Source organism: Gordionus sp. m RMFG-2023, chromosome 2 (genome assembly GCF_954871325.1).
Source record: "Gordionus sp. m RMFG-2023 chromosome 2, tfGorSpeb1-WG-v2, whole genome shotgun sequence".
NCBI lineage: Eukaryota > Metazoa > Nematomorpha > Gordioida > Chordodea > Parachordodidae > Gordionus > Gordionus sp. m RMFG-2023.
The window spans coordinates 20,055,079-20,158,707 of record NC_088776.1 but is presented as its reverse complement, the minus strand read 5'-3'; the positions used below and the strand labels follow the sequence as shown (position 1 = coordinate 20,158,707).

General features: G+C 27.0%; 3 protein-coding genes across 6 annotated transcripts; 2 read left to right on the top strand and 1 right to left on the bottom strand.

The window, feature by feature from the left end:
• Window positions 1-1,190: 1,190 nt before the first annotated feature.
• LOC135925438 (exocyst complex component 4-like) lies at window positions 1,191-30,170 on the top strand. Of its 3 annotated transcripts, none has more exons than XM_065460755.1 (24): window positions 1,191-1,226; window positions 1,268-1,356; window positions 1,401-1,463; window positions 1,504-1,642; window positions 1,687-1,775; window positions 1,816-1,892; window positions 6,235-6,478; window positions 8,610-8,791; window positions 10,272-10,342; window positions 11,873-11,966; window positions 12,246-12,371; window positions 15,123-15,272; window positions 15,854-16,008; window positions 16,163-16,350; window positions 16,588-16,824; window positions 17,352-17,530; window positions 18,096-18,211; window positions 20,908-21,026; window positions 22,808-22,856; window positions 23,659-23,945; window positions 24,527-24,678; window positions 26,325-26,614; window positions 28,865-29,056; window positions 30,043-30,170. In XM_065460755.1, exons 1-24 carry the CDS (start codon window positions 1,198-1,200, stop codon window positions 30,122-30,124), a joined length of 3,399 nt encoding a protein of 1,132 aa, XP_065316827.1. In that variant the 5' UTR covers window positions 1,191-1,197; the 3' UTR covers window positions 30,125-30,170. The 3 variants fall into 3 exon arrangements, with proteins under 3 accessions (XP_065316827.1, XP_065316828.1, XP_065316829.1); XM_065460756.1 differs by lacking the exon at window positions 30,043-30,170 and adding an exon at window positions 29,237-29,484; XM_065460757.1 differs by lacking the exons at window positions 1,191-1,226; window positions 1,268-1,356; window positions 1,401-1,463; window positions 1,504-1,642 and having other exon boundaries at window positions 1,701-1,771.
• A 9,103-nt stretch (window positions 30,171-39,273) lies between these two features.
• Window positions 39,274-86,141, top strand: LOC135925057 (activating signal cointegrator 1 complex subunit 3-like). 2 transcript variants are annotated; one of them, XM_065460211.1, is made up of 36 exons: window positions 39,274-39,642; window positions 39,683-39,877; window positions 39,917-40,035; window positions 40,084-40,234; window positions 40,288-40,410; window positions 40,541-40,760; window positions 40,902-41,095; window positions 41,724-41,888; window positions 42,096-42,252; window positions 45,234-45,331; window positions 45,865-46,260; window positions 50,472-50,646; window positions 51,680-51,954; window positions 52,784-52,880; window positions 53,072-53,180; window positions 53,881-54,163; window positions 55,366-55,591; window positions 55,944-56,098; window positions 56,977-57,310; window positions 57,902-58,094; window positions 58,209-58,402; window positions 58,729-58,880; window positions 60,139-60,298; window positions 60,949-61,087; window positions 69,648-69,815; window positions 78,466-78,692; window positions 79,900-80,042; window positions 80,115-80,350; window positions 82,327-82,540; window positions 82,913-83,053; window positions 83,330-83,481; window positions 84,170-84,305; window positions 85,117-85,213; window positions 85,514-85,608; window positions 85,726-85,894; window positions 85,959-86,141. In XM_065460211.1, exons 1-36 carry the CDS (start codon window positions 39,310-39,312, stop codon window positions 86,057-86,059), a joined length of 6,522 nt encoding a protein of 2,173 aa, XP_065316283.1. In that variant the 5' UTR covers window positions 39,274-39,309; the 3' UTR covers window positions 86,060-86,141. The 2 variants fall into 2 exon arrangements, 1 of the variants encoding a protein (XP_065316283.1); XR_010571509.1 differs by lacking the exons at window positions 84,170-84,305; window positions 85,726-85,894; window positions 85,959-86,141 and having other exon boundaries at window positions 39,275-39,642.
• Window positions 86,142-86,216: 75 nt separating this feature from the next.
• On the bottom strand, window positions 86,217-90,528 carry LOC135924163 (serine/threonine-protein kinase pim-3-like). The gene is made up of 6 exons (XM_065459212.1): window positions 90,429-90,528; window positions 89,808-89,914; window positions 89,703-89,750; window positions 89,205-89,574; window positions 87,151-87,330; window positions 86,217-86,939 (listed from the first exon to the last, which is right to left on the bottom strand). Exons 1-6 carry the CDS (start codon window positions 90,526-90,528, stop codon window positions 86,731-86,733), a joined length of 1,014 nt encoding a protein of 337 aa, XP_065315284.1. The 3' UTR covers window positions 86,217-86,730.
• Between the last annotated feature and the right edge of the window lie 13,101 nt (window positions 90,529-103,629).

Genomic DNA, 103,629 nt, shown 5'->3' with positions numbered 1-103,629 from the left:
TAAATATACATATATTGATGGATGAGATTGGCTACCAATACATATATACTCAAATATAGAAACTGTAAATAGAATAAATAAAATCTAGGGTAAATTACTTAATATATCTCTGTGATTGCTTATATTATTATCCTTAAGTAATTTTTCTAATTTTTTTAAGGGCCATTTCTCTATGCATGCAACATAGAACATTTTTTTTAAATCTTGCATTATTAAAATTTTAAAAGACCTAACTAGAAAACGTTACAGTCATATGAAATATATCTGTTATAAATACCCTATATAGGCGTAACAAAGGCGTGGGAAATTCCCATTCCTTCAAAAATAATCCCACTCCCGTAAATATAATAAAAAATAAAAAATTCTTCTCCCTCTATCCCCACCCTCCTCCCACCAATTAATGTATATAATATATCACTATAAGTTCTGACTTGAAAGATAAATAATCAAAGGTAATAATTTTTTTTAATAACAATCTAATTCTAAATTTTTAGAAAGTAGCATTTTTATAAAACAAAATGATAAATCGAATTTGAATGTCAATCAAAATTACTATTAAAAAAATATAATTATATAGCCAAAGGTCTAGTATAAGTAGACCTAAAACCCCCAATGTAGTAAAACAAATCTATTACTGTTCTTCCCATATAGAAAATTTAGGATACGCCTAACGCCTATGAAAATCTACCGTAAAAAAGGTAGTCACGTTTGTATTAATGAATTAATAAAATATTCAAAGGCAAATTTAAATAATCGAGAATAAAAATTTTATTTTGCTTTCTTAACACCTATATTTAAAATTATAAAACTTAAAATGTATGCAATATTTTATACTTTAAATTTGGTAAACCTGTTATATGAGAACTTTTATAGCAGCTATAAATTTGTAAATATTTGTGCACGTAATCCTGATAAGAATAAAAGAATCAAAATATCTAGGAAATTAACCTCATGATTATTATATAATAAATTTTTATTTTAAGTCAGCAGTCAAATTGATATCTATCACTTGACAATAGAAGGTGTCATTACAACATATATTTGTGGCTGATAGTTTTTTAAAAATAACATATGGGATAAATGGACAATTTCCATTCATTATCAAAAACGCGTACTATGAATAATCCAGGAAAGAATGAAGGGGTATTTAAATTAATTTAACAATAAAAAATATGTGTTTATTAGACAAACTTATTGATGAGTGTCATAAGATCTTTATCAGCTAGGTATATATAATTATATTAATAATTATAGCCTTTGTATCAAGTGAAAATTATCAACAGAGAGAAATAGAAAAAGCTAAGTTAGAGCATGCTTATAAAGAAAGTGATGAAATCGTTGATAAACTGATAGCAGGTATAAGTTTAATTTTTTCAAAAAATTATTTAAAATCTATTTAGAATATGCTGAAGATTTTTCAAAAATAATCCAAAGCTTTAGCAAAATCTCAACAAATATGACAGGTTTTATTAAATTTTATGACTATTATATAATTGTTTTTAGAAAGTAACATATCTATTAAAAAAGTAAAAGAAAATTTGACATCCTGTAAAAAATTATTAAATTGTCAAAGAGATGATTTAAAAGTTTTATGGCTTGATGGTTTGCAACAAAAATATACATTAGAAATGCTTGAACAAATGTATGAATATGGTGTTTATGACAAAATTATTAATGAATTTTTAGAGAAATAATAAAAAATGTTCCAAATGAAATTGAGAGTAAATTAATCAAAAAAAGATACATGTCCTTAGCTGAACTATATGTCACGGCAAGTAATATTTCACTATATTATTTAATAGAGAAATTTTTTAGCATCTCATTTGGAGGGTGATCTGAAACAAGTTGAAGGGTTAAGAGAGATAAAGGCAGAAATAATTACAAAAAAAGAAGTTTTTTTAATTTTTTAAATGATTTTAATATTTTTTTTTAAAAATTGTTATATTTATTGATAAATAATAAATTCAAATTGAATATCAACAATATAAATATCAAACACAATCGATTTATAACATGATTGTTGTAGGAATAGATAGCCATAGAGGAGAGATAACATTGGGATAAAATTAGTTATTGATATTAAAACTGTGATAGCTGGAAAATTTATTAAAAATAACAAATTGGGCCTGAATTTTTGTAAAATTTTAATGGCCCAGGCCTATGTAGTCATGGGATGGGCCAGTAAATGTCATAAGCCTGTTTTTAGTATATACCAAACTTATACTCATAAACCAAACCACAATCTTCATAAAAAAACCAGACCAGGCTTTGCTTCTAAATAAAAAGACTAGTTCAAGATAGTTTTTTTATTTTAAAATATTACTTAATTTAATTCTTGTTTGCGTTTTTATTAAATATATAATATTTTCTGTTAACAATATTAAATCAAATTTGAAATATATAACAAACGATACAAGTATATGCAAATATCTTAGTTTATAGAATGGAACAGGAATTGGAAAAGAGGACTTAATCGCAGGGCTGTGAATTTTAATCCTAGGTTCAGTTAAAAAATTTCTGAACCAGGTTCGGGTTTAGGATTCATTGTCCAGAAAAATTTTAGATTTACATAAAATGGATATACTAAAATAAAGAAAAGATTCCACAAAAATTGAATTTTTGCAATAAATGTTTTTAACATTGAAAATAAAAATAACAATTTTGTTTTAAATATTTAATGTTTTTTTTATTAAATAGATATTTTACATATTATTTTTTTAATATACATTTAACCCTTTTGCGCCCGACTTTTTTTCCCTCGATGAAAAAATTTTTTTTTTAAGAGTTATTTATTATAGACACAAATAACACATTTTCATCAAAAAAACTTATTTCGAGTATTTCTATCAAAAGATATTCAATGATTCCAATTGTTATCAATGGGCAAAATGCAAGTTCATTTAAAAAATATTTTATTTCATATGAAATAACAATTTCGTTTATTATTAAACATAAATAAATATTACATTTTTTGCAAATAATTCTTGAATAGGCTTCTACGCAATACTTGCACCTTTGCTTAATACTTACGGGCATTGGGAAATGACCTACTTGGTCATATCTTATATCCGATATAAGGGCAATGTTGATAGCTTTTTTTCTTTTAACATCTATGCTGGAAGGTCTGCCGGTTTTCTTTGTATTATCCTTTCCTGCAAACATCAACCCTTTTGCTATCTGCGATTTAAATACCAGTAAAGGCATAAATTTTATATTATTTAACGCCTTCATATGGCGTCTATATAGGAGCCAGGCATTTACCACACAAGAATACAATAAATGGAAAACCATTCGCATATAATATCGTTTCCATTTAATATCTGTCCGATATAATTCCACCAGCATATCGTGAAGATCTCCTCCACCCATTCCCTCATTATAGTTTTTAATTATTGCGGCCGTTTCTACATTTACAGACCCGGGGTTCATTCGCCGTTACATCCTTTTAACTATCCCCTATTTGCGGGAAAGTTGGATGTAACTGGATGCCTTGGCCTTTATGGCTTTGGCATCCCTAAGGCTTTATTAAATCAAAATTTCATATATCACAATTAACAATAATGAATTTTAACCGATATAATAAGCTATTTATATAAATAAATAAAGGAGAGGGAATAGATGTTTCAACAGACCAATATTGTCGTATAGAAGGCATCTTAACTATACTAGTATATAAATGTATCCCAATAAATTTTTCAATTTCATCACTATCTGTATTTATAGATTTACCGGAACATTGGAATGAATAATTATTTGTTTCCGATACAAAATTACTGATTATCTGATTGTCAAAAATTTACGAAAATATGTTAGTGGAGTTGAATCCTCTTCAGGAATTTCTAATATAGGGATATATTCTGTATTCATATTTCCTATGTCTTTCTTAGACCACATGGTGTTATCTTTTATTTTAATTATAGAAGTATCTTCTATTATATCCTCCACATCAAGGCCTAGTTGATTTGTAATATAAGATGAAGTCGGCAAATCATCTGCCAGCAAAGAATAATAATTGTCTTCTTCGTCTGAGCCCTCTATATCAGCCTCAGATATATCACCCTCGGGGATAAGTGTAGTCATATCTAAATGCATATTGATATAAAAAGCATTTTATATTACATGTTATTTATATAAAATATTTATTAGAACCTCTCCCTATATCCAAGAAAACCCACTAATAGATATTAGATAATCAATATAGGTAACTATTATCAAAATCTAATCTAATTACCCCCCCCCCTTCCGTTTCCATAATTTTAAATCTAAATATCCTAAATAATTTACCCAAAATTTCCATTTATTGATAAAAAATATTTTAGTGCATAAGAAATGACCAATGATGCCAAATGGCATTATGTTCAATTTCCAACACATAAAATGATTAAAAAGATGATAATTTTTAAATAAAAATATTAATATATATATATATATATATATTAAAATTATTAATTATATTTTTAGCAAGATTTGATAACCAGAAATATGAATTAAAATTTTGGCGCGAAATTGGTACGAAAAAATTGATTTTTTATAACTATAATATGATATAATAACATATGTAACAAAGCGAGTTATTGATAAAATACGAAACAGCAAATATTAAAAATTAAAAATATGATTTCAAAAGTTATCAGTGGTTATTTTTAATACATAAAAAATACTATTGAAAAATTATGATTCCAAAAGTTATCCATGGGCGCGAAAGGGTTAAAAATACTATTTTTTAAAATATAAAAAAAAATAAAAAATATTCTTGAACCCTAAACCCTAAATTTAAAAAAAGTTTCTGGTTTAGATTTTCTGTCCTGCATTATAGTGGTAAATCTATTTTATTTTGTCTGCATTTTAATATTTTTGGTTCATATGTTAAGCTTGATATTTATAATGGTATGAGGGGATTGATTTTGTGTATGTGGATTAAAGGTCTAACCCACCCAGTCATTATTTTTAAATTTTTTAACCTGCCTTCCTGCCCACTTATAATTTATTAAAAAATTTACCTGCCCGCCCGCCCACGCATTTATCTTTAAATTTTGTTTAACCTGCCACCCGCCTAATGTTAAAAATTATTTAATGACTGGTTTGGCTTATTATTTATTTTAATGTATTTTTAATTAAACATATATAATATGCAATATTATGAAATAAAACTATTATTTTAATAAATTGCTGCTCGTTTCCCCTGAAAAATATTAAAAATTTCCCCACCCACGCCCGCCAATACTTTAAATTTTTTTAACCCGCCCACCACCCGCTAATATTTAAAATATTGTAGAAAACCCGACCCCGCCTTGACTGCAGACCCCTAATGTGGATCGCGTATATGAATTAAGAGTACATTAGGTTTTGAAGATTTCTTCATCGATTTTCATCATTAAAGATAAAAATTTGACGTTTTCCCAGATATATGCAGCAATTAAAAATATATAGAATAAATATAAATTATTTTTTCTGCAGCTGGCGGTACCTTTATTTGATATTGCAGTCGACACGTATTCTTTGCTTATTTATAAGTTTATTCGACTTGCGTTTTCATAGTATATAGCAAAATTGAAATGAATTGAAATAGGAAAAGGGTTCCAAAAACTAAAATAAATCCGCTAGTAAATTAATAAATAATATACACAAAAATTAGTTATAAAAATTATATGAATCATATAATAAGGCAAACCTAAATATTAATAATAAACCGGGGAAAATTAGAAACCTGTCTAGACCACGGTCCTTATCGGTCCAAGCAGCCGTACTAAAATAATACGATCCATCAATTGGTCCGGTCACATATTAAGAACGTTAAACCGAGATTGTTGATCTTCACTATTTGGACTTGATATTTTGTAAATTTTTTACAAGCAATGCCAGGCAAATTTAAAAAAATATTATGACGAGCCGGGCCTGGTAAAAAATTTAACTGGTCTTGTAACTTATGCAAAATTTCTTGACGTCCGAAGTGAATCAGACCGGGCTTTGCAGACCTCAAATTGTGATATTGAAATATTTGCAATAAAATATTGTATATTGTATTTTCCATCAGGATTGCAGTAATAAAATTTAAATAAAGAGACTCCCCCCCCCCCCACCCCCACATCTTTATCCTTAATCTACTGAGTAGACCTATTTAGAAAGGTTGTTGATATTTTATTAATATATTAAATTTAAACATTAATTTGCAAAATTATGAAATTAATTCATAATTAAATCTAATTGCTTTAATCGATTATTGATTATTTTCAGAAAATTAAGTATAGCTTGGTCAGAGACCTAAGAAATCATTTGTACATCAGAACCACGGTTAAAGGTGATTACAGACCCATCTCAGACATAGATGCTTACTACAAAACGTCTCCTCTAGCTCCAAATGCCAATTATCTTCACGAGATGAATGACTATGAAGTTGGACTTAACAAGGTTAAGTCTTCGGCTAATTTCCTTGAAGCCACAAAATTTAACGTCCGTAAACACCTGGAAAGCGCTTCTAGTTTGTTTCTTTACTTAAAAACAACATTTTTTTTATATATAACCTATACAGTTCAGAATTTGAGATGTTGGTATTATTGTCGCTCAAATATGATAGGGTTCTATAACTAACTCTATTTTGTACATAGGTAATATATATATATTTTTTTACTACATTAAAATATATTTTAAGTCAATTTTTGAGAATTTTTTTAATATGAAAAGGCGTAAAGGATCCCAAAGGATAAGATTTTGATTTAACTCAATTTTATTGACACCAAAAATGGAGTTAGAACATATTTCAAATTAACCAATATTAATTGATCTCTCATTTCTTTTGATATTTAATCTTGTTAGGTTATATCTTTGCTAGCGTTATTTTTATAGTATGATTTATAGTACTAAAAGTAGGGTGACACAGGTCCTATCATTTTTTATTTGGGCGAAACTCAAATATAAATGTAAGTTACTAATAATTAATCATATTCTAGTAATATAGTCATAGTCAGAAATTGTTCAAGTGTTTTCCAGCTTCGGTCGGATAGACTTATTTGAAAATAATATCAGTGAATTATTTTATACTATATAGTTAGGCCTCGAACCCGGTCCAGCGCTGGGCAATTTTATTTAAAAAATAAAAAAACCGCGCCCTATCAGCGTCGGCTGACAAGTTAAAATCCGTCCTTTGTAAACATCTAGATGGATTCCGATTATGATGAACTATAGCCGGACGCTCGCCTTTTTACAAAATTTTTCCATAATTATAAAGTATAACACAAGATATTTAGGCTGTCAAAGAATCTGCTTATGAAACTCTTTCTTTTAACGCTTAACAAAATAAAATTTTAATTTTGTAAATTGAAATGTTATCGAAAGATTTTATACTGATAAAATTTCATGATGTTTATATAATTCACATGAAAGAACTTTTACCACAATGCCAAGTTTTTATTTGACGATTAAATATGATATTTGTGCAAGATAAAGCTCCCTCTCATAGCGCTTAATATCCATATAAAAATTTTTGTCCAATTACCCACGATTTATAAAAATCTCTTAATGGTCCTTTAAATTCCCTGATTTAAACCCACCGGATTATAATGTTTAGAACAAATTAAACACTAGTTTATAAAATTAGACCACTTTTTGAATCTTTCGATGAACTGGAAAGAAAAAATATGATAGTAACTCTGAAAGGAAAATTTTTGTAGTTACTCTTCTATCAGTATATAAAAGAAAAATTTACATTTTTACAACATTAAAAAATTGCATTTTTATTACGTCAAAAAATTCATTGAAAAAATTACATTTTTACGTCATATTAAGCGCTTTGCCCTTTTCGTTATATAAAACAATAGATCTACGCTTGGACTCATTTAATTGGGTTAATAAATTTGGAAGTTAAGAGCCCAGCTATGAATTTTTGGGCAGGCTGAAGTTACCTGTGGGCGCAACAACGCCGACGGGAGGTAAAAGGTAGAAGAAAAATAAAAATATGTCCAAAACATATTTGTGAAATTTTCAAAACTTTATCATTAGGTTTTTAAATATTTAAAACTTTTAAAATTTTCGAAACTGGGTTTGAACGCAACCTAAATAAAAGAAAAAATCATTCCGATAACAACAAATATTATTGTTAAACGGCTCATTTTGAGCAGATTATTAAAAACGGCTAACTCAATATTTTATTAGGAAAATTATTGTGCAAGTCTTAAGTTTTTGCACTTAGGTGGCACAAAGGTTTAAACATCTATAGACAATATTTTTCTGGCCAAAATATTTAGTTAGCCGTTTATAGAAATCGGCTCAAATCGAGCCGTTTAACAACTCTAATTTTATTATATTAATAAAATAAACAGATAAAGAGAGAGAAAAAAATCATTTTGAATATGTTTGTCTAAATAATTTTACGTATAAAAAAGTAAACTGTGGAGAAGGAAATTGAATTTTAAGCTTGAATTTCGTGAAAAAATGATAATTGGATAGGTGTTGCGCGACTTTTATTGCATAGTATTAAAATCGCTCGATATAATTTTAATCGCTAGGACTACGACATAACTTCAACGACATTTCAAATTAGACGAATATTCAAAATATTTACTTATAAATTTTTTGAGTTAATTATAAAAAATACTTTAAAAAAAAACGTAAAGAAAAATTATTTGCCGTTTCTGGTCAGAGTTCGTTCGAAGACGAAATGTCTATCGATAACATGAAAATAAATCCGGTTAAAGAAGATTTGGAACTAATCGATCCGGAATTCGATTCCGCCTATTTCATGACCATTTCGATACAGGCCCTGGCTAAATTGAATTCTCTCAACGAGGCCTTTGAAGTACCTCTTATTCTTATATGGGGGAAAGAAAAATAATTTAATTTACCCAAATAGTCGGTTTGAACTAAAATTTATTTTATATATTTTTTTTGAGATAGCAAATATTATCAAGATGGACATAGTTACATTAGAAATCTAGTTATCCACAAGCTACCTTTAAAAAATGTTTTTAGCTATAGTTATAATTTTTTTTAGCTATATCTGCAAGCAATATTTTAGAATATTTGTCATTAGTAAGCTTAGATGGCTAACATTTGATAAAAATACTTGGTATTTTTTAAAAAAAAAATTAAAATAGAAAATATAAAGCATAAAGCATATAGATATTTTTTTAAAAAACATATTGTCAAATATAATCGATGCATCATAGAAGCGAAACTAAATAGACTTATAACGGTGCTGGCTGAATAACATAACTTTTGGAAAATTGTTTCGCATATTAATATAGAGTTCCTTCTTTAAGAGAATGTTTACAATACCTATAGTTCATTTTAATTGTATTATTCGAATCTTCGTGTATGGGTTGATGTTCTTACCGATGGAGCCCTGCATGGCATGGACTGAGGCTCGGATTGGGCTCGGGTCAGGCTGTAAGAGGCAGCTCAACCCGAGGCCCAAAAATTAAATATTATAGAAATATCCTCAATAATCATTTTGTTTCATCGAAATATTAATCAGAATCACATGTCATTTTTCATCAACACATTTCACTTATTCATTTGCATAATTTCTTACCAAAATTAACAATTTCCTGTGATTGTGACTAGTTATCTATTACTTACATACATCATATTCTATCTCGTTACAATAAATGTCATAGTGATGAAAATCGCTCCATTTGAGCCGATTTTTAAAAACGGCTAGTTCAATATTTTTCCCAAAAGATATTACACAAGCCTAAAGTTGTCAAAGGCTTATTTTGAACCGATTTTAAAATCGGCTAACTTAATATTTTAGGGAAAATATTATGCTACCTTAAGATTTTGCTCATAGGGGCATAATGGTTTGAACATCTATTAACGAAATCTTGAGGCTTAGACAATATTTTTTTAGCGAAAATATTGAGTTAGCCATTATTAAAAATCGGCTCAAATGGAACGATTTTGCATCACTAAAATGTTTTACTCGGTTTTGCAACTTTATTTGACAATTGATAATAGTCTATTTATAGTGGTTAATATACTTTTATTTAAGGTGTCAATATATGAATAATAAACATAATTTGTAATTTTTTTTAGATGTTATAATATTTAAACTCAAATTCAAAATTTTTTTAAAATCGGACTCTGGACCGACTGGAATAAAAAATTTATGTATTGGTTGACTCGGACATAAAAAAAATTTAAATTCGGGTGGCTGGGGTATAGCTCGGGCCGGGATAAAATAATTATGTAGGACTCTACCTACCGAAAGATGGGCTAGTGGTGAGAAATTTTTTATTTTAAATAGTTAAAAAAATTATGTTTATTTTATATAAAAGTTGTTAAAAACATCGATGCAATCGGATCTATGTTCAATAGTACTTATTACTGCTCACGAAATCAAAACTAGGTAAATTTTTTATACGCTTCCTTATATAATTTTATAAAATAATATATATAATTAATTGTGTCGTTAAAAGTTACTTTTAAAAAAGGAACTGGTTATAGTTCAATCCTTAATAAGTTAACTAGCTACCTTGCAAGTTACATCAAGTTACTTTATAAATTTTTAATATAATATTATTATTTTATGAAATAATTTTGCCATTTAAAAAATTTTATCAGAGGAATTTCAACGAAATACAGTTTAAATTAAGAAATTTGCAAAAAAATGTATCTCATAATATAGTATTTATTAAAAAGGATGTACACAATGTAATATTTATGTTTCGATGAATATTTGGGCCTAATAAATTTTTATTTAGTTTTATTAACAATAAACTATTTTCAACATTGGACTTTAAAAGGCTGGCTCGTTTTTCTCTAAAAACAATTTCCTCCCTGTAAAGAGACTATTATAATACTTAAATAACAATAATTTAAATTAAGGAAATCAATTATCAGAGACTAGCCCGGGCCGTACTTTAATTTTTTTAAATATACCCTGACTGGGTTTAAAATAATTTTTGGCCAAAAGAAAATCCTATATAAATGCAGTTTTATAATAATAATATCCAAAATATTTTTTGTCAAAGTTGTTTAGTTGTATAATACTTAAATAACAATAATTTAAATTAAGGAAATCAATTATCAGAGACTAGCCCGGGCCGTACTTTAATTTTTTTAAATATACCCTGACTGGGTTTAAAATAATTTTTGGCCAAAAGAAAATCCTATATAAATGCAGTTTTATAATAATAATATCCAAAATATTTTTTGTCAAAGTTGTTTAGTTGTTCTTTATCTTAACTTAATTAAATTTAAATTAAGATCTTTAAAAATATTTAGAAATTTTTTTTGTGGCAATTGTCACATTTAGCTCGAAAATATTTACTTTGACTCTTGCAATTCAATTAGGAGGCTAATTTGTAAAAATCAGAATAATTCAGACAAAATTTGGCAATTAAAATATTTAGTACTCACTAATTTTATAAAATTATCTTCAAAGATCTTAATACAAAATAATTATAAATTTATTAATCGATGTTCTGTCAAAATTTTGATAATTAAGGCTAAGAATATCAACACGTTCTAGCGTTTGAAAAGATTTAACATTTGGTTTAAGGCCATACCAGAGCAAGGGTTAAAAGATAGTAATCCAAAAATTGAGCTTTGCAAAAATATCATTTCCAAAAATTTGGATATTTTTAGTCTTTGCATATTAACATTTTTTGGTACTATTAATTTCGAATAATTCAATTTCTCAAACACGCTCTGGTATTGCTTTAGCTTATTACCAATAAGATATAGATTTAGAGTTTAGGTATTACAAGATTCGAGTGAAAACTATATGCTCTCATTTATTTTAAAAATGCACACTCACATATTTTAATCTATCTTCGTTATTCGAGAAAAGTTATTTATAGATATTCAAGTTTGGCATACCGACCAACGCCTAAGAAATTTAATTGCTAAAAAAAATATTCCCTTTATATTCAAGATACTCAGTCAACGCCCAGTACAATAATCCCACAAACCCAACCCTTATGAAAGAAGGTGTTGAAGGGGAAGAAGACAGACCCGAACTATTTAAGGTATCAAAATAAAATTTTAGACTCTTATTTTATGGTTGCAGAATAATTTTTTAAATTAATTTTTGTGTGATGATAAATTTATAAAGCCTCAAAAATAATACAATTAGATTGTCGTAAGATAATCAATTTACTGCTTATAAATATTTTTGAATACTATTTTTATAATTTAAATGACAAAAAAATTTGATATAATCTTGGATTGCATTTAATAGAAGATAGCATTACGATGGAAATGAAAATATGGCCATAATTTTTATTTTATATCTATAAATGTTTAAGGTTTTGTTGGAAACTCTTTTCGCCAAATTTTGGAGTATCTCAAGGGCGCATAAATTTGTTATCAAATGTTTCCTCGCGAATTCTGCCGCGCCACCTGTGCCATCCAGGAATAAGGATATTACAAACGTTTTAAAATAATATAATTATTATTAGAGCCCTGCACGCAAGGATGGACCAATTTTTTTTAGACTTAATAGATACCAGACAAAAAATATACCCTTATAATGTATTTAAGAAACAGATACAAGATACTTTTTCAAAAATTTACAGATACTGTAAAAAAAGACTGTATTTAGATATAGAAAACGAAAATAAATTGACATAATGTTAAACCCTATATTTTTTTGGATAAGCTATATTTAAAAATTAACAAATTCTAAACAAAAACATTTTATTCATTTAATTTAATATTTAATTTTATTATTAATTAAAATTGATATGGTTTGTTGCATAAATTGTTTCTCACCTTTCAATTTTAGCCCTTATTTTATGTAAATTTTATGTTCATAAAATAAATCAACATGGCATTTTTATAAAAATAAAATTACGAAATTTACTATAACTAAATAATAATAATATAAAATAATTAAGTTGCTTTTATAATTATACAGATTCACAGTCATATAGATATAAAATATAATATACAATTGGCATTATAAATTAATATTTAACCTGGATTATGGTCTATTTAAATTTAAAAACATCTTTTTAAAATAGTGTTAGTGACTGATTATATTAAAATAAGTTCAGATTAAATCTCCTTTTTCTAAATAGAAGTAATATAGTTCTGTTCAGGGTTCCAACCCGAACCTGAACCATACCATTAAACCGCTAAAAACCAGTATTTTTTATTGAACCTAAACCGCTAAATAATTTCTAGCTGAACCTGAACCGAACCGCTAAAATGACTCTGAACCGGTTCAAGTCTCATAATTTTATGCTTATAAAATAATGTGTAAGTTATTACTAGTATATTGCAAAAATTTTAATTATATTCGAATTGTTTTAAAAATTATTATCAATCACATTTGTTTGATAAGTGTCCATCATAATTACAACATTTTTTAAATATTTTAATAAATTATAATGCATAGAGAAAAATTATATCCAATATATAAATTATTTACATATAGTATTATAAATGACACATCAAATCTGATATCGTACTGGTATTGCCGGCTACCTAAGTTAGCGTGGAAGGATGTTTTTCAACAATTAAATTTATATTATCTCCTTATAGATATAATTTGAGTGAGACAAATTTTGAAAATATATTTGTTGTGCGGCTTAATAAAAAATTTTTAAGTAATTGTTCATATTAAAATTTATCATTGATATATTTTTGTAATATTTATAAATTAATTATTTTATAAGTGTAATTAATAAAAATAAGGTTTTATATATGTATTTTATATTTTAATTATGAAATAAAAAAAAATTCTTCACATAATTCGAATGTAGGTTTGAATATAAAAGTGTTCAAACCGGTTTTTAAAGGTTCGAACCGAACCGATATTTATATTTTTTGCGAACTGAACCTGAACCTTGAACCGTTATTTTTATCCGAACCAGAACCGAACCGATATTCGTTTCGGTTTGGATCCCTGGTTCTGTTAATGTTATTGTTGTGACTTATTTTTTTAAATTAAATTATTCTAGGATAAATATTGTTGGAACTTATTTTTATTCAAATTATTCCAGGATAAATTGTTGCAACGTATTTTTATTCAAATTGTTTCACCAAAAGAAAATATATATGATATAATTATAAAAACGGAAAACTTTTTTTTTAAAAATTCCAAACAAAAATATTAATAATGATTTTTCTACAAAAAAATAATAGTATTTAAAAAAAAAATATTTAATTATCATTATTTACAACAGTTATATTATTAAAATATGTAATTTTAAGAAGGGTATAAAGGTGTTCTCAAAAATGATGATATATATAATTTACATTTAGGTTAATATATTGACTAATAAACATATATTGAGTGCCGTCAGGGAACTATCTCAAAATAACTCAAAATTTTAGAGCGGATGCGGATCGAATCGTCTGGACAAGAATTTTTAAATATTTGTCTCGGATCGGAATAATAGGTCTGATGCAGAGCCTTAATAATTATCGAATAAAATACTTTATTCTCCAAAATAGAAAATGCAATTAGCCTTATCTCATGTTTTGGTTAGGCGAATTGCCAATAATATTTATAACAGCATTTCAAACTTATATAGTATCATTTTTTACAATCATTTTACACTATGTATCATTTATGAAAATCAGGTAAAATATAAAAAAAAACAAAAGCAAAAAAAATAAGAAAAATTTTATTCAGACCTGCAACTTTGACCTTTAAGATTGTAGAAAAAAATATAAGATTATATAAATATATAGGGAAAAATCTAAATCAATATAAAATTTACAAAATTTATTGATGCATTACATTTTATTAAACACAATGTAGTTTTTCTTACTAACTTGAAACACCTGAATATTTTATGAATTCACCAATATCCTATTCCATATTGATAATTTTAAAAAGTTATTATAACATATAAGTCGTCATTAAATCTAGTAATTCAATGTATCAGTAAATTTCGAAATTCTATATCGTATTTCTATATTTTCGCATATAAAATCTTATATTTATACTCTTAAATGATCAACACTGAAGATTTACGACTGTTCAGATTTACTATTTAGGATGCTTTTTGGCTATTTAAAAAATAATAATATATGAATAATCAATTAAAAGCAATCTATATGTATACAAAGAAACCCATTTTAAAAAGGGTAGGGGGATAAACCTTCTACTGTATTTTATCCTACAATTGCATATGACATATATTTTTTTCTGACATATATTTCGAAATAAGGATAAAAAGTTGAATACCAAGAAGGTTCACCCACCGGAATCTGCCAAGTCTCACGCCTCTTCTAAAATACCGGATTCTTCGAATGCTTCTTCCATGTTGCCACCTTACGATATATTGGACGTATGGTCATTTATACAGGGAGTTATTCAGGTTTTTAAATACAAAGAGCATGGCCATATTTTTAAATATTTATTTTGTATTTACGGCACAATGCAAGCAGGAGATAATAAATCGACTGAAGCACGAGTGAGTTGATTCAACAATTTTTTTTATAGAGTTTTAGATGTGAACCCGAACCCGAGTTCAGGAAATTTAAAATTGTTTGATTGGGCATTTAGAAACCATAGAACAAACCGAGACCGATTTTTAAACAACTCATTAAACCCGGGGTAAAATGGACCTGGGGCAGGTTCGGACCCCTCTTAGAAAATTGTCTTCGATTAAGTTTTCGTTATCAAAATTTCCATTAAATGAAATTTAAAATTCTTGAACCCGGGTTCGGGTTCACATCTCTGTTTACAAATATTTTTTTTTCTCATAAAGATAAGAAAAGATAGATAAGAAAATTTATATCATACAAAAGTATTATTTAGAATTATTATTATACCTATTTTTGATCGATAATCAAATGTAAACTAAGCTTAATTTAAAAATATAAATATGTAAGGCATATTTATATTTTATTTACAATAGCAAATTTATTATACTTACTTCGTGATCCTTAATATTAGATGACGCTAATCGAATACTTAGCTATAGAGAGCTCTTCGGCCGGGATGGATGGTTCATCATACCCTACAGAAATGGAAAACTTAAACAATTATTTTGTTAAATCCCACGTTAAACGCAATATATCTGCTGCTAAACGTAGTCAACCGTTATTTAAGTAACTACTTTATTAAAAAAGAAGATATTTATATTTTTTGTATTTTCTCTCTATAGATTAAACATTTTCAAACTTGAGGCGACACTTTTTAAAATTAACTTATCTTAAATATTTTGATATTGCAAAACTAATTAATTTATAATAAACAAAAAAGGTTTGATAACTCAGTTCTAGCTTTGAACGCTCATAAATACGCCAGGGAACAAAGAAAACGTAAAAGTCTTGCCTTTCTGGCCACTTCATCCCTCGAGGATTCTCATTTAAACTTTCTACCTCCCCTGATTAATTATTCTACTACAACGTCCGATAATAAAGATTTGCCTAGTAGTCCCTTCGCTAAAGGTCAGAAAATTTTAAAAAGGGGGATCAATCTGATTTTCTGATAAGATCATGATAAATTATTTTTTTAAGTGATAGATTTTATAGAAATGGTCTCGGATTGTAATTGATTTAGATCTTAATTATTTTTATTATAAACTATATCATATTTAGATGTTTTTGATTACATAATTATATGAATAACATCATGTTTTTGAATTTTTAATTGCCAATTTCTTCTTTTACATTGAATATTATAAGGCTTCAACACCGTGATAAATTTTAATACACCTGTAAACGTTTGCAAACCCAGTATAAAAAACTTAAGAACCGTATACCTTTCGGTTCAAGACTTTTGCAAGAGGTTGGAGAACGAGATCAAGATGCAACCACCCACGAGATGCTTGCTCTATTCCTTTTTTAACGATTACGTTAGAGAGATATACCTGGTTGAGGTACATAATTCTGCTTCCAGTAAAATCGAAAGTCATATCAAAGGTTAGCCCTTTTAATAATTACTTTTTAAAAAACATTTCACGAATAATGATTTTCAAGTTCGGCCATTTCTTAAGCACATATTACATTTTGAATGAGTGACAATTTTCATTAATTGGAATTTTTATTATAAAACATTCTATTGCAACACTACACTTATGTAAAATTTTTTTGTTCTAACTGGATAAGTATTTATAAATTCTACACTTCACATTTGCCGAAAGATGAGTTAGAAATCAATGATTTTCTATAGCCCTTTTATCATTTTTATACTTGATAAAAATTTTTTTTAGCTTTGCTCATTTAATGTTTGTAATAACTTTAGCTAGCTAAGTTTATTTTCACCTAAATGAATAGTTAGAAATTATGATGTTATATAAGCATAGGTTAATTAATATAGTTAGGTTTAGGATATTTAAATGAACTGCATATTTTTTCCTAATTATATGACATACAAATTCTATTTAAAATCTCCAAATTCGATATCAAATTTTTTTTCCCCGTTAAAATATCATTAAAATAAATGATAGGACCAGAAGCATGGAAAGCTTTGGTTACCCCTGACCCCAAGGTGTGTCCTGATGTGGATCGACCTTTACTTTTAAACGCTTTTGTTGTGGATAGATGCGTGAATGAATTGAGGGATATAATAAGGGACATGCCCGACTATTCCAACCAATTCCTGCTCATGAATTGCAAAATATTACAGGTTAAAAAAATATTTATTTTATTTATTTTTTATTATAAATAATATGACTCCTAAACGTGGTATGCGTCAACTAGGATTTTTCAAAATTTGGTCAAGGGGATATGAGTTTAAACAAATTTATTCGTATAAAAATTTTTAAATAATTGAATAGAATATTAGATTAACAGCCAGTAAGCCTAACCCATTATATTATATTGTTCTTTATTTATATAACACATTTTATAATCACATTTTACTCAACGTTTAAGCAAAATCAAATATAATATTCAATCATAAGTAATGCCCCACCCTCAAGATCTCTGACAAATTGTTATTTGAGTATTATATTATAAAAAATCCATTTTATTGTGATAATATCATTCAGTGCTGTCGTTAGCTATCATCTGTGCAAAAACAAACTACTGTTAATCAATATTTTAAATTTGTATATTTTATATTATGCAAGTATTCCACGAAATTATTAACCCCCACCCTCCCCCCTCCCCACCCCTCCCCAGTACTCTTCGAAAATAACATCTTAGAAAATTTATACATAATGAAATATATTTAATATATTAATGTCAAGAGTTATAAAGATGTATGCCTTAACGCTTATAAAAACATAGTCCAACCAGAAACCGAAGATAAACGGATCATAAGCGCTACTTGGGCCAAGGATGAGGATATTAATCGATTTCTAAGGTTATCCACATAATTATGAGATTGTTATTTATATAATGGTGGACACCGGGGTAAATTTTAAGTATTTTAAAAGTTATTTAGGATAAAATATTACACTAAGTGGGAAATATAGCTATTTCCCTCATAGTCATATCATAACCCCAAATCTAAAATCTCTATAGTTTTTTTATACATGCACTATAGAAAAAATAAAAGTAATAAAATATATCCATTTCCTTTTGTATCTATTTGCGATTATTTTCCTCGGTTATATAATATTAAAAAGCTATAATTATACTACTAGAATATGGGTCATTCCATTACAAATCAACCATTGTTTTGGACACCATCACCTAAATGAATGAAACTTGGCTTGTTAGTTATTTATATTGTAAATTTTAATAAAATCAAAATTTTAGTAGCTCAGATATATTTAAAGATATAGTCGAAAATCGCGCAATGCGTGATTTCATTAAATCATTTTTTTTAATATTGAGTTACAAATTATATATCATTTTATAACCCTTAAAATTATACATTGGAAAATATAAAAAAAATTCCAAATGTTTTCTATTTCCTGTAAAAGGTACAAAATTAACATTGTTGGGAAGGGAATTTTTTGGGTGTTGATATTATCCAGAAATTATTTCCTTTATATTTAACTGCTTAATCACAAAAATCGATAGCATTTTTTTGTTTTTTAATTTTAGTTGATTTTTTGTTTTGTTTTTATAAAATATAATATAGATGGTGTTATATTTAAAAATCATTATAATATAATATATTTAAAAAAAATATGTATTGTATTAATATTAATATTAAAATTAAAAAAATTTATTGAGTATAGCCAATATTATGTCTTTGTTTATTTCTTTACAAAAACAAACTAAGCAAATTTTATTTTACGCAGTGGATGACGACAGTATGGTAAATTTTGAATCTTAGATGATGAACTATTAAAGTTTCCAACTGATTCTAAACAATAACTACTGAAGAAAATAAAATAATTTAAGATCTGACTTTTCGGTACCCCTTAGAATAAATGAATAATGATATAAATTTTGAATAATTTTTTTAAAAATGAATGTTGGGAAACCTTGATGATAATTGAGATTGGTCATTCTCAATAATAAAGTCTTTTTCTGATTTTTTTAATTTAGATGCTGATTTGATTAACTTAAGCGCAATCGAGCCAAAGATGTTTTTCTCTGGAATTTGAGATTGAGTAAGATACCTTTGTTGGAAAGGGCTCTGTAAATCCAATCATTTTCTACAATTTCCCCAAAATTTTCATCAATACTTCATACTAGTGCTTCACCAGTACGTATACAGTCATTTTTTGGAAACACCCTCTAAACGAAGGAATAAGTTGGGAAATAAAAAGGTAGAAATCTTGATATCAATTCGACATAACTTATACTTAATAAATTAGCAATTGTTCTCAAATATTGAATATAGGAACAATAGATTTTTAGAAGAAAATAGTTCATCAAAAATTGAAATATCAGATTCAGATTATAATGGGTTTAAAGGATTGATGATAGTACGAGTGAAATCGAGTTTAAATAATGTATTTTAATGAACATTTAATATATATGTTTATTATATCTATTATTTACCTTATAATTTATCTGTTGTTAATTGAATATAATAAGTTGGTTATAATTTAAACAATATCATTAATTCCTACAAATTTCCGTTAATTCCCGTTTATCCCAAAAATTCCCTTAGGAAAGTTACCTCAATAAAAATTTATGGGAATTTTCTCCTTGATGTAAATATAATATAAAATGATATGAATTATAAATTAACTATTTTAAGATATTTAAAATATTTATTCAAAACTAATTTTACAATTAATTATTAGCTTGTTGCATAGGCATTTTTTGCAAATTCTTCCTTTATAGTAATATATTGTTTACATTAAGGGGAGTGTAAAGGGATTTTTTTTTATTGATGAAATTTACAACAGGCAAATCCCTGGTTATGTGCCTAGCTTGTTGAATCAGTTGAAATGCCTTTACATTTTGAATTCTGAATCAATATTTTAAATATCTTGCTTATCTTGATAATTTAATTTAGATATGAAAAATGTAATTAAGTAGGCAATAATGTATAACCTATCAAATCTTGTCTTTTTTATCGTAAAAATTATTTAAATATTTGAATATCAATCAATTTACAAAATGATACCATTTGTGTGTCATGTGAGGACTGAATTACATATTTATAGTTTAAAAAGATAGCGCTAAATCATATTTATACTTGGTAAATATGGCGTGAGGAAATCGGCAAATTTGAAACCCTTTAGCAAATCTAGGGCTAGACTTTTTTACTATGATTGATATAAATATCGTAGGTCTTTTATCTTTTAGTTTTATTATGATGTTAAATCATATCCTGTTTCGCCTATGATTAAAAACAAATTTTTTATCACAATAAAGCAATTCACCTGATATCCAATTCACCTATCCTAAATTCAATCTCTTTCAATCATATATCTAGTCTTTAAAAATGTATGCCTTTTATAGGACCATCTTGTTTATTTTCAAAGTTTTCAGACCATTTATGTAAACTACACCCCCCCCCCCCTTCGAATTTCTTGATGAAAGTTAATTTTTCTACACCTTCTATTTACATATTTATTTTTTAACAATATATTATTTTAACTGTTGTTTATTTGCTTTTACCATGGTAAATTTAATTCCCTATAAAAGGTCTTTACCTAATTGGCACCTGATGAGGCAACATACCGAGTATCATCCAAATAGCCCATCTATAAATTCGCCTGACAAGATGGCATCCATTTACAGTCACAAGGAAACTCAGAATGAAGGTATTATCAAATTTTATTTATGAAAGATAAAATAATTTTAAGTTGGATTAAGTTTAAAGTAGAATGCAGCTTCTCTATTTATATAAAGTTTTATTTTTATAGTTTTGCTTCTTAAAGAATCCCCTCCTTCGGCCAGAGACCTTCATGGGCCGGCCCGGCCCGCAGGCCCATACCCGGCATATTTTCTAGCTGGCCTGGGCTGGGTTTGGATGGGCCTAAAATTATAAATTTAAATTTAGATTATTTAAAACACTTACTAATTTAAAGAAATATTGCCTTTTTTTCTTCTAATAATAATTAATTTCAGTATTGTAAACAAAATGATTGCCAAAATATATTTTTAAATATTGTTTATTTTCATTAAATAAAAAAAATTAAATTTTTGGATATGGGCTTGGGCCGGGTTTGGGAAATTTTTTTGAAACTTATCATGTGGGCCGGACTTGAGAATTTTTTTAACATTAAATAAGGGCCGGACCTGGGCCTAAAATTTTTTTTACTGCGGTCCTAGGCCTGGCTTGGTCAAAAAATTAATGCTCATGAAGATCCCTGCCTTCGGCCTTTGGAAAATAGACTCATAAAAAAATATATCGACAAAAACCTCCAGAAAAGTGAAAAGGCCGCCCGTCAGTAAAATCGATATCTTAGGGCTGCGAAACAGTATATGAGCTAAAGTTGAAACAATAATTAATAGTGCTTAATTTCACCGAAACAAAAAATGGGATTAGACCTGGCAGGTAACTGAGAGTAGGGGTAGGGCCATACAGTTTTTACAAAAACCAACCTCTTATACGCTAAGGAAAGGATATAACTTTATTAAAAATCTAAGGGGATATGAATTAAGGTTGATATATTAGCCCGTCGGACCAGCTTTTTTTATTGAAACCACCTTCTTGGACTATGCTAGAGTTATGGTTAAAAGGTTGCCAGATATTGGGGTAGGGTTAATATACAATAAAAAATTATTTTAATAAAATTTTAAGCCTAAATATTCAAAATTAGATGTTGGTATATCATCACCCCCCTAGGAGAACACTTTTTCTGAAATCAGCTTATTGGACTGCTAAGATTAAAGTTATAAGGTTAGTTAGATATTGGGATCGAGAAAGAATTTCTTATTGTAAATAAGTAAAATGTTACTTTTGCATTTTTTTATCATTGTTTGTTTTTAAAATAAGGCAATAAAAGTTAAAATAAAATGAGTATCTCATATGCTTAAGGTTATTATAAAATATTAAGTTTGATTAATTATGTTAAAAAAAAAACTTTTTCTTAACCATAAATGAAAAAAAAGCTGGTTTGTATTGATAATTGCGTTTTTAAAACTATTTCTCCGAAATAAGTTTATGAATGTCTGTTAATAAAAAAGGACCTGTTGTAAAATATTCATTAGTACATTGAATTTTTATCAGTGGCATCGTTAGGAGAGCAGGAAGTCTACTCTGAAAACTTTGGATAGTCACTCCCAAAAATTTTTAATTTTTTTAAGATAATTTATTTGCTAATTTTAGATAGAATTTACCCTTAATTTTGTTAATTATAAATGGAATTTTTTTTTTTATTTAAAAAAGATGGGCCCCCTTAAAATTGAAAATGCTGGCGACACCTTTGACTTTTATTGAATTCAGTCGCATTGCCGCCAGATCTTATAATTTAGTTTTCCTTAAAAAAAGTTTTGTTCAAAAATAAATAATTTAAATTTAAACTCCCATCCCTAACGATTCCACTAATTTGATTATGTAAATCATAATTATCAATAATCATCACCTCTTTTTTTAAAGCTTTTAGTTATTCTCCGACTGCAAATCATCCAAATATCCACGACCACAGGTAAATAAATAGTTCTTTTTTTTATAACCTATACCCTTTTATTATTTTTCAGAGTTTTAAAAAACAATATTGACTGATAGAACACGATTTAATTTTAGAGACCGAGCTCTTGCCTCGCCTTTCAAAACGCTAACTGCTGATTTTTGCGTTTTTTTAACATGTTATATAACCTATTTTATTTCTTAGTAAACGAATCAAGAATAAAAACTAAGAATTTTTTATCTTGAATTTTTTTTTATGAAACATGGAAGATCTTTTTTAAAAAAATTTTATCTTTTTAATTATATTACTGTGTAATTAATATCACTGTTGCCTTGACAATCTCCTTAGCTATTTCAATGAATCACTGAAAAAAACATTTCCAATAATTTTTTTTAAAAATTTAAAAATACCCCCCCCCCCCCTTTTCGAAAAAGATTGATGGATTTTTTTAGGGTAATTATTTCCCGCTTATCGTTTCAAATTTGATTAATTTAATAAGCAAAGTTTTGTTAAGGAGATGAAAAAGTCTAAGTTAACCCCGTAATTATGGCCTCATTAAATTTTCCAGTAATTGATAAACTTTACTTGCAAGAAACACAAATGGTACTATATTGCTCCTTGCGGAAAGCTTTTTTGATATGGGAATGTTATTTGATAAGATTTTTTTAAAAAATGATAGATTTATTGAATAGGCTTTGATTATATTTTTTTTACAAATGAGTTTAACATATTAAGGTATAACAAAATTAATCGCAAAAATCAGCTGTTAACGTTTTAAAAAGTCAGAACGAATCAATATTTTATGTTGCAAATTATTTAGGGTAGATAGCTGTCACGCCAAAGAATCTGAAATTTTGGCCAGCAACCTCGGCGACGAAATGATGAGTATACCCGATCAAGAGATACTGACCGATCCACAATCCATAAAAACTCTTGCCCTTATTCACGAAAGTTTGGAATGGTTAGCATGCGTTAAGCTGGGACCGGGTCTTTTACAAGATCTGATTCAAGAAAATGATGGTAATTTGCCTCATATTATTTACGATGCACCCGAAGAGGAAGGAAAAGACGGCAGGAAAAGCGTCATGAATGAAATTCTCTCCGATGGTAATAATAGATTTTTTTTAAGTCCATTATAATTTCCAGTTTTTTTCAAGAGTTATGCAAAAGATTAATATATTTATAAATAAATTAGGTGAGCCATGAAGTAATCAAGAGATTAAATCCTATTTTATTTTAGTAATTTTTAAATTTGATCAAAAAACACACTTGACTTAAGAAAAGATTTATTTGAAACAAAATCTTTAACCTTATTGAATCATATATCCTTAAAGATCTTAGATTTTGAGGAGTTATAAAACTCGGTTATAAAATTATCTTGTTAATTTATTTTATTGATGATAAGTGACATAAACGTTAAGTACGATTATCGCACTCGTATCATCATCATAAGGGAATAAAATAAATTAAATATATATCAATAAATAGAGCAAATACGTTATTCTAATTTAAAAAAAATAAATAATTAATTACCATATTTATTCTTTTTTTTATATTAAAAAAAAATTATCCGCTATTTCGAGATATTGGATTAACCAATCGTAAAATATCCCTCGCTATAACATAATACTTTTTTAAAAAATCGGTGCATTAATTTATAATGTTTCTTCGATTTTTTAATGTTTTAGGAACCTTAAAAGTCCCGGTATCCAATTTCATAATCGATTCAATCAAAACATTCGTGCAAGATTTCGAAGAACTCTCCGAGACTTGTCTCCTTGTAATTCATTTAGAGCTTAGGGTTCATTGCTTCTACTTCTTGAAACCACTTGCCAAACAGGTATAAATGCTTTCGCTTTTTTAAAATAAATTTTTTGGATTATATTAAATTTTTTTAAAAATAAATTAGTTTAATTAATTAATTTTATTTCGATCTCAAATATAAACTTAATATTATACATATACCACTTAACAAGCCAAAAGGAATGAGATAATAAAGCTCCATCTTTGAATGATCTTTAATAAGCTTATTTCATTTATTGCCCATGATTAATTATTATTTTAAAAATAAGATTAGAAAGATTAATAATATTTTATAGTAATTTATATCATCTTTATCTAAAAATCATCTTTATCTAAAAATCATTTTTAATAATTTGATTAGCATCTTTTAGTTTATAATACAGCTCAACAGTGGTTTTTATAATTTTATTCTGTAATTAAATTTTTTACGCAAGTTAGTGCTAAAGCTCTTTTAAAATAGAAATCATTTTCAAAAAATAGGTTTTTGACCTGATAAAAAGTTATAGGTAATTACTGTATTACAGAACTTTCTGGAATAGTTTAAAATCCACAGTACCAAGCTCCTTTACTCTACGATGGGAAAATGAAAAATTGTAACTAGGACTGTACTATATAAAATGTTTTGTGTAGTAATTACAATATTTTTAGGCGATAATGAATTATGTTAATTTTAATTACTCAACGAGGGAAAAAATCGAAATTTTTAACCAACAATTTGAACTACAGTTTGTATAAAAATTTTAATTTTTGCGCCCAAAGCACCTTAACATCAGTTTGCAGTAAAATTTTAATGCTAAATAAAATATAAAACCATTTTTTAATTAAAACTAAAAGATTTTAATAATTTATACAAACGATTTTTAGATAAAGATCATATAAATAATTATTAAATATAATTAATCTTTCTAAATTAATTTTTAAAATTATAAATATATTACTATACTATTCTTTTAATAAAATATTTTTTAAATAAAGCTACAATCATTTTCAATGTTAAATTAATATGCATCAATAAAACAGCCAAATGCGAGATCATTTAAAGGTGAAAGGTTCATTATTTTCACAAAATCAATAGCGACTAAGCAGTTCATGTTTATTATAAGCCTATAATCTCAAAGCTGCAATATACTCACTTGCTATCTATTAGTAGATTATCATTTCTTTTATTAATTGTTAAAGAATAAATATTTGATTTCTCATTTTTAAAATTTTAGTATTATTGCTAGTCCCTATATGTTTTAAAAAATAATTCACTGACTGATATACCAGTGAAACAATATTATTTTCTAAAAAAAATTTATGATAGCCATTTTAAATAAATTACAGGAATTTCGGAGTTCAATTTTGCAAATATTGAAGAGATCGTCAAAATATTCGATAATGGTTACCTATTTGATAATCATTCAAAATCTCTTATCACACTTTAAATACAGTAGCATCGTTAGTGATGGGTAAAAATGTGCTGAGAATGTGTATAGGCTAAAATCAATAGAATTGACATTTTTAGTACCCCCATCCTCTAATGATAAGAACTAAAGAAGACGTTGATATAAAATTTTAATCATTATAGTATACAAACCCACTCTAAAACATGACACGATCATTATTTACAAATTAATAAGTAGTATACATTTTCATCTTATTATTATTCCTATTTTATCAAAATATATAAATTACAAAAAGTACGAACCAATTAATCAAATGTCAACTCAAAATGCCCAAAATTCTGCTCATTCTCCCCCCAATGAAAGCGCTAGCTCCAGCTCATTGCAAACTTCCTCCCTTTCCGATGTTGATTCGAGTGTACTCAAGCTTAACAAAGATTTAACTTCCATAGAAGAAGTTCTGAGTTTTACTCTGCTCAAACACAAACTCAAGTACGTGGTAGAAGGGCTAGGCCACTTAATATCTACCCTGGTCATAGGAAATTCCTCAGGATTGCCCAGAATTGATCATGAAATCATCAAACGCATGTCAGTCTTTTTAAATAATACCATTACTTTTACTTTTATCATTAGAAGTTTACTAATCCTAGGGTCTGAAACATTATATATAATGGTTGCGGTTCCATTATCCGTATACTCTAAAAATGATAACGGCTCGGTTCACTCCTGATCAGAGACCTGCAGGCCCGGCCCTAACGGTCCGTGTTTTAAATTTTTTAAATATACCCGGGCCGGGCCTAAAAAAAATTTTTTTAAACATATCCGGACCGGGCCTAATAAATTTTTTTAAAAATATATCCGGGCCGGGCCTAAAATTGTTAAACCCGGGCCGGGCCTTAATATTTTTTATAAAAATTTTTACATTATGAGTTAATAGTTATAAGATTATATTATATTATAGTTATGATTAATATAATATTGGGTGATGGTTAACACTACCTAACAACCCACAGATCGATCTAATTATTAATTTCCTGCAAATTTATTCAAAGTATTAATATATTTTTTTATAATTCATATCTAAATTTTTACAACATATTTTACCAAAACAATCAAATAAAGGAATATCTTAAATAAGCCCCAATATTCAAGTATTATTAATATATTTTTTTATAATTCATATCTAAATTTTTAGAATATATTTTACCAAAACAATCAAATAAAGGAATATCACTTCTTAAAGTTTGTAATACCTTTCAAAGCGAAAAGGAGAAATAAAATTGATTTTACTTAATATAAAGCATTTTTTAATTGAAACATTTGTTTTACACAAGTATCATTTTATTTCTCTTTTTCTCTGTCCCAAATTCAAGCAATTACGTATGTAGTCATGGACAGATCGCAAAATGACGGAAAACTATATAAAAGATTATATTAAATTACAAGAGGCTCAGGAAGTAAATGATACCATCGACCAGTCAAATTACGACTGTTGTTAAACAAACTGAATCGTTTTATGACAAATGGGGCGATGATAATTCTGGTAATATGTCAATACCCGATGATGAATATTATAATTACATAAATAATAGATAAAACATTTAAGGTGGATAATTTGTTAGAGTGGTGGGCGGCTCATCAAAGCGAATTTCCAATTTTAGCAAAATTGGCAATTCCTGCTTTAAGTGCAAGCTGTGAGCGGAATTTTTCCACTACTGGGAGAATTCTTGAAGAAAGAAGAAGTAATCTTCAACCTGAAAAGGTAGATATGCTTCTCTTTCTTCATGATAATTTGTGAATTTTTAATATCTTTCTTGAGTATAGGGTTTCGTCAATCATGCTGGTTTTTTACTTTGCAAACTGTCAAATATTTATTGCATTTATTATATTTACCTTGAGTCATGAAAGTTTTTAATCCAACATTTTTCATTATTTTTTTTTACAATATTATATAATACAATTATCTTCTTTTGTTAAAAATTTATATTATAAAATAAATTATATTAATATTGTGCAATTAGATTATATTTTCAAAATACTATTTATTATACATGCATTTTTTTAAATAGCGATTTATTTTTATTTTATAAATTAAATAGTAAATTAAATACAATATATTATATTCTCAAAATATTTTCCATTTTTATAAAATAAATATTAGTTTTATTTTTTTTAAATGTAATATAAAATATAGTATATGACAAATATTATTACCATTTTTATGAATATTAGTTTTATTTTTATAAATGCAATATAAAATATAGTATATGCTCAAAATATCCATTTTTATAAATAATAGTTTTATAATTTTTATAAATTCAATATAATATTCTCAAAATATTAGCTTTTTACATGTATTTTTTAAATAATAAGCGATAATACTCGCTGAAAAATATGGTAAAATACCTCATAGGTGAATTTTTGTATATACCAGGTCGAATATAATTTAAAAAAATATCCGGGCCGGGCCTTGAATTTTTAAATCCGGGCCGGGCCTTGAATTTTAAATCCGGGCCGGGCCGTAAAAATTTTTTTAAAAAAATATCCGGGCCGGGCCTTAAATTTTTAAAAATTTAAAACCGGGCCGGGCCGTGTAAATGGTACCTCTGCAGGTCTCTGCTCCTGATACCTTTGCGGATATCCCTTCTTTTAGTATAGTTAGTTTGACAAAAAAATATTTTTAATGAAAAGCAGGAATATTTAAATTATGATATATAATCTGTTTTTTTGAGGGTCGAAAATGACAACGTGACATTATTTCTCACATTCGTATCTAACACAGTATGTTGAAATCTGGATTATATTGTACTAGTTTACCTCTTTATGAAAAATGTAAAGGTGCCACAATGTTTTCGCTCTGCAGCAAAACCTCACGAATATCACGTTAAACAGGGAATCAGATCTGGACAGAGCAAAAACTTATTACGAAATGCTATACAAATCGCCTGACGAGATAATAAATTCGATACTAGAACAAGGACCAATTTTTTCTCAGTTAGAATATAAAAATGCCTTCAGATTGTTACACAGGTTCTTTATACATTAGATAAATTTGAAATATTTTTCAATTTATAAATGTGTTTAATAAAAAAAAGCAGTGAATTGAGAATAAAATTAAATTGGAGTAAAAAGTTATAAAGACGCCATTACCATTTTAAAAAAATTGGAGGGGTTTAATTTTGATTTCCTTTTTTCATTTTTATTTGGTAGGAGGGTGTAAATTGTCATTGACTTAGGGGGTGTAGAAGTCCCTCGGCATGATCAAATATGTGGAAAGAGATTAATATTACACAACAGCTTGGTTTTATCGAGCTAAGAATATAAAATAAGGAGACTGCCAGTAGAATGACACATGGGGGTTTTACCTTGCAAGTTAAAACTAACTTTTGCTGTAATAAGAAGAGGAAGAAACGTATAGTATATCTGAAAGATAAAAAATAGGTAATATTATTAAAGGAAGATAGGAATCAACGTATATGATAAAGCAAAACTTCAAATACAAATAAAGGAGAGAATTCTCGGGAAATTTTTCCCTGGTTTCTTTCCTTTAAAAAAAAGAGTCTTTAGGATGATCTTTTTCCTAATTCTTGAAAAAACGTTAGTTACCAAAGCTTAAAGTACATGCCGAGAAATTAGGGAAGCACGATTGATAATTCTGAAATTCATATTTAAATTGAATTGCAATATTTATTAAATTTAAACATAATTGAATTTTAATTTTGAGATATTATAATTAAATCATCTAAGAATGCTTTCGTTAAGTTTCAACATAGTGTACAGATTAACTTCATTTTTTCCCATTCTTCCTGAAAATAATAATACCATTATAAATGATTATTAAATCTAACCAGTGACCGACTAGCACTTAAACTTGTTAGAAAAAACTTTTTTTCAAAATAAAAAATATTTTTTGGCATGCGCATGCTTATATTAAATTCAAGCATATTGAGCACTCGTTTGCTCGTCTTACGCGACACCATTGCACCTAACATTATTTTATATATTTTACCATAAAGAAGCCTAAATGTGCCCGTTAATACACAGAAGAATCAATTTAAACGATTAGAAGAAGTTTTAAAAAAACCGGTTGCTGTATGAAAATATTATCTTTATTGTCAAATGATTGATATTTATTTAAAATTATATGGTAATATAAATGATTTTTAGTATTTTATAAATAAATGATGATTTAATATTTATAATAAAAGATATAGATATCGAAAGCCAACAATTAATGAGATATTTGAACCGCTACTTACTGTATTTTTAGACCTAATATAAGGCGTATGATTTCTAATATATTAAAATTTACTATATATCGCTTTTACTTTAATGCGTCTTAGAAATACCCTTCAGTAATTGCTAGTGTTGCTAAAAACCTCGATTTAGCTAATTTAAAAAACGACTAAACAATATTTTAGCTCTTTTGGGAAATGGTTTGGCATGAGCTGATCTGTATTGACGCACATTTAAATGAATGAATCGTCAGTCTAGGTATTATTTTATGTCATTGGTAGGGGTATACCAACAAGGTCAAAAAATGAAGATGAATTCTTTTCTTTTTTTTAGAAGTTTTAGACGAAATTTTTAATTTTTACAAATCGGAAAAGTAAGGTAGATGAACTTTGTTTATTCTAAATAATTAATATATAATACAAATTAAATAATTTATGATTAAAATTGTGCCTATAATAATAACCATAGCGAACCTTTTTATAACTCTTCATTTTTTATTAGTTATCATCAGAAGACATATGGCTCATCTTTAATTCTGATATAACTCATTGAGCATGGATCACACCCCATACGGCTCAATGGCCCTCATGAGCCTACCCATTAGGTCTGCCCGCGAAATTTATATATTTGATTTTAAGTAATGCTGTAAACGTTACCTCAAAAAAGAAACGCGTTACTTGTTACATCAAAAAGGGAACGCGTTGCCGTTATTCGTTACCTTGTGAAAAAAGGAACGCGCGTTGCTAGCTATTCAGAAATTTAAAAAATTAAATATTATTATATAAAAATTCCCTATATATGATATAAATAAAATTATACAAAAAATTATAAGATGAGATCTTTTTATAATAATATTTTTTCCTATATATAATATAAATAAAATTATACAAAAATGGGGCTTCATTAACCTTAACAATCTCAGGAGGATTTTTAAAATTATTTTCAAAATTACCTCTTTTTTTAGCTAACATTATCCAAAATTACCTTTTTTTCTTTTAGCTAAAATTATCAAAATTACATTTAGTATAAAAAAATTCAAAATGAGGATGGGGTCTCTTCAAATTTTTCAGGAGACTCGAGCCAGAGACGCTACTGACAAAAATAATATATTATACGATATATTTATAATAATTTTTTATTTATTTTTTACATTTGATTTTCAAAATTTTGATCATATATCCTCCACCATGCCAAATATACATTCAACTGGCGCAGAGGATGGGAGGGTTGTATTATATTTATTAAATAATAATCTTAATTGGAGAATTTATTAAAAATTATAGAATAATCCTTATTATGAAAAAGCTTAAGAGATCATCTTCCAAAGAATTTTCATTCAGATCCTCATTATTTTTTATATTAATCAGAAAATAATCTGGTATGTCTCCTTTTTCATTGTCCAGATATTTTCTAATGGAAATAAGTTCAAACTTTCTACCTTCGTTGGCCTGTAATTTTATACTGAGCCAATCCAATTTAAATAACGTGTGAATTATTAGCGAAAGTTTATCATCTTTATAGATGTGCTGTTTAAATCTATTGAAAATAAGTATAATCAAATTATAAATTGCAAACAATATTATAACTGTAAACCTTTTATCTATTTTTTGCAAGATGCATTAATGAGTGGCTTACAAACCTTGAAATTATTTTATATTTTAATATTATAATGGTTATCGTGGGAATGAGACATTTTATATTTTAATATTATAATAGTTATCGTGGGAATGAGACATCCTAAATGTTCTAAAATCGAAAGAGCCTTAGTAACAGGTTCCATGACATAAAATCATATATATACAAATCATATTTTTTAATTATAACATTAAACATTATATCTTTGAACAACTTGTCATTATCTAAAAATCTCTATAATTCGGATTAATCTTCGACAAATTGGCCACCTTAATAAAACTCCCGGACTGTTTAATCAAATATATTCCCATATTTTCCTTAAAAATGGCTGCACAGTTTCGAGACTGCCGTTTATTCCACAATTGAGAAAATATTTGAGTTAGGACACTTTACAAAGTGTAGACTTTGTTACTTCAATTTTCCTTATTGGTATAAAAAATATTCCATATTTAGACTAAGGCAGGTTAAATCATTCACCTATATAAATTAACATATCTTGACTGATTCAATATTAATTAGATTAACAATCTTGACTAAATATTTAATTTTAAATCAATATGAAGAAATTTGGCAGCTTATCTCACTTAAAAAATTGGCTTAAATTATTTATAAAATTTAAAAAATAATTTTATAATACAATAAAATATGTTTTTCCATTTTTTAACAAAAAATTTTGCAAAAAGTAACGTTTACATTACAGTTACTCAAAAAAATAAACGTTAAGACGTATAGCAATAATTTTAAGCCAAGTTAAAAAAAAATTTGTATTAAAAAGAGGTTTTAAGATCTTTGGCCTAGAAATAACTCCACAGGAAAAATAAATAAAATATTTTTAATACCTATTTTGGGAAGTTATTACTATTAAAACGAATGTATAAGACTTTTCGGTCAGCTAGGAAATTGATACTGCTATTGTTTTTTTACAAAGAAAACGAAAAAATGCCAAATAATCTGGTTCTAGCCCGTTCTAAGATCTTTGGGTCTGATAAAAAAAAAGAAATGGCACTTTTTTCATTCCACAAGGTTTATTTTAGCCTAGTTAAAGGTTTTTGCATTAAATAAATATTTCTATGACATTTTTGTCTAGTCAAAATTGGTAATGATATTTACTCCATAGGGATAAAATTTATATAATTTTTAACTACTATTTTAGTCGAGTTTAAGGTTTTTGGCAATAGAAAAGAAATTCATACTAACAAAATGAAAAAACATAATTTTATTTAATTACTCTGAGCCAATTTAGAGGATTTTGAATTGTAAAAAAGTTAGACCTCTGAGGATTATAAAAAGTTGTTCCTTTTAAATACTTTATAACCATTTTGTTATAAACTGAGTATATGGTTTTTGGTAGATGGCATATCATCTGTTTCAATTTTATAATAGCCTGATTTCACTCAAATTCGATTACCAATAAAAGGGTATCGTAAAAATGGATCCTGGGTTTATTTGAACATAACGTTTTAATTCATTATTAGAAATATGTTTTAACATAAAATTTGCTACAAAATCTGCCACAATGACGTTCATAGGGTAAAACCGTTCACACTTGACTAAAAATACATAATTTAAATATTTTTGAAAAAAGTGAAATATTTAATGATATATTCTTCCAATTAATTTTATGGAAGAAATCCACCTAATAGTGCCAATCCCCCCCTCCCTCTATCCCCAAGAAAAATCCTGGATGCGTATATATCTTTAACAGTACCTACGTGCCACATGTAATCGTGTTAATACAATTTTGAAATTATTCCAAATATCATTAGGACAATTATTGCTCAAATAACATATTTATGTTTGGTTTAAAATTCCACTTATATTATGTCTAAAAATATGAGCGCCATTTTAAGTGACAAAAATAATATAATCAGCCTTACAAATTGTTTATAATATTTGTAAAAGTTTAAAATTAAACATCAAATAATAAATACCATTATGGAAAAAATTCTGGGAAGAGCACACAATTTTTTAAAACATCTCTGAACTGCATACACACCTGACTACAGCCCTGCTAATAACCTTTGTGGACCTAAAAATAGCAGAGGAATTTGAGAAATAATTTATGATACGTGATATATAGCGCTTTTGCCATATGACTTTGAAAGTTCAACAGAGCTACGCTAGGTTTTCCTTATTTCCATCTGATTGGAACAAATTTAATTTGGGTGAAAAGTACAAATATAATTAGCTCTCTACACGTTTTTGGGCAAGTCACACGTACTTGTACGCGACGCGCAACATTTCGAAAAATGTTGCTTAAACATCTATAGGCAATAAAAAAATAAGCGGGACAAAAAAATAGCCCATACCTAATAACTATAGTATAATTTAATTACTTTAAGGGTGGGAGATGGATAATTTTAAGTATAAAATATATTTGTGTGAATACTGGTTAGTACAAACTAATTTTGAGAAGATTTAATTTATATGATAGCTTTTTATGTTGGATGATTTATTGATTACAATGAAAAATTAAGAAATTAATACCGTGAAAATTTAAAATTTAATATATCACCTCATTTTAATTCCCTTTATATAATTCGTTTTAGTTTGTGAAAGAGATGTATTTGATAATAATATTATTTGTTATTGAACTTTCATTTTAAGTAACTCTCTTTGATACGAAATAGTTTTTTGATAGATTTCTTACAGTTATTTAGTTTTATAAATTGTATCATATTGATATATAATCCATCACATCCTTTATTGTGTAGTTTCCCTTAGTATGTATATAGCCATGTTATGGCATAGTGTAATTAGATTGCAAATCTTATATTACTGCTGATGATACTCAGCAGATAGAATAATTTCATTTAAAAATTAAAAAAGTTTCTTATTATGTAAGCTAGAAACCGAATTCGACGCTATTTTAAAATTATGTTTATAAGCGTATGATTTGCCTTTTACCAAAAATTGGTGTTTGAGATGATTCATGTGTAGAAAATACCATTTATGATTCGGAGGCAATTATTGATAAATGATTGAAGCCATCTATTTTCTGTTTTGTATATTTTCCATATTTCCCCTCCATAAAGTAATATGGGAATTACAGTCGAGTTAAATACGCAGTCTGGCAAATACAGAAATCTCTTTTGTTTTCCATACTTTCATATACATATAAAAAGCACCTCTCGCTTTTTGTATTCTAATTCTCATTTCTTCTTTGTAGCTACCTTAATTATCCAATGTGACCAATAAGCAATAAGTATTTTATTTTGTCTTCAATTTATACCACGTTAGCTCCAACCGTAAAATTTTGTAATTGGGGAGATAGAATAACTTTTTTGTTGAAGCTTATCGTTAATCCAACTATATGCCTAAAGTTCGCTAGTAGGTTAGAGCGGTGGCACGTTTGGAGAAGGGAGAATAACTTTTTGTTGAAGTTTATCGTTAATCCAACTCTATGACTCAAGGTCGCTAATAGGTAGGGTAAATTTTTGGTTTCTTCCATATTTTTATCATAATTATGTCATCTCATATGATATTATATTGTTTTCTAAACGTATCGAGTCATTTGACCCTATATCTACTAGATCGACTGCACCCAGTGTTCCTTTAATTATTTAATAATTATGACATTAAACATGAGTGGCGATAGAGAAGTATAGACTTGTTTTACACTTTGTTTTTATCCTGAAGGAAGGGGATATTTCATTATTGATTTTTAAGCATGCAAAGAGTTTGGAATAGTGATTTTTCAAGATGTGAATAATGTTGGGTTCAATCCCCCACTATGACAGTGCTTCCCATATAGCTTCATGATTTAAAAGCTATACTAAAATCCACTAATGTGAAATAGGAGGGTATTTTATATTTGCAACATTTCTGCATATTTATTTTTAGGACTAATATTTTCTCTAGTATGTTTGTTTGGTCTGTGCTTGCATATGTTTTTGGGAAAAGATGAGGTGTAGATTAGAAAACTGCACGGGCTGTCCGTAGCCCGACTCGTCCCGATCGGACCCAAGTCTCGGATTCGGGTTAGGTTCGGATATTTAGAAAAATATTATTCAGGTTCGAGCTCGGGCGGGTTGTATGTTAGAGCTGTCCGACCCGAAAAAAATATTTATATAAATATCCTAAATTATTATTATAATTCATAATGTCAATTATAAAACCATATCATATTTTATTTTTTACATTTTATTCTTAAAATATCAATCAGAATAGCATCTCATTTTCAATTATTATTTTATAATTTACATAACAACCAAGTTAAATAAAATATATTTTACTAATATCTATTTAGTTAAATAGCTTCATATTTTCATATTGAAAAAATTATTTCAATGGATGCCAAATTAAAAATAATTGGTGAAAAGATTAAGAGCAATGAATATGAAGTAAGGGAAAATGCCAATGGCAAATCCGCGGCCTGGAAGATATTTTCATTTATATATGATGAAAACAAAGTAAAACTTAATTATGTAAGTTGCAATTTTTGCAAATATATGCTTATAATTTTATAATATCATACATTAAATATATGATATTATGAAATTATTTTAGGCATAAATCAACTAAAAAGGCATAAATGCGTATTTATAATAGAGAGTAAAAAGTCTCATATACAATTGGATCTCAAAATTATTCAAAAGTTGTGCCAAATTAAAAAAACGACCATGTTTTTGGACATGATTTGAGATCATCATTTGATGCAATTATGAAGGCTTTGTTGATTGTTGCCCATATTTTGCCAAAATTGGCTCAATAAATGGAAATTTGATGTTAAAAGTATCATTCCAAATCTCACGACAATTTCTAGAAATTTGATAGATACTGCTGATGATATATGCAATAAATTATTTCCTAAATTAAACGCATATATGAAAAAGGGTAGATATGCTGATAACAAATATATGAAAATATTGTTAAATTATTTATAATTTTTAGATTCGATTGTATTTTAACTATTTTATAATATTTTATACAAATTAAATAAAATGCAACTAAAAATGTTTTTTGATTAGATTATGGCCGTCAATAAACTTTTATTTAAGGCGATGAATAAATACACATAATTTATTTTTGGTTATTATAATATTCAAATTCAAATTGTAAAATTTTATTCGGCCTCGGTCTGGCTCGGGCTACGAAAAAATTACTTTGCAGAGAACCATAAAAATCTTTGAGACGCAGGATGTGAGGACTACGGTTCGGTAATCAGTAAATTTTTGCGGGTCATTGATTTAAAGAAAATTACATAGAAAAGATTTGTTCCATTCCAATTGAGTATTTCCGTTCCCCATATTTTATTGAAGTTGACTAAAGAAAAATATTCTCATTGGTGCGATTTTTAGGTATTCTGCTGTGATATTATTCAACTTCGGAGCTTAGTTTTTCCGTAGTTTTTGACTACATTTGATATATGGAGAAACCAAACAGGGGTGGAGCGAGGTTTATATCTATGTTTGTTCGTAGAGTTGCTTTCCGTGAGTCGAAGACCATCATTTAATAATCAAGCCATAATGCCATTTGTTTATCCTGGTTAATCTCACATCAAGACCTATCCCCTAATTTATTATCTCCTCTGTAGTCGTTTGCTTTACCCTCACCAATTAAGACAGAACTTTACCATTTCCTATAGCTATAGAGGGAAGTTTTCTAAAACTGCAAGGTTTACAGAAATATTTTAAATCTTTATAAGCGTCATAAATCCTATTTTCTTCCATATCTTTATCAATACCAAAGGCTTTTTTTGTAATGTCAATCCTTCTATCGCTTCACTGTAATCTCTGTATGTTTTTCCATATATTTCGGCTATTCATCATCACTCTTAGTTGATTTTTTTTTTCTAACGTCTCATTAGACATACATTCTTTTCTGAAAAAAGGCTTTTATTTGGCAAACATTCATATGATTCTGCAAGATCACATTTAAATAGTTTCTAGAATTCTTCTACATTTCCGTTCATAGTTACGTTTAGGAAGTATGCCCTTTTCCTATTTAATGCTTGATCAAAAATTATTACATCTTCCGACTTTTGTAATTTACTCTTATGTGAAAAGTTTTTTTTAAAATGATTTGTATGCCCGTCGAGTTTTATTTAATTCGGTTATAATAGCCCCATATGTTTTTTACGGTGACCTTAGCTATAAGCATTCTATGATCCGACAGGTTAATACTGGTTGATGCCTAAACATCATTAAACCACAGGTGAATATTAGAGATAAAGAAATAAATTTTGGATTTCTGCCGAGCTTTTACGAAGGTGTATATGTTTATTTCACAGTGGATAAAAAGTTATTTTCGATTTTAAATTTTTTGCTATCCTCACTATTCGGTTTTAGTATGGTAGCATCCGGTGACATTACTGGTAATATATTCTGCTTTTTTCCAATTTTCATGATTATGTAGATGAAGCCTAATTCTTTGTTTCTATTTGGTGTGGCATAGAAATTTACTATTATCGTGGGTCTAATTTGTGTTTAAATAGAGAAAACCACATCTTTCAAATATGAACAAGAATTTGATGATAAATGTAGGTATTCGTTTATTAATTAGAAATGCTATCCCAGAAGAGCTGTTAGAAGTGGTGCCCGAGCAAAATATCTTAAAATTATTAAAGTATGCAATGTTATCCCCTGGACAGTGGGTTTCTTGAATACCGATAATGTCTAATTTCTCTACTTCTAACATCCATATATTAATATTTAGGGACAAAATTTGTAACTTGCATGCGTATTTGTTCTCCATTTGGGTATGGAGAATGAATTCAAGAAAAACTTTATAAAAATCCATATGACGTTGGATGGAATTTTATTTGGTTTAGATTAAAGATTTGAAAAAAAGTTTGGTAAAAGAAAATTTAAAATATAAGAATTTTCCAGCTTTTATGAGAAACAGGGGGGGGGGGATTTCGAGATTTGAGATTTATATTTCGGGAGAAATAGGGAAATTTATGATCAGGTGTTTAAATGCACTATCTTAAGTTAGGTTCATGATGAGCTCTTTACGATTTTCAACTCTCCTGAGAGAAAAATTGTCGGAAATAAACGATGAAAATTTGAACTTAACATATAATATACCTCAATCTAAGTATTAGATACATCAACTTATATAATATCTAGTCATAAAATTTAGAGAGAATGAAACATGGACTAAAGTTAAGGAATATTTCACAAATTTAAAAAGTAAAGATGCTAGTAAAGATTTTAAAAATTTCATGAAAATGGTTCAAGAAATGGGTTAAGATAATATAATAATAGTTTTAAAATAAATAATATTTTATAGTGGGTAAAGATTCTAGCTCTGAATATATTCAAAGTTCTGCATTATATTTAATTAAAGAATTTTTTAAAATGAAAAACTTGCTGATCACTGATATTAATGTTATACAATCTTATTTTAAGTTGGAAAAAAATACTGACATCTTAGAGTCCTTTAAAATATTTAAGAACCTAAAGGATAATATGTTTGAATTTGAGATTGATGAACTAGGTTTATTAATTTATGACCAGACTAAGTTACTTCCTAATATTTTTGGCTCAAATATTCGATTTGAGAATTTTATTATTAAAAATATTCATGAGTCATCAGATTCATCTGATGAAGACATTGGATTTTCTCTAAAATATAAAACAAATAAAACCCAAACTAACATATCTGGAGAGAATGATATTGATAAAATTTATACAAAAATGATTAATTGTCTCAACAAAGACAATGTAGGCATCAAGCATATTAGGGAACTATTACTTAATCTATTAAACTCTAGAAAAAATGAGAATGAACTACAGACTGAGGTATGTTTTAAACATTTTCATCATTAATTATTTTTTATAGATCCTTGATTTATTAGGATACAATCAATTTGAATTAGTTATTGATATATTTAAATTCAAACCTCAATTACTAACTCTGTTGAAAGATGAAATATATGAAGATATTGATATAAATGATATAAATATTCCACTTGAACCATTGCCTACAAAATCCAAAATTAGACATCCACCAATAGCCCCTCAAGTTATTGTCCAGGTACTTATTTAAAAATTATATGCATGTATTCAAATAAAGTCAACATTTGAGATAAATATGCAAAAACAAATTGAAAAAGTGGCCAAAAAGTTAGCTAAAAAAAAGAATTATGACAAAAATTATGACACCTTCAATGAATATAATCTTATTCAAGAAAAGTAACATTATTACAATTGGATTGGCTTTAAAAAAATTTGTTTTTTTAGACAAGAAATTTTAAATGAAGCCAATCAACAACCTTTATTTTCTATTACAACACAAGATTCTGTTTATGGTACATCCTCAGAAAAATTGCCATATGTATGGGATAGCTTGAGTGAAGCAAAAGAAACCTCATCTTTTATATCTGGGAATAAAGTAAATTTTTCAAAAATATAATTTAATAATTTTCTTTTATGAAATATTTTAAGCTTAATCTACCTGATGGTTCTAAAAGAATTCAAAATAAATTTTTTGAAGAAATCACCATTCCTGCTGAAAATAGGGATGAAGATTTTTCACATATTAAGATTCCAATTTCCAGTCTTGACTTGGTTTCAACACAAATTTTATTCTATTTATAGATCACATTACCAACAGTTGTTATACTCCATATATAATCTACTTAAAAATTTTAATTTTTTAGTAACCTTCTCTTTATGTGCACATTTTTTTAATTTTCAGATAGGAAAATTAGCATTTTCTGGTGTAAAATCTCTCAATCCAGTGCAATCTATTGTCTTGGATGCAGCTTATTATTCTCATCATAATTTACTTGTATGTGCCCCTACTGGTTCTGGTAAAACAAACATAGCACTACTCACCATCTTAAATCTCATAAAACAATATTCCCAAATGGAAAATGATTATATACCAGAGAAAGCAGATGAAAATGATACTATAGGTTATGATTGTTGAAAATGAATGCCAAATTTTTATGATAATATATATTTTAAGAAGTTAATTTCAATTAAGTAAAAGCAAAACACTATTATAGGATAAATGAGAATAGAATGATATCAGATTTCTTTCTTTCTTATAACAGATCCCGCAAAAATATCGAATCTTGTGGCCAATCTCGAAAAGGATAAGTTTAAAATCATATACGTGGCACCCATGAAAGCCCTCGCGGCTGAAATGGTCGTTAATTTTAGCACTAAATTAGCTCCTTTTGGGCTAAAAGTCAGAGAACTCACTGGAGATATGCAACTTAACAAGAGAGAAATACTTGAAACGCAGGTTTTTTTTTAAAAAAATTATTTTTTACTTTGTATACAATTTAAAATTAAGAAAAATAGGGAAAGAAGAAAGGATTATCAATTTTTTTTAAAATCTCATAATATATTCCTGTTTAACCCATGGTCAGACTTTCCAACCGATTAAAATACTTACTTTTTCCAAATAATGATATAAAATTTTAAAAATGATTTAAATATTACGTTTATTAGGTACAAGTACAACAGTGTGATATATTTAATATATCTTGTCTGGCTACGACAAACTTTATACCTATACCTTTTTCTAATAGTAATTGTTGTTCACAAGCATTTTTAGGTGTTTTAGTTCATAATAAAAGCTGAAGGATCCTATACTCCATTTTACTTGAGGGATTTTTGTTATAGATTAAGTTTTTATATTTACTTAAAGTTTTTTAGACTTTCTTATTTGATGTAAACTTTAATTTTGTCTCCTTATATTAAGCATATCTAGTAATTTGTTTTGCTTTTCACGAACATATTTTTTTTTGTAAATGGAATGAGATGATATATCTCAAAATATTTATTTTATTCTCTATTTTATATAAGCAAGCAATAATATGCTAGATTTTAAAAAAAAAATTCTTCATTCCTTCTATCGTAAACTTTAGATGATAGTAACAACACCTGAAAAATGGGATATTATAACAAGAAAAAATACCGGTGATGTCGCTTTAATTCAATTGGTCAAATTGCTTATTATAGACGAAGTTCATTTGTTACAAGATAACAGGGGGCCCGTCATAGAAGCCATAGTAGCTCGGACTCTAAGACAAGTTCTATTTATATTTTTAGAAATCTTTATTTTAAAATTATTATTTCATTGTAATAAATGATAATAACTAGGAGGATGTTATAGTAAATTATACCATTAGGTATCAACCTAAAATTTTTACATATTATTTCGGAGAGAAAAATTAAAAAAATATTTAAATTTTAACAAAAAATTTATGTAAACTTTGTTTACTATGACTAAAAAAAAGGTGGAAACGATGCAAAGTATGATACGAATAATCGGGCTCTCTGCTACCCTGCCAAGTTACTTACACGTAGCACAATTTCTTAGAGTCAATCCCTACAAGGGCCTCTTTTTTTTCGACGGCCGTTTTAGACCTGTTCCATTGACTCAGAGTTTTATAGGTATATATATTTGAAATTATTTGATACATCTTTTTAGAGGCCTATTTTGATACTGAAATAGTGATCTGCACGGGCCTAATTTTTTAGGCCCGACCCGGCCCGAAATTTTTTTTAAAAAATTTTTCCCGGCCCGGCCCGAACACGAATTTTTTTTAGAAACTTTTGCCGGCCCGGCCCGAACCCGAATTTTTTTTAATTCATCCTAAAGTAATAATTATATTTTTTTTAGCTTTTAGTTTATTTTTTATATTTAAGATTTTGTTTTTGCAAAAAATATCTTAGTAAACAGAAAATTTATTTAGTATTTAATTATTTATTTAAAATACTATCAAAAATACCTATAAACCAAAAATAATTATAATGTTAAATTACACAACTATATATTAGATTCATATTTATAATTATCATTTAAAAATATCAAAGCATCAACATTTTCTGGTGACAGTCTATTTCTTCTTTCGTCTAATAAACTTCCAGTCTTTGAAAAAGTTCTCTCTGAAGTTGTGGACGTTGCAGGAATTGCTAGAATTTTTCTAGCCAATTTTGTCATCTTTGGTAATCTAATTTCATTTTTATTCCACCATTTTAATATATCTTTTTCTGGATCTATATTTTCATTATTCTCTTTTATGTTTAAATTCTTATAAATTTCAAGCTCATCTGTTTCTTTTTTTTCATATTCTTCCTCATTGTCCTCCCATCTTTCATATTCATTGCCTGATATATAAAAATAATATAAATAGAACAATTTTAAATGTACCTTTAGATCTTTTAGGCGATTCCACAATTTGAGAAACGCCTTGAATATCCAAATCTATAATATCAATTGAAGGACAATATTCTTCAGAATTAATTATATTTTTGACTGAATTCTCTACTTCTAATATTTCCATTGATGATAACATTCTTTCTATATTTGGGGCATAAAAATGTCGCTATTTTATGCAAAATATTGATTTTAAATTTAGATAATAAAAAATTTTTTAAATTGGTTTTTATTTCTTTTATTTCATTGTTTTGATAAAATGAATCATTTAAATCCTCGTGAAGAATATTATTAAAGCATAGCAGTACTTTATGTAAAGTAGGATTAATATCTCCTTCTAGTTCTTTAGTAGCTTTATCAAAAGGATATAAAATATCAATCAAATTTTTCAAAATAGATTTCTCCAAGTTTTCCATTTTATTAATATCTCCCTTGGATGATAAAAAATTGACGATGTCATCATATTGGTTATAAATAGATTTCAACATATTTAATTTTGAATTCCATCTAGTTTCGATATCTTGTTGTAATGTTTTGTCTAAATATTGATTCATGCCGGTTTGTTTAAAATACATGGTTAATTTTTTAGCAGAAATAAGGGTTTGATATATATTAGGAGCGATAATTTTCAAAGATTGTTCCTTAAAGGTATTTCGAAGAACAGTATTTAATAGATGTGCGCTGCAATTTAATCTGGTGTATTTTTCTAGGGCTTTAATTATATTAGCTCCTTGATCAGATATAAATATTATATTTTTCACTTGATCGGGAATTATTCCAATTGCAGCAAAATTTTGTAGCATTTCCTTATGTATGTTCGCGGCGGTTTTTTTCTCTTCTTTAAACTTATTCGTAAATAAAACATGTTTATATAAGGTTTCACCTTCGATATAATGAATTGAAACAGTTAAATAGGAAAACTTTTTAAAAGAATCTGTCCACATGTCTGTTGTAGCAGAGCATTTTTTATCAAATAATTGAACATTTATTTTATTAACCAAATTTGTTCTAATTTGATCCGTCATAACTATAGCATTTCTCGATAAAGTAGTTGGATGGGGAATAATTTCGCTACAGTCAATATTACCGTAAATGGAGCCAATTTGAATAAAATTTTGAGCCATTTTTATAAAGCCATCTCCAGTTATCGAATCAAAGGCACGCATGTCCTTGGCGCAATAATAGATCAAGGTATCACATAGTTTCTTTTTAATAGTTAAGGAAGAATTTAGATCTATTTTCTTTTGAATATACCTAGTTATTTTAGGAATAGAGGAATCGTCATTCTTAACGCACTTGTGACGTCTTAAATGAGAATTTCCAGATGTGCTTTTATATTGTAATATACTATTACATTTTTTACATTGGACGTAATCAAGTTTTTTGTTTTTATCATCAAATATGTCTTCAAAATTTTCCCATATATTGCTTTTACCTAAATGGGGCAAACAAATATATGTTCCATTTTGTATTTGTTTTTTTAAAAAAATTAAATTCATTTTTAAATTATATTTAAAATTTAAGTTTTATAAAAAAACATTTAAATTATTTTACCCATAATAAAATATATATGACATATGGCGTCTACTTTCTAAATAAATAAAATTAAATATTTATATTTTACAAATAAAAAATGTTGCCGCCTTGTTTCTTAAAAAAAAGTTTAATTATATATTTATACCAAGAATAAAAGATACATGCCATCATATGGCGTCTAGCTTCTTCAAATAAAATTAAATATTTTTATTTTACAAAAAATATTAGTGCCAATATTAAAAATATTTTAAGGCCCGGCCCGACCCGGCCCGAATTTTTTTAAAAAATATTAGGCCCGACCCAACCCGAACCCTAATTTTTTTTTTAAAGTAGGCCCAAACCCGGCCCGAAGCCCGTTCGGGCCGGGCCGGGCCTACTTTTGCAGATCTCTAACTGAAATCAACCGATTAAATTTTTAATAAAAATGTCTTTAAGGAATAGAATAAGATAAAAAACAAATGGGCTATTCAAATTTAAAAAAAAAAATAATCACCAGAAAACACTGTATCATAAATAAATATATTATCCGCCATTATAGCAAAATTAATTAGAACCTGAGATATAGCATATAATATTTGTCGTTCATATAATCCCACCTGACGATGTTTAATTTCCACCTATGCTATTAAATTTCTTAATAATGATCAATTTAAAATAAATAAATAAACAACCTTCATAGGCGTTAAAAATGTTGGTAATAGCACATTCGAACAAAGGAAAGAAATGGACCATATCTGTTTTGAAGAAGTCGTCAAGAGGTTGAATCGGGGTTTACAGGTATTTAAATTATATCTTTATCATTTCACCACTTTATCTTTACTGGGAGCTAGAATTCTTTTTGCTAGTTATTTAAGCCTTAGGAAATTTGAGACGTGTGAAAATAAAATTCAATTTGATGTAAATTGCGAAAATCAAGTGATTTAAATAAAATTATTTGATTAATCAATTTTTGGGTTTAATTTTATTCTAAATAGAGAATCAAATCTGTTATATTTTATATTTATTATAACATTCTAATGAAAGAAAATTGTTTTTTTTCTTTATTAGTTTTTATTATATATCTGGATGTTGTTTTGGTTTTATCATTATTTAAGGTTTAAAACTTCAACAATGATTCCTGAGAGTGGAACTAATAGTAGTAGTTATAACAACTTTAGGAACTTTGACCATTTAGAAACTTAAAAACATACCCAAATAAGATTCACCTGGCGCTTCGCTTATTTGTTATTTCAATATCATCCACTCACCTATTTTTAGTTGCAATGATTTTTTTTGCAATTCATGATTACATTTTTATCTTGCATATAAAGATAATGGTATTCGTACACGCCAGAAACGCCACGTTAAAAACCGCTATTAACCTTCGAGAAATCGCCTCCCGCACCAACAAACTACACTTGTTTAGCCCTTCTTATAATGACCAAAATAGCTCGGAACATTCAACAGTATTAAATGTTAATAACGATGATAATGAAAGAGCAAGAGCTAGAAAAAACGCAGGTAAACTAATCTCTAACCTTCATTTCAAGGAAAAGAGGCTTAGAGAACTCGTGGAGGTCGGCCTGGGATTTCATCACGCGGGTCTCATGCGAAGTGATAGGAATACTATAGAGAAATGCTTTTCAGATGGATTGGTTAAAGTTTTAGTGTGCACCTCTACCCTGGCATGGGGCGTCAACCTACCAGCTCATTGCGTCATGATCAAGGTTATATCTTAATTTACAATATTTCCATTAAACATAACTTATTTTTTTCTATTATAATTTGTTTCAATATTTTTTTATAATAAGAAAAAGATTATTATGTCCCGATAGTGACATATTTGAATTTAGAATTCCTTATTTAAAATCTAACGTAACCATTTTTTGAGGTATAGGTAGTAACTCAACCTTTATATTTCTTCTTTAAATAAGAATAACCACGTTTTGATAGTGTGCACATTATAGGAGACCGAATAATCTCATAGACACATATTAAACATTGATTACTTACACTTGTTATTTCACTTGGTCAGATTTATTATTATATTGTGTTAACTCATTATTACAAAGTATATCGTCATTATTTCCATTTAGCCCTTCTATCAAACTGGGTAATTTGTCACTGAATACATTTTTCAATCGTCATTTTAAATGCTTCAGATATAAATATTTACATTCATTATAGCTTTTTCTTTTTGTTTACCTGAAAACGTTCGGTCATACTATTTATAATATAATCATAGGATAAAATATGGATCTGCGTACATGCATTTTTGCATTTTTCGCTGTACATCCTCTTTGTTCGACTTATTCTATTTTTTGGCATTTCACTTTATATGTTATTTCACAACTTTAAATCAGGAATCTTTTCACTTAAATTTTAAGCATTTTATGGTTTTATTTTGATTGATTATAAAAGATACAGAAGACCTGGCATCTTAGATCATTTTCCTAGCTGATAAAATATATAAATTTTTAGTTTGAAAATATAATAAGAGCTGAATTAAAAAAATTTCGAAAAAAATTATAACTGATATAATTTTTTAAATTCTTATTATTATTTGTATACTCTATAGTAGAGGTCTGCATTGGGCGGGGTTTCGGCCCTCCCGTCAGCCCACGCCCGCCCACCTAAGTGGGCGGGCAGATGGCGAGTAAAAATTTTTCGAGAATGGGCAGGCGGGTGGGTGGACGGGTTAAGAAATTTAAAATTTTTGTTCAAAAACAAACTAAATAAAAATCATAATTAATTAAATGATCGATAATAATATCTCTTTTTTTATAGAACCAATCGTTTTTTTTAAGTGAAGAACACTTTAATAGTTTTTCTACATCTTTATCTAATTCTTCCCACCATATATAATGTCTCGTAATGGATTTCATTGATTTAATACCCAGATGTCCCGTATGCAATATATGTAAAACTCTTTTTTGGAGTGAGTACGGAATGATTAATCTGCCATTCCAAAATAAAATACCGTCATCATTTTCTATTTCATCTATTCTTGTTCTAAAAGCTTGTAATTCTGGTGCTTGATTTTGTATATTTGTACTATTTACTAATATTTTTACTTTCTTAAAATTGGATCTTTTGCGGTTTCCTCTCTTAGTTCTTTTCTTGATAGAGTTAATGTGTCATAAGTAAGATTTCTTATATTTTTCACTGTTTTATTTTCGCTTGTTATTCTATTATCATTTTTCTCTATTGGGTTTCTCGATAAAACATCTGCAATTATATTATTAGCGCCATTCTTGTACATTATATCATAATCATATGCAGATAATTTATAAGCCCAACGTAATAATCTTTGGTTTGTTAATGAGCTTAAATCTATGCTATCACCAAGTTTGTGGTCTGTTCATATTTTAAATTTTGGTCCATACAAATAGTTATGAAATTTTTCTACACCGTTTATTATTGTTTTTGCTTCTTTGTCTATTTTAGAATAATTCTTTTCAGCGTCTTGTAAAATTCTTGAGGTGTAAGCTATTGAAAATTCGTTACCATTATCATATTTTTGCATGAGTGCAGCTCCAAATTCTTGGTTAGATGCATCTGTTTCTAATATTAACTCGAGGTCCGGTTTATAAAACTGTATAGTTTTTGTTCTGTTACTATTCCGAATAGCATGAAAACGATTACATAAATAGCATGGTGTTTTATTTTGGAATGGCAGATTAATCATTCCGTACTCACTTCAAAAAAGTTTTACATATATTGCATACGGGACATGCGGATCTAGAGGATATACTTCAAACGGATATCCTACTTAGGTGGAAACGACAAGAAATAGATGCCAAAGCTATCAAGAATAGCAAGAAAAATATTGGCAATTCCTGCAACTATTGCTTCTTCTAAACGAGGATTTAGCATTGCTGGAAGGTTTTCAGAACAAAGAAGAACGTATTTGAATCCAGAAAATGTCGATTCATTATTATTTTTGCATTATAATTACTATAATATCAATTTTATATTTATATTTTTTTCATAAATATTCTATTTGATCAAATAAATTGTCCATAATTTAAATTGAATATTTTTTTTATGCTTAAATTAATTTCCTAAATTATAAACTTTTTGTAGAGGTGTAATGCTTATTTTTATTAAATGCTTAAAAAATTGAAAGAATGGCCATAATTAAATTTTATTAGCGGGCTTGGTTTAAAAAATAATGCGGGCGGGTAAAATTTTTTAGACTAATGGGCGGGCGGGTAACGAACTTTAGACAAATGGGCGGGGCGGGCGGGTGTATATTTTTTTGAAAACTATGGGCGGGCTGGGCGAGCGGGTTAAATTTTTTTAAACATTGGGTGGGCGGGCTTTTGGTCCAAAAACCCGCCCAATGCAGACCTCTACTCCAGACCACCTATAGCGGTCGTTAGTAAGTACTTCATCATACAACAATCAAAGCTACCTTGTTTCAACTATTTTTTTGAGCCTTCGCAGCTTACTATCCAAACTGAATGCTTTAAAAGGATAGAACATTCATTCTTTTATTTGATTCACCAAGATCAGCAGATGTTTATGTATTATATATTGGCAAACAAAATATTTTGCTACCTATCTATTAAATTAAAAATTTGATTTTACCTAGAACAGCATTAATAACTTTATTTAGTTATCTATGACAATATAGTTAATAATTTTTCGGAAACTTTCAGCTTTCATTTCCTATATTTACTCCTGAGAATAATATTCTTCTCAAAATGGTTTTTGAAAATTGTATAATTTTTTGATAACAATTCGTATTATCTAAGGAAATTCCCATAATTTTTATTTCAAGATTTATAACTGGATTGTGGTCTGATCCTGCTTAGAATAAGTTTTCTTTACTTAAAAACTTTATAATCTAAAATATTTGTTTTATTACATAGATTTTATTGAGAATCTGTCGATTTTTTAAATTAATTATTTTGAAGCTAATTGAATTATATTTTTTTTTAAATGATAAATTAATGTATAAAAATGTAAATCAATAAAAATTTGACAATTCTAAATGCTAAAAATAAAATAACTTTTAATATATAAAATATATGAATATATTTAGAGAAAAGTCATATTCCTTTATACTTTTTTTGATCGTCTCCTTTTTTATTTATTTTCTCATCGGCCTCAAAAATCGACATTTTCTCGCGGTCTCTTGGACAAGTGTCCATTTGGTGTAATGCCAGCTCGCCCCTCCATGGGCACTATGCATTGTGATCAAAAATGTACAAGATATTTTAATTTATTTTATTTTATATAATAAATATACAGTTTTATTTATGTCTATAACAAAAATATTGATTGATTATGAAAATACTTATAACAATTTTTTTTCTTGTAAAACAAAATGCTGTAATACCTTTCGCATTTAGATTTTGTTATACATTGACATCCTGGCATCTTACACCATCTTTTTTTAAATCGTACACTATTGCTCTCTATTTATAAAATACATTTATTACATTATAAATATTTTAATCTAATTTCATATTTTGCCAAATGGCACACATTTAAATAGATGTAAGTACATTATTTGTAAAAAAAATTGTTAAAATAATTAATGCTTATACATATTTATTTTTAAATTTACGAGGATTTAGCAAAAAAATTTGTTAAATAAAAGTTATTAAACTAAATATAATCGAATTTCTGACTTAGTCTGAAATTTCAATTTTTTTTAAAAATAGGTGCCTTGTAATAATTAGAAAAAATATTTTTAATAAACATAGTTCGTTCATGCATTAAGGTTATAAAAGAAATATATGATTAACCAAAAAAATTAAGTGAATATTCTTATTTTTGTCGGCATTTTGTCCTCTGATATTTTTTCTTCAACATTTTATAAGAACGTCATTTAGTTCTATCTCCTAATTGCCATTATAAATAACAATGTAGTCATTGTTATTTATATATTTCAGTTTTAACTTTTTCAATCACATCTTTCATAAAGGGAACGGAAATATACGATTCTCAAGCTGGTGGCTTTAAAGATTTAAGCATACTCGACGTAACTCAAATATTTGGTAGGGCCGGAAGGCCTCAATTTTATACGGCGAAAACTTCGAACAATACCGTAAACGAGTCGCCAAATCCAATGGAAGAAATGAAAGAAATCAAACATAAAGGTTGCAAAGCATGGTTTATTTTATGTAACATATATATATAAAGTACATTTTCCTCTTGTTGTAAATACGACAATGATATTCTAGTTTCCTTCATTCTTATTAAACTGGGAAATCCTAATAAAGGAAACCAGCTAACAAAACTACGACCCACCAAAAAATAATTCTTTTTCTATTAAATAGATCCTTCTACCGTTACGTATATGCCTTTATTTTTCACTTCCCGAAATCGCTATCTCTTTTGTGAATATTTTTATGCAGTTATTGATCTAAATAAACATATTTAATGTTGTTCTAACTCAATATTTTAACCAGAAAAACATTGCCTAATCCTTGAGATTTCGCTAAATGTCCAAACCTTTGTTCCTTCTACTAAAAAAAATCTCCAGGCTTGCTTAATATTTTTCTAGATGAAATATTAAGTTAGCCGTTTTTAAAAATTTGCTCAAAACGAGCCGCTTAACAACATTAATCATATTTGCTTATATATTTACCTCTTTGATCCGGCATATCTCCCCCTTCTTCTTCCAGTTTCACTCTAATTAACTTATTTCCTGTATTCTACTATGAAATTATTAAGTTAATAAATTACTATTCGAACCCTGTTATAAGTCAACCAAAATTTGCCGATCAGTGTTTTCTTATTTTTGTTGGTATTTTGATTAATTACTACCTAAATTTTTTTACCACATTTAACTATTGCATTTAAGTTTTATTTTTTAATTATAAATTATTTTATGTTGGAATTTTTTTTATTCATCAATATTGGCGATTTAAAAATAGTTTGTGCATAATTTTTTTTTAATGTAATAAAATATATACATGTTAGATAAATAACTGCCTCTTGATTTATTTTCCTCCTCGATATATTTTTAAAAATTATTATTTATTATTATAAATTCGATTTAAATGAAAATATCGTTATTTAATCCAAAATTAGATATTTTTTTATTTAAAAAAAATCATGATTTTTTATTCTTATTTTGAAATTTTTTTAAAATAAACAATTTACCTATTATAATATGATTAATTATAGGCCCTTCATCTCGCAATAAATTTGCCAGTGACGGAGGCGAAGCCATTCTTTTAACCACTCATGACAAGCTCTCGCATTTTATAACTGCGCTTATCAGAAAATCTCCCATCGAGAGTCGTTTCAGCGATTACTTATGTGATAATTTGAATGCTGAAATAGCTTTAGGCACCGTCAGCAACATAGACGAAGCAGTTGAATGGTTGGCCTATACCTACTTTCACGTTAGGATGAAAGCTAATCCATTGGCCTATGGCATTAATTACGAACAACTCAGGGTTATTTATTAATATTAAATCAAAAATTTTGAGAACAGGCATAAAGTTTATAAAAAATTCACACTTATCTGCCCGGCACGAATTGAGATTTATAAGCATAATTTCCCCCTATATTCTTTATTGTATTTTTTATTAAAGTATTCTCATTTATAGTGTTATCAATTGGCATCGCTAGCCTCTTTCACATAAACCTGCTCAATTTTCTGGGGAGGGAGGATTTAATTTTTTCTTGGACTTATTAAACTGGTATATATTCAAAAAAAAATAACAGTGCCAATCCAAATAAAAATGAATACTTAAAATTTTATAATTCATTTATAAAATTATAAAATACATTATTTCAAGCAAAATACAACATTGTCCTCAACTCTAATCGGAGACAAGCTAATGAAATTGGCTGTATATATTTTTAATATAACTTTATTCTCTTGAAAGCAGAAAAGAACGCTCACATGAGCAACAACGCAGTAAATTAGGCTTACCGAAAGAGGGAATTTAGGCTTGCCAATGAATAGGATTAAAGATTTGCCAAAAGAAAATTATGGCGTGCCAGGCACGTTTTGACACAATCCCAGCTACGCTACTAGTGTTATATTATTCCACTGTTCATTCACCACACCTTCAGTGTTTTTTTCATTGTTTTTTTTATTTAAAAAGAGTATGAGTGAGTTTATAGGTTGTTAGGCTGAGTGCAAAACCATTTTAGAGAAATCAAAAGTTTCAAAATTTTCACAAATTTAAATTTTAATGAAATCGTATGTTATAAATTTATAAAATTTTTAAATTATAGAGGCGAATAATGTTAAAATCTAAATTACATCCGTCATAGGTCGACCCAGATCTTCGTCAGCACGAAAAAAATATTATCATGTTCGCTGCTAATCAGCTCGATAAGGCTAGAATGATACGTTACGACACTACCAATGGTTATTTAATTATTTTATTTTCTATATTGTTAAGCTTATGTAATTTACTCACCCAATATCAAGGTTCGGTACTAAAATCATTTATTGTGGACATTGTTGAATTTGAATATTTTACTAATATCCCCTATTATCCAAAATATTTATTAATATTATATCATAAAAGTAATTCTTTATTTATCGATTTAAATAAGGTTATCTATATTCTACTGATGTGGGACGAGTTGCCAGTCATTTTTACGTTAATTTCGAAACGGTCGAATTGTTTAATCAATACCTTGATCCTAATGTCACTGAAGCTAGGTTAGTTGTAAGATGCATTTTTTTCATTATAGGTGTATGCTTGCGCTTTGTAAATTCAAAATTATTTGTGGTACCTAACCCACCCAAATCCATTTGATGTTTACATAATCTCAAAGCTCTTCTCAACTCAATATTTCTAACACATTGCCTAACCCATTTAATAATGCCAAATTTTTAACATAAATTTTTTAAAAAATAACAAAATTATGGATTTATTTCTTTAAAAAAAAGTAAATATACATCATGAATCATTGATTGTCTCATAAAATTTTCTTATTACGTCAAGTAATTTACATTAATAAAAAATTTATTTTTTAAATTGCAAATTTTCCGGCCCAAACTGGCCCGTGGATTTATTCTATCGAATTTTTCGGCCCGGCCCATAATTATTTTTACCCGGCTCGGTCTTTAAATACAAGTTGTCCTGTCCATAATAATTTTTTATGAAGGAAAAAAACGGCAAAATATGCCTAATTATTAGCTTTAAAAATATTTTAAAAACATCCACCGTTCGCAATTTATCCGGCCTGACTCAAAAATCTTTTCCCTGCCACGGGTCAGGTACATATCTTATTTCTACCATAGTTTTTATCCTTTAAGGTTTCGTTTTACTATAAATAATAATTTTAAGGCTATGGATTTCGTAGTTATTATAAATATCGCTTAATATATTATGACGCAAAATTTCTATATTTTATAGAATTCTAAGTTTGGTGTCCAAGAGTTCCGAATTTTCCCAAATCAAGTTAAGAGAGGAAGAAATGGACGAATTAACAACACTATCAAGTCAAGCCTGTCCTTTGCCCATCATGATAAACGATAATTTCATGTCTAGACCTCTTCCCAACACTTCTTTCCAAGATAGTGGGGTGGGAATCGAGGGTTCTGAATTCGCAAAAACCAACATATTGATTCAAGCCTACATATCAAGGGAAAAACTCGATTCCTTTTCCCTAGTCTCCGATACCAATTACATTAGTCAAGTAAAATCTAGCTATAACACGTTTATTAATAAAATTATTTTTGTTTTAATTTTCCATCTAATTATAGATAGCGGTCCGAAGCTGGGGCTTGGGTCTAAACATTTTAAAACATATCCTCGGGCTTGGAAAATATATAAATAAAATAGAAAATAAAGTTTTTTTTTGATTTTTATCAAAATAAAAGAGTAATTAGGATTTATCTCTTATATAAGGACAAAACAATTAGTCATTTTTTACTTCATTTAGCGTTTAATTTATATATTTTTTTAATTTAAAAATTTGATCTAGTCTCAGGTCTCAAAAAAAAAATTGTGCTCGGGCTTAAAAATTAATAAAAAATTTTGGTCTAGCTCGAGCCGAAATAATATGAATTTAATGGTTTCTAATTAGATATTTTAATTTCTCAGGAAACCATAATTAGGGGAAATTTCCAGTGTTTTTAAAAGCTAATTTCAAAAGTAGCCCGATATTGCTAGCGCTAAGTTTCAAAAAAAGTAGCATGCTACTGTAGTTTTAAAAATTAGTTTTCGCAGCTATACACGATGAAAAAAATATGCAAAATTTTTTTAATATAAATTTGGGATTCAAACATTGTACTGATTACAAATCGAAGCTTTTCCGTTCTATCTTTTATTTTAAATGATGTATTTTAAATCGTAACTTGTTTTTTGCGTTAAAAAACACAAAATATTTTGTTTTTCACCTTTTTTTAAAAAAAGAATTTTTTAATTTAAGCATCGAACTTTTTTTTAGAAGAAAACAACACAAAATGCTTCCACTATTTTTAATCGCTATTAGACAAAATATATAAATTTATCATGAATAATGACTTGTATAAAATAGGAAAATAAATAGAAGGTTTATTTTATAGTATATTTTAATAACAAAATCATTTCTATATTTTCATTTCCAAATCTTGAGCGGCGATCACTGTTTCGCTTGGCTAAATAACCGCATAACCCTGTGTTCACAGTTAGCGTGAATCGCGGCGAAGAATACAAAATATGATACAAATAGGATCATTTCTTTTGTATATTTCGCCGCTAATACGCGCTATCTGTGAATTCAGGGTAACCTGTTTTTAGAAAGGGATAATTGTTATGGTTTAAAAATTATACATCTATAAAAAAAATGGCACTGCCTTAATATAAATTATTTCCTATATATTCTTTATATTATTAACACCTCTCCACCTCACGCAGAACATTTGCAGAATTATAAGAGCCCTATTCGAAATAGTACTAAGAAAAGGGTGGCCAGTCGCCGCTGGCAGACTTCTGAACTTGGCCAAGGTTGTCGACTTGAGATGTTGGAGTTTCGAGAGCTCTCTTAGACAATTTTCGGTACTAAATCAAGTAATATTGGAAAAATTAGAGGATAAACGCTTGACGATTGATAAACTTAGGGATATGGAGGCCACTGAAATTGGTATATATTTAAATAAATATATGCAATGCCTGATAAAAATGGCGTCTTTGCCTTTTTCTATTTAGGTGGCATGCCCAAAGAAAAAATTTATTTCAACATAAAATATTTTAGGTAATTACGATTTCGCCCCTCCATAGTGACGCAGTGGGTTAAATAATTATGAAGGATTATTACAAAGAAATTATTATAATGAAGATAATTTTTTTTAAAAATAAAATCAATTACATTGAAAAGGAGTAAGTACATTTGAAAAAGATTTTTTTTTTAATTTAAAGATAATTGATTCTTCTCAAACTCATATGCTTTAAATTAGTTCCAAATAATTATAACCATTTGAAAAAAAAATTCTTAGGCCACATGGTTCAAAATATAAAAATGGGCCCTACTATCCAACAGCTGGCCATGAATTTCCCTCTCCTTCAAATGGACGCCATTTTGCAACCCATAACTCGTTCTATATTGCGTATTAGGATTAACATAACACCAGACTTCATTTGGAATGATAAAGTTTATAATTTATTTCTTTATATCACTAACATTAATATTTATACACCTTAAAATAAATAATGCTATTCATGTTACTATTTATATTAAAAATAACTAATGAGGCGTTATTTTCTTTGACTTTGCTTTAAAATACTGTATAAATTTATTTAAATATTAACACCAACTCTGTTTTATATTCTTTAATGTTGCCCCCCCCCCATCCACCAGAAAATCTTTGCAAATAATAGATATTTTTTATTTCCTAATCGATTTTTAATTCTATGATTTAGTTTTCCTAAAATTTGGGCGAAACACAAAAAAAATTGAGACTATTTGGGGGGGGGGGGGTGGAATTTTATTTTATTGCATTTCATGTAAAGTATTTTACATATTATACCACCCCTATTTACATAAGTTGTCCCACCCCTCAAATTTTAAAATCGAAAATGTTAAAATTTAAAAAAAAAATTACATTAAATATTATTTTTTATTTAAAGCGAATTATAATATAGGAAGCTCTCTGTATAAGAAATTTCGAGCTATGAATATGTAGGGATGTACCTATGTATTTTATCGGATCGGACTGATCACCCCTATGAATAAGCAAAAATGTTTCGCTGTAAAAATCGTGTTTGTTGATTGAATACAGAAAGAATACTAGTTTTCTATTTTCTTTTTAATAATTGATTAAAAATAAATTTATAATATTAAATTGAAAGTTGTATTCCTTGGGAAAAAATTATTTTTCCGTGATTCACTAAAAATTCGCATTCATGCCCTGCCAATCTTTTAAAAAAGCCGTTCACGCCCACTCACTGCCCAAAATTTAAAATTTATTCTCAATCCCACCTCTACTTGGTTTTATAGTGCCCATCTCAATATTATAATTATACTATTAGATCCACGACACTTCCGAATCCTGGTGGATATGGATCGAAGACCCCGAGAACAATCATATATACCATCATGAATATTTTACTCTCACCAAAAAACAAGTCCTGAACTCCGCGAGAGCCAATTACAATGCCGAAGAGATTATCGGTAAAAATTTATCGAACAAATTCAATTCCAGTGCCATGCATAGTTGTCTAACTTTCACGATTCCCTTATTCGAACCCATGCCTCCGCAGTATTACATAAGGGCCGTCTCGGATAAATGGATAGGATCTGAAAATATATTGCCAGTTTCCTTTAGGAGTCTCATATTGCCAGAACATCACCCGCCTCAAACTGGTAAATTTTTTAAACTACATATTTCTAAGGATCCGGTTCGATCTTAGATTTCGGTCTTGTCCCTCCCTAATACTTGACCGTTACATTCACTACTTTTTGATGAATATTATTATTTATAATTGTAAAAATAATGTTACTATTTATGCAAGACAGTATTATTTAACTATTTACAAACAGTTCCCAACCCGATCCCGAATTAAACTTGATTTTATTTGCCAAGAGCTCGACCTGAAATAAAAATTATTCGTCCGCCCATCCCGAATTTATTTAAATAAATTAATTATTTTTTACATAGTTTATATATTTTTACACTAAAATCGAGTTTTTGATTATTCCACAAAAAAAGTAAAAAATATTGGCGCCATGTTTCTTGCAAAAATTTTATATTTTATTTTAAAAATTAAGCCTGGCCCTATTTTTTAAAAAAATATTAGGCCTGGCATAGCCCCAGCTGTTTTTTAAATATGATCGAAACCCGTTCGGACCTAGGTCGTGCCTTTTTGCAAATCGCTATTATAAATATATATTCAACTCATTTATATACATTCCTATTATTCTATCATTTTCTGCTCTCATTTTCTAAAAAATTAGATCTACTAGACCTTAACCCTCTCCCGGTCACCGCATTAGACAATCCGTATTTAGAGGTTCTCTACAATTTCACTCATTTCAACCCTATTCAATCTCAAGTTTTTCATTGTATGTACCACACTGATTATAATGCCCTTATCGGCGCTCCAACCGGATCAGGCAAAACTAATATAGCTGAATTGGCCATTTTTAGGTGATTACAAATTCTTACACTAAACAAAAAATATATTTATTTTATTAAAGCACGTAAAATCATTAATCTAATCCTAAACTCTTTCAAAAAATAATTTTTTAATGGTTACAACAGATTATGGAGAGAATACCCGGGCCATAAGGCGGTCTATATAGCCCCGCTCAAAGCCTTAGTCAAAGAAAGGGTGAAAGATTGGTCCGTTAGATTCGCGAAAATTCCTAAAAAATGTTTATCTTGCCAAACCTTTGAACTGGACACCAGGAAATTCAACGAATTCCCGTCGACCTCGTCTACTAGTCTGGAAGAAGGTAAAATTATATGAAAATATGGTTTATAAGTAAATATTGTATTATCAAAATGAATATATATAAAACACTATATCTCCATAAAATTGCTTATCTATCTCTTTCTGTAATTAATTTATTGTGTTTTCGGGAATTGATTTGAAATCAATGTGTTTAATTTTTTTTTAATATTCCAAAATAAAAATTATAATAATCTTTTATATTTAGATAAGATTCATAAATTTTCCTGCTATGCTATTATTGTTGGTCTTATTATGTTATTGATTTCTATATATATCCTAATTTTAGTTATTATTTATAAAAAAATCTTTCTTACTTACGTTTAAAAGATTGTATAAAAATAGTGGAACTAACTGGCGACCATACACCCGACGTGCGATCCATAGCTAGCGCGGATCTGATTATAACGACCCCCGAAAAGTGGGATGGAATAAGCAGAAATTGGCAGACCAGGAATTACGTCAAGCGAGTCAATTTAATAGTAAGTAAAAATGTATTTGAAAAATAAAAAGTATTTATTCCGTGACTAAGGCCTCATTTTTAGTAAACGCGTTATGTTCAAGCTACCTTATTTAACGCTGTCGAAATCACAGCGGATTCTTCATATAGCGTTTATAATTATTGAAAAATACGTCGCAATATATGTTTTTCAAATTTTATCTGAGCTTTATCATTCATCATATCTATAATTATGAATTATACTTATTTATTGGCCTGATTTTATTAATAACGCTACGTTAAATGACATAACGCTTGAACAAAACGCGTTTAATATTTTTTAAATATTCAAGATCGGAACCAGAACTTTTTTTTGTCCAGTAAAATTCTGATCACATTTTTTTCTTCTTTTTTTAAATGTCATAAAAACGGTATGCCTATTCTTTATTTGCAATATAATACGTTTATAAAAATACTAATAATACCAAATGAATCTGTTTTATAAATGAGCATCATATAGAAATAATTAATATATCAATATTTATATATAAAGACTATTGATTGCAGCATAAATGAATTTTGTTGCCATACCCCTACATTCACATGTATACTTCGCCACTAATTCGTGCGAACTAATGCAGGGTCCTTTCGTTAGCGCGTTAATGCGGAAAATACAAAAATACAGTGTATTTTGTATAATTCGCAGCGAAATTGCGCTAACTATGAAGGAGAAGGGGGGAGGGTAAATTTAATTTATTAAATAAATTAATAAAATAAAGTAATATATTTGATTATATAAAATTATAAATTAAAATAACTAATTAGAGCGTTTCATATATTTGGTAAACGATAAAACATCTTCTTTATTATAATTATTCGATCTTTTTATAATTTTGATTGATTCTCCTATTAGTTTAAAGAAATAATTGAAATTTTGGGAGAATAATTTAAAATTATCAAAATTTATATTATGGCTGGTATATAGGTTATGTGCAGCAACGCATGATATGAGTAATTGTTTATTTTCTGTTTCGGAGCTCGTTTTATCCCCAAAACGAGTCTTTTTTATAAATTCTTTCATTCATATAACTCTTTTGCTTTTTTTATTCACGTATTCTTTTTCAAACATATTGAAAGATGACATTTAAAAAAATCATTATGTCTGAAAAAATATCTGGAATTTTAAGAAAGCTCTTAATTGTAACTTATTAATTATTTACCTCATTTTTATATTATTCTACAAAAAAAAAGTCTGTAAAGTAAACATTTATAACTTTTTTCTTACGCAAACAAACGCAAAGGTGATTGATGAAATACATATGCTAGGGAATTCTAGAGGCCCAGTTCTTGAAGCCTTAGTCTCTAGGACGAATTATATATCATCTCACACCCATATGCCCGTAAGAATCGTGGGGCTATCTACTGCATTAGCTAATCCCAATGACCTTGCGAATTGGTTGGGTAATAATTTTAAAACTCAAACATTATATTTATCATTTTTTTCCCTTTAAAAAAAAGATTTGTATACTAAAATTTATAATATAATTTTAAGCAATTAAGACCATTATTTGCTGATGAATAGAAAAGCGTGTTATATTAATTTTCAAATTTGGTTTGGGTGGTTTGGTTAATTAAAAATTTCCACAAGAAAAACTATCCAATTCCAAAGTTTAGGTCGCTCTGATCTGTTTTTCTAATTCTTTCTGTAAGTCTGTGTTGGTTCAATACTAAGGGCTGGTTTACCTGTTACAAGAATTTTCTGGTTAATATAAATGCCAAATTTTTTCAAATTATATTGATTAATGCCCAAATATTATATTTTAAAAAATACAACCAAAAAAAATAATCCTATATAGAAATCTAGTCTGGTGCTTATCTGCATCGTTAACCATAAGTAAACATATATCCTGATTAATTCTGGAACCGTTTATAATGATTTTTTTTACCATGTATTTATTCTTAAACATGCACCTTGTCTTAATTTCTCTCTAAATCTAAGTTTCTGAAGGAAGCATTAACAAAAAATAAATATAGTTTTATGATGTAAGTATTTATTATTTTTTTTGCATTATTGTAATTTTAGAAATGATAGAAATCATATATATTAAAAGGTATTGAAAAAGTTGGGCTTTTCAATTTTAGACCATCCGTTAGACCTGTACCATTGGAAGCTCATATCTCTGGATTTCCTGGCAAACACTATTGTCCCCGGATGGCTACTATGAATAAACCCACCTATCAAGCTATCAAGTATGTTCCTTCTTTTTTAAAAAAAGTGTAATTTAAATCACAAGTTTATATATATTTTATATGGCAATCAGGCAAAAATTTCCTCAGAGAAGAGAAAAAAAAATCCTCTTATCAAAATTTTTAAATTAAACTTAAGACAAATTTAAATAATAATCATGAATTTTTTTAAAATATAAATACTAAAACCGTTGTTAGATATTCATTTTACATTGTGTTCTATATCATACAAATTGCATTTATATTAATTGCTACAATATTTTTAATTCAATCAAAGTTTCAATGCTACTTCCAGTGGAATATAATGTTACAGCTATATCTGGAAACGGGTTTTATGAAAAATACTCAGTGGCATAGCCAGGAATTTTCTATAGAGTGGGGGGGGGATAATATATTTTTATTTTGAAATGTTTTTTTGAACAGAAAAATTTATTAGAACCAATCATATTTACAAAATGACAATTAGAACAAAAATAATAAAATATTGGAAAATACAAAATAATTAAGAGCGAATATTGTTAAAAAATATTACAGCTACATAACCCGGTATTTAAATCATAATAAAATATAGAATCAAACATTTATATGATGATTTAAAAAGTTAATAAAAATATCGTTCATAAATGGAAATCTATTCTTCATTGCGATTGCGCCAATTTTTCAATAATCTGTTTTTTAATTGAGGATTAATAAATCTATCTATATAAGTAAAGCTAGTCCATTCATTCGATTTTCAGATGTACTTCCGAGATACCAAAATATACAGTTATTTTAATTGATTTGGAAAAAATTAATATATTTTTTTAAATTATGCAATGCTTCCATGACGTTTCTTGAAATGCATTCCATTGTTAAAAAGATATTAATCAAAATTTTATCATATAAATATAATCTTTTTTTTGAAATAATTTTCAGAAACATTTTTTAAAATATATTTTATTAATCATTTTTTTAAAATTAAATATAACTTAGATATTAAATATCTATTAATATTATAAATCTATTTTTATTTAGGATCAGTGGGGAAAAAATATATTTATTAGCCTATTATAACTCAAATTTTATTTTTTAATTTTAAAATTTAATAAATTCATCTCCTAAAGAGGGCGTTAAATTCATAAATATGAAATTATCACATTAGGAAGCTCAAATGATTATTGGTTAGCTCTTTTTTTATATTTGGATATAGATACGTGTGGAAAACCTAAAAAAAAATTAAAAAAATTATAGGTTTCTTTGACGTTTAATTTATAAGTAACTTTAGAAATCATAAAATAAAGGCAAACTTATAAGGCATATATTGATGGCCTTATTGATTGAAATCTCTTAATTTTTATTTTCAATGCTTATATTTACGTATATAACATTATCACAAACAATGTTTATAAAACATGACTTGACCGATTGCCGACTAAACCTAGCGTTTACTATATTCGATTCACCAAAATTGCTAGTAATATCAATTAAAAAAATGTTAATTTTTGTTATATATCGCTATTACTTGTAAAAGATAATCCCCAACAATATTGTGATTTGCCGATAACCGACCCAATAACTAAATACTGCATTGCTGGCATTATCCATGGAAAAATTATTTTTGTTTTATATGCCTATATCTACTTCCAAAAAATAGTTTAAATTGTGATTTTAACGATTGCCGAACTCAACCGTAAATATTCGATTATACTTGAAAAATGTTCATTTTTGTTTTATGTCGCTATAATTACGTGTGAAACGTTTTCCCAAAAAATATTTTAAAAATACCGTGACAATAACCGACTTATAACCGGTTTAATGATTTAATTATGCATTGCTGACGTTATCCATGGAAAAATCATAATTTTTGATTTTTTTATATAGTTATTTTTTTGATATTTTGGACTTAGCCTTAAATATTTTTGATGATATATAATAAAGAAAAAATTAAAGATTTAGTAAACGGTCGATTTTAAGTTTGGTTATCGGTCAAATCACAATATTTTTTGGGATTATGTTTTACACGTAAATCGACATATAACGCAAATGTAAATTTTTCAATGGATATCATCAGCAATGCAGTATTAATCATCGGCCGGGTTTGAGTCGAAATCGGTCAAATCGTAATATTATAAAAAATATTTTTCGGGATGTTTTACACGTAAATATGAGCTTTGAAAACAAAAATGAAGAGTCGATAACGCCACCAATATGTCCCTTACAAGTTTGCGGTTCTTTTTCGATTCCAAACTTGTTTATAAATTAAATGTCAAGCTGATATTAAATAAAAATATATTTTAAAAAATCTCTGAAAATTATTTTTAGAAAAAGATTATATAATAAAATCTTGATTAATTATGATTAAAGGATTATTTATTAAATCAATCTTTTCATAGCAAGATTAAATTCTGATATTATTCAGATATGGTCTGCAGATACTCCACGAATTAAATCAGAAACCTGCCAGGCCAGGCCTTAAAAAATTTTTTTAGATACCCTGGCTGGGAAATTTTCTTTCAAAAAAATACCCACGCCGGGCCGTATTTTAAAATTGAATATTTTAAATCGCCATTATTAACTATAAAGATTAAGCATAAATGTAATATATTTTAAAAAAATTAGGGCTGGATAAAATTTAAAAAATAACCGGACATGGACGTGCAAATGGTACCTCTATGGGTCTCTGAATAAAATTATTGGAAATATTTAATTGGAATATCAAGATTAAATATATCCTGAAATGGATTTCTAGGTAATAGTATTTTTAAATTGAACCGAGCCATTTGATCAATCCAAATCGTTATTGATTTGAGTCAAAAATGTATACAAAAGTGGAATAAAAACGGTTATTCTATAGAAATCCTCGATTGTGTCTACATTAAAATTAGAACGATTGTGTGTATGTCGAGACTTGCGAATCTCAAAATCATATAATAATATTAGTGCGACTACAGAAAAATCTATTTGAAAAATATTGCATAAAATTGTTATGTAATTAAATAATTTGTTAATACATTCCAATAAGAAGAAAAAATCGGCTGTCCAATTGAGCCTAATAACGTATCAGCTTCAGGTGAAATATCTGGTTCAGGCCATACTGATATTTCTCCAAAGACTATCAAAATAGGCTCTTCTAGATCCAAAATTACTGTAACAGCTTGAAGGCGAAAGCTCCATGTCGAGCATGCTTTTTGCAGCTGTTTCTTTTTGTAGCACAAGAAGTCTAAAAATTGTATTCAGCACAAATTTTGTCTAATGATTACTAACCTCCTGAAGACCATATTTCTTCATTATTTATCTTTTTAGATTCTTCATTTTATTGAATATTTTTATTTGCAATGTGCATCAGATTGTCAAGATAAATAATCAGTTAGTATAATTACTGGATTGGGTTATATTTTTATATTAATTTTAGATGGTTCTTTGATAAAATTTTCTTATATCCAGCAATGTTTAAGGTTTAAAAAAAATATGAGATAATATGCTTTAAATTTTCGTGGAAAAAATATTAATGCACAAGGAATATAAAAATTATTTAACTTTTTACTAAAATTTAAAATAGTATATAACCTTTTTGAAATAAAATATTTTGCATTTCACAATCTCTGAAACCTTTTATATTTTTTTAGAAATTTTTGCAACTCCCTCCCCGTTGGCTACGCGCCTGAAAATCCTCATTCCAGTTTTTTTTTAAATATAATTCTATCAAATTCTGAACAAAATTTAGAATTAGAAAAATTTAAATTTATAAAATTAATTTTTTTATAAATAAATTTAAAAGTTGGTTTTTTAAATACAAACTATTAAATGAGTTGATTTTTTATATTTAAATTTGTATTGATATTTTATGTAACTTTAATTGGTATTATTTGAATATAACCTTATTTAATATGTTGATGAAAACTTACGATTATTTTAGCTTGTAACCTTGCTTTTGTTTAAAATATTTTTGTAATATATTTTGATACTTTTTATTTTTGTTTAATCAAATTTCTATTTAATATGAAAAATATATATATACCTTATTTTTGATAATAAATTTTTTAGTTTTTTTAGATTAATGTAAAAATATAATAAACTCAAATGTTAATATAGTGCAAAAAGTTAACAAAACAAAAGTAAGAAATTGCGTTTGTTGAGTTTATTATATTTTTACATTAATCTAAAAAAACTAAAAAACTATTATCAAAATAAAGTATATATATATATATATCTTTCATATTAAATACAAATTTGAATAAACAAAAATAAAAAGTATCAAAATATATTACAAAAATATTTTAAACAAAAGCAAGGTTACAAGCTAAAATAATCGTAAGTTTTCATCAACATATTAAATAAGGTTATTTTCAAATAATACCAATTAAAGTTACATAAAATATCAATACAAATTTAAATATAAAAAATCATTTCCATTATTTAACATTCTCCCTCTTCTGAGATGTGAGAGCTTGTTGTTTAAATGGTCTGTAATTTTAACTGTTATCGTAATAGCACCCATCATGCGTTATCGTTGGCTTGATTCAATCACGTTGGTTTGTTAGCATCGTTTTATAGTTGTGCTTTTGTTTGTTTATATCTATTTGAGTACGTTGGCTTGTCGTCGTGCTCCGTCGTTATCATTAGCAATTTTCAAATTGTTATTATTATCAATCAGATGTAAAATTATTATTATCAAGTAGGATATTGGAATATATGAATAATCGGAATGATAGAATTTGGAATAATTGAATAATTAGATATTGGAATAATAATTCAGCAAGATTATTATATCATATTTTAATGTTTAATTTATTTTTGCGTTTTAGTGTTAATTTTTATTTTATTTATTTATATTTTACTTTCATATCTTAAGTAACATAATCTTTTAAATAATTAGGTTTTGACTTAGTTCTTATTGGTGTTACATTTTCATTTTTATTTATGTCCACACTTCCCTCCTTTAAAGAATTCTTAGGTTGAGAGTCGTGGTATATAAATGTATTGTAGCATTTTCTTTTTCTTAACTGAAATGTCTCCTTGTAATGCCTTTATCTGTATTAACTTGGGACATGGTGTCACTTTCCTTCAATATGATTATCCCTTTGTCCCATGTATCATTTCCTTGTACTTTATACCACACAAAATCCCCTACTTTAAAAGTTCTATTAAATGGCAACGTTTTATCAACTCTAATTTCCTTTTCTTCTATCTTAATAAGTCCCATTTAGTTTTAATATCACGATTAAACATTCTTTTAGAAGGTGCAACTCCTGTTGTATCATTTGGTGGTTTTCTGTAGTTGAATAAGAATTTGTCAGTGAAGTATCTAAATCAATCTTAATATTTCTTTTCATATGTGCCTTAAACGTCCTCACCATACGTTCCTCCTGGCATTGGACTGCTGGTGGTACACGGATGTTATTATATGTTTTATGCCGTAATCATTGCAAAATTTGTCAAAATCTTTATTCGTGAAATTAGAGCATTATCTGTAACTATAGTATCAGGTATACCAAATAGCGAAATAGTTTTATAAATTTCTTTTAACGTAATTTCAGTTTTAATATTCTTAACAGGAACTATAATTGGAAATTTACTGTAGACGTCGACTATACCAATTCTTTTGAAAAATGCACCCGCATAATCTATTTTATTGGCCGAGACCCAAGGATTTTGTTTTTCCTAGGATTGTCGTGATAAATATTTCAATCGTTTTTAACTTTCATCTCTATGTCATTATTCATACCAGACCACCACTTAAAATCTTTAGCTAAGGATTTGATTTTACCTGCTCCCAAATGACCTTCATGTAATGTCTGCAGTACGTTTTTTTTAACTTGATGGAATAATTTAATAATGCTAAGTTCTAATTCCATTTACATATATTTTATTTTTTATAGGCTCAATATTCATTATGTCATTTATAACTTGAGATAATTCTAAATCTTTGTAAGTTTCATCACGTATTTTATTAAAATTAATAGGTGTATCGGCAAAGTCGTTTTCAATTTCATTTTCAATAACATCACTAGTTTCTTATGGTAATCTTGAAAGGTATCAGGAACAACATTGTATTTACCTGCTTTATACTTTATGTAGAAGTCGTAACCCCCCAGAGTTATATTCCATTTTTGTAACCTTAAGGACATGGCACTATTGTATTTTTAGGTAGACACGGCAAACATTTTACCATCAGAGAATTGTTTTCTTTGTTTTGAAATATTATTTTAAAATATGCTCTATAAATTGGCCATGGTAAAACAATAACTTGTTGTTGCTTCCTCTTCTTCATCGATATAGATCTAAATAAATATATAAACTTAAAAATTTAGTTACAAAATAAAATTTACCATTTCCATATTGTAATATTAAAATTTGTATGGTTTATTGATAAACTCGGACATAATATTTAAATTAATGAATATTTATATATTTTTTATATATAAGTTTTAATATTTTATGTATATATAATTCTTTATTATAGTATTAATAAATATTAATATATAATATATATATATATTTATTTATTTATTTCATAAGCTCATATGAAATAAAATAAATTTTACAGTCAAATATTTTTATATATAATAAAAAAGGGGTATATAAAATGTATCTTAAAAAGTATTTAAAAACAGATACAGATACCTCTAAAAAAATGTCTAGATACAGATACCTTTCTAAAAAATCTATCTAGATACAGATACAGATACTACATTTTTATATCTAGATACTTGTTTTAACATCTCTGTTATTTATTATGTTGATAAAAACTTACGATTATTTTAGCTTGTAACCTTGCTTTTGTTTAAAATATTTTTGTAATATATTTTGGTACTTTTTATTTTTGTTTAATCAAATTTGTATTTAATATGAAAGATATATATATAACATATTTTTGATAATAGATTTTTTAATTTTTTTAGATTAATGTAAAAATATAATAAACTCAAACGCAATTTCTTACTTTTCTTTTGTTAATTTTTTGCACCATAACACAAACTCAATAAAATAAAATGAGCAAGTTATAAAATACCTGTAATAATGAAAAATTTGCAATTAGTGTATTATATTTCCCATGAGGAATGTAATGATGATATAAGAAAGAGAAAATAATCAAAGTTTTTGTTTTATCTTTTTCCCCGCAAAAAACTATTATCTCTAAGGAAATAAATAATATTTTTTATTAATTCATTTATCGCTTATAATTGTGGGAGGGAGTGGAACAAGTATATTTATTATATCGTTGATACAAAATGTATATGTTTATTAAATTTTAAACAACTTGCATAGGAATTAAATGTGATTATGATTATTTGGGCCTATTTTTTTTTGTTTCAAAAAAGCATCAAATATTAAAATAGTTAACCGAACCCTCTTTTTAATTGCGGAGTTGTTCATAACGTAAAAGGTCAGTAGCTAGGATGGTCTGGGGATGGTGTGATCTCGTGGTTACATAGCACCCTCTCACTATGGAATAATTTTTAAATTCGGTTTACATAATCATTAATATATTTAAGACGATAGGTAATTTTATAAATTTTGGAGATATGAGCCTCTTTTTCTTAAAAAAAAACTTGAACAAAACGATGGGTGAGCCTTGCTCGGACCGATCCTATGGAACTATTTTCTTCAATCTTTTGAATCGAATCTTAATTTTAAATGCTTAATTCGGACAAGGACAAACTTTGGAAAATTAAGTTATTTGGTTATCTATTTTCTTTTAGCGCTTAATATTTTTATGCCTTCCTTGAAATATACTTTTTCAACATTCCTATATTTGTAAACAAAATAGGTTCTATGCAGGTTCTACATGTTAAAGTAATTCACGAAAGGGATTTAAATAAATGGGCAGATAAACAATATAATTTATATGTTAACAAATCATGGCCTAATCTTTAACTTTGGCGTAAATTAACACGTCAATTTTTTTCTAATAATTTCCGTTCAATACATCATAAATATTTCAAGATGATCTAGCCTGAAGGTTGTTCACCTCGCAGTTTATCATTTTTCTAAATAAGCTTTAAGTACCTTAAAATTGACATAGGTTAATGATAATGTTATAAATTCACAGAAAATAAATATATATTGCCATAAAATCTCATAAGCGCTTGTTAACCATTTCTTGCACTTCTTATTTCTGGGAGTAATTGTCATCGGAAGATTCGATTATTATGCACGTTGAAATTATTTAGTGAAAATTCCTTATTTGCAAATTGTTAGCCAATAAGATTTTTACCTAATTTCAGGCATCATAAACTTGAAACATTTTTCAGTGATATCTGTTGAATGGAAATTACTGGGAAAAATTGAACCTGAATAAATAAATTATTGTTTATTAACGTCAAAGTTTGGCGTTAATGCATGATTTGTTTAACTAAAAATTTTATCAATTCTAGTTAACGTCACTTGATTTAGGCACGCTCCAAGAAACGTTTTGCCTAAATAGAAAGTAAAATATTTTAGGTATACTCAAATTAAATTTAGGCACGTTTCCTGTGTACTCTCCCTGGTGACTCCATTGATGTATAAAAGATATTTGTTCATTTTTTTACCTTTTTTGTCCTTAAATTATCATAATTTATAATTAAAAAAATTACATTAGAACCTATTCGCCTACCAAACCTACTATAATATTCGTATCATCTCGTCGCCAGACTCGGCTCACTGCTGTCGACCTCGTAGCTTACTTAGCCTTAGAACCTAACCCCAAGCAATGGCTTAAAATGGCCGATATCGAAATGGAAAATATAGCTACAACTATCAAAGATAGGTATATTAACCTCCATTGTTTTTAGCGTTATGTTATACGATTTCTTTGATTTTTATTTCTTCCAATTAATAACTCGGATAAATTTCTCAATAATCGAAATCCGATTTTAAAAAAAAATTAGGTCCATTATGTCTTTTTCTCAAACCGGACCTTATGATAGGTCTAACGTAGGGTTATAAAAGCAACCATTATATTATAATCCAAGGATGGGTATTATTGTTAATTCCTTTTCTAAAAACTGTAATTTGTGATTTTTTAGAGTAATTATAATTACAATTCCTTTTATAGTTAAATTAAGGATTTATTAAAAGTCATAAAAAAAATAACCAGAAACTTTATTAAATAGCATATAATATAATTATAATAATATTTTATTCATTATTACAATTTTTGATGTTTGAAAAATATAAAGGTCACTCGTTCAATAAGACATTGCATATAAATTGTTATAAACATTTTATTTATACATTTGATGTTAAGAAATACAATCAAATTATATTTTAAAAAAATGGAACATCCTTAATAGATATTAATGGAATCAACACCCTAATCAACAAATGATATTGAATATATTTTTAACTAATATTTTTAAAAAACATATAACTTTTTTTAAAAATATCTATTTAAATAGTTCGTTATTAAAACGTGAATTCTGGTATAGATTGTTAAATATTTGCTGATTCAATAAAAAAAAATTAAATGATGAAATTGTTTTAAAACATAGAAGGAGATTTTTTCTAAAAGAGAAAAATTAGGAACAAAAAGTTAATATTTAAAATATACCTTCATATGTTTTAGTAAATTACTGGTGGTTTGATTAACAGGCGGCACTTATGGTTTTATCATTCTTATAAGTTATTTTTAAAAAAATTGGATGGATTTTCAATTTGGATTTATCTTCTACTCAATGTAAGATTGTATTTTGAGAGCAATTATCGGAGTTATCGTCAGAGTCCAAGGTAAAAATGAAAGATTTAGAATTACTAAATATGTTTCCACCATAAATATGAATAAAATATTGCATTGCAAATATTACTAGTTTTAAATATGAAATATATGGATGAATGATTGCAATTATTAAGCTTTTTTCATAAAAATTAATTAAATAAGAAAAGGAATTATAAATTATATACTAATTTCTGATTACTGTATTAAAAAATGTAATTAATTATAATTACTACCTTTTTTTAAAGTGAAATTAATTATAGTTAAATTATAAAAAAGGAATTGTAATGATGGAATTAATTACTGCCCAACCAGGTTATAAACTAATATTGAAATTATTTAATACTAGTGATGGAAAATCATATAACTCGCTAATTCGTAGGCGGCTTAGTCGAGTTTTAGCCCATTTTTTGGCCTCAAATTAGGTTTAAACTTTTTTCCTGTCTTCATCTAAAGGCTTGAATTTGAACTGATTTTTATTGCTTAGCTCGAGGTTTAAGTCCTTATGACACACATAGTTTGACATTTATTTATTTAAGATTGGCAAGAAAAAGTCTGCTTATAATTATAAAATTTTACATACAAATTTTAATTCGTTAGCGTTATAATTATTAATTATAAAATTAAAAAATGTACCTGTTATATTAATAATATTTTTAAACTCTAATATTATTTTGATGAAAATAGTTAAAAGATTAAACTTCTTTTGGGTCAAATAAATAAATGAAATATATTCAATAAGGTGCAAATTGTCATATTAACATATACCCATCATTTCATAACAATAATTTTTAACTAATTTTTGACTACAATAATTAAAAATAGATAATTGAACATGTTTTGGTAGATTTTCTGAGAAAATATAATATTTGCTATAATTCTCATTTTTAAACTATTTCAATTTTTTGGACGGAAATTAGTTCAAAATAGGTATTTTAGGTGAAAGATGATACTGATAAATGTCATAATCTACATTTTTATACCATTTCTTCTTTAAAGAATTTGTTAAAATATTACCAATAAAAAATTTTAAAAAATTTTAAAAAATTAACAATAACAATAACAATTTTTTTCATAATTTATATTTTAATGCCAACTAACGGATTTTTTTATATATTAAATCTATAAATTGTAAATTACTTTATTTTTGTTAACATTAAATTATAATTGGTTTAAATATAAAAAAATATTGTAAATCTAATAAGATATGACATTTTATTAAAAATATTATATATGTGACTATATAAAAAAAATCGGGAAAATATCCTTTATATAAATAAGCCCATATATGTGCATTTAATTTATTACTAATATACAAAATTCTAAAATGATAAATTCGGGTTTCTTGAATTGCGACTATGTATTGTAAGTAATGAATAAATATTTATATTATTGGATATTTATGAACCTTCACTTTTTGAAGGCTCAAATTTTTTTGATTACTATTTTCTAAAAGAGTAGTTGTCGCCTACAACGTTAAATAATTTTAGATAACATCCATCAGTTGTTTTTAACAGGGATATATGAACCCTTCTAAAAAAATGGGTTTGGGTTCAGTGGAAAATCTCTGAACCCGGTTCAGGGTTTAGAGACCAGAAAAATAATGATTTATTAAAATTAGTTAAAATAACAGAAATATCATTTTTTTTAAATTTATTTTATTGCCATATAATTTATCATCATAATTATTATTACATTAAAAAGTAACATTATATTTTTATTTTAAAAATTCTATTTAGGCGAAACATCATGATATCTTCTAAAATATCGTCATTAAGATTATTGTTGCGTAAACGGCTAATTTTAGCCGACTACAAAGCGGCTTAGCCGAGATTTTAGGTGAAAAAATCGGGTAAGCCTAATTAGACCTAGCCTAAAAATCGGCTAAAACTAAATAAGTCGAAAATTCTGCATCGGCTAATCGTCCATCAGCGTTACGTAAGATATGACTAGCATTAATTATTTTTATTTACTTTTAGTAAAATAATTTATTTTATTTATATTTAATGTTAAATTTTATTATTATCAACAAATAAACATATTTATATGATTTAATATTTTTTATTTAAATTATTATGAAATGAAAATATTTGAAAATAGATTTATTTATTTGATGTTTTTTTTAATTAAAAAAATGATATGCTGCTATATTGTAATGTAATATTATTTTTGTTACAATTTATTAGTGATTTTCACGCCCAAAATTAGCAAAAAATATTTTTTGAAGTTCAAAAAGATTTTTGAACATATTTTGATTTAATAAGAATTTTAAATCTTCTTTTGTAAATAAAACTTTTTTGAGGAATTTTTGTGAATTTTATTATATGCGCCAAAAAAAATCAAAAATCTTTAAAAATAACGATTATGATAATTGTCACTTATCGATGGTACATCTTCACTAAATTTTTAATTTAACATGTTAGCAATCTAGATATTTGCCCATTTACGTCAAAAAACTTTAAAAATAACGATTATGACAATTGTCACTTTTCCATGTTACCTTCATGGAATTTTAATTTAGCATGTTTATAATCTATATTTTTAGTCATTGCGTTAAAAATAATTCAAAAAACTTTAAAAATAACGAATATGACAATTGTCACTTTTCTATGTATGGTACATCTTCAAGAAATTTTAATTTAACATGTTTACAATCTATATTTTTGCCCATTTGCGTCAAAAATATTCAAAAAACTTTAAAAATAATGATTATGACAATTGTCACTTTTCCATGTTACTTCTTCGTGAAATTTTAATTTAACATGTTTATAATCTATATTTTTAGCCATTTGCATTAAAAATAATTCAAAAAACTTTAAAAATAACGATTATGACAATTGTCACTTTTTTATAGTCATCTTCTAGAAATTTTAATTTAACATGTTTACAATCTATATTTTTAAAAATTCAAAAATCTTTAAAAATAACAATTATGACAATTGTCACTTATATAGGGTACATCTTTGCAGAAGTTTTATTTAAACATGTTAACAATATTTATTTTAGCCTATTTAAGTCAAAGAAATTTAAAAATAATGATTATGATAATTGTCACTTTTCTATGGTACATCTTCATGAAATTTTAATTTAACATGTTAAAAATACATATTTTTCCCCATTAGAGTCAAAAAGATCTAATATGTTTAAAAATACCGATTATGATATGTTATTTTTCCAAGGAATAACTTCATTGAATTTAACATTTAACATCTTTACAATATAAATTATATTTTTATATGTCAAAAAATTTCAAAAATCTTAAGGAATATGACAATTGTCACATTAAAGTTTAGTATAAATATTGAAAAAAAATTATTTAAAAAAAACCACCAAAAAAAATTATAAAAATTTCACCTAATAAAATTCACAAAGAATTCCACAAAAAAGATTTATTTGCAAAAGAAGATTTAAAATTCTTATCAAATCAAAATATGTTCAAAAATCTTTTTGAACTTCAAAAAATATTTTTTGCTTAAAATTTTGGCTTGAAAATCACTAATAAATTGTAACAAAAATAATATTGCATTACAATAGCAGCATATCATTTTTATTATTAAAAAAACATCAAATAAATAAATCTATTTTCAAATTATTTTCATTTCATAATATAATAATTTAAATAAAAAATATTAAATCATATATATATTTATTTGTTGATAATAATAAAATTTAAAATTAAATATAAATATAAATAATAATTAATGATATCTTACGTAACGCTGACGGACGATTAGCCGATGCAGAATTTTAGATTAATTTAGTTTTCGCCTATTTTAGGCTAAGCCTAATTAGGTCTAGCCGATTTTTTGGCTAAGCCTAAAGAGTTTAGCCAGTTTTTAGGCTAAGCCTGATTAGGCTTAGGCGTAGTTTTTAGCCGATTACGCAACACAAATTAAGATTTCCACGTAGGTCCGACAATATAAATTTTAATGATGAGAGCGATCGTTCAACGCTGACCTAATTATTAATTAAGTTTAATATATTATATATAATGTTTATGGGACACCTAGAACAATTTTCGCCAACGTGTATAATTATGGATAAATTAAACTATTCTCTTCCCAGAAGTCTAAAATATTTGCATCCTTATTAATATTTTTAATGTGTGAAAAAATTTATAATAATGAGCTAATTGGAATGTTCACTTTGATGATGTGTTAATTTAATTTTTTTTCTTTTTCTAAGACAATTTTTCAAAATCATCATTATCATAATCAAGATCACTTGTAGCTGTAATGTTGATGCATTCAATAATTTAATGATTTATATTTTCCCCATAATTCCGTTAAATGAGCTCTAGCAATCTCTTCCTGATCAATGTTTAATAGGATTTGATATCTGAGGTCTAAATATAGTGATGCATAAAGAATATTATTATTTAAATAAATATCCTTTCTAAATCTCATATGCCCTAATATCTCATTGGAAATATTATTGTCTATTTTTTCCAATTCTAAATTTTTTTACAATTGCCATATAAATCGGAGAGGCACATTTGCTCCAATTGTGGCCTAAAGGTTGTCATCTTAAGTGATTTCAAAACGAAACTTATGTAGCTGTTGTGTCCCATTCTGTTTCCTCTAGAATAACTTCCGATGTTGTAACAAAGTTCATTCAAAAATCTTTCAATTTTAACAATCTATCCAGCTTATCGTAAACCGATGACTATCGTGTACAATCAATTATAGCCATAGGTTTTTTCAGTGATTCAAGATTCTAACGATCGTTGAAGTTCTTAAAAATTTTACCACTTGCCTTACTTGGTCAAACACGATTTCGCATAACTTGTCTTTAAAAAATCATTAATGGCTAACTGTAATGTGTGTGCTGCATATCTAATGTTATAAACATTTAGAGTTAAATTTTTAACATCTGGTCCAGATCTGCTATTTCTTCATTGATTATATCATCCTCATCCCAATTCTCCCCTTCCACAGATTCATTTAATAATCTTATAGACTTGATTAAATTTGCATTGTTATAATGTATAAGCTTGTTTAATGGAATGCCAAATTTATTTAGGGTCTCTAAAATCATTTTTTTAATATTATTTCCTGTAGCTATTTATTTCATTTCTTTCATCCAAAATTTCTTAATACAATAATATTGCTTCGAACATACTGAATATTTATTTGCTTCTATCTAATCGTTTAGCAGAACAATTTTTAAACAAACTAATTTATTTTTTGTTTCTCTTTTAATTTTTCTCACTATTTTTTTTAGACTCAAGTCCTTAATTTTATAACGATTAGTTGACACATCCAGGATTTTAGTAATAGGGTCAATAATTTTTTTAAACCCTGAGTCTTCAATTATTGAAAAAGAGCGGCCATTAACGGTCACCATCTCAACCAAAGCATTTGCCATATCTTCTGACATCAAAATATGAATAGATTTTTTTGGTACAATATCTTTTATATCAGATTTGGTAGTAATCAAGGTTTTAGTCGAAGTTTCTATGATTTTCGTTTTTTTAACCTAAATGCTCAGCGAATTGTTTCGAGTGATTCCTCTTAATTCTCTAAATTGCTATTTTGATTCCCTGCTAATACTACATCACATATTCTACATTCAGAATCTCCTTTATCATTAAATTTGAAATATTCGGCTAATAAATCCTTGATTTTCATCTACAAATTTAATTTTTTTAACAAATTATTTAAATTTAAATAAAACTATCTAAACTAAATTTGTATTAAAAAATAGATAACAGATTTTACCTTATTTCAATTATAATCCCCAAACAATCCTGCACAGCTCACTCTTGAATCCTGAGATTCAACTTTCCGTTCCGTCTATATTAGCAACTCCTGAAATTAATATATCTGATATTCGATCACCAATTCCTCGGCATTCCAAAATCCCAAGACCAGAGTCGTTTTTCAACCTATTATGCTCAATGCATTAATAGAATGTTGAAAAATTTCACTTTTAAGGATGAATGGTTCGCTTTTCTTTTATTTGGTCACAAATCTTTCCGAATTCCTGCTGTCTGGTAATTCATTTACTAGGAATATTAAAATCACATCTTCTAATATTAATTATGAACTCCGTGATATCATAACACACACCTGCAACAAAAAAAATAGGATGATTTAAAATTCAAGATGAAGCTAATCGACAATAAAATAAATAACCTGGACATAGGTGATCTTAGGGTATAAGCTCCTTAACACACTTGCTCCAATAGACACTGTATCTTACTAAAAACCCTTTCTATTAGATTTTGTTTATGATTATGTTTGTTATTTAAATGCTTCTTCAAGAGTTTATTGGCTTGATAAAATATTTAAGCATCCACAAACATCTGAAGTTATAACAATTAGTGAAATAAAAAAAGAAAAATAGTTACTATTTTAAGCAATTACAATATAATTCAAATTCAACTGATATTACAGGTAAATTTTTTATATAAATTATTAATAATAGAAAATAACATACAATAAACCAACCACATCATCTTAATTTGTCATGTTTGTTATTAATTTAAAGGTTAATTATTTTTATTTTTAGTCAAACACACAACATTACAAAGTAAAGTAGAATAAATTTTGCCAAAAATAAACACAAATGTACTCTTTTTCTTTGGTATTAAATGAAAAATAATTATCATAGCATAAGATGATGATTTTAAAAGTTATTAGAAATTATTTCATATTAGCTAAAAATTAACCGTAAAATATCAAAACTGTATATCTTTTAAAAACCATGCTAATTTTTTTTTAAACCCGGGCTTAAAAAATATATATATATACTTGAGACGAGTCGAAATTTTATTTTAAAATTAATAAGGTGAAAATATAAAACCCGGACGGGCAGAATTTTTTTTTAAAAAATAATCCAGGCCCGGCCTAAAATTAACTTAGGCCGAGCTATGCAATTGGTACCTCTGCAGATTTATAATATAAATAATTATATTATTTATATATTAATATGTTTTTACCATGAGATGTTTTTTTAAATTGAAAGAGCTAACCTTTGAGAATGATATTGTCAATTTATACATAATAAACATTTGGCCTTAGTATTTGCTTCCTTTTGGTTCATTTCTTTTAGAAGATAAAAATATTTCTTGTAGTATGGAAATGATTATTTCACCTTCAATATTTTTTTTATATGTTAATAACACGATATCGTCTTCCATGGTTTTTATGTTTTATAATTCCGAGAATATAAAAATATAAATAATAACTCGGCGTAACATTTATTAAAATTAAATAGTTTCATATATTTATAAATATATATTATTGTATTAAACAATACATTAAGATTATTTTTTAAACAATTTCTACATTAAAATTAGAGGAGCGACCCAGCTCTTCCTCCCTAGTTTTGTAAAATAGTGTTACTCAAGCAGTTTTTGAGAAAGATTAACTCAAGCCGACCTTAAAGCGGTTAAGTAGAGTTTGAAGTGATTAGGCTCACTGATCAAGGTTAATTTATCTTTTCGGCTTCTAGGTATAACCCGATATTTTTGGCTTAACCTAGGGGTGTGAGCAGCTTGAAATTATAGACTGGAGGCAAAAGTAACGGCGAAAACATGTTACATAGAAATCGGCTCAATTCGATTTAGCCAACCGATTTTCCTTCACTACTTAATACTATTTAAGTTAACCGTTGCTAGCTTTCAAACTTAAACATTATATTTAATATTATTCTCTTAAAAACAGATCTATATAATTCCTTATTTTTCAAATTTTGCAAGCCATTTAGCCCACTTCCTCTTATTCGGAATCGGTATGCATCACGCTGGTCTCCACGAGAAAGATAGAAAAATTGTAGAAGAACTTTTCGTTTCGCAAAAAATTCTGGTGTTAATAGCCACGAGCACCCTAGCCTGGGGAGTTAATTACCCAGCTCATTTGGTTGTGATAAAAGGAACGGAATATTTTGACGGCAAAACTCACAAATACGTCGATTTCCCTATAACCGGTTTTTTTATTGATAAAAACTCTTATCAGAAATGTACGAGGCTATAACAATATTAATTGGCCTATCACTGATTTAAACTATAGAAATTCAAATAGCAGAATTTTCGGGCCCAGCCCGGTAGGGCTTTGGTTCTCGCCTGGCCTGGCTAAATTTATACCCGGCCCTGTTCCAATTTTTTTATTAAGGCTGCCCTACCCGGTTTTTTAAAATCCAGGTCCCATCTATCCTTATCCGAAATATATGTTGTTGAACACCAAAATAAACAACTGTCTAAATATTTAGGAGTGGTTATAAATTAAAAACACTATACTTTATCGATTATCACTGTATCAAATATTAGAATTCATCAATAAGTCTAATATACTATAATATGTCCTATTTCTGTCAATGATGATTTGGCCCGGTTTTGAGTAAATTCAAATTAGTATAAAAATATGAGCAAAAAAAACCTAGTAATGTAGATTGTATTGTCATCCTTATTTAAATAGTGTTATATTTTTTTTATCACTTCCTACATCCCGGCCTTGCCCCAAATTAACTTTTTATGAGCTTGCCCTGCGCTAGCTTTTCGACCATATTAAAATAAATACAATTTTTTTATTTAAAGAATAGATAAACAAATACACAAAATAGAAATATTCTAATAAAGAATTTTATGCTACTGAAAAAAAAAATTTCACGTGTCTAATATCAACCGGTTCAATTTATTATAATAATATTAAGCAAAAAATATTTATACATGGAATCTTCGCTCAAAATGCTTAGGAATCTGAGCATGGCAATTTTTAAAATTTCCAAGTACCCGGTTCTATTTTTGTGATTTTTTTTTTGAAAGTATTGAAATTATATGTACTTGGGTGAAAAATTTTGGTGAAAAGTATATAGAGTTATTAGTTATTTTTATTTTGCCTACGAATAAGGTTGGATTCCGGCAGGTTCGTACAGAACTCTCCTTTTAACTTGTACATGTTTCCTGGCATTACTGAAGAGGGGCAAAAACATGATCCTCTGTATACCAACAATATTTCATATTTGAATAGAACAATTTTAGTTATCAATTCCCAGGTCAGGTACAAGTTAATATAGAGTTCCTTTTAAAAAATACCTCATGTATATAAAAAAATGTCATTAAATATAAATATTAACTTCTTTTTTACAATAATATCTTTCGATTATCATTTGTTGAATTTTATTTGTAATTTTTTAGACGTTTTGCAAATGATGGGCCGCGCCGGAAGACCCCAATATGATGAACAGGGAGTCGCTGTTATACTAGTTCAGGACTCTAAAAAACATTTTTATAAAAAATTCTTGTACGAGCCGTTTCCTGTTGAATCTAATCTTTTAGAGGTATCTCAGATTTTATTCTTTATAATTCATTAAAAAATATAAAATATTTTATAACAAATCATCTATCCTAAGGTACTTCCTGATCATATAAATGCGGAAATAGTATCAGGAACAATTCAAAATAAGCAAGAAGCCTTAGATTATTTGACATGGACTTATTTTTTCAGGAGACTTTGGAAAAATCCTTCGTTTTACGGGTTGGAAGACATGGAAACTAATTGCGCAAACCTGTATCTTTCATCCCTGGTGGAAAAAACTGTATTAGAACTAGAAAATTCTTTTTGCCTATCTGTTCAAGAGGATAGCAGGTATTATTGTATTATTATATGTTATAATAATTTATACAAGAACAGTTGTAATGCGCAGAAAAAGACAGTAATTTCGTTTATTTCTCCCTTTTTCTTTCTCTCCTTTTCCCATATTTATTTTAAGCAAATTTTTTTGTCGCAAATAGTGCTCAAATTTTAAAATAGTTGAATTGAACTATAGAATTCAATATTAATTTAACCAAAAAAATCATTTTTATCATATTCTACTGAATATTCATATTAGCTTATATATAAATATCTAAATTTTGAAATAATTCTTTCCAACTTCAGATACTGACTGAGTTTGGATATTAGGCAGGGGGCGACTGTAAGACCAAGTGGCATTTTTTGAACTAGAAAAATTTTAGGGTACTTGCGCCAAAGTTCCTGATATTTTATATACGATAAGTCTTATTCTCGAGGCTTGTAATAATTTTTTATGTGCAATTAATATGATTTTATTTATTTCGCAATTAAGATTATGTTTTTATCATCGGGCTATCCGGCAAGAGGGGTAAAATGGCTAACTGACATAACTTTTTATCTTTAGGATTAATTGTTCAAATTTAGCCAAAAGATGTATTTATATACATATTATCTACCATATATTCATTTAGTAACGGGAAATTTTTATTCAAAAAATTGATCAATAACGATTTTTTAGCAACTTTTCTTTTTAGTATCTTTTATCTCGAGAAAAAAATAAAATACTTTTTTAAATGTTAATTTATATGTTATATTGCTCAATGTCTAGGCTATTGATTAAACTTGGCCCAAAGTTACTAGCTTATCTAGAAGAGTTTCTATAACCATTTACGCGAACTCACTATCCTAGGGGCTAAACGTCTTGGGGTAAAATGGCATATAAAAGAGTATTAAATTGCAAAAGAAAAAAATAGATAAATATAAATATAAAAAATTGAAATTGTGAACGCGAATACTGGATAAAATATCCAAATGGGCACATTCAATTTGTGCTAAGAATGATCCATTTTATGTGTGCCCCATATTGTGAAGATATTATTGTTTTATCATTATCATTTGTAAATAATATAGGTAAAAAATTTGGGTTTTGTTTGTTGAATTTTATATTTGCCATCTTACCCAGTGTCGTCGGTAAATAGTGAAAAGCACTACTTGTACTTAATCCTAAATAGCACCCACAGTATAAAAGGCAGAAAGCCTCGGTTTTTTTTATTTAGTAGCCTAATTAAGTGGTTATCTAATGTTACAATTAATTTTATCATAAAATGTAAAACACCTGTCGTATAGCCCGGTCTCACCTATTTGTTGAAAAATATAAGAAATGATAAAAGCCATATATAACAATAAGGCGGGCCCGGACGAAGGCCTGGTAAAAGCATTCCGAAAGCCTGCAAAATGGGAGATATGGAGGCAAAGCCTCCCATAAAAATGAGTACGCTTGAAAAGATATGCTTACGAAGGTGGTACACCGCTAATCCGCCCCTAATTGGTATGTCGTAGGGTTATATTGGAATCTTTAATTTATTAATAATTTATTTATCACATTTTTTAAAAAAAATTTATTTGCCTGAATTGGATTCTAGCATAATGTATAATACCTAAATTCCAGAATGTCATTACAGAACTATATACATTCATGCTGGAATATTCCGGCAAAAGTCTTTTAAAAATTATGTGCTATAAATAATTTTTAATATTCCAACATCCTTCTACGGCTATACATTAGAGCTAGATATTGTGCCCCTTGTCTTAAAATATTAAATTTTAGATTATGACTAGCACATTTATAACCCGAGATATTTTCGAAACAAATGAATAACTCTTACATTTCAACTCTATGTTAAATTAGTAAGAAACAATATTCCCTCCCTTCTTTTTTTGTATATTTGCTAATTAATAACTACCAATAAATATTTATAAGTAAGAGTTAAGTATGTAATTCCACTTATAAAATATCTTTTGTTTATTAATATATTTTTTTATTTAATCAGAACACTAGAGCCCACTACCCTGGGTAGGATAGCTTCATTTTACTACTTATCGCATATGAGCATAAAAGTCTTCAAGGATAAATTATCATCCAACTCTTGCTCCATTGAATTGCTCCTTACGGTTATTTCTTCCGCCGCTGAATATAACGAATTGCCAGTAAGGCATAACGAAGACGCCCTAAATGCCGAACTTTCCGACTGCGTGCCTTACAAAGTTATAACCATTTTGCTTAATTTTTCTACCTTTTGGAGGTAAATATTGATAGACAACTTTTCTCAATTTGTAAATATAATCACTTAAAAAAAGAATTTCATGATATATCACTGTATTTTTTTTGTTCCCATGTCTAAAATAGCTTATTCACACGTTTTAATTTAAAAGTTGTATACTAAATAAGCTTTTGACATCGGACTTAGACCAATCTGTCTTAAAAATACCCTTCCCTGCCCAATTTTTTAAAAAAAGAATGGAAATTTTTTTGCTTTCTATTATCTTTAAAACCCTGGATTTTTTTTGTGCAGACCCTAAATAAAATTGGTTCGGAAAGAAGCGATTAGAATAAGTTTTAATTAAAATTTTGAATAGGTTGATCCTTTCACATTCGACAGCCCTCACACCAAGGCTAACCTGCTCATGCAATGTCATTTTGGGCGCATTAAGTTGCCTTCCTCTGATTACTATACCGACACCAAATCAATGTTAGACCAAATTTTCAGAATTTTGCAAGTTAATTATTATTTGTTCCGTTTTACGTAATTGATATAATTTTTTATATAGTAATATGCAGTGTTGAACCGAACCTTTATTATTTTATTTTTTTAATAACCTGAACCGAAGCTTTATTTAAAAATTAGTGGGGCATGTACTTGAATTCGGCGTGGTAGAGGATAGAGGATACATTAACAAATATGATTAATTTTTTAAACAATTTATATCACTTTTATAATTCTTAAATCAAAGTACGGTAATTGATTTAAAATATAAAATAAAATTTTCACTAAGGCATTACTAGATATGGCCGCGGAGGAAGGATGGTTGGCGGTGTCTTTGCTCCTGGTCAATTTTATGCAAATGTGCGCTCAATCTAGATGGGTTGAAGATTCATCTCTAACCACTCTACCTTTCATTAATTCAGATCACCTCCATTTTTTCGAGTATAATTAAATGCAACTCTAATATACAATATTTTATGAAGAAGTCTGGGGGACATAATAAAAGATGAAGAAATAAAAATAACAATAGAATTAGTGTCGAAAATCACATCTATAACCTGCTTTTGGGCCGACTCCAAAAAACGCCTAAATTTTTAGTTGGGAATTATCCCCTCAGTTTTTTCTTAAGGAATAACTTCACTTTAAGGGAAGTCAAAATTTATTAATTCGTACCAAAAGGCTTAGCCGATTTTTTTTTCGACATGCGCCTTAAGATTTAGCTTGTTCTATAATATTAAATATTATATAATAATTTCTATTATTGTTCTTATTAATTAAATAACTTTTGTTTTTTTTATTTTTTTGCTAGTTTTAGCAAGTGACTATATAGCATATAGAAAGAATTCGAAATTATTAACTTATATATATATTTTTTAATCTTAAGGGTGTGTCTTGGTTCAACTTATTTACTTATTAATGTTAGCCTGGGTTTAACATTAGGATACCTTTTAAGTGTTTGATGGCATTGGTTTTTCTCTTTTTTTCTGATACTTTTTAGACTGTTTAGTTGAAACTCAGTCGGCTATTTATATAAGTCGAACCAGGACATACCCCGATGTATTATTTATATCCTTAGTTTTTATTTTTTTATAAATTACTTCAATTCCCTTCTATTGATTTATTTTTTTAGAAATGTTACCTTGAATGGTAAAATTATTGACATTGTGAACATACCCCAATTGGTGATTTATTGTCAAGATGAGCGGGTCAACTTGAAAAATATTCTAACTGATACTCATTATTTTACCAATCCTAAGATAGATGATGTAAAAAAATTTTAAACCACAGAGGCAGATACAGAAGGTCAAACGTCTGTATCCCATCAATAACGTCGTTTTTAAGACGGAATATTTTTATCTTAAATATATGCAACATTTTTGATAAATTACTATCATCTATTCACATATTTTAAAATAATCTAATTGAGGGACATCTCGGATTCTTAAGTAAAGAAATTAGACGAAAGACATACTCGTATAAGAAATGGACCTTTTACAACCCCAACTTTAAAATAATCACTAAATGTATTTAATGTCAGACTTCGTGCTCCTAACAAATATTCGAAATAATTTCATTTTAGTATTCACGAATATTCGAATAAAACTATTTTTAATTGTAGTCATAAGAAATTTTGTTATTTATAGACTCCTAATTTTTGGTTTTTATTTTAAAATTTTAACGATCATTGGAGTTTTGGTCTTCCTCACTTTCATTTATCCATCTCTTTTAGACTCTTATTTTTCCTATATAGTTTTTAAGCCTTCTCATTGTATGCCCGTACCATCTTTAGGTGTTCATGTTCACCATGATTGTTGTTTAAAAAGCTACCATCTTTAAACTTCCTGTATACTTGTATTTCGTGTTTTATCCTTTTCAATACCCCAACTATCATCCTTAGCATTATCATCTACATTGTCGTCAGAGGACGTTTGACCTTGCGAATCGCACTCATTCTTTTAAATATCAATCAAAATAATATAGTTTATAATTTTTTTAGGCTGGGCCAGGTTTTTAAAAATATTAAAAACACATCATTTCTCTGTGAATCCTTTGTAATTATATTTTAAAAAAATAAAGATATTTTCTGCCTTAATGAGATTTCCTATGATAAAGATTGACATCTCGCTTTATTTTCAAGAATCCACTGCTCAATCAATTTTTATCAATTTGCAAAGTTATTTGAATCTTTAATTTTCATAAATATTTTTTTTATATTTATTTTTTTAATCGTTATCGCATACACTTATTACTGATAATTATTATTTTTTAAGATTTAGATTATTCATCATTATCTATTATAATTAGAGTAAAATGCCCCGGATAGAAATAAAGCAATTTTACCAAAATATTTAAAATCATGTCTGATAGATTATCTATTTTTGACATAAATAAATTGAGGTATCCTTGTCTGGATTCATTTTATATAGTATATTCTTTTTTTTCAAATATCAATTCGAAATTATAATTAATAAAGGGAAAACAAGACTTTCTGCCGATGAATGGCCCAATGTATTTTCCGATCAGGAATTAGCCATGACCGTTAAACTCACACGAATTAATAAAAATAAGGTTTGAAAATTAACTAAATTTTATAAATAACGCATGTAAGGCAAGGTGGAAACCAAATTTATAAAAAACACTTATATAATTATTTGTAAACCAAATTTTAATGATAAATTATTAAAGAAAAAAGGTAGCAAAGCATATTGCCCTAAATTTCCTAAAGAAAAAGATGAATCATGGGTCTTGATTTTAGCGGAATCCGAAAAGACTGAATTAGTAGCTCTTAAACGAGTAGGCTGTGTTTACGATGTTCTCCAAACCACTTTATTATTTACTACCCCTTCCAAACCAGGTTAAATTTTAATGGTCAAAAGAAATTAATTTTGAATGTTTTATATGTTTATATTATACAAAAGGTCGATTTATATACACATTCTACTTGATGAGCGATAGCTATATAGGTCTAGATCAACAATACGATATATGTCTGAACATTCTATTACCCACCAATAAATGAATTGTTAAAATTTAAAATAAATCTTATAAAAGTCAATTATTTATTTTTTAAAAAAGGTATTTATTTATAAATTACTACTCATACAATAAAAATTTTTTTTACAAGGTACGACGATATTCAAAGCATAATAATGGCATTTTATAAAAGAAAAGCTTTGAAATCTAAATTATATAAAACTAGTTGCATTTTGTTTTAAATAATTGTTTTGAGTTTGGTTAATGGCTACATATTCAGAATCAGTATAAAATAAAGGCATGGGTGCATTTAGACTACATTTAGTAAATTAATATGTAGATAACTAACATTGCATTATTTAATATAAAAAAATTTTAAGCGCTTAAGCCGTGCCCTAGGTCAGCCTAATTTGAATACTTAATTGCCTTTCGAGAACACCCTAATTTGGTTTATTTTAAATAATTGGTGGCATTTTGTTATTTTTGATATTTTATTCTCGTTTTTTTTTGCTTTTTTGGCTACTAAGCCGACCTAGGACACGGCGTTAGGATTGTTTTCCTACACATTTTGATAATTTGGCATTCAAAAAAAACTTTAATACAACCTATAAGATATATTTAAAAATATATTTATCAAAAAGAAATATCACAGGTAGTTAGTTTTGTGTTTAATTTTGTAAAAAAAAATATATATATTTATTTTAAATATAATGTCTTTTAAAGTCTCTCAACACTATTATGCAAATTGTCTTGGCCTTCTTCTATATTTGATACATCACCTGTCGGCTGTCTTGTATCGCCCCTTCTGATACAACGGTTTATATAATTGTTTCTGGTGTTTAGCCATGGATGCAATGAGATCCTATTCAGGGTTGGTCTTTTGTGAGGTACAAAATTGAGGCATTCGCTAATTAAGTCTTTACCTTCTAAAAAAATTTACTATTAAAATCATTAAACTTTCGAATATTATTTTTAGTAGCAAAATGATTTTAATTATCAAAAAAATTTACACTTAAGGAATATCCAATTTAAAATTAAGTTAATATTTTATAATTGGTGTAAACATCTAAGCTTAGGTGTGAATTGTTTTTTGAGGTCAAAATTATATTTTAAGTCGAGGAGGGGGTGAGAGATAACCTGAAGAAACAGGCTTGTTGCCGAAAAATATTCTGGCTTGACATATTTGGTAAGGTGTTTCGAAGGGAATATCACCATAAAGCATGTCATATAACAAAATTCCCAGGGACCAGACAGTTGCTGGAATCGCGTCGTAGCATTTGTTGTTAATCCATTCTGGAGGGCTATAAACCATTGTGCCTAATTAAGAAATATTACCTTAAGTTTCATCAAGATAATAGATGGATGTCTGCAATGGGTAGGTTTTTAGCCCGTGTGAGTGTTTTGTAAAATATTTTAAACATTTGTCATGTGGTGGGTTGATTAAAAAATATTTTTAATTAACATACTTCAATTTATTAAAAATACATTAAAATAAAAAAAGAACCAAACCGGTTATTAAAATAGTTTTTTAACATTGTGTGGTGGGGTTTAACAAATTCTTTAGAGAAAAGGGCAGGCGGAAGATAAATTTAAAAAATACCAAGGGCGAGCTGGATAAAAAAATTAAGACAAATTCGCCAATTACAGATTTCTAAGTTGAACCCCTGTAGTATTACAATACCCTCTATTTTATAATTCCTAAGGGTTATAAATTTAAATATTGGAGACAATTTAACTTTTTTAGATACTTAAACCGATATTAGGATTTGGTATAATTCCAGTTTTTTTAAAGGATGAAATTACCTTGTTTAAAACAAAAAAGTAAAATAAAATATATCCATCTTGCTTGATACATTGGACCGGCCGATACTGATATTTAATAAATAATTAGGGTCGTGCCTATATTATAAAAATTGGTACACAAATCCAAATCTCTTATTTTTTGTAAATTTATTTAATTTATACATCTATCTTTTTTTAATGATTATAAATAAATACGATATTGAACATGAATAAATGGATTAAGATAATAAGAGAAAATAGGTTATTTGTTATTCCATGAAATTCCTCATTTTTCATATTTCTTATCCATGTTTTATTTTATAATTTTTTTTAAAATTTCATTAATACTATAACAACAAATAAAAGATATTAATTTCGCTCTCAATCTTATCTCATATATATCTTTTTTTAAATATATTCTCGCTCTACATTATATTAATTTTTATAAAATCTGACTAATAATAATCTTAGTAAAGCTAATAATAATACCATATAACACAAGAATTTGCGAATTAAAAGAGTTAAAATAAAACTATATGCACAGGTAGACTGCCAGGCGCATAACCAAAGGATGGGAAAGTGAGAAATTTGTTTGTTCTCTTAAATATCATTATAAGCAAATATATATTTTCCTCCACCCCCCCCCCCCAATGTATACAGAGGTTGCAAATGTCAAAAAAAGTTGTCCCGTTTTTAAAACTTTCTGTCAATGGTGATCTAACCATATTTTGAGATTAAATTAAAATTCAAGATTATGAGCAAAAAGGCCTAATAATAATGTAGATTGTATTGTCATTTTATATTTATGCAAAAATTCTAATAGAACATTTAAACAAATTATAGGATATATTTTATTTAAATCCATAATTAGATGTAAAAGTAATAAATCATTAACATTTTGGTGCCCGACCTAGATAGTAATAATAAGACATTACTCCACCCATAGGCCGAGCCTGGCAGACCTTTACAATGTATTATATATCAGAAAAAAAAATAAGAAAATTATTATTTTTTAAAAATAAGACTATAATTCAAAAATTTTAGAAAAAAAGGTGAAAAATAAGAATTATTTTTATAAAAATTTAACATAGCCAAAATTCTACATTAAGTAAAAGATTTCCAATAAAATTTGTGGCGGAAATACCTATCCAATAGTGCCCTTTCATTTCCCAATAAAAAATCCTAGATACGCTAACGTAGAAAGAAATATTACAATACTTTATAATTCCCTTTTACCATAAAACCTTCCCTTATTAATTAAAAAAAATATTATTTAAAGTTACTAGGTTTATCTATTTTGGTGAGGGAAAAAATCGGATGGGGAAGTAGATTTTTATTTGCTTGAAATGGTATTTATAAAACTTTGCAAATTTTATTTTAATGTTACGTCTATTTTAAAAAATTTTAACCTTCAAATTTCGTGTAAGTAGAGGTGTTGTTGTCGAGAATATTTCCAGATCCAAAATCTATAAGAATGAGCCGATTATTTTTAACGTCTATCAGAATATTTTCATCCTTAATATCTAAATGAACCACCCCAACTTCAGAACACGCTATTATCGTCTGCAGAATTTCGGAAAAATATTTTCTTGCTAGCGATTCTTTTAAAGGGCCATACTGTGTTATGTAATCGTAAAGATCTATGCAATATTCTGGTCGATGTGTAGATATGATATAAAAATGATTGAATTCGTAAAAATCCAATAATCTTATGCATCCGGGAATATGTCTTACTTTGTGTAAAAGAGCTATCTCGCGGGGAATTTGTCGTGCATTCGCCTATGTTAAAATGTTATCGTTAAGGAGGCAAAAAGCATAAATTTGATGAAATTCAATTTAAGAATTGTTTAAGAAAAAATTTTATTATAAAAAATCGATCATCATAAAATTTAAAATAAAAGATTTACCTCAACCCAATGGGATATTTTTTCCTTTTTAATGATTTTCAAGGCAACCTTGAATATTCAAAAAAAAAATATAGATTGATATTAAAACTAATTTTAAAATTATACCAATTTTTGATCAGCAATTCTTTTAGCAGCATAGACTTCCCCAAATCCACCTCCGCCTATACATTTTCCCACATTATAAATTTGTTCTATTCTTTCTTTAACATCATCTAAAATATTATTTTATTATTACATTATATAATAAATTACCATTTCATTTCAAGATTTAATTCAAAATTTTTTAAAACTTTATCGAAAAACATAAATTACAGCTTTTTTAAATAGAAAATTAAAAATATGGCCCAACATATTTATAAAATTTTCAAAAACTTTGTCATCTCATGTTTCTCTAAAGTTCTAATTAAAACAGGTTTTGGATGCTCCCGCAACAAAAAAATGATTACTTTTTTATATAATTCTTAACAAAAATTGTAATTTATAGGGGGTTAACCTATAATTTTACAAACCAGATTAATATTAATATATAGTATAATTATAATTATACATTTAAGAATATGTGCTGAGATTGAGAAACACGACGATAATATTAAATTTTAAAAAATGTTTATGTAATTAACTTGTAAACCTTATAAAAAAATGGTCTCAGTTTCTAAAGTTCATTTGCTTATATCATTAATAAAAAACATTTTGTCAAATGAGTAATTTTTATTTTATAAATCTAACCATATTTGTTCTCGGATCTTAAATTTCCAGAAATAATATCCTTGTCTAATAAATCATTGTTACCATCTTCAGCGTATATCAAGAATTTCATATTACTCATTGCGGAATTATAATCAATTTTAATTTAAAAAATGTTCATAATTTATATAATGTTTTTTTTTAAAAAAAGAATAATATTTTTATATTTTTTTAACTTTAAAAAAAATAGCGCCAAATGATACCCACTCATAAATTAATTTGCATAACAATAATTTTGCAAATTTAATAAAAGAAATATTATTATGTAATTTTCATTTGTGTCAAAATAATTTTTATGTTTGCTGAGAAATGTAAACAAATCACATCATTCATTAAGTGTTATGTTTATAAACCACGATAAAAATATTGTGGTGTTTATATAAAAAAATGATTTCTAATAAAAAGATTTTTATAATAAAAAATGTTTGATTTTTATATTATAAGTTAATAAAATTGTATTTATGTAAAATTTAAAATGTAAAAGACACCTTTTATTCAATTCTTCATTCTATTTTTTATACTTTATTTGAATCATAAATATTTGAAATTAAATTATTTATGTAAATTTTTATTTATATTTTGATTAAAGTAAATATAAACACATTTGTAGCGCTAGCACGGGAAATAAATATTGCTTTAAAATTATAAATTAGGAATACATTGAATGGATAAAATCCAGAAGCAAACACTATTATAAATAATACAGAGTTTACACACATAGAATTGCATTATAATATATCATTTTTGATTAACAGCTGAAATCAATTATTGTTAATTAGTGAAGGTGATATGATAACTTTTATTTATTAGAAATTAAGTTATAATGATTTTTATGTCTTGAATAAAATCTAATTTTAGGTGGGCTAATAGTTTTTAGCATAAATCTATCACTTCATTTTATGGCTTTTTTTTGAAAATATATCTAAATTTTGATTAAAGAATAATTAATTCTGAGCTTAAATACTTACCAGATTTTCCTTGGTAGCGCTGTTGGTTGAGCCGAATAGCAATTTCGCTGATATATTTGTTTTTTCATCATAATATTTTAAAGGTTAACAAAAGGTGTTTATTCACCTATTTATAAAGTGTGATGTGAAGTATTTAAACAACATATTTTGATTTTCCCCAAATCTTTTAGTGCATGATTATTATATTATAATATCATAAATAACTATGATATTTGATTGTACCTATTATTATACTCTAATTCTCCTTGTTGTTTGTTTGGTTACTTGAAAATAAAACTTTTTTGAAAAAATTTACGAAAGGTTTGTAAAATCCTCCAAACAAAAATGCAAAAATTTTATTAATCTTAAATAAATTTATCGATTTGCATTTAAATATCCTTCCTTTGGAGTAATATAGTGATAATTTATTAAGTTAAATTATATTTTTATAAAATGAATAAATATTAGTGCCCACAGAATCAGAGTTGCCAGGCCTCTTAATTTTTAGTTTATCTTTGTTGAAGGACTCTATTACAGTGAAACGATACACATGTTTAAATATTCTATAAAAGGGGGTAAACAAAATAAGATTTTATTTTTAGAATAAAGATTGAAATTAAATATGGACAAGCAATTAATTAAGAAGATTAATAGTTGATTAATCATTATAAAAAGAAATGTGTTACATATATATAATTTGTGATGAAAAATGAATTTTTTTTTTTATTTTCTTTGAGAATGCTCAAGTAAGATATTTGATTAAATTTCATTTAAAATTCTGAATCATTTTTTGTAAAAAGTCTTTTTAATATTTGAAAATATTTTAGAATTTCTTAAATGTAATCTATTTTGTATATCCATTTATTTCGATAAAAATTATCGGTAGTTTTAAATTTTTAACAGATTTATTGTATATACCTATATTATAATAATTAATGTAAAGGATAAATCATCTTAGAAATTTATTGCTCATTGACCATAATATACCAAATTTAGCTCACTAAAAAATGAGTATGATACTTCTTAAATTTTGAAAAAAATATGTATATTTTTCTTATCTAATGTTACTATAGAAGGAATATTTAGATAATAAAAAATTTATGGTGAAAAGACGTTGAGCGATTATCTTTACCAGCTTCCGAAACTGAATTCAAACCTGATTTTAAGGAATAGTAGCAAAATAAATTAATTTAGTTAATAGTATAAAAAATTTAATATAATTAGGATGATTTTAAACAGTCCCTGTAGAAAAGATTTAATGGCCGTATAACAATTTTAATAAACCCTTTTTTACAACTTCCTTAACCCAACTGCATTCACAGTTGGTGCGAATTTGGAAGTATGCAAAATATGCTCTATTTTGGTATTAGATCCTCAGCCTAGATATGTGACTTCTGTGGCACCCTTGCCACTTAAAAAATGATGATTATTTTTAAACCATCAACTTAATATTTGAAAAATTATAATAAAATTTGCTAGATTTGTGTCCTTATTTTCTAGATCAAGAATCTTTGAATTTTTTCAAACCCTGTTTACTATATTAAAATTCAGTTCGGCTCGGGTCTATTGATCAGGCCCTGTTGGTCTCTGCAAAATTTCTTTGGAACGAAAAAAAAACTTCTGAATATTTTTTTTAATATGCAGTATAATATAAAAATAATTTAATATAATTAAAATCTCTGGGTTTTTTAACTTATTTTCGGAGTATTTTAATCCAATTGCCAGTTAAAATATAATCACAGCTTTTTTTTGGTTTCATTAGACATTTATTTTAGAAATAGAAAGGTCTTTTAATAAAAATTCACATTCACCAATATATTATTTTTTTTTAAAAAAAAAAATCAAAATTTATCGATTTGTCTACGTTTTATATTAAAAATGAATTTCCCAGACAAACAAATTATATTGATCTATCTATACAATCTAAACTATAGTCTACTTCTTTCTTTTTAAACGAAAAATGGAAACTACGAATATAATAAATGAAAAAAATTATTGAATAAAATGAGATATTGATTCTAAAAAAAATTTAATAATTGATTTGAACAAAAATTAACTTTTGGTTAAATAAATATATTTAAAAAAGACCCTGACCGAGTCAAAATAGATTCCTCCAAAAATATTAGCAAGCAAAATTCCCCGACAAAAAATACTCACATTCAAAATTAGATTAACCTGACTTGACAATTATTCGTAAAACATCATTTTTTTATTTTATAGGAATTTTAGCCCTGGAAATTTTTGTCCAATTACCATAAAAATTACCATTTAAAATTTTAAAAAAATTTCTGTGCGAATTATATTATATACAAACCAAATTAATTTTTTCAGGAAATTTTTCTGGTTAAATAACATAACGGTTAAAATCGCGGGGGGGGGGGGGTCAGCTGTTATTTAGGTTATATTGAACAAGCCACTGGTTATAAAATTTATTTTAAAAAAATGTATTTCTCTTCATATAAAGTGATATATTATGTAAAATGAATTATATCGCAACTCCTCATTTTCAGATTTCTAATTCTGAACTAAAAAATTCCAGTTCGATAATTTAAAAAAAAAATTAAAAAGAGATTCTGGTTCCTTAAATTCCATTTTTTTAAATGATATAAACGACAATATAAAATATAATTTAAATAGATTAAAAGTATATTTAACTTTTTAAAAAATTAAAAGGGGAATATAAAGAGCTGGAAGAATGTAGAGGAGGGAAGGAGATAGTGTTAATAATTAGAAATGAAATTATCCGCTGAAAAGGGAAAAAATTAAGACAAAAATAATTACCGTGGCAACCCTTAACTATAATATAAATAAGATTCTGATTGATCGGCCTTTTCATGGATCCGTCCATATTCTATAATACCAGTTTTTTAAAAAAGATTTGAACTTTTCTAAATAGGCTAGATTCTAGTAGCAAAAAAAAATGATGGGATCGACACTCCCAAACGGTAGCAAAACTATAGTTACGGATATATAACAAAAATAAGTATTTATAAGTGACATTACTTTCGTGAAGTTGTTTTCGCCTTAATATATTCGCTATAATGCATTCGCATTAATGCTTACGCGGAAATGCATTCGGGGTAATATTCTTTCGGTAATACACTCGTAATAATGTTTGTGCGGCAATATATTGGCTAAAATACATTTAAAATAATGTTTTCGAGATGATATTTTCATGGTAATGAATTAACGATATTGTTTTCGCGGTAATACAACCTCTATGATATCTTTGTAGTCATGTTTTCACGAAAATAAATTCATTGTAATGCATTTTTGGGCATGTTTTGCTGTAAGATATATGCTCAAGTGCATTCGCGATAATATTATGGTACATTATAAAAAATATTTTCAAGATATTGTTTTCGCGCTAATACATTCGCTGTTAATGCATTTGTGGTAACGCATTTATGGCAATATATTCACGAAAAAGCATTTGAGATAATGAATTTGCGATAATTCATTCGCAAAGCTTTTGCGTGAATATCCTTTTACGCTAACCGATATTTTGCAGTAACACATTTACGATAATATCATTAACCAAAATGTTTCGCAGTATTGACAAAAACTAAATCGCCTACATTATTTATCTTAATTTTGTAAAATAAAATTTGAAAATTCAAATTAAAAAAAATGCCATGATTAAATTTAAATATTGAAAAAAGTTTATAAATCATTTTAAAAAAAGTTTAATATAAAGCATATGTCATTATTTACGTTTGATTTAATTTAGAAATTATATTTACTTTAAAGGTTCACTGTCATTTTTCAAATCTTTGAAATGAAAACCAAATCACAAAACAGACGGGTAATGATAAAAATCAAACATCCATATACAAGATGGCCAAAAATTTAATAAATCTCAATCAAATAATAAATAGTTAAAAGTTCTAAACATATGATTATTAATATTAAATATACTGAACCAGCTTTGAATTTAGGTTCAAAAACAAAACTTGACTAGGTTTTCAATCACTGAACTTTTAGGCGTGGACATTCTAAATTTAAAACAGTAGATAATAATTTTATTAAGATTATGAATAATATCTTTACATATTTTTTTTAGTTGACGCGGCTTTATTTATCAAACGATATTTTCTTCGCTATTTTATGTACCATATTAAATTCTATATTAATTTTTTTTATTAAGTTCAAAATATGTTACAAATTTGGGGTTTCAAATAGTCTATACTTTTCGAATTCAGAAGATGCTTTATTTATTCAGATTAGTCTAATATTATTGAATATATTCAGGTTTGAACGAAAAGTGTTCCAACCATCCGTGATCTACTCTATATATTTTTTATATATTTAAAGTAGCGAAGTAGCGCGCTACTCTCTATAAAGGAGTACGCTACCGTTATTTTTCTTTAAAGTAGCATACTATTAATTATATTAAAAAACGCTCTAGGGTAGCGGGTTGCCTAAACAACTCTGGTACATTATAAATCTTTTTGAAGTGAAATCTTTTTATATTTATATTCAATATATTAAAAAATTCTTGGAAAGTTTTATATTACGTATTTGACAATATAATTTTATACATAATACTATAATTTTTTATATTGTATTTGTAACAGATCATTGAATTAATTTAACTCATCTTGATTTTTAAGACATTCTACTTCTTTGCTAAATATTTATATTTCATTTAATGTTCATCTAATAATAGATGGTTTAAATTATTAATGTAAATATATCAGAAATAATATAAATTATAATCCGTATGGTGGCGCTTTTATTTATTTAATACTATATAAAATAATTTTACTGGTAATCTAATTATTAAATTATAGATAAAAATATATTTACTCACAAATCACTTAAATAAAATAATAGAAGAAGGATTATTTAATGTCATATCTATTAAAATACTGAAAATATGATGCATACATAAAATTTTATGCTGAACACTAAAATACGGACCTGTTATTATTTATATTGGTAAAATTAATATAATACTTACATATACTCATAAAATTTCATAAATTTTAATTATTGTTTTTTTTTCAAAAATAAAAAAATAATTTGGTTAAATTTTTAATTTTCCATTAAAAAAAAGCTTATCACAATTTCAATAAAGTTTCGTCACGTAAATTTTTTTCTTATGTTTTGGAGACTAATATTTATAAAAAAAAACTATATTAAATAAATTAAGAAAATTGTAATCTTTTTAAGATTGGTTTGCCAAAATTCGAAACAAATTGTGATTTTATCAAAAAAATTTCTAATGTAATAAAACGGATGTTAAGGCATTCCAAAATTAATCGAAAAGTTTTTTTTAAATAAACATCCCTTTCTTTATTGTTTTTCATTTCTCTTTCATTTTTAAAATATGATCTACTAATAAAAACAATGGTAAAATAAATGGCAAAAACGTTGGTAATCGCCTAAAACAAATTGAAAAATTAGGCCAATGATTTGCAACAAAAAAATTATTTATTTACTTTTATAAAAGTCTGTAAGATCTTAAAGAATTTCTTTTAAGAAAAGTTGTATATAATAATTATTTTTCATATTACAATATTATAATATGCTTTGATTCTTATTATGATTTCTTATTATGATTTCTTATATTGTATATATTATATTTTATATTATATTTTATATTAATAAATTATTGCATAAATTATAAAAATAAATTAACAAAGAGCCTAAGAACTAGGATTTATAAGTTGCAAAAAATTTTTTAAACAAATTAAAATCCAAATATATACTATAAAACGGTCAGATTAGGGGGGGAGAAGGGGATTATTAATCTATAGGAAGTAAATCAGATAAAAATACCCCAATATTAGACCTGTGTGCCGGTAATTTTATTAACGCCGAAGCCGCCGATTGAGATGAGCGGCACGTAATGTATAAACTTAATATATAACTGATTTATTAAATTAATTATATAAAATTCTATTTTGAAAGTTCAAAAATTTGTTTGATTCAGCTCTAATTATTTTGATGTTTGTTAAATATCTTTTTAATATATAAAATCTAATAGGACTAGATTCTATAAACAATAAAGGAATAACTGAATTTCTAAAGGTTTGTAATTTAAATAAAATGATTATTAAAAAATAAATTGTCTGAAATAATAGGAATATGATATTTAATTCCTCATCAGAATTGCCTGATAGGAACATTAGTTTGGGTGCACTAGATCAGAGACCTTCATGGGCCTTAATTTTTTTGACCAAGCCCGTCCCAGGCCCGCATAAAAAATATTTTAAGGGCTCAGGCCTGGCCCGGCCCATATCTAATATTAAGAAAAATTCCCAAGCCCATATTCAAAATTTTAAATTTTTTATTTAATGAAAATAAACAATATTTAAGTGTTTTTAGGCAATCATTTTGTTTACAATACTTAAATTTATTATTTAGAAGAAGAAAATGGTAATATTTTTTAAAGTTACCAACTGTTTTAAATATGCCAAATTTAAATTTAATAATTTTAGGCCCAAGCCCAGCCCAAACCCATTTTAAAAAACCCAGACCCTCTAGAAAATATGATAATAATACCGGACCGGGTATGACCTCACATGCCAGACCCATGATGGTTTCTGCACTAGATTATGTTTATTCATCTATAAAGATGTTTTAAATCTGATTGATTCTGGATCAAAATTCTGATCTAGCCCTCTTATGGATAGATCATTTCAAACGTCGATATCGTTTAGTCTTCGTGATTTAAATGAAATATTTAGGCCTGGCATCTAGAAATGTGATGCAAAAATATACTGGTGAGATCATATTATCTGAGATCGATAATATAGAAAAAAATGGCTAATGTCAAAAGAAGAGTCAGATTGTGGGATTATGAGCATCATTTATGCGTATGGCATGGGCTTCATATGACATAAAAAAGGTTGCTAGAATTAATATTCTGATTAAAAAAATTAGAGAAGTCATTTCAGCCCTCAGATATCGAGTAGCTGATTTGGAATGTGAAATTGAATTTTAAATACCTGCAATCAATTTATAAGTCAGGCTGTATTTTGGATATCGATGATTCTGAATCGATATCTTGTTGAACATTTTGATAAGGGTGATAATATAAATTGCATTGCACCAACAGATCCAATTAATACAAAGAACTTAAAAATTAAATTGCCTTGCCCACTGGCACAGCATATTAATTATGCTAGAAAGTATCCGTAATGTTCAAGATTCCTATTATTGAAAACGAATATAAATATCAATTCAATCTTATGAATATTAATATGGGAATAAATTCTTTTATTAAATAACAAATTTTGTAAAGTAAAGTATTACTGATATCCAATTATAATCTAAGATGGTTTTTATATATCGTAAATCAATTGTATCTAATCACGTTATACAATTAACAACCTTTAATATATTATTACAATCTAAATATATCTTCTTTTCGCCTTAAGTGAAAAATTTGTCAAAAAGTAATATTAAACGTAAATGTAATTGAAAACACCACTTTAAATACATAATGTAAGTTGTATATACAACTCCTATAAATAATATTCTAAATAAAATAGGAAATCAATACTTAAAACTTTTAATAACGAATGGATATAATTAACGAACTTTACTCATTACTAAATCCATAGAGAGTCGGTGGAATTTCTTCCCTCCTAAATGGAATCAAAAATAAATTTAGGATTATTATTTCGCAGTTAAAAGAAACACATACAAATAAATAAATCTGATTGCTCATATCTCATTTGCCTAAAAGAAAATATGCAAAAAATGCTTGACCATAGGTTTCCATTTACAAACTTCAAATAATTTTTTTTATATTATACATTTATTAATAAAATTATATTTTAAACATTAGATATTAGGGAGAGGGACACTACTTGATCCGATATTTCATAACCTTAAAATTGTTTCAGAATATATTCGAATTCTACAATATCATTGCAATTTTTAATTAGACATTTAAAACTTAGAGCATGATAGAAATACACAGAGTGAGATTCAAGTTTAAGATAATGGGCCAACATTCATTCATATACAACTAAAATAGCTCTTAAACATTCCCTTCCATGCAACGATTATACCAACATTAGCGATCTAGATCAAGAATGCCATCTTTTGCTCAGTCAATATAGTATACCAAAAGAGGATGAAAAAAGCGACTGGAACTACCTAGGCTTGCTAATCTAGCTATGGAGGTTTTTTGCATACCTGCAATTAGTACACCCAAGTAAATAATTTTTTTATCGTTGGATTAATACTCAATGCGAAGACTTCTTTATGTCCCACAAATCTTGATAAAATACTATTTATCCATGACAACTATAATTTTACTAAATCTGATTTTTGATTTATTATATTTCTACTTTTTATTATACTTGCATCCCAAATTTATATTTTAATAAATCAATAGAATATTATTAAAATGTGTTTTTTATGTTACTCTGATCTGAGTAGAAATGCAATTCCTTAGTCTATTATTGAGAATGAGAAATTACATAAATTTAAATAGGAGTGAGAAAATAATTTAAGAAATGAATTAAACTATATTAACAATGATAGAACTAAGAGCGCTCAAATAAATTATAAAAATAAATGTATACATTGAATTATATATTAAATTCATTAAAATATTTTTTAAATAACACGCTGCGGCCGCCGCTAGTTTATTAGAGGCAAAATTGGCGCGCCGTAGAACGCCAATGAAAAAAATTGAAAAACCGCTGCCGTCAATTGAGGCTTCGGAGCACAGGTTATAAATAAATTTGGCATTACCTATCCAAATGAAAAATTACCTATCATTATCCTCATTCTACAATGTATAGTAGCACTTTTTAAACTTGTAGATTGCTAAGCTTGAAATGAATAAATCAATTCTCATTTTTTATTGGTTAATTAATTATGATTACGCATTTTATTACAACTTATTTTGCTCTTAAGTTATAATTAATTGCTAAATTTTGTTATTACAAATAATTATATATTGCGTTATTAGTAAAAAAAAAATTTTTAGTATTATAGACCCTATAAAAATCATAATATATTTAAAATTAAAGGAGAATATCTGAAAGTATTTTTACTTTTTTAATAAAATATTTATTCTATTTTGTTGATACAGGGATTCCCATTCAAAAAAGGAAAAGTCCCAATCAAAAAAGGAAAAGTTTTAATCATAAAAGAAAAGGTCCGATCAAAAAAGGAAAAGGGTCAATCATAAAAGAAAAAGGTCCAAACAAAAAAGGAAAAGTGTCAATCAAAAAAGGAAAATTCCCAAAGAGAAAGGGAAAAGTCCGATCAAAAAAGGAAAAGTGTCAAACAAAAAAGGAAAAGGTCCAATCAAAAAAGGAAAAGTGTCAATCGAAAAAGGAAAATTCCCAAAAGGAAAGGAAAAGTGTCAATCAAAAAAGGAAAATTCCCATTCAAGAAAGAATTTTTTTAAATTTTTTGTCAATTTTTATTTATTTTTGTTATTCCTTCTTAATTTATTTCTAAATTTTTGCGATTTTTCTTACTGATCTATTCTCAATTTATTTCTAACTTTTTGCGATTTTCTTTACTTTTATTTTTCTTACTATATCTTCTCTCAATTTATTTTTCTTCTCATTTTTGATAATTCTTTTGTATTTTTAAGAATAATTTATAAATTTAGGTCCATTTTTTTATCAACTCTTTACGTTTTTTTTCATCATACATACAATATTCTTTTTATGATTTTTTCAATGTAATCTCTTACATACATTTCTAACCTTTTCAATCTCTTTAAGTCATTTTTAATCTTTATTTTTTTGAGCATTTCACAATTTTTTTTCTTCTCATTTAAAAAAAAAAACATAGATAACAATTCAATATAAAATAAAATAAAACATTATTTTATAAAAACGGAGGTGGGACTACAAGTTCCCAAAAAACGTGAATAGTTATATTTTAAAATAGTTATTTGTAGGTTTTGTTTTAAAAAAATAGTATTCTTTTGGTTCTGATGTAAGGACTTTTACTTTATCGCCTATATTTTTTAAGAATTTTAAAGTTCCACTTGGCATATGTCCAAGGGAAGAGATAACGATCGGTGTAAAAATATAATTTGTGAATTTGTAATATTTCATTGTTTTTTTTTCTCGGCTATATCAACCGGATTAGAATTTAAATTTTTTGGGAAAGAAGATACGCATGTGAAGTCCGAAATTAAGGATTTCCCTAAAGACCAAGGCACGGACGTTAAGCTATCTGGTCTTAAGCCATCATCTAATGATAAATTTGTAGGCTCCAGGATCTTTGGGTATTCGGGCCCTGGTAAGAGAATGGCTAATAGCTAAATTAATTGCTGCATGCCTTGCATGCCTGCCTTGCCTATATATACAATTTAGACCATGTCTCCCTTTGGGGTCAACTAATATTTTACATTTGATGCATGTATGTGGTTGAAAAATGTTACATCCAAGTCGATGGCTATGGCAACTCTTAGTTGTTCATCTGATAAGAGGTTACCTAGGTTACGACTTGGTAATGCTTCCAATCATTCATAACCACTAGTACAGTCAGCATTCTGTAATAGTTGAATATATTCCAAAGGGGGGTTTGATGAGATTATTTTAAAAAATTTTTTAATTAAAGGTTCAAAAATAGATTGGTGTGTTAAGATTGTGGGTAAAACAGCTTCAGGTGGAGCTAAAGATACCCAGACTGTCAAGGCTGAGTTTAAAGGGTTATCTTTAGGAGAGATAAAAAAAAGATATCATGGCGTTATTCATCAAACGCGATGCCAAAAATGAGGAAAGAGATATAAGATTTAAAGGATATACAGGGTTTCCCATTCAAAAAAGGAAAAGTTTCAATCATAAAAGGAAAAGGTCCGATCAAAAAAGGAAAAGGTCCAAACAAAAAAGGAAAAGGTTCAATCAAAAAAGGAAAAGGTCCAAACAAAAAAGGAAAAGTGTCAATCAAAAAAGGAAAATTCCCAAAAAGAAAGGAAAACGTCCTATTAAAAAAGGAAAAGTGTCAAACAAAAAAGGAAAAGGTTCAATCAAAAAAGGTAAAGTGTCAAACAATAAAGGAAAAGGTCCAATCAAAAAAGGAAAAGTGTCAATCGAAAAAGGAAAATTCCCAAAAGAAAAGGAAAAGTGTCAAATCAAAAAAGGAAAATCGTAATTTTTTTAAATTTTTTTAAAAAAATATATAAATTTTAAAATTTTTCTTAAATTTTATTTATTTTTGTCATTCCTTCTTATTTTATTTCTAACTTTTTGCGATTTCTTTACTTTATTTGTATCTTTTCTCAATTTATTTTTCTTACTATATTTTTTCCCAATTTTTTTTCTTCTTATTTTTGATAATTCTTTTGTATTTTTAAAAATAATTTATAAATTTAGGTCCATTTTTTTAACAATTCTTTACGTTTTTTTTTTCATCATACATATGTCGTAATTTTTAAAGGGATCATAACTATCCGGGATCTTCACGGGATTTAAAGGGATCCCTTTAAAATTACAATTTTTTATAGGATAAAGAACTATACAGCATTACCACGTTTGAACCATGATATAGAAGAATCTTATTTTAAAAAGCGTTTTTCGCGCGTTTCGTTTTTTAATTTTATTGTTATTCATTAATTTTCAATGTTGTTTTTTTTGGCCTTATGAAATAAGATATTTCTAACATAGGGTATCAATCGATAGCTAATCAAAAGATCTATTCAACTGGAAGTCAATCTCTCCCCTATAATGGGCTGGTCTAGGTCTTAGGGGTCAGAAATATTTTTATCACCACAAAATATCGATATGAGTATCAAACAAAGCTAATTTTAATATCTTTAGATTAAAATTATTCATTTTTTGTCTTGATGGGTATGACTGTGGAACCGAAAATAGATTTAAAAAATTGTTTTATCATCATTCTCTTTTATTTCTGTAAATTCTATCCAACTAGACATATTGTTAATATGTTGAGGGCCTGACAGTCATACCCATTAAGAAAAAAAATGAATAATTTCAATCTAAAAATATTTAAATTAGCTTTTATTTGATACTCATATCGATATTTTGTGGTGATAAAAATATTCCTGACCCCCCCCCCCCAGACCTAGACCCGCCCTCTATGAGTGATTATTATTATTACAATAAAAAACTATTATTATTACCTTTTATTTGATACCCATATCAAAAAAATATTTTTTACACCCCCCCCCTTCCATACACCTCCTCTCCACACCCAGACCAAGTCATACCCATCCAGACCAAGGATGAAGACTTTCAGTCAAACCATATTAAATTTAGCTTTTATTTAATACCCATATCGAT

What these genes read in the sequence shown, in the direction of transcription:
- LOC135925438 (XM_065460755.1), top strand. Translation starts at nt 1,198, where the DNA reads ATGAGTGTCATAAGATCTTTATCAGCTAG. An exon ending in CGTAGTCAACCGTTATTTAA is followed by an intron (nt 16,009 to 16,162) that starts GTAACTACTTTA and finishes TAAACAAAAAAG; the next exon opens with GTTTGATAACTCAGTTCTAG. An exon ending in GATATTAATCGATTTCTAAG is followed by an intron (nt 18,212 to 20,907) that starts GTTATCCACATA and finishes TCCCTATAAAAG; the next exon opens with GTCTTTACCTAATTGGCACC.
- LOC135925057 (XM_065460211.1), top strand. Translation starts at nt 39,310, where the DNA reads ATGTTTGAATTTGAGATTGATGAACTAGGTTTATTAATTTATGACCAG. An exon ending in AGAATGAACTACAGACTGAG is followed by an intron (nt 39,643 to 39,682) that starts GTATGTTTTAAA and finishes TATTTTTTATAG; the next exon opens with ATCCTTGATTTATTAGGATA. An exon ending in ACTTCATTTGGAATGATAAA is followed by an intron (nt 56,099 to 56,976) that starts GTTTATAATTTA and finishes TTATACTATTAG; the next exon opens with ATCCACGACACTTCCGAATC.
- LOC135924163 (XM_065459212.1), bottom strand. Translation starts at nt 90,528, where the DNA reads ATGAGTAATATGAAATTCTTGATATACGCTGAAGATGGTAACAATGAT. An exon ending in AAGATCCGAGAACAAATATG is followed by an intron (nt 89,915 to 90,428) that starts GTTAGATTTATA and finishes ATAATATTTTAG; the next exon opens with ATGATGTTAAAGAAAGAATA. An exon ending in TACTTACACGAAATTTGAAG is followed by an intron (nt 87,331 to 89,204) that starts GTTAAAATTTTT and finishes TTTCTTAATTAG; the next exon opens with GCACAATGGTTTATAGCCCT.